A 131,023-nucleotide genomic window follows, 5' to 3' on the forward strand; every position below is an offset into this window, starting at 1 on the left:
ACCGGACGTTGCCGGATTCCTGCGACAATGACCAAACTCTTATTTTTGCATTTCGAAATTTTTTCGTGCGAACTAAACACCGAAAAATATTTTCAAAAAAATCATTTTTTCTTGAAAATGATTTCGTCGAAATCATTTTACGACGGGAATCATTTACGTCGAAACAAACGGAGCATTAAACTCTTTTAATCTATTATACAAAAAATTTCTTTGGGTTCTATTTATTTATTTATTTATTTTTTTTAAAAAAAGCTCTAACTTTTTCTGGAGTGTTGTAACTTTCATCCTCCCAAAATTGTAGGGTTGTCCACAAGCTATGAGTTTAAGTTCCTGTGCTAGTTTTGTTGTGTTGTTTTTGTTTTTGGCTTTATTATAGTATTGTTGTTATTAAATTGATGTCTTTTCCTTTATTTGTATGTGTTTGTTGTCTTTGTTCTCCTTCAGGTATTTGGACGAGGTTGAAGTGTATCACGAGGATCATGATCTTATCTTAACTCATTTTTCGGAGAGTTTGGATATGGTTAAAGGGTCTCATGACGGTCATGTCCCTATTTACGGCTTGCTTAACTGTCTTAATTGGCGACGACGTTTCTTGTCGTTCATCTCAAGATTCAATAAGGTCACATAATTCATTTGGTGCATTTCCTTTTAATTTTATTTTTTTATGGTACTTTTTGCTGGATTACCCTGTCTTAATTTGTTATTCATAGTTGAAAAAAAATAAAATTACAATTTTCATGGCCCAATAGTAAATTGACACTTCACACGAAGCCCAATTAGACTGGCCCATATGATGCGCATACTGACCGGTCCATCTCCTTTGCGGCCCGTTCAAAGCCAACCCGTCCCAAAACCATTTACAATTCCAAAATCGACCTCCCAATCGGCCAATCCCATCCCATTCAACGCTGAGAGCGCTCTGTAAACCCTAGCGCACGAGATCAGGAGCGAGGACAGAGGCACAACAGCAAGCCAGCGAAATCGCCATGGATTCAGCGGCTAGAAGAAGCGGCGGCGGAGGGTTTTTCGAAGGGATTTACAAGGTGTTCATGCGCCGGACCTCCGTCTACGCCACCTTCGTCATCGCCGGCGCTTTCCTCGGAGAACGAGTAAGGCTACAAATTTGTTCACCTTCGATTTTGCAATATTATTTTGTTTGATTTTTTCTATTTTCATCATTTTCTGTTTGGTCGCCAAAAATCTGAGGAAAAAGTCAAGGAAATGATAGATTTTTTTTTTTTGAATCACACGCTCTGGTCAACATTTAATTTAAGTCTGGCAGTGAGGTCAGATCCATTATATGGCTATGTTATTTTTGATTGCCGTGCGACCACGGATTATAAATGTAACCAAAAGAAAGAATGCTGAATGATTTGTTTTATAGTAATTTTTCTATACTTTTAAAATTGCAATATTTGATACCGTACATATTGTGAGCAACCAAATAGAGCTTCGGGAATTATTGATCGTTTTTGGTTGTTTGTGTTGATTGAGATGGCAGCATTAAAAGAAATGGATTAAAATGATTTTCGTGCATAATTTTGTGGGTAATTAATGTCCCCTTTGTCTATGTTACTGTTAAAATTGAGAGGTTTCTTATAGCATTGGTTGAAATGGGTGCAGGCTGTGGATTATGGAGTTCATAAGCTCTGGGAATACAACAATGTTGGGGTATGACATCTATTGTGTTAATATTTTGCCTTAATTTTTGTTTGTTTTATTACTCTTACACGCTTGAATGAATTTCACAGTGCGTCAGATGCATTATATAGCCATTTTATATAAAATGTTCCCCAGTGTGCCATAGGAATCATGCCTTTTTCTGGACCTGCTATGGTTGAGCTCTAGTATTTGGAATGAGTTGTGGTTACTAATGATCCCAATCAGCCAAGCAGTTTTAATTTAGTTTCTGTTAGATGCAAACCGTTATACAAAATAACAGCGTGAACATTTTTGCATCAATTGCATTGTTATCAATTGCTTCTTTTTTCTTTTTTTCTTTTTTGTTTATATTCCTTTATATGAACGATTCTTGCCATACGGCCAGAGGTTTTTAATGGAATTATTAGATTTTTTTCTTACGCACATGTGGATGCTCATGTCCTTGTTGCACTTAGGAGGGTTAGAATGAAATTTTTGTTGATAATCCAATCTGAATTTGGATTTGAATTCAATTCAAACTCAGATCGTATCATTGAAATTTACATGATCGTAGGATTAGTTTCTGATAAGCTTAAAAGATTTATTCTGATTTACCTTAATCTTATCAGTATTTTATTCAGCTTTTCGAAAAGAACAAAAAAAAAAAATAGTATTTTAGTCAGCCTTGTTTTTGCAAATTGCTTTCTTCTCTTATTCTATCGGGAGTGGATTGAAATGATTTAAGCTTTAGAATCAATAGACTCATGTGCAACTTAAGTTTGGAAAAGAAAGAAATCAAGTTTTCCCTGATATGTGAATTTGATGATACATTTTGTTATAAGATTGGTCAGTTGCAATACGTACTTCGTAAAGTATACATTTGAAAGAAGTTGCAGATTTTGGTAATGATGAAGCTTTGTTGCAAAAAGATTTGTGCCAACTTGCTTCTCTAGTTTTGGAGTATTTCAAAATCCAGCATTTGGTTTTAGATAAAATGTCTCCTGATTCCTTTGATAGCCTGAACAACCATGCTATATTTGTAAGTTCTTCTCTATGGCATTTGCCCCCTTACAATAACTTACAGAAACGGAGCCATAATAAATCTAGAAATTTCAATCTGGCCAAGGGAAATGTTAATATGTTTAAAGTCATTGTCCAATTGGAGGTTACTTGGTATTCATTTGCATATATGCTAGTAGAAAAATTACTTGAGGACCATTGATAACCCCCTTATGAACTTTAACTATGAATTTCTGTTGAAGCTATTCACTAGATAATCTCCAAATTTGAATGATAATGTTCTTGTCTTGCTGCAGAAACGTTACGAAGACATTCCAGGCTTGGGGCAAAGACAATCAGAAGAATGAATTGTTCTCTCCTTGGTGATTTTGAAGTTCAATACTTTTGGAAAGTTTGAAGCATTTATGTACTAGATAGCATTGTGCATGTTTGCAATAAGTGTTTGTATGCTTGTGTGCATCAGACATTTTCCAAGACATTTTCCAAGCATGGGTTCATTCATCCACGCTGTTTGGAAGTCTTAAATCGGTATAAATTCTGTATGACTACTTGATTCATCTCTGAACATTGTGTTCTTCAGTTAACTTTCAGAGTTTCTAATCAGGTTATCTCCATATTCGTTTTCTGGCTGTTGGTTTTACTCATAAAATACACATAATTTGATGGGGGTAAAGGCACATCCAAATTTAATAGGATAATGATCCATGATTTTGCTGTGAAATTGAGGAAGATGTGTTGAGCCCTCTGTATATATGGATATGTTGCTCGTTTTGTTTTTAGCGTGTGGCTATGTTGCTCTCTGAACTTAAATCAAGAACCATCTAGGTGCTTTGATTTACATATAATAAATAACTGTTACGCACTCAAAATCCTACTGTTGAAAAGGAAAGAAAGAAAAAGAATTCAAATTTATGATTATAAGTTAATTGGAACTTTTTGGTTCTAATGCTACGTTTGTTTCGATATAAAATGAATTTCGCTGTAAAATATTTTTGACGAAATTATTTTTTTGGAAAAATAATTTTTTCAAAAATATTTTTTGATGTTTGGCATGTACGGAAAAATCTCAACCGCGAAAAACGGAATTCGGTGACAGCCCCTAGAATTTGGCAACGTTCGGTCGTCGTTGCTGGATTTCAACAAGCTATATTCCAGCAGTACTGGTCGGAATCAGGCCTAATATGGCTGTATTGGTCGAACTTCGGCTTTACTATTGGAATCTAGCCGATTTGGCTAGATTCCTGTCTGTTTGGCCAGATTCGGCCGGACACTGGCCAGTTTGGCCAAATTTCGGCCTGTCGGAATCAGGTGACGGCCACAGGATGTTGCCGAATTTTGTCATCGGCCGAATTCCGGTGGTCGACCATCGCTGGAATCCGGCGAGTGCCGCCGGATTCTAACAATCAAATACCAAAATCCAGCACCTTCGGCTGTAGATTCGAGCTACCAACAAATTCAAATGTCCGACAGTGGTCGATTCTCACAAACGTACGTGTAAGAATGAAGATTTTAAATCCCAATAACGATTTTTCAAAAATTAAATAAGCTTTTACGGTCAAACTGAAAATGATTTTCGTTGTTCATTATTTTCGCCCTCATCAAATACTAAAAAATGCTAAAATTATTTTTCAAAAAATATTTTACGCCAATACAATCAGAGCATAAATCATACGTGTCCCCTTTTCTTTAATAATCGAAATCTCTAAGTACACACAATTAGTTGAGTTGCTCTCATTTTGCACATCCCATAAACTCAACGTTGTGGGTTTATGATGGCAACCATGTTGTAGTAAAAGTAATAAAAGTAAAAATAAAACTTGGAAAAATACTAGTTCATAACTTGTTAATCTTTAGTGGCTTAAGCCATGAAAGTCTCAACCACCGTTGTGAAATTGAATGATTGATTTTGTCCTATCAAGATTTATTATTATATTTACTTTTAACAACTCACTGTGTTTTAGCGGCATTGTGAAAAGTAAATACAGCAACAAATGCATATTTGATAAAATATGAACCATTTGATTTTAAAACAATGGTTAAAATTTGAGAAGATGGTCTTTAATAAAATACTTCAAAATTTTAAAATGATAGTCACCCTTTTCCATTTACCCGAAAAAGGAGTGTACAAGCGATTGTGATTATTTCTTTATGCAACCAATTTATGCGATTATTCTTTTTTAAATAATTGTAACCACTAGGTTGATTAGCGGTTACGTAGTGTTATTCAAGGTTGGTTATTAACTCGTAACCATTTTTTATAAAAATTCAAAACTCATTTTCTTTTAAACGCCAAAGTAAAAAAGAAGAAGAAAAAGAGTATATATATATATATATATATAGTTAGCGATTAATAACCGTCCCACTTATACATCCGTACCCTAAAGGAGGTACTTACCCAGCATGAAAATAAAAATCAACGTCACTGAATGACTATTGGATTGAGATATACTACATACAATTTATAAGAGAGAACAAGCTATATGGCCCATCTATTATAAGCAGCTTAAGATGTCAACAATTCACAACCTAAGGCCTGTGTGGTTCGCATAATAGGTATTTGGAATGAAATAGTTATTCTATTGAAATTGTAATTCATTTATTTGGTAATGATATATTATAAGGATTAGCTATTCATGAGATAATAGACAACTTTTTTTTTTAAAAAAAACTATATTTTTCTTTAATTTTTCCAAACTAACTTTTTTTTAAAAAAAAAAAAAAGAAAAAAGAAAAAATAAGGAACTCGTTAGATCTCCACCCACAGATTGAACATATTCATTTTTTTTTTTTAAAAAAAAGATTGGAGTTTTTTTTAGAAAAATAAGAAATTATGTAAGTTTTTAAAGTAATTTAGGTTTAATTTCAATTGTGATATATATGTTGTCACCAAACTAAAAAAAATTAAAATAACTATTTCATTTTACCATTCTTTATTTTCAATAATAACTATTTACTTTTTAATGAAATACACATCTCGCGTGCTAAACGAGGCCTTATCGTTGTTTGTATTGATGCTTATCAAGCAACCATTATAGCCAATATATAGAAAAGAAAAAATAAAATCTGCGACTCAAAAGCACGTGACTTCAACCCACAACACGTGGTTAGGTTTTCTTTTTTATTTTTATTTTGTTAAAAGAAAAAAAAAAAAAAAAAAACATAACGTCGCTAGGGTTTTCGTTATAACTTCCCATCCATTTCTATCCCCTGCTATCGCTCAACGCAGCCTCCGAAGCCTCTCTCTAAGGTATACGCCTCTCCCACAAGTTCTAGGGTTTCTGATTCTTCCCCAACTCCCAAAGGCCTAAATATCTCAGATCTCCTCAATTAGTTCTCTAAATAATCTTGTTTTGTTTGATTATCTCTATTGCAGAGTAGCCATTGGAGAAGCACCTGAAACGGCAAAGCTCTACCCATGAGGTAACTTCTCCAAAATGAATCTAACAATTTTGTTTGATTATCGCAGTGTTTTATTCTTATCTTTATTTGTTCTTTGTGTTATTGTGAACAGTAAGCTTCAGAGCGATACGCTTAGGGAGGTGATCTCCCAGGTGTTGAACAGCGCGAAGGAGAAGAATCGTAAGTTCACTGAGACCGTGGAACTTCAAATCGGGTTGAAGAACTACGATCCCCAGAAGGACAAGCGATTCAGTGGCTCCGTGAGGCTCCCCCACATCCCTCGACCTAAGATGAAGGTCTGCATGCTTGGTGACGCTCAGCACGTCGAAGAGGTGACCCAATCTCGTTCACTCATTCATTCATAGATTACTTCTGTATGAGGTTTTATATTGTACTCCAATTTCTTTATTGTATTCTATGAATGCTATAAGAGATCATGTTTTAGTTAAATCAACTGTGAGATGCGTGTAAAAACGTGTTTAATTGTATTATTGTAATTGCGTGTGTACGCTTGAATTGACATTTATGCCTGTATTGTTCTTTTATGGATTCTTTATCGCATTTAGGTTTTAGCTATATTTTCTTAGCCCCTTATGTGGTGGTGTCATTTATTAAGCGCTTTGATTGACATCTAGGTTATTGTTGCGTATTATTTGTGTTCATTGTTGCATATTATGTGTGTTCATGTCTCAGAAGATACAAATTGAAGTGCAATTTTACGATTTAATGACATATATATACAACTGCGGTTGCTTGTACTGGAAAGCTTAATGATTTTTCAATTGTTTTGGTTATCTTTTACCGCAGGCTGAGAAGATAGGATTGGAGTATATGGATGTGGAGGGGTTGAAAAAACTCAACAAGAACAAGAAGTTGGTCAAGAAGCTGGCCAAGAAGTACCATGCCTTTTTAGCATCTGAAGCTATCATTAAGCAGATTCCTCGCCTTTTGGGCCCTGGTCTTAACAAGGCAGGCAAGTGGCTTGTATATTTTAGCTGATTTTACTCTTTTTGGTATTAAAACGTTAGGGTAAGGTTCAGTTTTTGGTTGTGGTATGAGCTCTTTTAGCTTTAGAATTTTCCAATTAGGTCTTGACAGTGTAAGAGTTGGTCTTTGTTTGACATTGATATATACCAAAGGTTATTTGCTGGTTTATCTGTCCGAGCTATATTGGTTTTCGGAATGAGGATTGCTAGACATTTCCCTGTAGCAACAATAGTAGCAGATGGAAGTTTCATCTTCTTAATATTGGTAATTAAGAAGCATGATGGCTTCTTATGTGTTTGAGTTGATTGTGATTGCGAGTCTTTTAATTGTACAAAGTGTGGAACTTGATCTGTTATTTGCAAGCATTAAATCAAGGGGCTGTATCGTCTTGTTGTCAACCTAGCCATTTTTTTGGGTAGTTCTAAAACAACTGTTGAACTTACCCGTAATTGCTTTCTTCTTTTTCCTTTATTAGTACTCTGGTTGATATTTTGAAAATTTGGAAATGCTCAGGTATTTGGAATTTTGATTAGTGATTCGCATTTTGTAGGATTTTCGTTTTGTTGGCCCCCAACTTCGTGTGATTCATCATATTAATATAATTAATATATATATATATATATATATTCTTCAGTATCTTTCTTATAACATCAAAGGATGTAACTGCAGGTAAGTTTCCTACACTGGTGACTCATCAGGAAACCCTGGAGTCAAAGGTTAATGAAACAAAAGCAATGGTGAAGTTTCAACTTAAGAAGGTTCTTTGTATGGGCGTTGCTGTGGGGAATTGCAGTATGGAGGAAAAGCAGCTCTTCCAGAACGTGCAAATGAGTGTCAATTTCCTTGTTTCATTGTTGAAGAAAAATTGGCAAAATGTAAGTTTTACATATATTAATTATCATTTGTGTATTATCTTCTTACTTTTCAGTCGTAACTGATTTTGTGCATTTGGTGTGCAAATAGGTGAGGTGCTTGAATCTGAAGAGTACCATGGGATCGGCAATCAGGCTCTATTGAGTTCGTTTCTCTGTTTTATGAGATGAGCAAAATGTCTTATGAATGTTATGTTAGCAAGACATCGTTGAGGAATGCTGTTGATGGTTTTTTTGTTTTCCTTTTTGGATTCTTTGGCTTCAGAGTTTAGTTAATGCTGATAATGTTGTTTTAGGTTGATGTTATTGGTGGTTGATTAAAGAAAATATTTTTGCCTTTCTCATTCTATCTTATTGATGATACTGGCCTGAGGATTGATTCTATGCGCGGCTAAAACGGTATTACCCGTTATTAGCCCATGCACATGATTGTGCTTCAACTTTTTCTACTATAAGCTACTCCAAAAGACCGAGTTTCGGTGCTTTTATAAATCGGGGTAGGCCTTTCAATGGAAAAAAGAAACTGCTATGCCCGCAGGCAGCGAATGTTAATTGTTCCTTTTGCTTAAACTGATCTCCATTGGAATCAAAATGGCCTCGTGGACATCCCAGTGTCTCTTTTTGGTTGCAGCTCTAAAGCTATTCAAGGTGCTTCCTTTGTATGAGGAGGATCAATTTTTACCATCTTCGCTTTTGAATCATATCGATTGCTCAAATCCCTTTTAAAATGTAAGTAATCTGATTTATAGCAAACATCAGGTGCCATCCAAACCATTTTTACATCTATCTCCAGAATCTACAGCAATACATGCTTATGTAGCATTGTAGCTTGCTAGTTGCCACAAGCCAACAATCATCAAGAGGCTGTAAGAGCTACAAGCTAATAAAAATCGGTGTTGGAAATGCATAATATAAGCCATCAAAGATGAAAAATTACAAGAGGAGCTAAATGACAGATTTGTGGTTACAAGTTGCTCTCTTACATCCAATGACATTATACAAAGATGGTCAGTTTGCTCAAATGGTTGTTATTGGGAAGAAAAAAAAATTATATGAAGTAATGACCAATTAGGGCTAAACTCGAATGACCTCTTCGCTGTGCCGGAAGACGGGGGAGGGGGGAAGGTACTTGCAACGACGCTACTGTTTAACCATGAAAGAACTTTTACAACTGCACCCGCCCACTGCACTTGGATTTTCTGTCACCTGCACATAACACCAGAACTTAGCCAAAGCTGCATCACCTACTACAAATAAGATATTTTGATGATACCATATGACCATACAAAAATCATCACTAAGAGCATCTTCAGCAGTAGTTGCTAAAATAGCTACCGAAAAAGTACAAATTTCTACTTTAGCTATTGTTTTTTCAATATACACTCAAACATATTCTCTATTCTACTATCTATTTTATTTAAATATTATTTTCAATTATTTTTTATTGTTTTATTTTCTCTCTCAAGTCTTCGGTCTTTCTGTCCCTCTCCCTCTCACCACAAGTTACTAGCCCCCATTGCACCATTCAGATGATCCATCAGCCACTCTCTTGCTCAATCAATAAAACTTAGCGATTTTACCCACACAGCTCACATGCAATCCACTCCTTGCTCTGATATCCTCATTGGTTTTCTATCGTCATCATTCTTCTCTCAGCCACGCACTCATTCCTACTTAAAACTAGCCCTGTTCGAAGCAACCATTTCCTCCTTGCAACGCTTCACTCTTCAGGCATCATGAATATAAAAGCCCAGGCTTTTTCGAAGGAACTCACAGCCATAGCAATGGCCAAGAACATGGACATGTTCACGAAGTTGACAGACAGCAAGTAGAATCCTCTCTTTAGATTCTCTGAAGAGCCCTGGCTGAGAAGTAATCAGCTGCAAAGAGCAAATGGGTTGTGGATCACGAACATATCTGTCGTGAAGGTGGGGAGATCTAAAAATCAGAGGCAAGTGGGCTTGGATTGGGAAGAGCAAAGGGGTTGTGTTGCAGAGACTGTCTTCCATGAAGGGGGAGAGAGAGAGAGAGAGAGAGAGAAGATTAAAAAAATAAATCTAGTGTGAACAGTGAATAGGCTAAAGAGCCTATTTGCTGTTCATACAAGAAGAAAAGAAAAATGTTATTTTTCTTATTCTGTTGGAGACAAAAAATGGCTCATAATAGTTAAATCTGACTATTATGAGCCATTTGGCTATTTTGCTAGATATGCTCTAAGAAACAAAGAAATAAAATGCAAATTTTATGTTAGTGTAAGTAATCCCCAAGCATGGTCATTAGCATATCTAAATAACAGAAATACAGTCGAGCCTATGGACCTTGAACCTTGTTCCCTTTCAAACCAAATGCCCTAATCTTATGGTTTCTTAAAATGGTTCCATTGTGCTGAAAGCTCAAAATTTTGCACCATTCTATTGAAAGAGAAGAGTATGTACCTTAAAATTATATGGAAAAATGAAAATATATTGGAACCTTTTCATTTCAATAGGTCTTTTAGTGTATCAATTTACTCACTTACAAAATTCATAAATAGAGCTTAGCAAAGTCTAGAAATAAAACTACAAAAAATTTGTGTACTGCATGATGATGATGCTTGAATTTCTGGAATCTGACACGTAAAGAGCACCTTAAGGTAAACATGGACAAGCATAATGAACCATGTCAAATTAGAGCACTTAATTTTCTTCTTTGACCAAATTAAGACACAACTTGGGTGCCTGAAATCTAGTCAAAAGCAGAAAATAGCCGTAAAACAACAACGATGATGACCAGACATCTAAAGGACATGAAGGTTGGCATCAACCTCTGCAATGTGGACCTTGTTTACATTTCTTAGTTGTGTTTTGGCTGCTACAGCCCACCTAGGCCCTAACACAGGAAGTAAAGTGTCAAGTTAGACTGGCATCTATAGACATGACCCCAATTTTAATAGGATAAACGCCTACTTGAGTTAAGTTACAACATCTATAAAGTAGTCTTGATGATTATATGTGATGTTATAACATGTTTACACTATCATGGATCAAGTTTATCTTGTACAAGGTTCCAAATTGTGCCTCAAAGTCATTATACGTTAAGGATTTACATAGATAATATGACAGGTATCACTTAACAAAGATATTTTTCTGAAAATGTTAGTCCTCCCTTGTTATGCTTATTAGTTGATCAATAAGCATAACAACTCACTTAACAATGAGTTGCCATGTTGGGAAAACAAATTACACGCGATGTGTATGCCCAATTTTGTATATCATAAAAACAATAAACCACACACAAACCCAACAAGTTAAATTGGCTTACCATGAAAGCCGCACGAATCAGCTCCTCAACATAATCAACGGTTGCCCCTTTTACAAAATCATATGAAATATTATCGACCACCACTTTAACTCCTTCCTGCTCAAAAACCCTAAAAAAATTGAAGCCAAGTGTTAACAAAAATGAGTACATTTTAATGCTTAGTTTTCATTTAGAACAGAAACAGGTGAGCAAACACACACACACACACACAAATGTGCATCTATACCTGTCATCTGAGTTGGTTTTGCCATCCAGATCGAAAACATATTGGAACCCGGAACATCCACCAGTTTCCACAGTCAACCGAAGCATCTTTTCATCATCCGATGCCTCACCAGCTTGCAGCTCTTTCATTCTCTGCAACAGCGACCCACAATTGAATAACTAAAGGCATCAACTTTGTGACTTCAACTACGGAAAACCCAGAACATTTTTATCCAAAAAAATGGAGAGAAAAGAAAAAGAACATGGATATCAACATAATAGGAATTTCATTTTTGATGATTCTATAGAACAAGTCTTCTGGGTTTCATTAATCTCTCTGAACACAGAAAAAATCCTCATTCTATTCCTCACCAAAAACTCCAAAGTTTCAGGAAATTTCATTTCTTTTTCCTCAGTTTTGGTGAGCCATTCAATAACCATAAAACAGAGAAGCCCCACAAAGATGCAAAACTGAAAGACCCAATATAACAATACAGAAAATTGAAAAAAAAAAAAAAAATCCTTGATAAAAGAAAAAAGAACCAAATCGAACCTTGCGAAATAACAAAGAAAATGGAATAAAGCGAGAGAGAGAGCGAGTACCCGGACGCAATTTTCAGTCAATTGAAGGGCATCGAGGGAAGGAGACGGAGACGGAGACGGAGACGGAGATGAATAAGAAGAAGATGGAGGGTCTTCGTGAAGAACAGAAGACGAAGAAACGGAGCTTAGAAGCCTCTGGTTCTCTCGGATTCGGCCTGCTAGGTACGGCGCCAAGCGCTTAATCGCCGATCTCACCATCTCTCTCTCTCTCTCTCTCTCTCTCTCTCTCTCTCTCTCTGTGTCTGTCTGTCACCTTCTCTTTCTCAGAGCGCCAAACCCATATTCTCTTTCTCTAGCTTTGCGTTTCTGGGTCCTTCGGTGCTTACTGATTCCGGCCTGACGTCTCTCTTGCTCTTTCACAGAAATGGGCTTGTGCCAATCTGTCCAAAGCCATACTCCCACGTCCACGTGTACTTGGCCCATGTCATCATGTTGTTCTCCCCACTAAACTGCCTGTCGTTCTTCTTTGTTTTGTCTCTTTAGTCCCAACGTTCTCATTAATCACAGACTCCTCCGAGAGTCTCTCAGTCATTTTGTCGAACAGTTGTACTTCCTCTTTGTAGATTCCACTCGGTCCCATAGGCCATAGCTGAGAGGTAAAGGTAAAATTCCCCAATCTTACTCATGCCAATCTTATCTAATTGTGAAATTCTTATTCTTTTAATGCTTGTTTTCGTTATCGTCATGAGGAAGTGATGAACCCAATTTGAAACCAGTATCCAAAACCGTGTAGATGGTACTTCATTGTCAGATCACTGAAACAGAATACAAAGGCAAACACTTGAGCTATTGTACGATCTATTCCAATAGGTGAAAAAGAATTTGTTAGTTATTTTTCAGGTCACCCTTATATATTACTGAACCCATTTCTTTTAGATTTGAATGAAATGCATGTTTCACGAATTGAAGTTTGTTGTTTAGGAGAAAGTCTGAACCAGCTTAAAGCCTAGACACTATTGTATTGAATATCAATACAATAACATGAATGTTTCTTGTTCTAGTTGGTCAGTGTTTTAAATTTTGAGAATATCAATGATATTGGAGGAGTCCCACAAAAGCAATAACTCGCAGAAATCCGAGATATCGGCCGATAATTTTCGTGGCAACCGATGTTTAAATATTTTATTATTCCAAGTATTTTCTGAAAAAATTCTGATACTTCCCAATATCAGCTAGTAAAATCGATATATCACCCTATATATTTTTGTAATATTGGCAAGGGGACCTTGAGACCTTCTCTATGGATACTATGGATGCTGATATTTTAACAATGTTATCTTATTTTTTTAGAGAACTCGAATACTGTTATTGTAGGTACTTAGCATACTCAGAAGATGACATGCTTTAATATATGTGAAAGAAAAAGAAAAAGAATTAAAAGTTTCAATTTATGTTGTTTGCTTATTTTTTGAGAAATCATACACTTCCTTGGTTCCTCAAACTAGCCTACAAAATGAACACATGATGTATGAATAATCTTGACCAAGAAAATGTGAAAGTGTCTTGATGATAAATTTTACTATTGCATACCATCTGAAGGAGATGGAAAATTTGATTTGTTGATGGAATGTTGTGCAGCCTACCAAGCAGTAATTCAATTGTGTTACCATTCTAGTAATTGGTTCATATCCTTAGCAGGTTTCTTCGAAAACAAATTTTGCTGGAAACCCTACCTGGAGATATTTGTGAATGCAGTCCTACTAGTGTTCTAGATTTGCTGTTATTTTCTCTGTTTAAATGCATCGTGATGGTGCTAAACTGCTAATGCATCAGCTACACGTATTCTTTCAGAAGGGGGGCATTAGCTTTGCTCTCCATGCTAGCATCAAGTATGAAAGAACTTAAAAGAGCTAGAGCTTAACATAGATATTTGTTGATAGAGTTATCCCCTCCTTTCGAAAATATAAATTTTGTTGTTATTTGAGTTTTTAAGCCATTGCTTAACTTTATTTTTCACAAACCAACCGAGGCTAAGCTATAAACAGGAGAGGCTTGGCCTTCTTTCTGTAACTTGATTTTAGCAGGCTTGCTCATGCTGTGCAGCTGATTAGAAAGCATAGAAAACTATAACCAAGTACTGTATTGTGCTTCAAAAAGCAATACAGATAACTCTTCAGAGATTTGATGCTTTCTCCTTGTTTATCGAAATGAATGTTTCCAGATCTTAAGGCAATCCTAAAGTCCCACTTGGAAAAGATGCAGGCCGGTGACTTGTCCAGCGAAGAACCGAAGTTTCAAGTCCGTAGATTACAGATCTCAGACAAAAGCAAGGGTTTCATAGAGCTATTGCGGCAACTAACTGTTTGTGACTCTGTATCTGACAAGGATTTTGAAGATCGATTTCAAGAGATCAGCTCCCTTGGAGATCACCACGTGATTTGTGTTATTGAAGACGAATGTTCTGGTAAGATTATTGCAACAGGGAGCGTGTTCATTGAGAATAAATTTTTGAGGAATTGTGGCAAAGTTGGGCACATTGAAGATGTTGTGGTTGACACCAATGCTCGAGGAATGCAATTAGGCAAGAAAATCATTGCGTTCCTCATGGATCATGCTTGTTTGATGGGGTGTTATAAGGTGATTCTTGACTGCAGTTTGGAGAATAGAGCGTTTTATGAGAAATGTGGTTTCAAGCAGAAAGAAATTCAGATGGTCAAGTATTTTGTTTGATTTGTTTGTGTTACTTCTTCCATTGCAGTTTTGGTAGCGATTGGTGTCTGAATGTATTTGGAGATATTTTTTCTATTGGAATGAGGAAAACCTCTCTGTGCATTGTACACTGACGACTTGCTTTGGTTCAAGTTGATTTTGTTGCTTCATGCAGCAAATCCTTTGTGGGATACAGTTTGTGGTTAGTATAATAAAAATGCATATTTACAATTGTAAAAATTTGGATATATTAGATTATGCTGTTAAGTTCAACATGGCCAAGTTTCAATTTCGTTGGAGCTATCCATTCGAACATCAAAAAAACGTTTACAAATTAGATCAGCTAATGCATAATTTTTTTTTTCCCCATGTCCTATTATAGGTTTGAGAAATTGGATCCTCTCTCCACATTATCACATAGCAAACATTAGAAAGGCCTATTAGTGAGCATTTCTCAAAGATGGAGATGATCCATTTGATGATTTAGATTTTGTTTTGTTGTGTCTAGTAGTATATATAATGTCACGTCATTTAAAATTTTTAAAGACGTGACAACATATTTACTATGTAGTAACGAACTTTACTTATCCCCTAAGCCTTCACGTGATTTTTAATCTCTCTTGTAAACTTTAAAAATTTGTAGTGTGGGTTCTAATCTTCAACCCCTTTCATTAACCTTATCCGTTATAAATTTTTGTTAAATCCTAGCGGATGAAGCAACAATGACCAAAATACCCCATTTATTTGTTTATTTATTTTTTTAAAAAAAAAGAAGTGAAAAAATCCATATCGCATAGCCGTGGGTCAAGGTTTTTTTTTTTTTAAAAAATGATTGTTATTTGGATATATGAATGATCTATATGGGTAAATGGATGGATGGATGAATGATTGTAATTGAAATGAAATAGATGGATTGTAAAAGATGATGGGCAATTCAAGAAGCTCAATTGTCTCCGACCTGATTCGAGAACAACAAATCTCTCCCAATGAACTATTTTTTGTACATTTCTTTTTCATTCCCTTTCTTACAGTCTTGGTTCCTCTTGTATAGACTATGAACAACTAACATTGTTGGTACAGTTTCCGGTATGGTGTGAATCTGCACGTTCCTTTGATGTTCTTCACGCTTCTTAATAACTCTGCAAAACAACAAAACCTAGGGATCCTTCCGGGGGTCCCGCTCCGATGCCTAAGTTAGCTTCTGTGAGAGAAATAATGCTCTATGCATAAAAATTGAGACTTAGTTTATACCTAGGGTATGAGCTTATTTATAGGCATAGAGGTGGAGTCAAACCTGGATTAGGACTCTTGCTCCTTGTTGATCTAGAACTGCTGTCAGAGTTCTAATTGGACTTTAATCCTTTATTAGACTTATAATTGGATATCTTCATAGACTTCCAATTTGATATCTTCTTAGACTTCTGATCTGATATCTTATTAGACTTCTGATATGATCATTATTCTTATCTGATCATTATTCTTATCTGTTTGGACCTTATTTGACTTTTGAATCTCCTCTTTGGATTTGGTTGAGTGGGATTTATCCCCAACAGTTACCCCCCAATTCCCTTATCCGAAGCTTGCTTGAATAATGGGAATTCCATATCTAAGGAAACCCGATCTTTGTCTCCTTCTGAAAACCTGCTAACCTGCAAAACCTGAGGGTTAAATCTTACCCCCCATTACTCTTGCTCTCGGCTAGGACTGATCCGAGAGTTTCTTCTTGCTCTCGGCTAGGACTGATCCGAGAGTTTTCTTCTTGCTCTCGGCTAGGACTGATCCGAGAGGCTCCTTCTCGGCTAGGACTGGTCCGAGAAGTTTCTTCTTGCTCTCGACTATGACTAATCCGAGAGGCTCCTTCTCGGCTAGGACTGATCCGAGAAGTTTCTTCTTGCTCTCGGCTAGGACTGATCCGAGAGGCTCCTTCTCGGCTAGGACTGATCCGAAAAGTTTCTTCTTGCTCTCGGCTAGGACTGATCCGAGAGGCTCCTTCTCGGCTAGGACTGGTCCGAGAAGTTTCTTCTTGCTCTCGGCTAGGACTGATCCGAGAATTTTCTTCTTGTACTCGGCTAGGACTGATCCGAGACTCTCGGCTAGGACTGATCCGAGAGTTTTCTTCTTGTACTCGGCTAGGACTGATCCGAGAGATTTTACCTACAAAATAAGCGACATCAACGGGGTTCCCGGTCCCTAGACCGAGAACACTCCGATGCTTAAGTCAGCTTTATTCATTTATTCTGAAAATACTTATTTTCCAAAATCTTGGGAATTTTCTGTCTAGTCTGAATTGAAAATAAAAGTCTATTTCTTTGCAAATATAAATGCTAAAAAATAAAAGCAAGCCTGAAATTCCCGAGAGTCCTTTTTATGGGATCACGGGCAAATACTGTTGTTGCCTCGGCTCTCTATGCTGTGGGCTTCTGCTTCTTCGGTCCTCTCTTCTTTCTATGTCATCTCGGGGATCATTCTCTTGATGCCTCTCGCCTAGTTGAGGACGGTCTCGGGGATAGTAATCCCGTGGCTGCTGATCTCGGGGCTGATAGTCCTGATGATTCCGAAGCCTGTTATTTCCTTGCTGGTTCCGTTTTTCTCCCAAGAACCGAACCAGCTTGCCATTCTTTATGAATTCTTCTATTAACAACCTTAGGGTTACGCACCCCTCGGTTGAATGACCTGCTTGTTTATGGAAATCACAATACTTCCATGCATTCCTATAAGGAGGATTACCTGGTATCTTTTGCGGTTCCCGAAAATGCCGGATCTCTCTTGATCTCCATGAGGACTTCTGATATCTCGGCATTGAGAGGTGTAAAGTTGTAATCTTTGAACTTCTTTACCTGCCTCTGCTCTTCCTCATCAGCTTTTCTGAATTCTTTCCTTTTCTTTTCTAGGGCTGTCTCTCGGGGTAGTCTAGAACTGGCCATAGACTTCAGCGTCTCTTCCTGGTTAATGAATTCTTCTACCTTATCCATGAGGCCTTGCAAGGTATTCGGTTGCTTCCGGATCAACTTTTTCATCAAAGGCTCCTCGGGTGAAATTCCCTGATAAATGGCAGCAAAGATCATATCCTCGGTCGGATCTTCGACCGTAGCCTTCTCTCGGTTGAACCGAGCCATAAACTCCTTAAGACTCTCATTGCCCTGCTGGTGCAATGATAGCAAATATCCCGAAGGCTTCTTCCTTGTCCGGAAAGCCAAGAACTCCGTTAGGAATATCTTGGACAATTCCTTGAACTGATCAACGGAATTCGGGGGCAGCTTCCTGAACCAGTCTCGAGCATTCCCCGAAAGAGTAAAAGGGAAGGCCCGACATGCTACTTCATCGGGTGTCCCGTGAAGGTCTAGATGAGCTTTGAAATTCTCTAGGTGATCCAAGGGATCTCTGTCTCCTGCATAACTTAGAATTTGGGGTACCTTAAACTTATTGGGAAGCTGATAGTCTGCCACCCATCTGGTGAAGGGTGAGTCTGTACCCATTAGGAGCTTGTCCACCATTACGGATCTGCTTTTGTCCTTTCTTTCCATCTCTATGTACGTGCACCTTCTCTCCAGCTCGGCAATAACTCTGCTCAGATCTCCTTGGCGGTCATCCTCCCTCCGAGGATTAGTGTTGCTGTTATGATCTTCTTCCTCTCGCTCATCCCTGTTCATCTCGGGATTGGGCTGTTCCGGCCTCCTGCGCAGCAACTCGGCATTCCGCTGTGTTAAGGATTCAATCTGGGCTTCCAACGCTGCTATGCGATCTTGATCTCCACCCCCCGGGGGAGGGTTCTGTGGAGGCTGCTGATTATTCTGAATACCTGGCTCCATTCGGACTATGGGCTCTCGGTTGGTCTGGCTTCCGGAACGTGTGTTCATCACCATGCTGGATCTTATTTTTCTTTTATGAGGAACGAATAATCGTCTCCCACAGACGGCGCCAAACTGTTGGTACAGTTTCCGGTATGGTGTGAATCTGCACGTTCCTTTGATGTTCTTCACGCTTCTTAATAACTCTGCAAAACAACAAAACCTAGGGACCCTTCCGGGGGTCCCGCTCCGATGCCTAAGTTAGCTTCTGTGAGAGAAATAATGCTCTATGCATAAACATTGAGACTTAGTTTATACCTGGGGTATGAGCTTATTTATAGGCATAGAGGTGAAGTCAAACCTGGATTAGGACTCCTACTCCTTGTTGATCTAGAACTGCTGTCAGAGTTCTAATTGGACTTTAATCCTTTATTAGACTTATAATTGGATATCTTCATAGACTTCCAATCTGATATCTTCTTAGACTTCTGATCTGATATCTTCTTAGACTTATGATATGATCATTATTCTTATCTGATCATTATTCTTATCTGTTTGGACCTTATTTGACCTTTGAATCTCCTCTTTGGATCGGGTTGAGTGGGATTTGTCCCCAACAAACATAAAGCATATTCTTTAGTTACAACTAATTCCCCCCTAACTAATATTATTCTGTTATCCAAATAAACCTACTGCTATTAACCCTCTATTTTATATCCCTTAAATTATATGATTTAAGGCCATAGTTGTATTTTTATAAATTTTTTGAGGGTATAACAAATATTTCCAAGTTTATCATTGAGGTAGATATTTTCTTCAAGCTTAATTTATTTATTTTTCAAATGAATTTCAACTTGTTCACAAGCTATTCAATTAAATTATTCATTCCAGGTATAAAGTAAATATCCCAATTTTTTTTTGGTAAATTCATACTAATTATTAGTTAATTAATTATTATTAAGATTTTATTATTTGAATAAATAGATAAATTAACTTAAATCTTAAGCAACCTAAAATCTGAGTCTATATGTTTGTCCTGTACCATGTGTATACATTCATTACACACACACATTTTTTTTTATATATATATATACACACATACCCACTAATATACACACAATTACTCATATATCTATATCAAGGCTTACTATTATAGTAATTAAGTTATATCTATTACAATACAAAGATATTATTATTTTTTAATTATATCTATATATATTTTTAAATCATTAACATGTTTTCATTACAAAGTTAAAAATAATAAAAACGAAGTTATACGAGTCTATATAAGCTGAGCCAAATTTATATCAATTTGACTCTTTTAATAATCAAGCATAATTTCCTGCTCACTATCAACTCATTTATTAAATGAGTCGAGCTCGTGTCGCGATTATTCAGACTGAGCTTGAACCTATTTATGAGCAGCTTTGATCGTTTACCACCTTAATCATAAAAAGGTTAATAAAAAGGACTAAAATATTAAAACTTTAGCTTACAAAATTTTAAAATCTAAAAGGAGATTGAAAATGGAGTGAAAGTTCAAAAGTAAGAGACTTTTTTTTTTTAAGCCGTCAATTAGCTCGTTTCAATTTTTTTTTCATTTGTTTTAAGAAGTATTTGATATTATTATTTTGTACATTTCTTATTCATATCCATATAAAAAATATGTAAATTTACCCTTGAATTTATAAATCTATACTAGAGTTTTACGTATTTAAAGATGAATTTGCCAAAAAAAAAAAAAAAAAAAAGGAAAAAAAAGAAAAGAAAAGTGCACGAATGATACCAAACCCAGGAAAAAATTATCAATGTTAATTATTTTGACGTGGCGTCGGTGGCGAGCCTTGATTAGTTCGGAAATTCAAAAAATGTGGTGAAATTGTCACATGATAAGTACTCTCTGTCCCTCCACCTCTGCTTTACCATCACCTGCAAAGCCTGAAAAATCCTTCCTTTTCGTCTCTATAACCCAAAACCCTAATCTATTTTCTGTTCCAACTCTCAACCATTTCTTCATAATTATTATTAGATTAAACTTCCTCAGTTCCACTGTATTTTACTTTCAATTCCATTTCTACCCATCAAGTATTTTTTGTTGTTGTTCTAATTAGCCTTTTTTTTTTTTTTTTTTTTTTTTTTTTTTTATTCAATACTCTATTCTCTAAACGATCTTTCAGTTCCATTTCTACCCATCAAGTATTTTTTGCTGTTGTTCTAATTAGCCTTTTTTAATTCAATACTCTATTCTCTAAACGATTCTAAGCTTTAATTTCGAGCATTTTCGTAAAATTATGTTATGCCATTCGCATAATTTTATTGCTTTTTGTGAATGTTGAAAAAAATGGGGTCGAGTTTGCACCAATGGGAATCGGACCCTCTGTTTTCGGCTGCAGAGGTCGTCCAAGACTCTGCTGACAGGTTAGTTTTTGGTTTTTCTGTACTCGTTTTTACAATTTTGGAAGTGTTTTCTTGCTTCTGGAAGCAAAAAAATTGCTTTTTGAAACGGTGTGCTGCGTGGGAAGAACTGGTTTTTGGTTTCTGGTTCTGTGCGGCAAAAGGGTGTTATGTTGGGCATTTGGGTAGTGGCAAGCTTTTGAGCTCAATTTCGTTGTAAAGGATGTAATGTTGATGGAATCTATGGAAATATAGGGAAATTTATATTTGCTTTGAGGCTTCATTTATATAATGTGGATATCAAAGCGTAAAGCTTGAGAAAAATTTCCTTTCCGCATCCATATGCGATTGATATGCTAATATTGTCACATTACGTAGTGGAAGTTAAATGATGATACATTGCTACTTGTTTTGATTGAAGTATAGTAGAAAGAATCTATATAAGAAGTTGCTTCATTAACAGTCCTTTGAAACTTTACCACCAGAAACTACTTTTTCTTCATGGTTGCTTCCTTAAACTGAAATTTGAAAACTTGTAGAAGTTACTTAATTCAACAAATAAGTATAGGCACTTCACATAATGTGTATGCATTAGATACTTACCTTTTCATACAATAGATTCATCTTCCTAGAATCTTACGTTATATTGATCCTTGGTTTGTTTAGGATGGAATCACTTTTCCGCCTTTTGTTGCATGAGCAAAGTCTTGTTCATGGTGAACATCCGGACTCAAAGCTACTTCTGTCAATTGATTATCATAGGCGTGATCTTGCAACAACCCTTGAAACAGCAAAATGGCAGGTAGTTATTAATGTTGACAGTCCACATCCTTTATTAATGTTGCTTTATTTTTGTTTTTTGTTTTTCTTATACTGGTTATATCTCTAATTAGTTGGAAGATTTTGAAAGAGCGGTCAGCTTATCTGTGACAGACAAGTCTCAAATGCGGGATGATATACTTTCCAGACACAAGCAGTTTGTCATAGCCATTAGGGAACAAATAATTTATGTGGAGAAAAGCTTGGAAGATGCTTCATTGGGAGATACCATGAGAAACACTGAGTGGGTTAACTTAAATGAACAAGACAGAGATGGGTTGGCATTGTTTCTTTCTGGGGGAAATCCCGCTGAAAGCTTCAATCATTATAATGTAGAAGACAGTACTATATTGAAAAGATTTCTTGACCCAACCACAGCATCTAGTTCAAAAGACACTGCTTCTGGGCTTGTTGAGCACAGCAGCAGAGAAATTGAAAACCTGAATATCAACGGGATTTCACATATTGACCACAACTTTGATTCCAGTATGGAGAATAACACGAGGACGGTGGGTTCTCATTTTACTTCAAGGTTGGGTTTTGAAGCACCAGACTGTCTTCAAGAGACCTCTTGTAACAGACACGGTGAAGATGAGAGTTGGGATCTGGAAGCTAATGAAGCCAAACCTAAAAGCTTCTTCCATGGGAACAAGTTGTATGGGTGGTGGAGCAGATTGAATGTGTTTCGTTTCTCAAATAATTTATGGACTGCATATGGGAGCACGGTCACTAGGAATTATACAAAGAGGTTAAAAGATGGAGAGGAGCAAAGGCATTCCCCGTCACACATTGATATGTCTCATAGTGCACAGGTAACTTTAACTAGACCATACTGATGCCGCAATGCATATAAACAGTTTTTACCAAATAAAGGAGTAATCAAACGTCTGGTAAAGCAGTGAACATGGTCCTGCTACTAGCGCTTTGGTCACAGTATAGCAAAGAAAATGCACAGTTTTATAGTTATTTAAAATATTGATGATGCAATTTTGTAGTTATTTAAAATAATTATGATATTTTGTGAATTTTTGCAGCAGTAAAATTTTCATAAATTGATTGAAAGGTGACGGATTAGGGTTACAAAGTGGTTATTATACCCTCTTATGTTATTAAAACATTCTTCTTGCTGTCTAGCCATCAATCGGCAAGGAGAGGAACATACAATCCTTCATGATTTTTCAATGCTGCTAAAGGATGCATATTATGTTGCTAATACTTTTGTGATGTAATAAAGTTTATTTAGAAGAGAAAATTAGTGTAGTCCTAGTACACATGAGGTATACTGGAGATATGCAAAAGAAAGAGAAAAAGAGAAAAATAAGGCTAACATCTTAGTCAAAAGACCATACATTAGATCATTATCACATTTTTTGGAGTGTGTCTGTGGGTGTTTTTTTTTTTTTTTTTTTAACATTATCCCCCCCGCTTGGAATGATCTATTTTTGGATATTCCGTGAAGTATGTATGCATGCATGTTTGTTCAAATTTTGTTTCTTACATTCTTTTGCATGCAGTTATGTTAGACGAAAAAAAGGTATAATTAAACCCCTTTGTGTTAATCAACTTGCAAGTTTCGCCTTTTCATTGTTGGATAATCAAGAAGATGCTAGTCAATAGCACTTCGACCAAATGGTATTTGCTCACGTTATAAATAAGAAGTGAAGGGTGAGGTCACGAGATCAATCCATGAGTGTGTGGGTTATACTCAACTAACAAAACAGGGGAAAAAAATAGGGAAGATGCCAGAGGTTCTAAGACCACATCAATTAGTATGTTCTCCAATTCTTTCTAGTATATAGGCTGGGAAGACTTAAGAGCAGAAGAAGACAGTGGGTGTGTTTGGTAAAGATTGTTGTGGTGAATTTGTTTGAGTAGTAGTAAGAAGTGATTGATGTGATATAGAGTAGAAATAATTTATATGGAAAAGTGAAAAAGTTTTGTTTTGTAGTGGATTTTTTTATTTAAATAGTAATAAAAAATGATTGATGTGATATAAAAAGTGAAAAAAGTTGGAATGTTTTGAAGTTGACTATTTTTGGTAGAAGTGAAAATAAGGGGAAGGATTGTTGTGTTCGTTATCAAACACACCCAGTATGTTGAACTGTACTCTTCTTTGTTTCAGTTGTGCCTGAACAGAGAATATTGCTCTACCATTTCTGGTTCAGCAGGATACTATGAATGAGATAGATTTATCTTTTGCGGATGGAAATGTCATGGTTTATCAAGCTTCATTACTTTTAGATGTTTATGGGTATTCATCTCTTTGACAGGGTCAGCATATAGGAATGAGCTTGGCTTCTGGATACAGCCGTTCCCGAGGAATGTACTTCAGTGTTTTGACAAAGGTTATGTACTTATGTTACTGGCTAGGGGCTTGTCGGGCAAGATATCAGAGATCTCCATACTATGTTCCAGTCAGTCGACATTCCATTAAATCGATATTGATAATACTACTTACAATCATTATTTTAGGTAAGCACATTGCTCTTAAACATTATTTTCTTCATTTTACTGCTCTACTTATTGCGCGTGTAAGCTATCAATCTATAATTAAATAAAATACAATTCTCTTTTGCCTAAAAAAGGTCTAGGGGGTGTTTGGCAAAGCATTTTTATTTTTGGTTTTTTTTGGAATAGTAATAAGAATTAATTGATGTGATATAAAGATGTAAAGAGTTTTGAATTTTTGTTAGAGAAAAGTGAAGAAAGTTGTTTGATAATGTGAAGAAAGAAGTTTGACTTTTTTTTTAGAGACAAATAAGAATTGATTGATTTGATATAAATGTGAAATGAGTTTTGAATTTTTGGTGAGAGAAAAGTGAAGAAAGTTGTTTGATAATGTGAATAAATGAGTGACTTTTTTTAGGGGAAAAGGAAAGGAAAAAAAAAGGTGGGTTGCCAAACAGGCTTTTTTTCATGCCTATGTTTTGTATGAAGTGTAATGCTAGAAACTACATGGCAGTCCCATAATGTTGACGTGACAGTTTTAACCAATTCTTAGATCAATTTGTGTTAAAAAAAAATAAATAAATAAAATTAAGGCTTTGTTAGAACTGCCATAACATTGTGAGATAAAAAAAAGTGGGTCGCCAAATAAGCTTTTTTTCATGCCTATTTTTTTGCATGAAGAGTAATGCTAGAAACTACATGGTAGTCCCATAATGTTGACGTGACAGTTCTAACCAATTCTTAAATCAGTTCGTGTTAAAAAAAAAAAAATTAAGGCTTTGTTAGAACTGCTGTAACATTGTGAGATAAAAAAAAAGTGGGTTGCCAAACAGGCGTTTTTTCGTGCCTATGTTTTGCATGAAGAGTAATGCTAGAAACTACATGGCAGTCCTATAATGTTTTTTTTGATAAGTAGTCCTATAATGTTGACGTGACAGTTCTAACTAATTCTTAGATCAGTTCGTGTTAAAAAAAAATAAAAATAAGGCTTTGTTAGAACTGCCATAACATTGTGAGATAAAAATGTGGTTTCTTACCTTATCTCTTTACATGAAATGTTTGTCCATGAAATCACTATATAAGTTCTAATGCTGTTTGTGTTCTATTACTCTCAAATGGTTTCTTTTTTATTGTGTCTATCCAAAAAGATTAAGCTTCTTCATCTCTCTATGCTCTTCTTACTATCTTGGTATTTTTGGCACCTCAAAATTCTATCCCTATCATCTTAATGTTACGTTATTGGACTTTATCATTTTGATATCATATTTCTTTTTTCACTTAAGCAAGTTGAACCTTGTGACGATTACAGTATTTTAGGAGATAAAAAATTATTGTGTCCATGACTATGCAGAAATATAACTGGTTTTCCTTTCTTTTAACAACCCATGGTAGAAACGAAACTAATCTTTGTTTAAATATGCTCTTTCATGCAGGTATTTTGGTCTCTCAAATAGCTTAGGACTCGTTTGGGTGTGTGATTTTTTTGTTTCATATTCTACTATTTTGTATTATATTCAAAATTGCGAATACCAAGAGAAATTGATTTTTGAAATTATGTTTGGATAGTTTAGAAAACCTGAGACAAAATTAGTAAAAGTTGGATAAAATTTGAGTAGAATTTGAATTCTAAAAAACAACCCAAACACGTTTTTGAAAAATAATGCCTTTAGAAGCTGTGTTTGTGGGTTCATTCCACAATCTATATACAGGTATGTCCTTGCAAAGATGTAGCAAGAGGGGGAACAATTGGTGCTAAGCTGCTAATCTCCCACTTCCCCACCATGTCTTGCCTGGGTGCAAATAGCTCTGTTGTAGAAATTTATTCAGCCACGGTCGTCAACTTGTACCATTCATTGATCACGCGATCCCCATCCTTTCTGCTAGAATTTTTTATTGCAGGAAACTACGTTTATGGTTTACCTCCCATAATTTACCATCCAATTTGTAATGTCTTCCCGATCTTTCAATTTGGTTAATGTATCATATTAATTTATCATTAGAGTTGCAATGTCTGACTTTTGCCCCTAAAATGACAAAAATATTATACATAAAGAAACAAAATAGGACAATTTAGAAAAACAAAAACAAAAAAAAAAAGGCAAAAAATTTAGACTATGGAAGTGCCTTTTTTTTTTTTTTTTTTTTTTTTTTTCTGAATTTTATGTCTTTTTAGTTTGTTTTTCTTTTGATTTATTTTTTTTTTCTCTTTCTAGTGCATGGTATTTTTGTAACCCTAATGTTAGATTAGTAGAGTATATTAATAAAATAAATGAAAAATTGAGTGGTAAATTAAAGAAAATAAATGTAGTTTTCTCTTTTATTGGCCCTGATTTGTTGATACAATACAATGGTTGCTTAGAAATTGTCTACGTGTTCAAGCTATGTATTTAGTAGGAAAGGTCTGTGGACTCGTCATTCCTCAACAGTAAATATCAGAAGATCCTCAACAAGTTAATCTTAGAAGATCCAGTCATGTCGTGTGTGTCACTACCCTTCCTAAGCACTGTCTTAGAAAGGAATTTTAAAAAGTTCAAAAAGTAAATTTGTACAGCATGGTCTCTTTGTTGAGAGGAATTCCGGTTCTCAAAAATACATGCAGACTTGAAGAAATGAGTAATACTACATGTTTTCTTTTTGTTCCCTCAAAATTAATGTGACTTTTAAAATCACCATTAAATTTATGATAGACTATTATTAGATTTTGATCAAATGGTAATTTTAAGAGCCACATCAATTTTGGAGAAACAAGAGAAAGACAAAAGAATGATATCTAACATTATTATGAAGAAATATGACTCTTAACAACTTCGCCTCCTCCCCCATTAAGGCTTGTGGAGGTCACTATTGCACATAATATACAAAGATTTAGTCACTTTTAAATAGCCAAAATAGGACAGTAATTTATAGACAAAAGCTCGTATATGTGGCCGGCTGCTGCATCGACATGAATGTAATGAAAACAAAAACAAAAACAACCATTCAATCATAAAGTCCTTTTTCTTCATTTGTATGTGGCAACTTGAGGCTAAAGTCCAGTGGAAACATTAAATCACAAGGCTTTGCTGTCCAAGCTGCGTACCTCGGGATCTTCTCATATTGAAATTTCTAGCAATAGGACCCGGCTTGCCAAGAGAAGATATCGGCTTGGAGGTTGCAGACTGAGATGAGACTCTAATGTTCTCAAAAAGAAAACACCGAGCTCAAGTCCCTGTTAAACTACACAAGCAAAAATGTAATAATTATTAAGTGGGAAAGCATCTTTTGATGATACTAACATTAGAGGGGCTCATTTGCTGGCAAAGTTTAGCAATTTCTTGATATAATTATCCCTTGTTTTTCAGAGCCCAATGTGCTGCTTCAAATTTAAATCTGGATAACAAAGCTAAGTAAAAAGTAAAGACAAATGGCTCGTACCTAACTACACAAAACCCAGGAACCAACAAGCACCTTAAGAGCATCTGCAATTTTTAATGGGGACTCATATCTCTCTCTCTCTCTGTGTTTTATATGTACTGAAGAAGGGTTAGAAAGGTGAACTTTACCAAGTTACAGTGGCCTCAACTCAATCTGACTTTTCTATCTCTCGAAATCTCTTATCCCATTCCTGGGCCTCAAAGTCTTGCTCAATTAAGTCCCTGTCAGTGCTGTAGACAATTCGATCCTGTCCTATGAATGTTCTCTGCGCCATGTCCCGAGCACTGAGGAGCTGAATAAGAGGATAAAGATCAAGTTAATTATGTATGTGAGGTATATTTATGCTGAACAAATTTTCAACATACACGAGCAAGTTCAATCATAAGAATGATGCAATGATACAAGGCTCAGACAGTGTCCTAAAGAACATAACTTAATACATAAGCCCTGATAAGATAAGATTGTGATTTATTAGATAAATTGAGAATTATTATTTTTTTTTTAAAAAAAAAAATTATAAAAATAGGATCAAAAGTAGGGGTCGGCACCAAACCAATTGGTTGGAAATGCCCCCTCCCCCCTTTTTCGACTTCCAACCTGATGTGGAAGTTGGAAGCCAAGTTTCTCTTCTGAGCTGACCCGCACCCCGGGGGGTTTTTGAGTTGACCCAACACCGAAATCTTTGGCTCCGAATTCGGGTTGGATATTGGTGCTGCAGGCTAATGCGACAATCCTTCGGCTGCCAAGGCTTGGCATCGCTGTCCTCATCTCCACTAAGTGGTCATGGCATATCGAGAAATCTGCCCTTGATTGGAGATGGGGAGAGAGAGAGAGAGAGGGGTGAGACTTGAGAAACTTGATCTCAGATCTGAGAACCCCTGCCCCCAGAAATACATCTACCAAGGACAACTATGTGTGCGGGTGCTTTTTTTTTTATTTTAATAAACTAAAGTCAGATCAGAGTTGGAGTCTTTCCAAACTGCCCATTTCTGACTCCTGACTCAACACGTTGAAAATCAGATGCTCTTCTGCCTACCAACCGACATGTGTTGGAACCCGAGTAATCAAGTTGGGTTGGGACGGTACTATCAGTTTTTTTGCACAAACCTAATCAAAAGTTGTATCACACTTATACTGATAACAGATGCATGTGACACTTTTTATTTTGTCACAAACATTATCCATATGACATGTTGGCAACATAAATAAATTCTCAACTTTTTCTAGATAAACTCTAATATACTTACCTTTCGCCTCAGTGAAAGATCAGGCAATTCAAGTGCTTGAGCACGCTGTTGCCTAGCTCGGTTTCTCTCTTCTATTTTAGCATTCCTATTGCGGATGAGGAACCACCGGATCAAAGGAATTGCAAAGAAAGAGCCAGCATAAATCTGCAGAGTTATTGCTCAAATGAATATATGCAAGCAAAGTTAAACCAACATTTGATAACGTTGCCTGAGACATTGAGGCTTCAATCTTATCTTTGTAGAGAATGAACAGTTCTTACCCAATAGAAAAAGAGTCTAAATTTTTTAAAAAGAATAATTCAATTTCAGAAGATACTTGAATATCAGTTCACCAGCAAACAAAAATACTTCAATTATTTTTCTCCATTGGTTTAAGAGTTTCATCCATGTGAGCAAGTGTAAACTCTCAGTTAACAGTTGATGAGGAGAACCACAGATTTTTCATTACTGGATGTGTCAAATTGGAACAAATGACAGATACAAAATAAAATAAAATAAAATAAAACCCTCTGATTCACAAGTACATCAGTAAGCCTGCATTGCAGGTTAACATGATTAAATGGAAATTTTAGATACCCAAGTCAGATATGGAAGTGTGTGATAACGCCACAAGGATACTTGTTAAAAATTTGACAAAGCACAACAGTTGCAAGGCATCAAACTTCAGATGCAAAAGTATTAAAAGTGATTAGAATAATTACTTGATATCAAGTGAATGTTGATTTAAAAAAATGTAATATGTATTTATGCACCAGAGAAGATAATTGATCAAGCACATTTCTCTTGTCCTAAAACTTGAGCCATAATTGGACCTTTCCCCTGAAAACATAATATAAGTCACCCTCTCACATGAGGCCAATAGATATCATTTGATTGTTGGGACGGCATAACCTTTAGCTAATAATATGACCAGAACCAGTCATCAAGAATTAAAAAATTGAACCGTAGAAAGCAGCTTATTAATTGGAAGTTTAGAAATCAAATAATACCTGAAGGAGAGGAAACATGTCAGTGACAAATTTAATTAACCCACTAGGTTTAACTGTCATTTCCCTTCAAATAAAAACGAGAAAAAAAAAAGAAAAAGTCAGAACATAGTAGCAACATATAGGGAAAACCACCGAGTAACAATTATTGATAAGAGAACCATACTTTAACATAGCTCCAAGAACAATGATACCAAATAGGTTAAGCCCGCCTAAACCAATCACCATTGCTGTTTCTGTAGTGCTAGTTTTACTGGGAAGGAAAATAAAATACCCATATCATGATTGAATTACAGATGAAATTTTACTACATAATAGGGGGAAAAATAAAGAACCTGAATTGCCATGTCCTCTCCTTGAAAAACTTTTCAATCCCTCCAACCCACTCAGTCCATCTTCTTCCCACATATTCCTTTTGTTTACTTCTTTGAGAAGAAGCTGTACGCTGTAGAGATGGAAAGCGATACAGAATATTTCCCTGCATTACAAGCAACTGACAAGTAAGTGCAAATGAAATATTTTTGTGCCACATATCATGATGTATGGAAATTTCAAAGGACGCATTATTGGCTGTAGGATCTGAGAGCAATGGCATATCAATGCTCTAGATAGTATAAAAATGATTAATAATACGTAATGACATAATTTCTTAAATTTGCAAAGGTGATCGATCAGTCCAAGTCACAATAACTGACATTCTTCAGACACATTTCTTATTACCACATATACCATCTGGAAGAGAGAACATAAATCATTGAATTTTAATCCAATAAACTGTTTAACATACCTCTTCATCTATTTCAGGCTGACCATCAAACCGCAAAAGAACAGGTAAGATATATGATTCATCATTCTGGAACCAAAAGGAAAAGAAAAAGAAAAAGGAAATAAGGTAAAATAAAAGAAACAGCACATTTGCAGCATAAGAGATGGATGACTAAAATAGTTTCAGCAAGTCTACTAGGATTTTAGTGATCGATTGAAAGGTCCAGGAATAAATAAATAAATAAAACTTCAATTATATATTTCTCAAAATTACAATTGCAGACAAAAGAAGGCACACTATTGATTTGTAGATGAGAGAGAGAGAGAGAGAGAGAGAGAGAGAGAGAGAGAGAGAGAATACTCTTTATGATGCAAGAACTACTCCAAATTTCAAGAGCACAGAGATAAACTTGGAATCCATGACAAACTAGATTACATCAAACATAAACTTACTGTAGTCCCCTCTGCAGTTTCTACATCAAGATATGGAGCAAGTTCTTCAGCTGTGACAACACCACCATTAGAGGTTATGTATTGCCCAATCTGCATATACATTTTCAGGAAAATGATTAAATTATTGCATTCCTCCTCCTTTTTCTTTTTTCATGATTCCTACCCTCCCATGTTGAGCTATAATTATCTCTTTCCTTGTTTCTTTTTTTCTTTTTCACTTTTTTTTTTTTTTTTACCACTCCTGCACCCAAAAGGCACCAAGCCATGACCCCATCCCCCAGCCCTTATTTATGGGGAGAGGACATTCCATTTGATCCAAAGACCATTCGCAGCTTCTTCTTCTTCTTATATATATATATATATTTGCTTCTTTGTTTACTATATATCAATCTAGTATTTACATAACGAAGTAAGGAGGTATTAAATATAGCTTAAGAGAGGAGGAAAAAGAGTAAAAAAGATAATATAATTTTGACAAGGTAGAAAACTAACAGAAAGTAAATAAAAAACAAACACACACAACAACTGATGAGCTGATGTAAAATGTTGAAAGCAACAGACCATTGAATTGAGTGCTAAGATATTACCAACTTCCATCTCTCCTCTTCAATTCCTTGATTTGGATCACCATCCCCAAACACGAATGAGAAGATCTAAAAGACAACCATTTATAAAGTGAACACATTTCCTCTTGTACCAAAAGTAGGAGATAGCTAGTGAAAAAAGAAAAATCCCTTCTACAACATACGGATTCAACGAAATTCATTTTGCCATCATCTTTTTCTATCTGTCGCCTCTTATAGTAATATGGATCCCAGTACCTTGATAAAATAAAAGCAGAAAGAGGTTACCTAAAGCTTCTTGCAAATTTCAAGAATTCAATTGCATAAATAATAGAAGAGGATGGAAATTGCCAAAAAGTAAATGCTCATCATTATCAGACAGAAGTATTATATATGAATGGCGTTATCCTCCACTAATATCAACCATATACTCCTAAAAAAGTATAATAGGTACAAACCATTTTATAACCAGTCTGCCACTAATAAAAAACAAACAAACGATCATCACATTTATCTTTCCCCAAATATACTTCAGCAACCACACATAGAAAAGACTAAACTTACATATGCATAAAAGACTAACACTCAAGCTCACCATTTTCCTATAGGATAATCATCAGAGAATACCTACACATAGAATGAGTGAATCTTGCAGTAATTTTTTTAAAACTTAAAGTTTCACTCTTTGCTTCAGTTTCCATTCCACAGATCAACTAGAACATTTAAAATCCACATTGCCCGTTGGCCAACCCATAGCCTTAAGAACTTAACGGTCTTCTGAACCATGTGCAGCATATAACACTTCCCAAAATTCTGACAGGATAGAATTATTACCAAAACAGGTCTAGTGGATTGATGTAAAAGCTGAATCCCGAATCATATGCTCTACCTCCACGTCTTCCACGACTATCCTCCTCACTGTCACCAAGCATCCCATTATCAATGTCTTCATATTACAAAGGGTGTGTTATAAAGATAATAAGATATGTGAGGATTTTAATATTAGAAGGCTAAAGATTACCTTCTACTACCAGAAACAAGAACAGCAATAATTGTGGTATAAACAAGAATAATTGAAGCAACCAGTGCAGTACCGAAGGAAACCCTCACTAAATACTCAGCTGTAGCCTGTCAAGTCAAATTAACACCAAGCAAAAGTTATAATACAAAAACCACTACTTCCTAGGACACCGAATGAATCTCAACACAAGTAACAAGAATCAAGACCTTTGTCTTCTCAATCACAGGCTCAACTTTGAATCTAAATGACTTGGCCGCAAGCTTCACTCGATAATCTTTGGGAAAAACATACAGAACATCACCTTCGTCCGAAACCTGTTGGAGACCATCTTGAAAAACAATTGCACTCACGAAATCAAGAACTTCAAGCACCAACAACACTCAAAAACTATAACTAACGAAAACAAATTCACCATTCCCTCTCAAATTGTACATATACAATAATACACTTTCAACATTAAAAGAGAACAATTAGCACACTCAAAATTCACTACAAAAGTGCACAAACAAAGTTCCCACGCCCACACATGTATGTATGTACCTCCAAGAAGCCATTGGTGTCAGCAGCAAGAGCTTGCAAGGCCTTCTGAGCTTCATTCAACTTGAGGCCGGCTCTGCTCGCCACGTCGCCAATGGTGACCCTCCCTCCGCACGTGTCCACGGCCTCCATGGCTCGGTTCCTGACATCCGAGGGCAATTTATCGCTCTCCACCGAACCTCCGGGCCTGATCGCTGAAGCGATGTCCACGCTCGCTCTCACGGCCCGTATCAAAACCCTAGGGTCGCGAACTTTCCCTGCGGTCCCCCTGAAAGAAATCGGTGCTTGGATGGAAGGAAAGGGGTTGGGATGTTTGGGGAAAATGGAGGGCCTGGGGTGGAGGCGACAACAAGCCGGTGATACAGTGAAGCATGTGGAAATACAGGCCATCGAACCCTTTTTTTTTTTTGTTCAAGTTTTGGCCATGGAAGAGTAGAGTAGTGTGTACACTGCAGTCGTATCTCTGGGCGAGTGGCTCAGAATGGGAGCTTTGGATTTTTTTTTTCGAAACTTTCAGCTATTCTTTTTTATTTTTGTTGTTTTTGACCTTTTGGGTCTCGATCTGAGAGATACCCCTCACGATTCACCTATTTGCTCTATATTTATGTGTGATTCAGAACCACCCCATTTTGCCTACGTTAACTGTTGTGCACCAAGCTTTTTTTCTTCGTAAAAAGTCTGACCACAACAAAATGGACAAAAATGAAGAGAAAAGAAAGGTTTCCAATACTTCATTTCCTAAATTTTTTCAGATCTATAGTTTTTCTCGTAAAATAATAACAATACATATCGGCCCTTGATTATTTTTTTAACTGTGATTAATAGACACGGCTACGTCAACTTAATAAGATACAGATTGAAAAAAAATGTAGTATATAACATTATTTTTTTCTTTTATCAATCAGTTCTAATTTAATAAATAGGAATCTCATATTTTTTAAATTATTTTCATTCACATTGAAGTTGAATATGGTATTCAAATTGTTTTTTATTCAATCTAAATGAATCAATATAAAAAGAGAAAATTTCTTATGATTAAAGCCCCATCAACCGCTCCAAGTTACATGAAAATGTGTATTGGACAACCATTGGATTCGTCTACCCGTCTTTCCCACATCAGGTTTTGCCTTAAAAGGACCTTGGGCTGGCTACTTTAAATCACGTCCCCGAAGGCTTTCCTTCTTTCTCAATCTCGTTATATTCACCATCTGCTTCACATGGCAAAAATAGAGACATCAAAATGGGCATTTCCTCTTGCAGCACCAACTCTATGGTGCGATAACATTGGAGTTACATATATAACTGTCAATCCCATGTGTCAAAAGATAACTAAATACATAGATAGATTACCCCTTTGTGAGGGACAAAGTTGCATCTCGGGCTAAGAATCAGTTTGGCCAATATATTCACAAAGAGTAATGCTAGAAGAAAGACTTATGTTCTTATTGTATATGATTTTAAAAGTCACATCAATTTTAAGATGATACAAGAAAAATATTGATCTTTTTTATAACATTACCCTTTATATATTGTAAGGTATAATGCGATAATTTTATAAGAGGCCTTTTTATATATGTAAATATTATTTTTTTTTATTTATTTAGTTTTTTTTTTGTTGGCTTTGAAGACTCAATGTTATATTGCTAGTACTAAATTTGTCTAGATTCAATTAAATGCTTTTATTCTTCTATTTTAAAAAATTTTCATATCCAATACATATTTGTGGCATACATTTTTAATTAAAAATATTTGTAAATAAAAAAAAAAATATGAAAGAATAATTGGACCTGACTTATCAAATAACAAGATCATTTCAGACTTTTGACCTGTATAATAATAAAAAAAAAGTTTCCGTAATAATTAACAATTAGTAACTAATTATACAACGTATAATATCCTTTTATATGTCTAATATTAATTTATTAATTTAAGTTTGTATTGAAAAAAATACATAATACTATTTTGTAAAAAACAAAAGAGTAAGAGGGTTAGACACATTTCGAACATAACCGTGCTGGTCCAAGTCACATGCAATAACGAAAGGAAAATGCTGAAAATATTCTTAATGCACAATAAGTACATTACCTCAAATTACATTAGGTAATTCCTATACTGAAATGCAAAAAACAAAACAAAGACTCAATTTAAAATAATTTTGTTTTTTTATTTTTTATTTTAAAAAAAAGAAGAAAAAGCCAAACAAAGAAAAAGTGTGGCTGTGGTGCAACCATATTTTCGTGTCTTTCGTGTTTATCTTTGACAAGTAGAAAGTTTGAAATGACAATCCATCATGACTAAAATAAAAAAAAAATAAAACAAAAGAAGAAGAAGAAGAAGAAGAAGAGTACACGTACTCGTGTCAGACACAAATGAAAGTGAGAACTGGTTGATGCGACTCGACTCTGGGAGCTTGCTGAAGGGAGAGGCCGGAGGTGAGAACTGGTTAGTGCTTCCCTGCTTATGCGCTTTCCTTTCTAGCTGTTGGAGGAAATTGCAATGCATTTTAAGGAGTGATTTTGGTAATTTATTGGAGAGATTGTTTAAAGAGAAAGATTTGCTTTTTTTTTTTTTAAAAAAAAAATATGATTTGTGCTCTTGGTTCTTGTGGGTTTATTTTTCTACGTGGTGTTTTAGAGTCTCTTACAGGATTTTTTTTTTTTTTTTTTTTTTTTTTTTTTAACAAAATCGTTGTGTTGGTAGGCAATATTTAACAGTTGGTTTTCCTACGAGGGAGTTGTAGAGTCTATCAAATTAAATGAGAGATAAACCACTTTTTGAAAAAATAAAAAATACAAATCATTGTGTTCATGAGACTTAGGTTGATTTTTTCATGGGAATTCCAAATGAGAGAATCAGAGATGCACCTTCTTTTTTTTTTTTTTTTTGCTCATAGTCGTAGTGTAAGTCGGCCTTATTATTATTAATTATTATTTTTTATCTACTATGACCAATATTTTTATTGGGGGCTTCTTCACTTAGAGGGGTCTTCTTCCCCGGGGGCGTAGACCATTTCCATGGATTATCTATTTTCACCTTTAGGCTAAAATAAATAATAAAAACCTCAAAAACCCACTCCATTAGATTATCTAAATAAAAGCTAGAAAATCGAGTTGCACTATTCACATATTTAAAATTATTTAATTGTTTTTCTTTTGCCTTTTTCTTTTACATTTTATCCTCTTTTACAATTAAAAGAATATTTAATTGTAAAAATGCTTATTTTAATAAAATAGAAGAAAATATTGATAATCGGAAGAAGGATACCTTTTAGTCCTCATTAGTTAAACTAGATAAAATGAGTTTTGATTAGTTATTTTAGATTGAAATATACATAATCGGATGTGAATGCTCTTAGGCAACTGCCTAAGCCGCCTAGGGAAAGAGCCGGCCCTGCTCCGTCTCTCTCTTATTCAGCTAGTAGAGAGCGCGTGAGAAGGCAAATATGCATTCAAAAGGAAATTGAAATTGCTAAAGCAAGCAAATTATCGAAATTCAAAGTTTTCTGACAGAAACCGATACAAATAAGAGAAATGCATATAGGTTTCAACTCTATCCGTTGTTTGGTTCCTGCGAAACTGAATGATAAGAAAGTATATCATAGTAAAGTCTTGAGTCCGTTCCTGGAAAATGAAAATCTCAACTCAACTAAACTAGATAATTTTATATCTCTAAGTCACCAGGAGTTTCCAGTCCTCTCAGTTAGTATAGAAATCACAATATATATATTTTTTTCTTCATATTTTTCAATTTATTATGGCACCTAGAAAAACGGAAATAAGCTGTTGACTTTCATTCATTTTCTCAGCAACCAAACAGAGCCTAAATGTAAAGTAATTCACAATCCAATTTTCATTCTGCAACTTCATATCTCAAAATTTCTCTCTTCTGAAAATGCAGCAGAAACTACGAAGGTTCGTAGAGGTGTAATTTATCCTAATTAGTTTCATACATTGGAGAAGGTACCGTTGGGAACTTGCCAAGTAGTAATCACTCATACATGCATGCAGGATGACTTCTTCCATGACCTTCCGAGGAATCTCATCATCTACTTATGTCACTCGTCCATGGACTTATGATGTATTCTTGAGTTTTGGAGGCGCATATACTCGCAATAATTTTATTGCCCATCTGTACTACGCTTTGGATTCAAAGGGAATTAACACATTCATGGACGCTGAGCTTAGAAGAGGAGATGAAATTTCACCAGCAGTTATCAAAGCCATTGAAATGTCAAGGATTTCAATCATTGTTCTCTCTAAAAACTATGCATCATCCCCTTCCTGCTTGGACGAGCTGATGAAGATCCTAGAGTGCAGGAAAACAAAGAAACAATTGGTTCTACCAATATTTTACAACATAGATCCATCAGATGTACGACACCAGATAAAGAGTGTTGGAGAAGCGTTGGCTAAACTTGAAGACATTGTCAAGGATGATACGAAGATGCAGATGTGGAAGACAGCCTTAACAGAAGTGGCCAAATTGTCTGGGTGGCATTTAGGGGACGGGTACTTCTAACCACTCTTGTGCCTTCATCAAGAATTTTTTCTTATTCTGATCATAATACATCCTTATATAGTTATATATATATGTATGTGTGTGTATTTTTATATATTCAATTTTGGACTAGAGAGCGAGAAGTTACAGAGATTAGGGGAAAAACTGAGAGAAAACCTTTATCTGTGGAGGGATGTTTCCTGTCTGTCCTTCACCTCCACCTTGGACCACTAAATTTTTTTTTTTCTTTTTGGGTTTTTTGTTTTTCCTTTTATCCCTGTATGTTTTGTTATTCTTTGTGTCATTATTTTGGGTAACTATGTTAATTCAGTCAATTAAAACACAATTTTAGTTTAAGAATATTTTAAGCTGCCTAAATTTGAGGATTTAGTATCACCCAAAATTATTTGATATTTATGATTCTTTTCGGTGTTGAATTTCATGAAATTCATACTGAAATTAGAAGCACTTAATACATTACTAACACGCTAATTTCTATCCCTAAAAAACCACACTAATTTCTTCATAAAGTTTAGTAGATAATGGAATAAATTAATCCCAATTTGAGTAAAAAATAAAATATCTAAATTGTTCTTTTGTGGAATAACTCAACTATTTCAGTCTTTCCCTGTACTAGTCTACACCAAAAACACTTAAAATACAAGAACAAAGTAATTTACTAGCTTTGGCTTTGGCAGAATCCTAGCCCTTTCAATGTTTGCTCATGCAAAACATAGAGAATATTATATATATATATATATATATATATATATATAGAGAGAGAGAGAGAGAGAGAGAGAGAGAGAGAGAGCCATGTGTGGAGTTGTTTTGCATGTAGGCTAATCATAGCGTAGAGGAATGGCGGTGCTAGGTTGGTGGTTGTGGTGGTCGGCCTCCATGGTCAAGATTTTAAGCCATGAGTGGTTAGGGGTAATAATATCATTTAAAAAATAGGGAAAATCAAAATTACTCTTCATTTATTTCATCTATATCCATAATTACATTCTTCTACATCTCCATCTCGTATTTCATTACAATTCGGAAATTCAAAAGAGAAAAAAGAAAAAAGAAAAAAGAAAAAAGAAAAAAGAAAAAAGAAAAAGACCAGCACGCTTCACTACCATTGTCATTTGTTAGAAAGAAAAAAAAATGGTAAATAGATCACCTTCCTATGTCTTTTCATGTGAAAAGTCCAACTCGTTATCTTCTTTTTATTTCTTTTTTTTTTTTTTAAATATATTTTGCATTGGCAGGAATGGATCTAAATTTGTCAACCAAATTGCTCAAGAGGTCTCAAGAACAATAAATCGTACATACTTATATGTTGCCAAGCATCCAGTTGGAATAGAGTCTCGTGTAGAAGACATCAATGTCCTTTTAAGTATTGGGATGACTGAGATACGCATGGTAGGGATCTTTGGAGTTGGTGGAATTGGTAAGACAACTATTGCCAAAGCGATCTATAACTTGATTGCTTATCAGTTTGAATATAGTTGTTTTCTTGCAAACGTTAGAGAAACTTCAATGCAAGAGTGTGGTATAATACAATTGCAAGAGAAACTTCTTTTTGAATTCCTAGGAATCTCTTTGAAGGTTGGCAATGTTCATCGAGGAATCAATGTGATAAAGGAGAGGCTTTGTTGTAAAAGGGTTCTTTTAGTTCTTGATGATGTGGATCAAATAGTCCAATTAGAAACATTAGCTGGAGGATGTGATTGGTTCGGTTTAGGAAGTAGAATCATCATAACGACAAGAGATAAACATTTACTAACTAAGCATAAAGTTGATTTAACATATAAGGTGAAGAAATTGGATCACAATGAAGCTCTTCAGCTCTTTAGTTGGAACGCCTTCAAAAGTGACAAACCTAAAGACGATTTTGTGGAACTCACAAAACATGCAATACGTTATGCTGGGGGTCTTCCACTAGCTTTAACAGTACTAGGTTCGGATCTATATGGTAGAGATATACATCATTGGAAAAGTGCATTGGAAAAATATAAAAGAATTCCTGAGAAAAATATTCAAGAAAAACTTAAAATAAGTTATGATGGATTGGATGAAAGTGAGAAGAATATTTTCCTTGACCTTGCATGTTTCTTCAAAGGAGAGCATGTAGAATATGTCATTAAAATACTAGACAGTTGTGGATTCTTTCCATATATTGGTATCACTGTGCTTATGGACAAGTCTCTCATAACTATTGATGAGAGTAACGCGTTAGTGATGCATGACTTGCTACAAGAAATGGGTAGAGAAATTGTTCGCCAAGAATCACCCAAAGAACCTGGCAAACGCAGTAGATTGTGGTTTCATGAAGATGTTCGTTATGTACTAGAAGAAAATATGGTAAGAGTGACATCAAAAAGCTTTTCTAATTTTATTTTTGTAAAAATAGATGAACAGATGCACACAAAACACACACGCATACATACATATTTATATATCATCCATCGATTGTAAGTAGACTGCTTTTGATGAAGGAAAATAAATAAAATCATCATACCCAATTTCCTTTTACCCTATTCAAAGATAGATATAGTTTTTATGAGAATCTTGCCTTTTCTTTTATGAATGGCTAAGAGTAATACATCATTGACATTTTGAATATGATCACTTAATTTGGGACATTCCAATAATAAAAACAAATCACCCATTTTGAAAATCTCAAAAAGAAGAAAAGCAACATACAAAGCCAGACAAATGGAATATAAGTTTGTTTCCTTTTCACAAAGTAATATATATATATATAACAAAACTATAATTCTAGCTAGCTAAACGTAGAATATGGAGAACTTTATTCTATGATTTTGGTACCACACTTATGCATTGTCTTACTAGGAAACAAACAAAGTTGAAGGCATATTGGTAGAGTTGCCTGAAGAAGACTTGATACATTTGAGTTCTAAAGCCTTCATGAAGATGAAAAGTCTCAGACTATTTATAAATCGCAATGCACGCTTTTCTGGAGGACCTAGTCATCTTTGTAATGAATTAAGATTGCTTGATTGGTCTAAATATCCTTTACAATCTTTGCCATCCAATTTTCATGGAAAGAAACTCGTTGCTTTTAGAATGTGTCATAGCCTCTTCAAGGAATTTGGGAAGGAATTAAAGGTACAATTGTTATTTTCATCATTTCTTTTTTTAAGCTATGTTGTAAACTTCCTGCAGGCTAATATATTTCTTTTTTTCTTTTCTCTACAGAATTTCCAAAACTTGACAGTTATGGATTTTTCTGATTGTCAATTCCTAACGAAAATCCCGGATCTATCAAGAAACCCAAATTTAGAGGACTTGAATCTTGATAATTGTACAAGTTTAGTTGAGGTTCATGATTCTATTGGATTACTTGATAAGCTTGCTTATTTAGATCTTGGTGGATGCTCCAACCTAAAGAGTTTTCCGAGAAGCCTCAAGTTGAGATCTCTTGAAGAGCTAAACCTTCGAGGTTGCTCAAGTCTTCAGAGCTTTCCTGAAATTGAGTGTAAAATGGAATGTTTAACAAATATTAGATTAGACTACACTGCTATAAAAGAATTGCCTTCATCCATTGGAAACCTCACTGGGCTTCACCATTTATATCTAGAAGGGTGCAAAAACCTTATGCACCTCCCAAGTAGCATTTTTCAGTTGCAACATCTAGAGACTCTTCTTCTCAAAGATTGTTTAGAAGTTGTTGAGCTTCCAAAGATGGTGAGGGATGAAAAACAATCCATGCCATCTACTCTGTCTACTAGGGAATATGAAATTTCGTCAAGTGTGGAATTACTCCCATTATCGCCTCAAATGAATTCAAGCATTTCTAATGATAATTGTTCTTCAATAGCATTTCCATCACTGCGAGATTTGAATCTTGAAAATTGTCCCCTATTAAAATCAGATTTCCTTACGATGCTTAATTGTTTGTCCGCCTTGAGACAGCTAGATCTATCCAGGACTGATATTGTTAGTCTTCCTGCATGCATAAATAGATTTGTTAGATTGCGGCGCCTTCGATTGGAGGATTGCAAGCAACTTAAAGAAATTCTAGAACTTCCGCCAAATGTAGAAAATGTACATGCTAGTGGATGCATGACATTGGAAAGTTTTCCAAAAGTATCAGAAAAAATTCAATTCGATACATGTGACTTACAAGCTCCAAGATGGATTGACTTGTCCGAATGTTATAAAATGCTTGTGAATATAGGGAATCATGTGGCAAAACCTTTGTTGGCGGTATATCTCTCTCTCTCTCTCTCTGTGTTTGTTTGTGCCTTGGTTAATTTGTAGGTTGTATTGCTGAAAAATTATCATATTCTTTTAACAGGGATATCTTAAGCAGCAAGAATTTGGCATTATATTTCCAGGAAATAGGATTCCAGACTGGTTCAACCATCATAAGGAGACTTCAAATAGTATTTCATGTGAAATAGATATTAACGGGCTCTTGCATTCAGATGAGATCAGAGGGATTGCTATATCTGCTGTTATTGGACCCATTCTTGCTGTAACCTTAGAAGTACTCCTTCCTTTTGTTGGTGTTAAGATCTTTGGTAATGGTGTCCAACTGTCTACTGGAAAAAGATTAGTTGATCCAATGGGCTCACAGCATGTATGGCTGGAGTACTTCATTCTAGAATCTGCCGGGTTAAAGTGGGACAATCTGCGAGTTGAGTTTCACAGTAATTCAGAATCAGTGTTCTTTACAAGTTGTGGAGCCCATCTGGTACACAAGCCTGGAGATAATGCGAAAGATCATGATCCAGGAATGCTCCATGAGGTTGGTGATGTCCATTTGGGTCCTCGCAAATTGAAGAAATTGAAAATTCAATAGACGTAATGGATGGTACTCGCAACTCGGAATCCAATTCGTACCCACAACAGAAGAGGCCTTCTTCAACCTTGGGCATCGGAATTTCAGATTTGGAGGAGGATACACTACTCGGTGAGTCACAACTAAACCAATCAAATCACTCCCAACACTAAAACCTGCCAGTTTTTCTTAGCTAAAGGACCGTGTAAACGAACAAAGAATGGTTTTGGAAAATTAGCATGGCTTCCACGTTTTGCATAGAGCCTTTGCTATTGTATTAATAGAAGTATTATGATGATGTATAGTTTCATAAGGATTAGCGCTGCTGTTGTGTAGAAGATAAAAAAATCTGAATTCTTTTTCAATCATATTGTTACAAGATACAATTGAAGATGAAATCCAATACTATCTCAAGCGGCTGAGAGATCGTAAAAATTGGGGAAAGAAAAGAAAAAGAGTAAAAATCTTACGTTCCAGCTGCTTGTTTCTTGTGGCTTTTGGTTTGTAATTTCTCTTGTTTCCCTGTCATGTTGACAGATTGTTTTGTTTGTAGCCTGGTTTTCCAGCTTGTTTTGTTGGGTTTGTTGGAGGAGTTTTAGAGCTTGTTTGCTCTTGTGTTTCTGTTTTGTGGTTTCTGGAGTTTGTACAGTTGATTTGATTTCAATATAGTTCAGTTATTCATCCAAAAAAAAAAAAAAAAAAGGAAAAAATATTTAATCTTTAGGTTTTATTTTATTTGAATTTAGTCATTGAGTTTCTAATATTAAAAATATGATCCTTAGATTTTGCATAAATTTTAAAAAGGCCCATCTGTCACTTTTTTTTTTTTTTTTTTTTCCTCAAGATTAATAATTTATCATATTTCATGTGTGTCTCAATTGACATATCAATACCTAATAAAAGGGGTTGGGATGTTCGGGGAAAATGGAGGGCCTGGGGTGGAGGCCACAACAAGCCGGTGATACGGCGAAGCATGCGGAAATAGAGGCCATCGAACCTTTTTTTGGTTCAAGTTTTGGCCATGGAAGAGTAGAGTAGGGTACTCTGCACTCTGCAGTCGTATCTCTTGGCGAATGGCTCAGAATGGGAGCTTTGGATTTTTTTTTTCGAAATTTTCTTTTGTTCTTTTCTTTTTGTTGTTTTTGGCTCTTTTTTTTTCCTCATTTCTTTCTCACACAAATTAGTCTTAGCACAACCCTGTTACAAAAAGGCAAAATTTTAAAAATATGACAATTAGGATAAGACAAATATTCATAAATATGACCGTTAGAAAAAGACAAAATTTTAAAAATATGACCGTTAGAATAAAACAAATATTCAAAATTATAACCGTTAGGAAAAGATAAATATTCAAAAAAGATTAAATAAAGAATGAATAAAGAAATCTGAAAAAGTATTATTTAAATGATATAATGATAGTGAATAGTTAAAATAGTGAGGCTGCAGAGAGTGCTTGTCAGTTTTGCTGTTTTAGATAGAAAAAAAAGAAAAAAAAAATGCTTGAACTATATATATATTAATAGGTCAGTCTATAATCTATATAGTACTGTCACATGATTTACAATCAAATATAATTGTTTTGTAGTTAAGTGATAAGTACTATGAAAGCTACCATATTAGTTTGGAAGAAATTGCAGTAAAAATTATATTACACTTGCTAACATTGTTCATATCAATTTTATTTCATTTGTATTATAGGTTTCAAATAGTTCATTTCGTAAATTTTCTCATAAAATAATGCTACTTAATTACTACTACATATCAACCATTGATTTTTATTTTTATTTTTTTTTTAAAAAAAACCTGTGATTAATAGACACGGCCATATCAACCTAATAAGATATAGATGAAATGAAAGTGTAGTATGTAACATTGTTGTTTCTCCTATCAATTATTTCTAGTTTAATAAATGAGAATCTCATATTTTTATGATTGTGAATTTATACTTCTCCTTTTAAATTATTTTTATTCACATTGAAGTTGAATATGTTATTCAACTTGTTTTTTTTTTTTTTTTTTTTTTTTTCAATCTAAATGAATCAATATAAAAGGATAAAATTTCTTACGATACACATACAACTCTTTTATAATTATTTTATAATTTGTTAAAGCCACATCAACCACTCGAAGTAACATGAAAAATGTGTATTACTCAAAGTTACATGAAAAATGTGTACGTATTGGACAACAGTAGAGATTATTAACAAAGGGTAATACTAGAAGGAAGACCATATTTTCATTGTGTCATTCCAAAATTAATTCAATAGTAGTCTATCACAAATTCAATGATAATTTTAAAAAGTACATCAATTTTAAGATAACACAAGAAAAATACGGACTTTCTTTCTAGCATTACTCATTTACAAAACCAGTACCAGCACCAAGGTTCATTATGCTTTGAGACAATCTCAATGTCACTCCATCGCCGTTGAGCATGAGGATACGAGGTCAGAGCAAGCAACAAAAACTTAGATATCAAAGGGAGAGAAGAGATAGGGATAAGCCAATCTCATCAGATAAAGGAGAAGATAACAGCTTGAGATAGTATTGGATTTCATCTTCAATTGTATCTTGTAACTTGTAAGAATAAGACTGAAAAAGAAATCAGATTTTTATCTTCTACACAACAGCAGCGCTAATCCTTATGTTACAATACATCATCATAATCCTTCTATTAATACGATAGCAAAGGTTCTATGCAAAACGTGGAAGCCATGCTAATTTTCCAAAACCATTCTTTGTTCGTTTACATGGTCCTTAGTTAAGAAAAACTAGCAGGTTTTAGTGTTGGGAGTGATTTGATTGGTTTAGTTGTGACTCACCGAGTAGTGTATCCTCCTCCAAATCTGAAATTCCGATGCCCAAGGTTGAAGAAGGCCTCTTCTGTTGTGGGTGCGAATTGGATTCCGAGTTGCGAGTACCATCCATTACGTCTATTGAATTTTCAATTTCTTCAATTTGCGAGGACCCAAATGGACATCACCAACCTCATGGAGCATTCCTGGATCATGATCTTTCACATTATCTCCAGGCTTGTGTACCAGATGGGCTCCACAACTTGTAAAGAACACTGATTCTGAATTACTGTGAAACTTAACTCGCAGATTGTCCCACTTTAACCCGGAAGAATCTAGAATGAAGTACTCCAGCCATACATGCTGTGAGCCCATTGAATCAAGTGTTCTTTTTCCAGTAGATAGTTGGACACCATTACCAAAGATCTTAACACCAACAAGAGGAAGGAGTTCTTCTAAGGTTACAGCAAGAATGGGTCCAATAACAGCAGATATAGCAATTCCTCTGATCTCATCTGAATGCAAGAGCCCGTTAATATCTATTTCACATGAACTACTATTTGACGTCTCCTTATGATGGTTGAACCAGTCTGGAATCCTATTTCCTGGAAATATAATGCCAAATCGAGGCTGCTTAAGATATCCCTGTTAAAAGAATATGATAATTTTTCAGCAATACAACCTACAAATTGACCAAGGCACAAACAAACACGTATAAGAGATAGAGATATATATATATAGAGAGAGAGAGAGAGAGAGAGCGAGAGAGAGAGAGAGAGAGAGAGAGAGAGAGAGAGAGAGATACCGCCAGTAAAGGTTTTGCCACATGATTCCCTATATTCACAAGCATTTTATGACATTCGGACAAGTCAATCCATCTTGGAGCTTGTAAGTCGCATCTATTGAATTGAATTTTTTCTGATACGTTTGGAAACCTTTCCAATGTCATGCATCCAGTAGCATGTACATTTTCTACATTTGGCGGAAGTTCTAGAATTTCTTTAAGTTGCTTGCAATCGTCCAATCGAAGGCGCTGCAATCTAACAAATCTATTTATGCATGCAGGAAGACTAACAATATCAGTCCCGGATAGATCTAGCTGTCTCAAGGCGGACAAACAATTAAGCATCGTAAGGAAATCTGATTTTAATAGGGGACAATTTTCAAGATTCAAATCTCGCAGTGATGGAAATGCTATTGAAGAACAATCATCATTAGAAATGCTTGAATTCATTTGAGGCGATAATGGGAGTAATTCCACACTTGATGAAATTTCATATTCCCTAGTAGACAGAGTAGATGGCATGGATTGTCTTTCATCCCTCACCATCTTTGGAAGCTCAACAACTTCTAAACAATCTTTGAGATGAAGAGTCTCTAGATGTTGCAACTGAGAAATGCTACTTGGGAGATGCATAAGGTTTTTGCACCCTTCTAGATATAAATGGTGAAGCCCAGTGAGTTGTCCAATGGATGAAGGCAATTCTTTTATTGCAGTGTAGTCTAATCTAATATTTGTTAAACATTCCATTTTACACTCAATTTCAGGAAAGCTCTGAAGACTTGAGCAACCTCGAAGGTTTAGCTCTTCAAGAGATCTCAACTTGAGGCTTCTCGGCAAACTCTTTAGGTTGGAGCATCCACCAAGATTTAAATAAGCAAGCTTATCAAGGAATCCAACAGAATCATGAACCTCAACTAAACTTGTACAATTATCAAGATTCAAGTCCTCTAAATTTGGGTTGCTTGATAGATCTGGGATTTTCGTTAGGAATTGACAATCAGAGAAATCCATAACTGTCAAGTTTTGGAAATTCTGTAGAGAAAAGAAAAAAAGAAAAAAAAGAAATATATTAGCCTGAAGGAAGTTTACAACATAGCTTAAAAAAAGAAATGATGAAAATAATAATTATACCTTTAATTCCTTCCCCAATTCCTTGAAGAGGCTATAACACATTCTAAAAGCAACGAGTTTCTTTCCATGAAAATTGGATGGCAAAGATTGTAAAGGATATTTAGGCCAATCAAGCAATCTTAATTCATTAGAGAGATGACTAGGTCCTCCAGAAAAGCGTGCATTACGATTTATAAACAGTCTGAGACTTTTCATCTTCATGAAGGCTTTGGAACTCAAATGTATCAAGTCTTCTTCAGGCAACTCTACCAATATGCCTTCAACTTTGTTTGTTTCCTAGTAAGACAATGCATAAGTGTGGTACCAAAATCATAGCATAAAGTTCTCCATATTCTACCATTAGCTAGCTAGAATTAGATATATTACTTTGTGAAAAGGAAACAAACTTATATTCCATTTGTCTAGCTTTGTATGTTGCTTTTCTTCTTTTTGAGATTTTCAAAATGGGTGATTTGTTTTTATTATTGGAACGTCCCAAATTAAGTGATCATATTCAAAATGTCAACGATGTATTACTCTTAGCCATTCATAAAAGAAAAGGCAAGATTCTCATAAAAACTATATCTATCTTTGAATAGGGTAAAAGGAAATTGTGTATGATGATTTTATTTATTTTCCTTAATCAAAAGCATTCTACTTACAACTGATGGATGATATATAAATATGTATGTATGTATGCGTGTGTGTTTTGTGTGCATCTGTTCATCTATTTTTACAAAAATAAAATTAAAAGAGCTTTTTGATGTCACTCTTACCATATTTTCTTCTAGTACATAACGAACATCTTCATGAAACCACAATCTACTGCGCTTGCCAGGTTCTTTGGGTGATTCTTGGCGAACAATTTCTCTTCCCATTTCTTGTAGCAAGTCATGCATCACTAACGCGTTACTCTCATCAATAGTTATGAGAGACTTGTCCATAAGCATAGTGATACCAATATCTGGAAAGAATCCACAACTGTCTAGTATTTTAATGACATATTCTACATGCTCTCCTTTGAAGAAACATGCAAGGTCAAGGAAAATATTCTTCTCACTTTCATCCAATCCATCATAACTTATTTTAAGTTTTTCTTGAATATTTTTCTCAGGAATTCTTTTGTATTTTTCCAATGCACTTTTCCAATGATGTATATCTCTACCATATAGATCTGAACCTATTACTGTTAAAGCTAGTGGAAGACCCCCAGCATAACGTATTACATGTTTTGTGAGTTCCACAAAATCGTCTTTAGGTTTGTCACTTTTGAAGGCGTTCCAACTAAAGAGCTGAAGAGCTTCATTGTGATCCAATTCCTTCACCTTGTATGTTAAATCAACTTTATGCTTAGTTAGTAAATGTTTATCTCTTGTCGTTATGATGATTCTACTTCCTAAACCGAACCAATCACATCCTCCAGCTAATGTTTCTAATTGGACTATTTGATCCACATCATCAAGAACTAAAAGAACCCTTTTACAACAAAGCCTCTCCTTTATCACATTGATTCCTCGATGAACATTGCCAACCTTCAAACTTGAGATTCCTAGGATTTCAAAAAGAAGTTTCTCTTGCAATTGTATCATACCACACTCTCGCATTGAAGTTTCTCTAACGTTTGCAAGAAAACAACTATATTCAAACTGATAAGCAATCAAGTTATAGATCGCTTTGGCGATTGTTGTCTTACCAATTCCACCAACTCCAAAGATCCCTACCATGCGTATGTCATTCATCCCAATACTTAAAAGGACATTGATGTCTTCCACACGAGATTCTACTCCAACTGGATGCTTGGCAACATATAAGTATGTACGATTTATTGTTCTTGAGACCACTTGAACAATTTGGTTGACAAATTTAGATCCATTCCTGCCAATGCAAAATATATATATATTTTTTTTAAAAGAAAGAAAGAAATAGAAAGAAGATAATGAGTTGGACTTTTCACATGAAAAGACATAGGAAGGTGATCTAGTTACCATTTTTTTTTCTTTCTAACAAATGACAATGGTAGGGATGCGTGCTGGTCTTCTTTTTTTTTTCTTTTTGAATTTCAGAATTGTAATGAAATACAAGATGGAGATGTAGAAGAATGTAATTATGGATATAGATGATATAAATGAAGATTAATTTTGATTTTCCCTATTTTTGTAAATGATATTATTACCCCTAACCACTCATGGCCCAAAATCTTGACTATGGAGGCCGACCACCACAACCACCAACCTAGCACCGCCATTCCTCTACGCTATGATTAGCCTAAATGCAAAACAACACCACTCATGGCCCTCTCTCTCTCTCTCTCTCTTTATATATATATATGCTTGCCAAACTTTTCAATCTTAATATTCTCTATGTTTTGCATGAGCAAACATTGAAAGGGCTACTAGGATTCTGCCAAAGCCAAAGCTAGTAAATTACTTTGTTCTAGTATTTTAAGTGTTTTTGCTCTCTCTCTCTCTCTCTAAATATATATATATATATATGCTTGCCAAACTTTTCAATCTTAATATTCTCTATGTTTTGCATGAGCAAACATTGAAAGGGCTACTAGGATTCTGCCAAAGCCAAAGCTAGTAAATTACTTTGTTCTAGTATTTTAAGTGTTTTTGCTCTCTCTCTCTCTAAATATATATATATATATATATATATATATATATATATATATATATATATATATATATGCTTGCCAAACTTTTCAATCTTAATATTCTCTATGTTTTGCATGAGCAAACATTGAAAGGGCTACGATTCTGCCAAAGCCAAAGCTAGTAAATTACTTTGTTCTTGCATTTTAAGTGTTTTTGGTGTAGACTAGTACAGGGAAAGGCTGAAATAGTTGAGTTATTCCACAAAAGAACAATTTAGATATTTTATTTTTTGCTCAAATTGGGATTAATTTATTCCATTATCTATTAAACTTTATGAAGAAATTAGTGTGTTTTTTTAGGGAAAGAAATTAGCGTGTTAGTAATGTATTAAGTGCTTCTAATTTCAGTATGATTTTCATGAAATTCAATACCCAAAAAAATCATAAATATCAAATAATTTGGGTGATACTACATCCTCAAATTTAGGCAGCTTACAATATTCTTAAACTAAAATGGTGTTTTTAATTGACTGAATTAACATAGTTACCCAAAATAATGACACAAAGAATAACAAAACATACAGAGATAAAAGGAAAACAAAAAACCCAAAAAACAAAAAGTTTAGTGGTCGAAGGTGGAGGTGAAGGACAGACAGGAAACTTCCCTCCACAGATCCAGGATTTCTCTCAGTTTTTCCCCTAATCTCTGTAACTTCTCGCTCTCTAGTCCAAAATTGAATATATAAAAATACACAGACATGCATATATATATAACTATATAAGGATGTATTATGATCAGAATAAGAAAAAATTCTTGATGAAGGCACAGGAGTGGTTAGAAGTACCCGTCCCCTAAATGCCACCCAGACAATTTGGCCACTTCTGTTAAGGCTGTCTTCCACATCTGCATCTTCGTATCATCCTTGAACATGTCTTCAAGTTTAGCCAATGCTTCTCCAACACTCTTTATCTGGTGTCGTACATCTGATGGATCTATGTTGTAAAATATTGGTAGAACCAATTGTTTCTTTGTTTTCCTGCACTCTAGGATCTTCATCAGCTCGTCCAAGCAGGAAGGGGATGATGCATAGTTTTTAGAGAGAACAATGATTGAAATCCTTGACACTTCAATGGCTTTGATAACTGCTGGTTGAATTTCATCTCCTCTTCTAAGCTCGGCATCCATGAATGTGTTAATTCCCTTTGAATCCAAAGCGTAGTACAGATGGGCAACAAAATTATTGCGAGTATCTGCGCCTCCAAAACTCAAGAATACATCGTAAGTCCATGGACGAGTGAAATAAGAAGATGAAGAGACTCCTCGGAAGGTCATGGAAGAAGTCATCCTGCATGCATGTATGAGTGATTACTACTCGAGATGAGAAACTTCTTGGCAAGTTCCCAACGGTACCTTCTCCAATGTATGAAACTATATAATTAAGATAAATTACACCTCTACGAACCTTCGTAGTTTCTGCTGCGTTTTCAGAAGAGAGAAATTTTGGGATATGAAGTTGCAGAATGAAAATTGGATTGTGAATTACTTTACATTTAGGCTCTGTTTGGTTGCGGAGAAAATGGATGAAAGTAAACAGCTTATTTCCGTTTTTCTAGGTGCCATAATAAATTGAAAAATATGAAGAAAAAAAATATATTGTGATTTCTATACTAACTGAGAGGACTGGAAACTCCTGGTGACTTAGAGATATAAAATTATCTAGTTTAGTTGAGTTGAGATTTCATTTTCCCGGAACGGACCCAAGACTTTACTATCATATACTTTCTTATCATTGAGTTTCGCAGGAACCAAACAACGGATAGAGTTGAAACCTATATGAATTTCTCTTATTTGTATCGGTTTCTGTCAGAAAACTTTGAATTTCGATAATTTGCTTGCTTTAGCGGTTTCAGTTTCCTTTTGAATGCATATTTTCCTTCTCACGCGCTCTCCACTAGCTGAATAAGAGAGAGAGTAAAACTTGGGGAAAGAAAAGAAAAAGAGAAGGACGAAATGCAAAACGAAGTCCTACGATCAAAGCCCGTAGGTGGAAGCATTACGTAGAAAATTTCAAAAAGAAAAAGGGGAAATTGTTACGGCGGATACCTGAATCCAGATTTGCAGATTCAATTCTCTTCACCCGTGTTTTGATCAGCTGTTGTTTTCCTGGGGGCGGAGAGAACCCGATATAGCGGCGGGCGAATTTACGTTGACGCGAAGGAAGATATCGGAGTTAGGGGGAGACGGTGGCAGACTGGCAGGTGCCAATTCCCTCTGTTTCTCTCTTTTTCTCGCTCTATTCTTGATTTTTGACATTTAGCGTTCCATTTTAGCAATGTGCACGGAGATTCTCGGAGATAAAAAAAAACAAAAAACAAAAAACAAAAAAGGGCCAACTCTTTTCTACGTGATAACAAATAACTTTCTTTATTTTTTTCATAAAAAAAATTCAAAAATATTTCCACTTTTCTCTCTAAAAAAACTTTAAATCCATGATAATAGAGAGTGACACGACGTTGACTTTTTACACGTAACATCACGAGATTCGCAATAATAATCAAAAGTTTAAGAGAAATAATCCCTACACTTATTTTTCACAACAGCTCAACAACAATTTCATTTCTCCCTCTAACCGATTTTCAACCAAAACAAAAAGAAAAAGAAAAAATAATAATAATAAAATATTACCAGCCACGTCAGTTTGTTGTGAGACTGTTGTGAGAAATGAGTATATGGATCATTTCTCAAAGTTTAAAGAGAAACGATTAGTTTTCAACAAAAATTTTGTTTAATTTTACCTACGCGATAATTTTTTTAAAATTTATTTTTTTCAAGAAATGACCTATCATTCTTCCCATTCCGTAGTTTCTTGAGAAAAAATAAAAATAAAAGAAACTGTAACCTAATTAATTCATGAGTCATAATTAAAAGAGAAATGCTAAAAATGGCACAGACATACAGATGTATTTAGTAAAGATTATTGAATTAAATTTTTTTTGAGTAATTATAAAAAGTGATTGATGTGATATAAAATAAAAAAAAAATTTATGAAAAAATGAAAAAAAAAATTATATTGTAATAGATTCATTATATTTGAATAACAATAAAAATTATTAACGTAATATAAAAAGTAAAAAAAAAAAATAATTTAATTATTTTTATAAAAATAAAAATAAAAACAGTTTGATATAAAATAAAAATTTTTTTTTTGAAAAAGTGAAAAAAAAATTATATTGTAATAGATTTATTATATTTGAATAACAATAAAAATTATTAATGTAATATAAAAAGTAAAAAAAAAAAAATTAATTTAATTATTTTTATAAAAATAAAAATAAAAATAAAAACAGTGCGTCGGTTACCAAACACCCCATAAGCGTTGGTTGGTGCAGGGTGCTTCGTATTCTGCTAAATTTTGGTTTTCTAATTGAGTCGTACATACTTTTCATTTTCTGCTCAATTTTTCTTCTCTCCCACAGTTCCACCCCAAAATTATCGTGGCTACACTACCCAAACTTCAATTGCAAAATAAAAAATACTTTTCAAACGTGACGTCACCAGGAAAACATTTCTCACCTTTACATCACTTCAAAACATTAATTAAAAAAAAAAAAAAAAAAAACCCCTACAACTAATACAAGATGAGAAAAAGTTTCAGGCACAAGCAGCAGCAGATCTCACGAGATGATTGAATTTTTTATTTCCATGAAGAAATACTTCATGGTCCATTTTTTCTTTTCATATACCTCATGGTCCATCTCCACTCGAAACTACCGACTTTCCTTTTTTTTTTATTCAAACATGGGAAGGGGGAAAGGGATCAAACTATAAACCAACAAAACAACAACGGAAAAGGTAGCAAAATACAAACATAAATAGGTAACAGTAAACAATGGTAATCATCTATGATTCCAGAAGAACCATAAACAAGCCGAATCTTTCCTGAGGCTACATAATGCGATTTTAAATGGCAAAATGACTTAAAGAGCCCCGACCAGTAAAAACAACAACCACTGGGAAATGGTTGTTGCTAAAGAACTACTGCCAAAGACCGGAGAGGATCCGTTGGTGAAGAACGAAACCCAGTTACAATAATCTCCACTAACTGAACAGCATTCAAAGGAACTGGGAGATTATAACCCAAACCACAGAACAAAAACAACAAAACACAAACATAATTACAGAAAACACCCACAAAAGTGTGGGAAAACAACTAAAATACAACAAACAAAAAGCAAAAAACCACAAAACAGTAGCAACATCAGCGCAAGAGGAGCTCGCGCGATGGTGGACTGCAGTCTACGCATCGGCACGTGAGACTCATGCGCCCGTGAGTAAGATCTACTTGCGGGCAAGTGAGGGCCACACGCCGGCACGTGCTGGCTGGATGGAGGCGAGATCAATGGAAGATGGAAGCGATGAAGCCAAGGAGCATGGTGGAATGGTGCGTTTGAGGGTGGGGGGCTTTCAGAAATTGATAGATCTGAGTTTGAAAAACCCAAATCCAAAAACTTCAAAAAAATGACAGATCCGCCAAAGCGAATGGTTGGGGGAAGCAGATTCCGACAGCATGGTGGATGCGGAGCCGACATCGCTGTTATTGAAAGAATAAACCTCAAAAGAGGTAGATAGGGCCTCAAATGGGCGGATAGCGCCTTCTAAAAGGCGGTTGGGGCCTCATAAGAGGCTAGAAAGGGAGGGGGAGATAGGAAGAGGGAAGTAAGGGGGAAGGGGGAGGAGGAGGTAGTGAATTTCACTACCTCCTCCTCAGTAGCCATGGCTAACAGAGAGGTTTTCTTCAGGACCAGGAGAGAGAACGGAGGTTGGGGGAGCTGTTTCCTTCCAGAAACAGCTCTTGGTTGTTGTGGAATCAGATACTCAAAACTACCGACTTAAATCTACCTACACTTCACTAGGTGAATTCATATAATGCAAAATTCGACTTGCTGTATACATCACCTCAAAGTCTCAAACTCAATGAACTAAATCTGGGAGATTCCTGGAGATGGTGTTTCTGTGCACACCGATCTAATTCATCCTCCACCCAGTTCCCCAAAGATTACACCCAATTTACTGAAAATTAAACAAGAGTTTGAGAAAATTTAATACCTTCCGAACCTTCTATATCTCATCAAGAGTTGTCCATGTTTTCATGTCTTCAGAACCTTCTATATCTAATCGAGTCCAAACATACATATTTCTTTCCCTTCAGGTGCCGTTCATGATATCAACATCAGAAATATAACAGGCAAGTAAACTTCCTGAAATGATGGTTCTTTTCCTCGTTATCAATCAAGTATGGACACTGAAATAAAAAAAATAAAAAAACCCAATCCAAAAAAATGTTGGTATTCTCAATTACTAATGATAACATTAGCTTGCCGCTGCACAGAACTTCTTGCATTAGCAAGCCCATCCATCAACCTATTATATGTAACAAGATCAGGTATAAACCCCCTATCCAACATCTCATCCACCACCACTTCCCCCTCCTTCTGTTTTCCCTCTCTAGTATAACCAGACACCAAAATACTATAGGTCATTCCATCTGGGTCGAAACCCTTGCGTGAAGCCAACAACCTCAAGCTATTTGCATCCACAGTTCTTCCCACATTGCAAAGACCTTGAAGGAGACAATTAAAAGTCACACTATCCGGAACCATACTCTCTCTAAGCATCCTCTCCATCAGTCTAAATGCTTCATCAATTCTCCCTAACCTTCTCAAACCTTCAATCAAAGTAGTACAAACAACAAAGCTTGGAACATTCCCTCTCTTCCATAGCTCATCCACAACCTCCAACGCTCTACCTGCATTTCCATTCCCACAAAGTGCCTCCACCAGACCTAAATAATCATACCCATTGGGCAAAACTCCTTTCCTTGAAAAATCAATCAATAGGTCACATGCCTCCGACACCCGACCTTCTCTACCAAGCCCATCAACCAATATTTCACAAGTCACTCTCGAAAGCTCACATCCCAATCCAATCATCTCGTAAGCCATTGCAACCCCTTCATCAAACTTCCTCTCCCTAAAGAACCCCTTAATCAAAGTATTAAAACTAACAACATTTGGACTGCAACCCTTTTCTCTCATCTCCTTAAACAACTCCAGAGCTAACCCAAACTGCGAATTTCGACAATAACTACTAATCAAAATATTAAACGTATACACATCCGGCTTAACCCTACTCTTAATCATTTCATCATACACCTTCAGTGCATTCTCGTGCTGCCCACATTTCACAAACCCATGAATCAAAATATTATACATCGTCACACTGGGCCTCCCGTCAATCATTTTTCTCATAGTTTCAAACGCAACAACAGCCTCATCCAATCTCCCAACTCTACAATACGCATTGATCGAAAATCTAAAGATGGGTTCGGTGGAAGGGCACGAGAAGATACCGTCGGAGCAGGGGCAGGGGCTGGAGGCCATGAAGTGGAGGAGGGAGCCGAGTTCGTCGAAGCGGTCGGTGACGGCGAGCGTGCGGGCCATCCATTCGAACGTGGAGTGGTCGTGGCGGAAGGAGTCGATGGTGGAGGCCCAGTTGAAGATGTGGAAGTCGTAGTGGGTGAGCGAAGGGTGGTGGCGGAGCTTGGACTTGAGGAAGTGGAGGAGGTGGGCGGGGGTGATGGGTGGTGTGAGATGGGCCTTGAGGAAGCGGAGGAGGTGGGCGTGGTGGGTGGGCGTGTGGTCGGAGAGAGTGAGAGTGGGGAGCACGGTGGGAGGCGTTGGCGGTGGTGCCGGGAGAGAGGGGTTTGGGATTGGAGAGAGTGTTGGTGGTGGTGGTTGTTTCCATAATTGGAGAGGTTTGGGTTTCAGGAGCTTCTTGAAACCCATTTGCCCTGAGAAGTCCAGAGCGACCCAAAAATGTCCGAGTAATGCTATATCTGAGTCTTTCCTCCGTCTCTCACCCGTCCCTTTTCCTACGTGGCAGTCTCTTTTAAAAAACAAAAAAAGGAAAGGTAAAAACGAGGCTTCTAGATGTTTCCCCCCAATTTCTCCCCATTTCTCCCAATTTTCAGTTTCCCCCATTTCTCTCTCCCTCCCCCCACCGACCGAACGCCGGCCACCAACCCGCTGACGAGCGCCGCCCAGCAGACCGATCGCCGCCCAGGTCTCTCTCTCTTTCTCTCTCTCTGTGCCCATTTTCAGTTTGATGTTTAGAATTTTCTATAGATTCGATCATTTTACGAGAGATTTATGTGCATTATTGATTGCATATTGTCAACTTTTTACCATTTCGGGATTAATTCATACTTTCTGAATGTTATTTTTCATGGAATCCTTTTTACTGTCACCTCTTGAGCTCGCAAGTGATGCTGCAATTTACTCTTATTTTCTTTCACCATGGTTCATAGCTTACCTAGTTAACCTGCACTGAGATATGTTGCATCGTCTTGTGGAAATGAAACCCCGACCAGTGTTGGATGATTCAAGTTAAATCTTTTTCATCCAATAACCTGAATCATCCATGTTAACCCCCCCCCCCCCCCCCCCCCCCCCCAACTCCAAGCACAGCCCACAATCTAGCCCTAGCCCTAACCTTACGCCGTCTGGCTCTTGTGCCGAAAAGAGTGTTAGATTTGCTGACGACTGTGAAGGACACCCCCTGCTACCTAAACGAAAAAAAAAAAATGTACTTAATTAAATAGACATAGATTATTTTTCATGTTAACAACGTGAAAGAAAAAGCGTTTTTTCTTTAATTTTGTTTGTACTATATCTGGCCATTTTAACTTTGCTTGGTTGGCATTTAGAGTGACTATTGTTGCTTTTGTTGTCTGTTTTTGGTTCTTGTAAATGTTGTTTTGAAAATAGAAACCAAAAGACATAAAACAAATGGATCAGAGCCCATTCTCAATATATTTTAGATAAGTCCATGGTAAAATCCTTAGATTGAGCCAAGCTTGTCTCATACAATTGTTTAATTAATCCTTAGAATATTATCCTTTTGTTTGGTCTGCTAATTTTTTATTTTATTATTTTTTTTTTTCTGTCATGTTTAACTGGCAACTTTCAGTGATTTGAGAATGTCTGATGTGTTTTGACTAGTTGTTGCTCGCATTTTGCAAACTTGAGATTTGGGGATAATTGCATTGTTTGATTTCTTTTTTTCCCCTTTAACGTTCATTTTCTTTTCTGCTTGGTAGTTGCTGCAGTGATTAGCATTAGCTAAATTGGAGTTTTGGGAAATACGACACATTTTCCCTTCTTGCTTCTTTTTCTTGAATTGTCTTAAAGCATTAAATATCTTTCTTCTTCCAATATGTTGCCAATGTTTTGTTTTTCTATTACTGATTGTTTTGTCCTTTGATGTTTATGATGTCTCATTTTGATGTTATGCTGCTTCTTTTTCTGTTTTTGCATTAGGAATTCTTTTCTCATATAATAAGCTGCCTTTGTTGTTTATATCTGACATATCTTGGGTACTTGTGCTGGCAGGAGAAATTCTATTGTTTCGTTCTAGAGCTTCTGAGATATCGTGTTTTGTGGTAGAGTTTCTGAGTTATCCTGTGGTTACCCACCACCAGCAGAAGCAACTTTCGGCCACCCCAACTCCCCCTCCGGTTACAGAATCTTGGAGCGATCACCGGAGCTAGGATCTAGGAGTTAGTCCCTCTGGGCTCGATACCCATCGAAAAAGTTAAGGTAATTTCTAAATTTAAGGTCCTGATTTGGTTAAATATGAAGGCATTCTTGCAGATCAGCTTTTCTACAAGGGACTTGTTAATTTGTTTGTTTTCTAGCGTCTGTTTTCTTTGTCTGTGCAGTATATACACTTTTCAGAGAATTGCATGTGGTTTTAAGTTTTGGATCCTTGAGTTTGTTAAGAACCAATTCCTTTGAAATATCTGTTGATTTTCTCCTTATATGGTATTTGGATGTTGTCTCTTGGATTTTTGTGTATCTTTGCTATATGCAGTAAAGGGTTTCTAACTTGGATTTGGTCTACAATCATGACCTTCATCTTTTTGATTATTGTCAATGCAATAAGCTTAATGATTAGCTTGTTTATGACTTTCTCTTCATCTGGTGTGATGTCCTTGGTAAGTTTTGTTTTATAATTTGCTGAAAGTTACACAACTCTTGCACCACATTGCTCAAATGAATGAAGTGCTGGTGGCCCATCACAAAAATTAATGGTAAAATCCTTAGATTGAGTCAAGCTTGTCTCATACAATTGTTTAATTAATCCATTTTTTTTTCTTTTTTGTGGAATAACTTTTAGATGGACTTATCACAACCGGCCTTGATTTCACAATGCGAAGATGAACGTTCGTTGACACATAAACAAATTGATGATGTTGTGCCCATTGAAATGGACCCTCAAAATGGTATGTTGGTTGTTTCATGCTTACTTTTAATTTTCATAACATATTTTAAAGTAAATGTTATTATTCATAGTTGGGTTCTTTACACTATGTTTTATTCGTTTTGATATAGATGGAAATGAAACTGTAGCTGATAAACAATTGAAAGATAGTTTGGTCAATTGTCGTTCCAAGCACAAGCTCATAGATGAAGATAAAAATGTTAAGGAACCTAAGGACGGTATGCTATTTGGCTCCATAGAGGAACTTCTTGAATATTACAGAAATTATGCAAAGCAAAAGGGTTTTGGTGTGGTACAGAAGAAGAAAAAAAAGTATGAAAATGGAGATGTACATTACATCACTCTAACATGTGCTCGTCAAGGCAACGCATCATCTAGCTCAAGTAATAGCCTTTGTAAGCCTAGTAAAACAAGCAAAACGGGGTGTAAGGCTACTTTGAGTGCAACGTTGGTGGGTACAATGTGGTATGTGACTAATGTAAATCTAGGGCATAATCACGATTTAAGCCCAGGTAAAGCGAGATATATTAGATGCCACAAGAAGTTGGATCCTGCTACAAAGAGAAAGCTTGATATAGATGATAGAGTTGGAATTCGTACGAATAAGGTCTATAACTCGCTAGCCGTTGAAGCGGGGGGATACGAAAATCTTACATTTGGAGAGAAAGAGTGTCGCAATTATATTGCGAACTCAAGACGTCTTCGCCTTGGCACAGGAGGTGCTGCAGCACTTCGTGACTTCTTCGATAGAATGCGGAAAGTGAATAATGATTTCTATTTTGATATGGATGTGGATGATGAGTTTAGGCTGAAAAATGTGTTTTGGGCTGATGCTCGAAGTAGGGCATTGTATGAAGATTTCGGTGATGTGGTTACATTTGACACAACATACTTAACCAACAAATATGAAATGCCATTTGCCCCATTTGTAGGAGTAAATCATCATGGTCAATCAATTCTTTTTGGAGCTGCATTAATTTCAAGTGAAGATACAACGACATTTGTTTGGTTGTTTGAGGCATGGTTGAAATGCATGAAGGGCCGTGCGCCAAGGGCAATTATTACAGATCAAGATAAAGCTATGAAAAATGCAATTAATAAGGTTTTTCCGAATGCCCGACATAGATTTTGTTTATGGCACATACTGAAAAAACTTCCAGAAAAATTTGGATCGCATTCACAGTACAATGCCATTAAGAGTGCCATACAAAATTGTGTGTATAATTCTCAAACATGTGGTGAGTTTGATGCAAGTTGGCAGAGTCTACTTGAGTGTTATAATCTGGAGGAGAATGCATGGTTGCGTGATTTATACAGTGAACGGACTTTCTGGGTACCGGCATATTTGAATGGTGTATTTTGGGCCGGCATGACTACCCCACAACATAGTGAGAGTTTGAATGCATTTTTTGATGATTATGTGCACTCGTCCACCTCATTGAAGGAATTTTTGGATCAATACGATAACGCTTTGCTTAAAAAAGTTGAGGTTGAAAATGTTGCTGATTTCGATTCTTTTCATACCACGATTTCATGTGTAAGTAGGTTTCCCTTTGAGAAGCAATTTCAAAAAATTTACACCCATGCAAAGTTCAAAGAAGTTCAAAAGGAGATTTCAGAGGTTATGTATTGTGGTTGCTCTCGTTTAGAAAGTGAAGGTGGAATTAGTACCTATCAGGTGATTGAACGGGTAGAAATTAATGATTCCTACATGAAGAAAGTATGCTTTACTGTTTACTATAATGACCTTTCATGTGAAGTGAACTGCCATTGTTATTTGTTTGAATCAAGAGGAATTTTGTGCAGACATGTTATATCCGTACTGACTACATGTGAAGATGTGGAATTGTTGCCCGGTAAATATTTTCTAAACCGATGGAGGAAGGATTTGGAGCGGCCATATAAGTTAATCAAAAATAGTTATGATCCCTTGAGTGGCAACCCTATTGCAGATCGATATGCTGAATTGAGCACAAATATGCTGAAGTTAGCCGCAATCGCAGCACCAAACGTGGACCATTGCACGGAAGTGCAAAATTATGTTGATAAGCTAACTAAGAAATTAAGTGGTCTAAGATGTGAACAAAGTTCACATTCCCAATCACTTCCAAGTGCAAAATCGCTCCCAAGTGCATCTATGACCGGTAATGAACAAAGTCCCTGCCCCCCTCCCTTTTATTAGTAAAATTATGAGTTACATGAACCCTTTATTTCTCTCTTGAATATTTTGCAAAACTTGTATGGATTTATTATCGCAAAATTGTATGGATTTATTATCTGTGATGCTTATTCAGGAACATGGCTTGGTGTGTTCTTGCATGAGTACCAAAAAAATTTGTATGTGTATGCATTGTATGTATTATCCAGTTATTGGTTATCTAGTTTACATGTAGTCTTTGAGATTTGTGCATACTCGTGTGGTACCATCAATTTTACTTAACCTTACAAATATTTCTCTTTTTTTGGTGGATTTATATTTGGTTCTTTGAATCATTATTAGATTTGGGTTAGAGACAAAGGCTTACTGGTTCTACCATTAATTTAATCTTTGATTTTGTGATTTGTAGACCCTTTTAACTGTTCCATTTATTCAAGTGATACCATTCGAATGAAATATATGTTTTCTCATTTCCTTGTATTTCTTTTCTTGTGGCCACAGGGTGAACCAAGTTTCCATATGTTTGGATTCATAATGTGCATTGCAGCTGCGGCTGCACGGGCGCTCAAATCAGTGCTACAAGGGCTTTTGCTCTCCTCTGAAGGGTAAGGAACTCTTATTTATTCTTCTTATTGAAACTGAAGTCTATTCGCATAAGTTCTTTGTTCTGTATTTTAATGCTTTACAACTAGAAATTGGTACTGAGAGGCCTGTGATATTATTCAAGGGAGAAGCTGAATTCTATGAACCTCCTTCTATACATGGCTCCAATAGCTGTGGTCTTTCTGCTACCCGCAATGCTTATTATGGAGGAAAATGTGGTTGGCATCACCCTGGCTCTTGCTAGAGATGATGTCAAGATCATCTGGTATTTATTATTTAATTCGTCGCTGGCATACTTTGTAAATCTGACCAATTTTTTGGTCACAAAACACACCAGTGCTCTCACTCTCCAGGTATGACTCCTTGATCTTAATGGTTGCTGTAAATTACTTGCGTGTGCGCTTGTCGTTGAGCTCTAAGATATCAATATTCTCTTTCCCTATATAACGCAGGACACTTCAGGAGGAATGATCTTGATAAAAAAATGAAGTGTGGAATTAAAGAAATCTAAATATTAATTAGAAAGGAGCAAAAAGTTACGTTTTTTTTTTTTTTTTTTAAAAAGAGACTTTGTCTGCACTTTTTTATTGGGACATATAACCAGATAATGCAGGTTTTTGTCAGTCAAAAATAGCAATAATTTCTCTCTATCAATTATTGGGCTCAGTCATGTTTCTCTGATTATGACATAGATGGAGCTTTAACAGTTCTTACCTAGAATTCTGTAAAAGAAACAATAAAAGGAAGTTAAGTGCCTGCCTTGCTTGCATATGTTTTCATGTTATTTCGGATGGGCTATAACTCTAATTGCACTTCTTCTGCCAACAAGCACAAATAGATGGTGAGGATCTGGGTTCAAGACCCATTGAGCACACACCTGACTTACCAACCAAAAATATAATTTGCATGTTATCTTCAGAAACATAATTTTAATGATACTTAACAGAGGAAGAATTAGGACAGTAAGATGTAAATGTAAACAGCCTTGAAATCTAGAATTGAGAATCCTGTTGCAGCCATAGAAAAGAGTACTTGGCTGAGCTCCTTAATCAGAGATTCGTCTAGAGGTTCTTGGTGGGGGAAGTATTATAAGGTTCTGGAGGATTTTTATCTGTAGGACTCAGAAAAAAAATGTGCCAAAAATTGTTACTGGTAGGTTATAAAGGTAGTACGATTATTATAAGGGCTAATTCTATTCAATTTGGTCATTTCTATATGTCTCAAGAAATCACTTGGGGCTTGTTATGTATATGTATATATATGAAATGCCTGCAAGTGGTTTGTAAATTTTGTCTGAGAAATAATTCCTTTCCCAATGACCAACTTTAGCTACTCCATTTCCAATAATTACTTTGGCAAACCAAATGCATTATATGCTTGGAAATTGGGGGAAAATTTCCCAATACATGTTATATTCTCTACTTCGAGATCATTTCCTGTTGCTGCTTATGGTGGCAATAGAAGGAGTGAGCATTAGAAGATAAGCAGTTCTCTGTCGCATCTATCTTCTGATTTGCATATTTTTGACTAATAAATCTTACTTATGGGGAGAAGAGGGCTTGCTGATAAGAATTAAAGGTTGAGCAGTGTGTTTTTCCTTAAAAGAAAGAAAGCTATGTGTTAGCTGCTTTGTTCAGTTTTATTCAATCTTGCCTCCCTGTCTATTTGCGTTTCAAACTTTCAAAGAGTCAATGCTTCATATATATTCATCTAAATATTTTTGGAAGTTAGAGCTTTGTAAAATAGAGTGCTGGTTGTTCCTTCAGGTACTACAGTAAAGCCAAGAAACGAAGCAAATGAGGTCATTCTGGAGAGCATTAAATATTTTGTTTTTCTAAAGGGTGGCAGCTTCAACCCATGTGGAGGCAAGTTTGGAGCACATGCCAGCAGTTGTGGCGTGGGTTTTGCCCTCTAAATTCTATTTTTTGCCCGGAAGCCTCACAGATTGGCTTCCACTTGTATCAGCAACTACTCAGGATTAGCCAACAAGTAGAAAGGTTCAGTAAGTGACCGGATATGCCTCTATTATTCCCAGCTTGGGGTTTTGGAGGAATGTCTTTTCTTTTTTCTTTTTTATTATTATTTTTTATTCTTTCATGAAAGGATTGTAGAATTGGGTCTCTACACAATCAGTCTGTTATTAACATTTCTTATATTGATTAATTAATGAAAAACACCCATAATCTTACCATTCTATGCTTTATACGTATCGGCTTCTAAGGAATTAATTAAAGTCTTTTTCATGTAATCTCTCACAAAGATTGCATGTTTGCTGTAAAAGTTGAATCATATATTATTTTGCTTTTTCGATTATTTTTGAATTATTCACAGCGTGGATATAATAATGAACCTGCTATAATTGTCTTTATTTGGAGAGTTAAATACATTTTTAGTCTTTGAGTTTCAAATTGAATCACAGATGATACTTCAATTTTGAGAAAAGACTGAATTGGTACTTCGGTTAAGTTTTTCGTTTAAAAATTAATGGTTTGCTACGAGAGGTTGACACGTGGCACTATATAAAAAAATAAAAATAAAAAATCTTTAAAAATTAATTAAAGAATAATAATAATAAAAATAAAAATTTGAAGAAAAAAAAAAAGGAGTCACCCCTTCACCAAAATGGGAGTAAAATTAATAAAAAAAAAAAAACAAAAAAAAGGAAAGCCTCCACCCTTGGCCAACCCCCCGGACAAAACAAAAAAAAAAAAAAAATAAAATAAAATTGCAAGATCAGTTTTGCCCTTAGGGGTGGCCGAATCACTCCCAAGGGCAAAACGAGAAAAAAAAAAATTTGGAGGGTTTGGCCACCCCAGACCGGCCAAGGGGTGGCTGGGGTGGCCGGCCACCCCCGTGTTTTTTTATTTTTTAAATTTTTTAATATATATATTTTAAATTTTATTATTTTTTAATTATTTTTTAAAGTTTTTTAATTTTTAATTTTTTTAGACGGAAAATTTAACTGAAATATTAATTCGGTCTTTTTTCAAAATTGAGGTATCATCTGTGATGCAAATTGAAATTCAAGGATTAAAAAATAAAGTTTTCAAAACTCATGGATCATAAAAGTATTTAATCCTTATTTGTAATAACATATAAAATCAACAATTCCAGAATTCTTTAAAAAAAAATAGTAAACTCTCAAAAAGAGGAAGAAAATAAGCTAACAATTAGTCTTTAGCTGGACTCCTTAGCAATGCCATGATATTTTTCTGTGACACAAAGAACGCCGCTATACTTGACCACATAAGAAGCTTTTTCACAGTACCTAATCCACTTTACCCATTAGACTAACATTAATTAGTGTAGCAAAATCTAGCAATTGAGTTAGGTTCAGGCATTCAGCATAAATTGAGGTGTTAACAGCCTTTAGCAGGAATCAACAATGGCCAACATCTAGAATTGGTTGAAATATAAGAATTCCATCAAAGGTTTATCGGTACAAAACCTAATTATCCCTAACATCTCAAGTCTTTAGGATCTTTCAACCCAAACAGAGGACAGCTGACTTAGAAACAAGCTACCAAATTTACAAATTTACTAGACTTGTTCACCAATCACAAAATAACATTCCTCTACCAAAAAAAAAAGAAAAAACCAAGTCACCACGTTACAATCATTAACCAGCTAACATATCACAATACAATACATCCCAACTTGATACAGACCTTTCATTTTCTTTCAGTTTAACATCAAGTAAGTATCTCTAGATCAACCATAGCCACTAAAGTAAAAAACTAAAAGCAAAATGACTATTATTATCGTATCCCGAAACATCTTCCCATTAGTTTGACACAGCCCCAACTCCCATTGAAGTTTAACATATTGATCATTATATTTTGTTTCAATCAACTTCTCAAGTTTAACATATTGATCATTATATTTTGTTTCAATTAGCTTCTTAAGTCTATCACTATCTGTCTGTCTTCTATCGTCTAGGACTTTCAGACGTTCTATTATTTTTGTCTTGTACGAAGTCATTTCAATCACCATTTTTTTGCATGACAAAGAAAGAGTAAAAAATGTCATTACCTACTAGCGAACAAAGTATAACACAATATTAATTTCAAAAAGTACCTTATAATTTTCACATCCATACCACTTTTTGCCTCTATTGGTATCAATCTAAGAGTACCTTACACGTACAGGCACTTCACAGTAACATAACGGACGTACACTTGACACATCACTATTTACCGACATTTTGTCGTGCCTATGCAAAAGACCCAAATAAAACCTCAAAAAATATCATCCAACCAACCAACCAATCTAAGAATGCAAGCATGTCAAACAATCACCAATCAAAAGAATATCATAATAATAAAAATAAAAAAAATAAAAAAAAAAAACTCCCAAATGAATATCAGAATATCACTAAACACGTAGATAAAGAAGAACAGTAAATAGTAGCAAAAATGAAGCCTTGCAAATATCCAAATGAAAATACAGCTAGAGTTCTTGAATTATAAGAAGCAACTTAAGAAGAACAATGTTTCAAGTTACCAATTGGGTTCATCTTTTAACTCAAAAGGCAAATGAAACAGCCAAAGGTTGTTAGATACATGGCTCAAAATAACAGTTACAGAGGAGATGCACTACGTAGATTTAGGATTTTACATGGAGCGTGAATTTATGTGTCCAAACAAGGGCAACATAAACAACCAGTCAACTAGAATTTAGAAGAATTCCATTACAAATCAAGGGAATAAAACATATCATATATATGCAACAAAATAAATGATATAAAACTTTTATGGGTACATGCTTTCGAACTAGGAGGAAAAAAATTAAGGTAAGGTTTGAGCATTGTAACAACGCTTCCACACACAGATTTATGTGTAACAGCAAATACACTTGACCACTTATTAGGTAATGTTGATACAGTTTTCAGCATGGTGACGTGTCGGATGATGATTCGCCTTGTTCTTTATGATCTGCAAAATAATAAACACTGCGTCGGGGGGGTGCCGACGATCCTCCTCCGATGCTTAAGTAAGATGATAATTTGAATATGAGCAGAGTAATTTTTAGAAGCATAGAATAGCATGTACCTTAATATTACAAGAGATTCTGGTATTTATAGAGATTGAGGAGCAGTTTAGGATTGTTCCCGGTTTGTGCAGGGATCGGCAGTTGAGGAAGATGTGGCCTCGGGCGCACGGACACTTCGGGTTCCACGACCGCGTATCTCGGGCGCACGATCCCTTATGGGTGACATGTTTTTTGGAGAGACTTCGGGCGCACGATCTAGTTATGTATAGTGTGTCGTGTCCCTTAAATCCCGGGTAATTCTGAGATATTCGCGGACTCGGGTGTTACGAGGTACCCGGGTCGGCTACCCTGGTCGGGTGGTCGGGTCGGGTGAACCGGTTAGGCCCAAATGATTTGTATGGGCTTTGGTAAACTAATATTTTCCCTAACAGTTACCCCCCAATTCTTTTATGCAAATTTTGTGCGTAAGGGAATTTAGGAATAATCAAGCGGTCTTAAGTTATCACGGATTCGGAAGTTGAGTCGAGTGTATGTTTCCGGGGAGGTTTTGATTTTTCAGTCGTTGCTTCACCCGAAGAGTGTTAGTCCAGAGGCCTTTGGAAGTCATCTTTGGAAAAATCCCGCACTTTTTCAAATTTGCTCACCTTCAAAATCTCGGGTTTCGGGATCGGCTGACGTATGTAATAAGGTGCATTTAATGCGATTCGACGTCGGTTCAGCTTTTGAGTCCCGGGTGTGCGAATTAGTGGTAACATTAGATCGAGTTTTGAATGACTTAACTGCGGCTAATGGAGATAAAGCCTAGCTGCCGCAAAGCTTGATGCCTCTCAAACTGAGGAAGGAAGTTGTTCAGTTTTCTGAGCTACCCCAACCGGGGAGGATAACTACCAAGTAGGAAGAATCTCAGTCCCGTGAATACAAACGACAATATTGGGATAGAGATCCCTGTATATCTTGCCCATGTCTGCTTTTGGGACCAACTAGATGCCGGATCTGCGTATGCTCTTCTTGTATTTCCTGGAGCGGAGCTTCCTGAGATGAAGTATGTTCCAGACTTAGGGGTCGGGATACTCATAAGATTCTGACGACCGGTCGGGTTCTCTGGTTTCATTTGACCCAATTGAGCTTCCGGTTCGGCCACAAGCCTGCACAATCTCGGGTGCATGTCGACACCAGGTGACTTGATGGGTGTTGACTGAACTGATTGATTCCCAGAAAGACAAAGAGCATCTTTTACGGAGCTTAATGTATCTCAGGCTTGGAAGATAGTGTTGGCTGCATAACTGTATGCCACTAAGGCTGAGAAGGAACAAACTGTGACCGGGAAGCAAGCTATAATCAAGCTGCAATAGAGTGCTGAAGGAGGATGTCCAGGCTGGGGATCAAGAATTGAGTGTTCCGAATTGATTGAGAGACTTGGGATCGGGAGCTCGAGGTTAGCTGAAAACAACGAGAAGAATTGCAAGGCCGGCATTTGATTGAGTTGTCTGAGTTATTCTTGAGGATGTTCATTATTTGATTTGACCGAGTTACTTTCCAATCCCGAGAAGGTGGCTCGTGCATGTGTCCGGCCTTTCAAACCGGTTGTATGTGAATTATTACCAAAGGGGATAATCGGAGTGACTTGATTGTATTTCAAATCGAGGGAGACAACACTTTGAGTTGATCTGGTTTGAGTTGAACTGGGTCACCCCCCGTGCTACCGAGGGACATGACCGGGTGTGTGTTCCGCGCCGGCTGTGTTTCAAACCGAGGGAGACAACACTTTGAGTTGATCTGGTTTGAGTTGAGTTGATCTGGTCTGAGTTGATTTGATCTGGTCTGAGTTGAACCGGGTCACCCCCCGTGCTACCGAGGGACATGACCGGGTGTGTGTTCCGAGCCGATTGTGTTTCAAACCGAGGGAGACAACACTTTGAGTTGATCTGGTTTGAGTTGAACCGGGTCACCCCCCGTGCTACCGAGGGACATGACCGGGTGTGTGTTCCGCGCCGGTTGTGTTTCAAACCGAGGGAGACAACACTTTGAGTTGATCTGGTTTGAGTTGAGTTGATCTGGTCTGAGTTGATTTGATCTGGTCTGAGTTGAACCGGGTCACCCCCCGTGCTACCGAGGGACATGACCGGGTGTGTGTTCCGAGCCGGTTGTGTTTCAAACCGAGGGAGACAACACTTTGACTTGATCTGGTTTGAGTTGAGTTGATCTGGTCTGAGTTGAACTGGGTCACCCCTCGTGCTACCGAGGGACATAACCGGGTGTGTGTTCCGAGCCGGTTGTGTTTCAAACCGAGGGAGACAACACTTTGAGTTGATCTGGTTTGAGTTGAGTTGATCTGGTCTGAGTTGAACCGGGTCACCCCCCGTGCTACCAAGGGACATGATCGGGTGTGTGTTCCGCGCCAGTTGTGTTTCAAACCGAGGGAGACAACACTTTGAGTTGATCTGGTTTGAGTTGATTTGATCTGGTTCGAGGCTTATAGCGGCTCTGGGCCTATGGTGGCCCGAGGCTTACAGTGGCTCGGCTTCGTGCTCGGACGTACCGAGGCTTTTGCTTGGGATTGCCAAGGCTTTTGTGCTCGATGCATGCCGAGTCAACTCGAGGCATGACGAGATTTTTGCCTTTTTCTCCTCTTGAGCTTTTCAGTGGATCCCTGTATTAACACGGCACAAGGAGACGAATAGATCAAAAACATGAGTTTTAAAGAGATGCTTTGAGTGACCATCGATTCTTGTGAGGCTTCTATCTGTCACCGAGAGAGGCGGCGTTAAAGCTCATTTTCATGTTGCGCAAGCTGAGGGTAGCATGGTTTTTTTTTTTTTGGAATTTCTGATAAAAATTTCTTGCTTGAAATATTATTCTCGCCTGTGTCTAAGCGGCACATATGTATGCATATATGTAGCAGAGTTAGTAGCAGAGTTTAGCAACTAATAATTTATTAATGCAAAGTATGCAAAATAGCACTGAGATTCAATCATGCGACTTGATATAATCTTCTGTTTCACTTTTCTATTTCACCGGGTAGGCACCCCCCAACTTTTATACTTGGCTGATTTTTAGCTAAGTTTGAAAGTTTAGGATATTTGTTGTGTACTACCGGAGGAAAAGTTTGTGGGTACCCCCACTTTTTAGACTTGATGTGTAATCATTTTTGCGGTGGGAAGCTAATTTTAAATTTCTCTGATCAATGCATGAGATATATATTTGACTGTCTAAAAAATTATAAGTAGGCTAGGATAAACAAAAATGCGAAGAGCGAACTTATCTCAATATTTTGATGAGGTTGTGCACTTGGGCTCCTCGGAAGAGACCCTCGAAATGAGTCCTTGGATTGGACCCTCAGCCCGGGATGATCCTTTGCTCGGAATGGATCATCGGCTCGGGATGATCGATGGCTCGGATGCATACTCGGACCGGGATGATCCGCGGTTCGGATGGGATCCTTGAAATGAGTCCTCGGATTGGACCCTCAACTCGGGATGATCCGCGGCTCGAATGACATCCTAGACTCGGATGGAGTCTTCTGCTCGGATGCACCCTCGGACCGGGATGATCGATGGCTCGGATGACATCCTCGACTCGGATGGAATCCTTGGCTCGGATGCACCCTCGGACCGGGATGATCGGCGGCTTGGATGATGCACCCTCGGACCGAGATGATCGATGGCTTGGATGACATCCTAGACTCGGATAGAGTCTTCGTCTCGGATGCACCCTCTGATCGGGATGATCCGCTGCTCGGAATGGATCATCGGCTCGGGATGATCGACGTCTTGAATGACATCCTCGACTCGGATGGAATCCTTGGCTCGGATGCACCCTCGGACCGGGATGATCGATGGCTTGGATGACATCCTAGACCGGGATGGAATCCTTGGCTCGGAATGGATCATCGACTTGGGATGATCGATGGCTCGGATGACATCCTCGACTCGGATGGATTCCTTGGCTCAGATGCACCCTCGGACCGGGATGATCGGCGGCTTGGATGATGCACCCTCGGACCGAGATGATCGATGGCTTGGATGACATCCTAGACTCGGATAGAGCCTTCGTCTCGGATGCACCCTCGGACCGGGATGATCCGCGGTTCGAATGGGATCCTTGAAATGAGTCCTCGGATTGGACCCTCAGCTCGGGATGATCCGTGGCTCGAATGACATCCTAGACTCGGATGGAGTCTTCTGCTCGGATGCACCCTCGGACCGGGATGATCGATGGCTCGGCTCGGATGCACCCTCGGACCGAGATGATCGATGGCTTGGATGACATCCTCGACTCGGATGGATTCCTTGGCTCGGATGCACCCTCGGACCGGGATGATCGGCGGCTTGGATGATGCACCCTCGGACCGAGATGATCGATGGCTTGGATGACATCCTAGACTCGGATAGAGCCTTCGTCTCGGATGCACCCTCGGACCGGGATGATCCGCGGTTCGAATGGGATCCTTGAAATGAGTCCTCGGATTGGACCCTCAGCTCGGGATGATCCGCGGCTCGAATGACATCCTAGACTCGGATGGAGTCTTCTGCTCGGATGCACCCTCGGACCGGGATGATCGATGGCTCGGCTCGGATGCACCCTCGGACCGAGATGATCGATGGCTTGGATGACATCCTAGACCGGGATGGAATCCTTGGCTCGGAATGGATCATCGGCTTAGGATGATTGATGGCTCGGATGACATCCTCGACTCGGATGGATTCCTTGGCTCGGAATGGATAATCGGCTCGGGATGATCGATGGCTCGGATGACATCCTTGACTCGAACCGAGTCTTCGGCTCGGATGCACCCTCAGACCACTGACTCGGCAGGTGAGAGAGCCAAGGCTGCGACGAGCTCGGTTTCCCATCGACAGTTTCCTTTGTGAATCAGGTCGGTGGTCTGTTCGTCGGTCGCCGGGGAGTACAAGATGTGGGTAACCCGGCTCCAAGGGGGGAGTTGTCGACCTATCGGGCCGTTGGACTCAATCCGAGCTGGGCTTGAGATGGGTTGAGCTCATTCGTGTTACGGAACCTTACCCGAGACCGCACTGTTCAACCCGGCTTCTCCTTCTCTTTTTGTTTCGTTTTTCTTTTGTAAATGAGGTACTTGAATAGTATATGCCTTCCCCGCATAATAATAGGTTGATATCTAAAAGAGACATGCGAAAGTCCAATTTTGAGCTATAACATGATGATGCAGCAACTGTGCGACTTCTTCGGCGCGCCCTTCTAGGTTATGTGGGCTTCAGCAAGTTGAGGATTTCATTCTCCATAACAGAGAAGTAGATTTGAAATAATGACAACTAATGAGAAATACAAAACTTATCTTGCATGCCCAGATACGATCACCAATTTGGTGTTTGTGAATACAGAATCACATATTCGTAACTGCACATCTGCATATTTGGGGAAGGCCTGTATCGCCTTGGTGTGGCCAGCAGAATATGGACGATCTAAGAGTCGGAAAAGAAGACCCATCAGCCAGAATTAGCCGTAATTCTCAGAGACGAAAACTGTCATTCCATAGGCGTAGTCACCATTGCGGATTTCTTTTTTTTGCAAGGAACGATTTGTCGTTCCCACAGACGGCGCCAAACTGTTGATACAGTTTTCAGCATGGTGACGTGTCGGATGATGATTCGCCTTGTTCTTTATGATCTGCAAAATAATAAACATTGCGTTGGGGGGGTGCCGACGATCCTCCTCCGATGCTTAAGTAAGATGATAGTTTGAATATGAGCAGAGTAATTTTTAGAAGCATAGAATAGCATGTACCTTAATATTACAAGAGATTCTGGTATTTATAGAGATTGAGGAGCAGTTTAGGATTGTTCCCGGTTTGTGCAGGGATTGGCAGTTGAGGAAGACGTGGCCTCGGGCGCATGGACACTTTGGGTTCCACGACCGCGTATCTCGGGCGCACGATCCCTTATGGGTGACATGTTTTTTGGAGAGACTTCGGGCGCACGATCTAGTTATGTATAGTGTGTCGTGTCCCTTAAATCCCGGGTAATTCTGAGATATTCGCGGACTCGGGTGTTACGAGGTACCCGGGTCGGCTACCCGGGTCGGGTGGTCGGAGTCGGGTGGTCGGGTCGGGTGAACCGGTTAGGCCCAAATGATTTGTATGGGCTTTGGTAAACTAATATTTTCCCTAACAGGTAATTTTGTAGTGTAAGTTTGTTTTCCAATTCCACAAAACTTTTATTTGATTTTTCCTATATGAATAAGAAAACAAATTTGTTTTATGCAAATCATAAAATAAATTCCAAAACATTTTGTAGGTGAAGGACATAATGAGAACTCTTTAAAAAGAGCAGCCTAACTTTATGTGAATTAGAAAACAAATTCCCAAAACATTAAGAGAAAGGGAAACGTGACACATGAAAGCAAAAAGTTGGGTACATCAACTTACTATGTCCTCCACAAATGATCATTTCTTTAATTCACTATGGACTAAAGAACACCACCACATACATGACCAAATTCACTTTGCAACACTCCTTATCGCCTAACACCTAACAAAACCATGCACATAACATTACAAATGAAATTTGCTAAACTAAGATTACTGCTTTCCATGGGGGAGAGAGAGAGAGATGGCCGGAGAGCGCTTGGTCTGCTGAGTCCGAGAGAGAGTCCGGAAATCAGTAATCGTAAACCAATGCGTCGCTCGGAAGGTTGGGGAGGGAGACGGTGGTCGGTGGGGGAAACGGTGGTCTGCAGATCTCCGAGAGAAATGGTTCGTTCGCTAGTCCGAGAGAGAGTCTTGTCGGGACGGTGTCGGTTGAAAGAGATGGAGATGGGTCATGGGTGCCGTTCGTTTGGGGTCATTGGTTTGCTAGGTCGCGGGTCGAGATCGGTAGCCTGCGGTGGTCTGAGAGGATCGGACGGTGTTGGCCATTGGGCGGCAGTCGGTCGGCGGGGGAGGGGACGATGGAGAGGGGGAGATTTGGGAAACGAGGGAAATTTTGAAAATGGACCCTAAATGTCAACCCCCGCGTTTTCAACCTTTTTTGTTAAAAAAAAAAAAAAAGGAAAAAAAAATGGTAGGTGGAAAAAAGACAGAAGAGGGACGGAGGAATGGCACATGTATAGAACAACTCCGTTCAAATTGTCCAATAAGTGAAATATAACGAGTTCGTTTGACAAAATTTTAGAGGGTGTTTTATTGTCTTTTTTTTTTTTTTAAAAAAAAAAAACAATAAATATATTTTGAAGTGAACTTACCTCTCTCTAACTACCAACTATCAGTCCATTTCAATTCAAAAAAAAAAAAAAAAAAAAAAAAACCCTAACAGTCCATTTACAATGTCTCCAAAAATTGCAATGTAACCCTTTTATCTCACAGAAAAACAAAAATATTCTTAAATATTCTAAAAAAGACATACTCTTATAAATTTGAAAAAAAAATAAATTAAAAATCCCCACAATACTCATGGGCTTGGTGAAGACGCATGGCCACTCTGGTGAGTCATTAGTTTTTTTTATAATACCTTTTTAAAAAAAACAAAAAATGTTTGTTTGTATTTTTTTTCTAAATCTTTTATATGGATTTTTGTTTTTGGTATGTGTGCTTTTTTTCAAATAATTTTTAGTGTTTCCTTAATATTTTATGTTTTGAAGCATCACCAAACTTCTTTTTTTAAAAAAAAAAATAAAAAATAAAACTAGTGGCGATTGTTTTTATATTTTTATTTTTCTTAGTAAATTTTGTTTTTATATTTTATTAAAAACACACTTTTAACTTGCAAAATCCTAAATTCACACGGACTTTGAAGTATTTTTCATTGGACAAAATCACAAAAATTACTATTTTTATTAATATTACTAAAAAAAAATACACAAAAATTGCATTCTATTAAAAAAATTATGTATTTTTCACATGTTAAAAAACAGTTTTCATATCTCTAGATCCCCCTGTCAAGACCTTTAAACGCCCTGTTTCAGGAAATAAAAAAAAAATGAAATGATACGCAATCTCCACTTTTGAAGTACTCAATCCTCAGTCAATAGGGCACGTCACGATGATTCAGAACCTCCGTACAACGCCCACTTCCGACCTGAGCTCGCTCCACCATTTGGGTTCTTTGTATAGCCGAAACAAGCAGAGACTCGTCACAGCTATTCCTTCTCCAGCTTCCAGTAACTTCGCGTTCGCTATTGTCCCTCACACCCTGTTTATATCACGCATTTTCTTTTCATCGCTTTCTTTTTCTCTTTGGGTGTAGGTGTTTCGCGGTTATCCATTCGGTGCGCTGTTCGTTTTCGCCCCTGCATTGATATACACAAGGTACCCAAAACTAAAGTTAGATCAAATTTTTTGTCTTTGCTTGTCAATTAGCTAGGGTGTTTGACAAAAGGTCAAGGAGAGGCATTTTTGCGACATTTTAAGTTTTTATAGCTCAACTTTTGTTTTATGATCAAGTATGTCTGCTACATATTGTTTGTCTGAAATGTACTTTCTTCATTACCTTTTTTTTTTAAATTTTTTTTTAAAATAAAAAAATAAAAAATTTGTGAGAAGTTTGATAATGTTTTAGTGTTTTACAATTTTAGGCTGACCTATATATGTTTTTGTTCATCTAAAGGATCTAAAGGGAAAAAAAATGTTATTATTGTGTGTGGTGGCCAAGGACAACACATGGGGCTATATATATATATATATATATATGCTGTTTGAGTGCTATGCCTACATTTTGTTATTTTCATGCAGTGGTGTAGTGCTTCATTGAGGGTAGTTTCCTTATTATTGTCGTGTTTGAAATATGTGTTATCAGGGGAAAGTGAAACAAATTGTTGGGTCAACCATTCGGGATTTGAAGGAGGACGGATCAACTCTTGTGACCAACTTTGAAACGGATAAGTCGGCGGCTGAGTTTGCGAATTTGTACAAAGAAGATGGAATTACGGGTGGTCATGTGATCATGATTGGAGCAGATCCTTTGAGTAGAAATGCAGCCATTGAAGCAATGCATGCTTATCCTGGTGAATTTATTTTCATGTCTCTTTTATGCTTAGTGATTTTTGTTTCACAGTTTAGATGTGATCATGAGTAAAGTATGGTGGCTGTCTGAAATAGCCTTCTTTGGCTAGTTTAGGACTACTTTTTTTCACCTACTAGTATATCTCTTTATCTTGAATAATTAGAGGAAACATTCTCTTAGCTGATCAAATTTGTTCTCTGGATTTCTATATGCATGTTTGGGATGTGATTTTACATTTCGACCACTTCAATTGCCTTCTGTAAAGACATTCGACCAGTGGAACTGAGCACCTTGGGATTAGGCTGTTTTGCCTTTGAGCTGTATAATTGATTATAAGTTTAAAACTTTTTTTTGATAAGTAATTGCAATTATATAAAACTTACAGACTTTTCCTCTGCTGAACTTACTGCGGGGACTGGTTAAATTAGGCGGCTTGCAAGTTGGGGGTGGAATCAATTCAGACAATGCTTTGAGTTACATAGAGAAAGGAGCTAGCCATGTCATTGTCACATCAGTATGTTTTTTCTCGAAATCTCTTTACAACATTTATACGGAAAACATGAAACTTGATGATTTAATACAATTTCTGATATTTCTCTCTTACCAAATTATGATTTATGAGTTCTCTGTGAATCATGTCAAAGCTATCAAAATAATACGGGACTCTTTTACCTACTTAATTCTAGGAGCCACCTTCTAAGTGTCAAATTTATTGGGTCAATAGTGTTGAACATGATAGATGGAATATTTTTAAATAGATATTGTAGGGGTGGGAAGGTTGAATATAAGTTTTACTTCCATACTTCTTTTGTTTGGCGTAAACACATAAATTTTTCTCTGTATTAGAAAAGTGTTCATATGACGGAACTGGATTTTTCATGTAATATTGGTTAGAACATAATGCTCATGGAACCTCATGGTGAGCATACTTTGACAGTACAGTGGAATTCACTTATAGCTTTGTATATAACCTCCCAATAATAATTTTACATGGAAATTAATACAAAGAATTTGGAACTATCTGATAGACAATTTCTCTAGGTATGTTTAAATTGATCTCTATCACTTACATGTTGGTTGCCTTGCAGTATGTATTCAACAATGGACAAATGAACCTTGAAAGGCTTAAAGATCTTGTTGACGTTGTTGGAAAGCAGAGGCTTGTCTTGGACCTTAGCTGCAGAAGGAAGGTATTAAAACAATTTTTAAGATGAATCCCATTTATGCATTGTTTAATTGGGTTTCAGTGCGAGGTTTCAATTGCAAATCCCCAGGCATGAAAATATATCTTACAAACTTGAGTTTGAACGGTTTTGTACTTGTTTGCTGTATTCAGAGTTTTAATGGTCACTCAGACTTAATGCTTTAGTGCGAGTCAGGATGATAAAAGACTCAACAAGTTACATATAAAGGGGCATACATTAAAAATAAAAAAATAAAAAAATTCTATTGTTTTCTACAAGGGTCTGTTTTAATTTTTTATTTTCGTCTGATCATTATTCAGTTTCAGTTATCCTCTTTTATGTTGCTGATTTTGATTTGCAGGAAGATAAATATGCAATCGTGACTGATAGATGGCAAAAGTTCACTGATGTATATCTCGATGAGAAAGTATTGGAGTTTCTTGGCAGCTATGCTGATGAGTTTCTGGTCCATGGTGTTGATGTTGAAGGGAAAAAGTAATTCCTAAATGTTGCCATCTTTAATAAAATCACAACTTTGACTAATACCTTAAACTTTCTAACTCCCATACCTAGGTTTTTAGGAGTATCCGGTCACTTTCAGATGTGATATTATTTGTTGGAGTTCTGCTCTGCCCATGGTTGGTATGTAAAAGGAAGGGAAGAAAAAGACTTTCTAATTGACAATGAAGATTGTAAAGTGTCTATGTTTTCAACAGAATTTCGTCAAGATAGTTCGATTCTCATTTTTCTTCTGGTTGCAGGTTGGGAATTGATGAAGAACTTGTGGCATTGCTTGGGAAGCATTCTCCAGTGAGTAGCTGAATTCATGATTATTTTTCTATTTGTCATTTGTCTTTCAGATTATCTTTCTACCTTCACATTTCTTTGATGCCATTTCCTAAATTGAAAATGCCTGGGGCACTGGATTTGCCAAAAATAATTCCATCTAGTCAATGCTCATCATATCGGTCCAAATTGCTGATAAGATGCCTTTATTTAGATGATGGCAAATGAAATTATATCATGACAAACAAGTTATGAACTTATTCAGTTGAAGCCATCTAAATTTCTAGGAACCACCTATGGCCAGAGACGTGCAGTGATGCTTTCTCTCTGGACCAATTGCTTTCTACAACCTCATGGAAGTCCATCCGTTACATCTGATGTTGCTAGGGTTTTATAAATTTTTGATACATTATGGATGGATGCCAGATTCCTGTGACTTATGCTGGTGGTGTGGCGGCAATGGCTGATTTAGAAAGGATAAAAGTGGCTGGATTGGGACGTGTGGATGTTACTGTCGGCAGCGCATTGGATATATTTGGCGGCAAGTTGGCATACAAAGACGTTGTTGCTTGGCATTTCCATCAGGAGGCTTTGACAATTTAGTGCCTTCTAGTGTTTTGTTTGTGTTTTCTTTTTTCCTTCCATGTTTAGCTCTTACGTCTTCATAAGCAATGTATGCAAAGAGAATTAAGATGTAACTTTTATTGCATTTGACCCGCCACCAGTTTTCTTTTACGGTGCCTAATTAATTTAATGACATGGTTAAAAATCCAGTTGCCTTCCCTTATCACTCCCTTATTTTCAATGATAGAAACCAAGGTGGGTTAATTTCTGTGGTTACAATTCAGTCGACCCACTAATAAAAATTAAGAACAAGAACCAAGAAAATCCGACCAAACAAGGCGTGCCCTATGCTTTTTTTTTTTTCCCTAAGCAAATAGAAGGGAAAGGGCAAAGGGAACGGGTACATCAAAGAAAAATAAAAGGGGTAGAAACCCCCAGTAAAAACTCCAATATAACCAATGAAATATGACACGTTTATAATTTTTATACAACTCTAATAACTTTTTTTTTTTTTTTTCTTTTAAACTAATAGGTAGATTTTTTTTCTACATGTAAGTTCTACATATTTAATAATTGTATAAAAATTGTAGACGTATCATAATTTCTATAACTAATACAATACAATAAAAGCCTAACACCTATTGGGAATAGACCAAATGAATTGTTTGGCTCATTGGATTCTTGGCCCACCGGCCAAGAAAGGGGCTTCCTAAACTGACTATTTGAAAAAGCAAACCAGATGTAGATCTGCTTGAAACAGCAAGTATTACATAAACAAACAAACTTGAGAACCACAACAGGATGGGGAGCAATTGTAGTGGCTAGATTGAAGCCAAAGAAAAGACCATCGCAATGTTCGGTGAGCGAGGTACTCTGCGATGAAGGTGAAGAGGACATCGCATCGAAATTTGCAAGTAAATTTGGAGGTCCCATAGGCAAAAGCGGAGTACTAACTATGGAGATCCAAAAGAAAGGGAGCAAGGGAGCCAAGATATTGTTGTGGAGACCAATAACATGTAGTAGCCCGTGCAAACCACGCATATCATGGAGGCACGTGGGGAAGGCGTGCACTATGCTTACTACAACTTTTAGTATAACATAATTTGGTCTAATCTTGAAAATTCATTGAACCCAGAAAATAATTTTTTTTTTTAAAAAAAGAAAGACATGTTTCCAATTTGGGAAAATTTTTCCTCTAAGTTAGATCGGAGAAAATTCCTCAAACTCAATATACTAAATTGATATATATCCTTAAATCATATAATTTTTACATATATTTTTAATTTAATTTACAAATCATATTATTTTTATTTTATTTTTTATAATACATATAAGAATAATGTGCTCGAATAGATATTAATTTAATAGATTGAGTTGCGGCGGTACAATTAAAAAAAAAATAAAAAAAATTTCCAATTGAAGATTAGAATCAAGCAGCCAATTAAGGGGGAATTTGACTTCTTGCAGATATTTATTTATTTATTTATTATTATTATTATTTTTGTGTAATTTGCCGGGAAAATCTTGACCACCAGAAGCCTACAAGAGACCCACAAAATGCTCACTTCGTCTCTGCAACAGAAATTCAAAACCAAACCCCACAAAAAAGAAAATGCTTCTCTACAACTGCAACTGCAAGCCTTCACTCTTCACTTTATCCCCACCCAGAACCTCAATTTCCACTCCAAGAAACCCCAAAAGCTCGTTCTCGATCATCACCAACTCCACGGCCAGCGACCCACCGCGGCGAAGAGCCATGTCAGCCCTCGAAGCCCGAGTCTCTCTCGTCCTCGCTCTCGCTTCCCAAGCCTCCTCTCTCTCCCAGAGACGTAAATGTTTAACATCAATTCTCATAGATATATATCTCAAGGCCTTGCTTTTATTTGTTTAAAACAAAACAATCTCTGTTCCTATTTGTTTGAATAACTTGCTTAGTTTTCGTGCAGTTTTAGCTGATGCAGCGACCGAGGCTGTGAAGTACGTGCTCCCGAAAAGGTTCGAGAGTCGGACTCTCGAGGAGGCTTTGATGGCAGGTACTGCTTTCGGTTGGTTTTGATTGCTGAATTTGAAATTTTGTGTTTTTTCTTTTTTGGGTCAATCTGTTATGGAATTGGTGCGTTTGGGTTTGTATCTTTTTTGGGTGTGATGTAGTTCCGGACCTAGAGACACTGAAATTCAAGGTTTTGAGTAGGAGAGACCGGTACGAGATAAGGGAAGTTGAGGTATGCATTCACTTCAACATTTTTTTTACTCTGCCTCTTAGACTTGTGGCTATTTCGATTCAGTTTTGGGAATTTTTATGCAATATGCATCGGAGTATAAGATAAACACATGATTTTGTTGAATATTTTCCACTTGTTATTAACTGAGACATTTGTTCCATGCTTTATACACATTCTGAATTACACGATTGGTTTGAACAATTGAGTTTGGATTACAACAGTTTATTGGTGAGTGTTATCTCTTATCCTTATCACCAATGGTTGAATCGGTTGATTTGGATTACGTGCTGTAAAAAAAAAAACTACAGCATATGTGCTATTGTTTTTTCAATGGTCCAGATTAATTACAATTTTTTATGAGAAAGAGAGATAGTGAAGTTAAATTTAGACCGTTGAAAAAACTACAGCATATGTGGTGTAGTTTTTTTACAGCACCTAAGCATGAGTACTTAAGTCCCATGTCAGATAATCACAAAAATGAGTGGTCAATATAAAACTGTTTGCCCAAATTAGTTAAAGTTTTTGGATTAAATAGTGTAGTAACATGTTATATTAAGGCCTCACTTGGATACTTAAAGATTTTTGTCTCCCCACAATAACTACTTTATTGTAGCTTGGAAAAATATGAGAAATGTTAAATGTCATGCATTCCCAAAAACACTACAGCAATAAAGGATGATAATTAAAAACGAAGAAGCCAAGAAGATAGTTGCAGTTGCCATGATTATCATATTGATGCACATATATATCTAAATTATAGGGCTGTGATTGTGCAAACAGCCTTACTTTATAGCGGAGGCAACAATGCCTGGGAAGACTGGATTCGATTTCAACGGAGCATCTAAATCCTTTAATGTATTAGCTGAGTACCTGTTTGGTAAGGTAGTCCGAAATTTTGTAATTAATTGCTATATATAGTACCTTTCTGTAATGTTACTTATCTTTATTACTTTTTACTTATTCTGGTTCTGGTGCTGGTTTTTAGAATACAACAAAGGAGAAAATGGAGATGACTACACCTGTTTTTACACGTAAGGCCCATTCTGGTGGGGAGAAAATGGAAATGACAACTCCTGTGATAACAAAGAGGGTATGATTTATTACATGCATAATATGTTACAAATTTTGTAGTTTCTTACGATACAGAATTTTGAAATCTTCCCTAAACCCATTGTAAGTTTTTCTATTATGACTTGCTCTCCCACATCTTGTGTGTTTTAAATGCAAGTGTGGTGTCTATTTTGCTTTTGATTTACATTTCTCTCAGAGGATGTTTTGGACACGAATCAATCATATCCTATAGCCCTATGCATTGACCTGTATAAGATGTTTATATTTTGGTTTGGCATTAATTCAGATCTGCTGAAAATTATGGTCTATTTAGCTAAAATTTACTGAGTCTACCGATTGTTGATTGAAGTCATTACTTTGAAATTCCAAAAAATCGCCCTTGAACTCTAACAACCCATGTAGTTCTTTGAGTTAATGAATAATTACGAGACATTCCCAGGTCCATGTACTGGTCTTATTTTTATGGTTTGGTTTTTTTTTGCCATGGAGCTTGTTTTGCTTGGTCTAAAAATACAAAGAGGTCAATTGTTAAAATTTCTAATTTGTTTTTCCATGGTCTTATTTTTATGGTTTGGTTTTTTTTTGCCATGGAGCTTGTTTTGCTTGGTCTAAAAATACAAAGAGGTCAATTGTTAGAATTTCTAATTTGTTTTCTTTTAAAAAAATCCTGTATTTGGTACTTTTTCTGTCTCTTTTTATCATCAATCATCTGATATCATTACAAATGTGTTAGTTGGAAGATCAAGATAAGTGGCAGATGTCTTTTGTCATGCCCTCAAAGTATGGTGCCAACTTGCCGCTGCCTAAAGATCCATCTGTGAGGATCACAGAGGTTCCAAGAAAAATTGTTGCAGTTCTTGCCTTTTCAGGTCTGTCCTTCCCTTAATCTGACAGCCCCCCCTTGTGCTGTGGATATAGAAACCAGTATCTAAGTTAAAAAGGTTTTAATTTTACGATCATTCTTAGCTATTGAATATTGGATGGTATTTGGTACCAAGGCGGTTGAAGTATTAGAATTGAATTGAACTTGGAGTATGTTTTTCAGTGCACGTGATTGTATGTATGATTTTTATGCATTTGGAGCTATGCATTAGTAATATGATCATAATTGTAGTAATTTGTTTATTTAACTTGTGTGCCAATGTAGTGTTAAATTCTAATGAATCAGACTTCTGCCGAAATAACTCTATAATAGTTATTGCTGTTTTGGGAGCAGAGAGTAGTTCATTCTTCATTAAAATCTCTCATGTCTTCAACTGTGGATATGACATGTTTATTATAGTCTTCCCTTCTACATCTTTTATAGGTTTTGTTACTGATGAAGAAGTTAAACAACGGGAATTGAAGTTAAGAGAAGCCCTGAGAAATGATAGAGAGTTTCAAATTAAAGAGGGTGCTTCAGTGGAAATTGCACAGGTAAGATCCCTTCTCAAATGTTAAGGACAAACGATCTCTACAAAAATTAATTTCTGGGCACTTTGTGGTAAGAGAGCCTTTCACATGTCAATGACTTTCTGTACATATGGTTGCAGTACAATCCGCCATTTACGCTTCCATTTCAACGTCGCAATGAGATTGCACTGGAAGTAGAAAGGAAAGAAAATAGCAACTAGCAATTATTGCATCTTGATGTATACTGAATTTACACCCTTTCTGTAAAGTAAACAAAAACAGCTTTTAAATATCCAGCCCATTCAGGGTCCAAAAAGGTGTGATATCTTACGTATTTGATTTGATGCCCGTGATTTGTATGTTTAGTGAATCATCCCTCTTGCTATTCCATATTATATATCATGAGATGGGTAATTTAAGAGTTTCTCAGATGCTGGAGTTCTGTAAGGTTTTGTGTAGAGTTTGGTGCTACTGAAGTATTACATTGTTCCTTTACATATGAATCTTTTACAAGCATGTTATTTGCGAACAGATGAATGCTAGAAAACCCTTAAATCAGTGGGTTTGTGAATGCGAGAACTTCTCCTCTTTCTACTTGTGCTATCTATTCTTCTCTGTAGGACTTCAGAAAAGCAGACACCGTTGAAAGCACTAAAAGGACATGATTTGCAATTAGAGCTCCTTAAAGTCACTTATAAAATTTAAATTTATTTAGTAAAGAATCAATGTGAAACTTAGTATCTATGAGCTTCTTTATAATTCACACACACCGTAGGCTATTCATTTTTTCAATGTGAGATTGGAGCGTTCATGAAAGACACAAGAACCAACCCCGCATATTTGCTTTAATTTTACCATCTGCTAAAAGCTGCAATGATTTCATTGTCCAGCTTTGTTTCAAGTAGAAATGGAAACAACAATATCATCACAAGGCAGGAAAATCGTTACCATGATCTAATTCATTCTATCTAACCTAATTGATTTTCCTCAGCTGTATGTACATTTGAGATTGCACTACCTTAATTCATTCTATCCATGATTCATGGGATTTGTACAAAGAAACACAACAGAGAGAATTTTCCAATTCTATCTGTTCATTGGTTTCCTTCTCTTAACAAAAATAAAAGGGAAAACTTCACTTAAGAGTACCGAACTATCGGCCTATTTGACTTAAGGGTACTGAACTTCAAAACGTCTCAAACTATGGTATCAAATTTTCAAAATGTCTCAATAACAAGTATTCCGTTAAGATTTGCCGTTAAATCTTGCTAAAATTTTCAAAATATTCTTGTTTTTTTTTTCTTTAAAAAAAAAATTATAACAATTTTCAAAGATTCATGCATGGGTATTTTTTCAAATTCCATTAAATTTTGACTAATAATTAAATCTTAGGAATTTTTTTTTTCTTTTTTTCCTAAAAAACGGAGGAATATTTTGAGAAATTTGACAAGATTTAATAACAAATCCTAACGGAATATCTGTTATTAAGACGTTTTACAAATTGAATACCTTAATTTAAGATACTTTGAAATTCAATACATTTAAGTCAAATATGCCAATAATTCACTACTCTCAAATGAAATTCTCCCAAAATAAAATCGGGCCGCTCCTATTTTTTTTTTTTAATCTATAAAAAAATGTCGGTGGCAGAGTAGATAAATGTTATCCAAAACAAGAGGATCCCCCAAGTCCCAACAAAGAGGACCAACTCCCTACCAACTAGACAATCAGTCCACAGCTTTGATTAGGACTTCTCAATAGGGATTGGCTTATATATAGCTATATATTTGTCTGCTTGTAGTTGCTTTTCTGATTCTGCTTTTTCTCGGCTGTATCTGTGAACTCACCCTTCTAAATAGGGTTGAGGCAGGTTCCTCCTTTTCAAAATTTACGGTTTAGCTTTTAAAATCATGCGTTATATAAAATCTTTTATAGAGTACAAAAACGTGATTTTCTTTTTAAAAACTTTCATAGTCATTTTTTATCGATGCTCCACAAACGGAACACGTTTCACGATTTTATTTATAGGCAAGAGTTTGGCCTACTCGGGCCTACTCAATTGCGGGCAAAAGCCCTCCTATGTTCCTTTTGGGTTATAAAATTTTCATCTAAAGCTGGTGAAATTAGACTATTACTCTTTTCGTATAAAATGAGCGCTTTACAATATTTCAGATTTATTTAATAGGAGTGGGTAGATAAAATGACGTGTTTTAAAGGGTTTCTCGTAAATTAAAATTAAAATTAAAATTAAAATTTAAAAAAAAAAAAAAAAAAAAAAAATTCTCACCCGTGGAGATATTTTTTCTACTTTACAACAAAAGGTCGAAAAGAGCATAAAAATCTGGTACGTTAACTGCGTTACCTGTCCCATTCTTCATTCTTGCCCACGAAAAACTAGGAAGTAATATAAAAATCCCCAAAGTCCCAACAAAAACCGCCAAAACTCTTGCTCTCCCCTCCACTCAGTCCACCGGGAAACCATGGCCACAGCTCTCAACCTCTCACCACCTTCACTTCTTCTCAGGCCATTTCCGCTCCGGAAATCACACAGGACCACAGTCTCCGTTAGAGCAACACCAAGCTCCTCCGATTCCAGTACTTCTGTAAGCACGGAAGAGGAACAAAAACAAGGCCTTTCACCATCATCATCATCATCATCTGTGACGTTTGCCGCTCCACCTGGTTTCAAGCCGCCGGAGCCGAAGCGGTTCGGGGTGAGACCCGACAAGACATGGGATGTTTTCGGGGCTTCTCTTGCGTTGTTTTTCCGGCTCGGGACAGGTGTTTTTGCTTCTGGGTATGGAATTTTTTTACTCATGCTTGTTTTGGATGTCTTGTTATATATCCATTGGTAGTCTTTCTGGTAGTCTTTTTGGTAGTCCATTGGTAGCAATTGGTAGTCTTTTTGGTTTTATTTTTGTTTCCCAGATTTTGAAATTTAGAGTTGAATGAATGAACCAAAATTATATTTGTGCACTAGGTTAAAAAAAGAATTCTGCTTTCTAGAGATTTGATTGTAAAAATGCAAATCTTTGCATTTGATTATGGATCTGAAAAGGTGAAGTTGATTTAATTTCATGCTAATGTTGTGAATTCTCTTGCTTCAAGGATAAATGTTTGTAAAATTTTTAACTAGAGATCACGAAGGGATTTGAAGGGTTTAAATATGAGTAATTCTATTAGTACATTAAATGTCCATAAAAAATTGAGGTGGCTTGTAAAATTACCATTAGATCAAAATCATCATTTGGTCAATCACACGCTCAATAGTGATTTTAAAAGCCACTTCATTTTTTGATGAATGCTTGATAGACATTTAATGTACTAATAGAATTACTTGTCTAATAGCCACCAAGTGGAATTGACTGGGAATTTTTTTCTTCTAAGCGAATTGTTACGAAATTATTTTGTAACGAGATAATTTGGGTAGGTTATTAGAGATAATCTAGGCCTACTTTAAACTTATGTTTGGAATTAAATTTTTCTGATGTAACAGTTCCGAAACTGTTTATGGAAATCTAGGGTTTGATTTATGGGATTGTAATGGAAATTGAGATAGAAATGATGAATTGATGAAAGGAATGGAAGAACAGTAAATCGGTAATGAAATCTACATTGAAATTGTATTGAAATTGGACTATTTGAGTTCTCCGGTCTCCAGAGCTATTCGAGGTGCTCAACCTCCATTTACCAAAGTAAACAATTCACTAATCAGATTATCCCTACAATTATACTCCTGGGCCTTATATACACATAGCCCCTAAGCTAACACTCTAACAATTGGAATGGGCAGCCCACTACTAAAACCCAGCCCATCCATTACTAATGGGACTATTACATCTGATAATTTTTATTAATATTAACGAGTCTTTATATATTCTTACAAACAGATGATGACAATAAACTCAAACTAATGATAAGCCTAACAAAACCAATCTTAATCATAAGTGATAAAACTAATCTTAGAATAACTATTAATCCTTATTAAATAAAATCCTATTCTAAAACAACTTCTAGCCTATCTCAACATATACTATCCGCAACATGAATTGACTGGGATTTGAAAGGATTAAGAATTGAATTATAACATCCTAAGGAAACAAGCAAGGGCTTAGATAATGCCCTTCAGTATATTGTTGTTAACAGACAAACATTAAAAGGCTATTTGGCACCAGAATTGAGCAAACCCTTAGGAATCTAGCCTCAACATGAGCTTATGTTCCCATCTGCAGAAAACAGATGAGAATTTGTGCTGTTGAAAGTGTTTTATCATATCTCTTGAATGTAGTTGTGGATACTTGCAGGGTTTTCCTAATGTTGGGTTGTACCGTGGCAGGTATTCTGTATCCTTCATTCCCAAGAATGAGTTTCCACCTGGCCAGTATGCTCTTGAAGCTTCCGGTAGCTTGAATTTTGTTATTGCTACTGCTTTTTCATCTTATAATAAGCTACATTGTGTAATTGTATTTAAATTGCTGGTGGAAGTGAAGGTTCCTACCAAAACTAGAAAAATGATACTTTTGACTGTCGAGGAATCTTATGACGTCCTAAGTTTAGATGCATTTACATTGGACACTATTTGAGAATTCTGATCAAGTATTAGTGTGCGGTTTACAAAAGAAGAGGAAGTTTTCTATTGTCTTTTGAGATAAATATCTTCCCAAGTTTAAGTTGTTCACTAATGAATAGTAGATGTTTTACAATGATTCAACTTCTACCTTACTTGGCAATACTAATTGCAGATCACTTTTATGCTTTACTCTGGAAGCCCTTATATACTTGATTCTGCTATTTTATGCCAATATTTGCTGTGGCTGGCCAAATCTTGTCTGATTGTTAATATCACAAATCTTGAAGGAGATTCTATGCTCATGTAACCTGTGTAATAAATGTACAAGTCTCTTTCGCTTCCTGATTTTCCCGTCTCGGGCCTAATAACAGATTTCAAGGTAAAGGAGACTTCAAAATTAGGCCCTCGGCCGGAGAAGCCTATTGAGATATATGAGTTTGAAAGGTATCATTTTTCTTGTCTGCTGAAATTAGTAGGCAGTAATTGACCTCAATGCTGAAATTTCTTTGCAGGCCTTTTATCTTCTTTTCTTTCATTCCCCCCCATGACTTTTTGTAATACCCTTGTGATGAACAGAGACTGACAGCTTCTTCTTTTTTTTTTTTCTTTTTTTTTTTTTTTTTTCCATATATTGATTATCATGGATCATATAAAGCTGTCCATTTTGTCGGAAGGTAACATCAATCCCCCAGGATTTCTATTTAATTTTGAGTGATATTTAAATTTTTGAATAATTTTTTTTTTACTTTTGTACTGCATAATTTTGTTAGAATGTATTTGATAGAAATAATATCCTAATTGAAACTACCTCATGCTTGATGCGCATGACTACACTCACTGTCAGATAATTTTGGACAGTTCCAACTGCCACGTAACTCTTGGATGGTGCGCCATGTATGAAACTTCAAGCACTTGAGTTAGCTCTTAAAATTAAATCTTGTGGTTTTAGGATCAGAATTTTAACGGTATATTTAATCTGAAAGATGGACCACTGTTGCAGTAACTGCTGACCAACAAAACAAAATGCTTAGCTTCACAAGAGTATGCTTAGACATGTCATCAGTGTGTTTTTTAAGATCCATAGAAATGTTGGACCTCAGGAACATCATTTTTGTTTTGCCAAGTGATCTAAGCAATTGCTCTATCAGTGCATTTTTTTCTGATATTTCTTTCTACGATTTTTTTTTGGTTTGGGCTAACAGTTTGAGTTTCTTCAGGTCAGGGAAATTGTTGCAGTGTTGGATCTTGATGTTCTGTTTTATCCTTGTCCAAAAAATGGTCCAAACTTCCGCCCTAAAGTTGTACAGATGGGTGGAAAGCAGCAGTTCCCTTACATGGTTAGAATTTTTTTTCTTAATTTGTTCCCCTCCCCATCCCCACTTCCAAGAAGGAAAAGAGTATATACAACTTGAATGGGAAATCAAATCATAAGTAAGAGAAATCCAAAATTGTCAATTTCTTGATATTGTACTTTGGAAAATCAAGACTTACAAAGAAAGTTAAAAGTGACTTCCTTTATTTTTGAATGCATTCGCATAAACAATTGCTGGTTTCTCATCACTTCTTTTCTTCTTTTTAACATTGTAACTCATCTGGGTGGGTATACGAAGTGGCCCTATCTTGGAGGGGTTCCTCGTCATAAAAATAAAAAATAAAAATAAAAATTGTAACTCATTAAACATTTTAAATATGATCTCTGGACGCTGAAGGTGTCACATATGAAATTGGAGACTCGTTTGATAATTTTTGGTGCCAGGAGCTCTTGCCAATGTTTGTACAGAGAAAAAACAAGGAAAATGAAAAGAACTGATTAAAGATCTGATTGATAAAAAAAAAAAACAAAACAGATGAAGGTAACATGCAATGAATCAAATCTTTAGTCATGTCTCTATACATTTTTCACCTTTGAATAATTGTCTCAAATGAATTAAATTGCTTTTAAAATAAAGCCAAGGTAAAACAGAATTTTATTTTGACTTAAATGGGTAAGAAATCCTTACCATTTTTCTTTCTAGTCAAACGAAATATCTTACAATTGTCATTTTTCAATTTCAATCTTTGCTTTTGTATTTTACATCTTCTGTAACATCATGTTTGGGTCTAACTTATTGCATTTAGGTATTAAGTTCAAGTGGGAGCTAATCTGTAGACTTCTTTTTCTTGTTGAAGGTGGATCCAAATACAGGAGTCTCAATGTATGAATCAGATGACATAATTAAGTATTTGGTTGGAAAATACGGTATGTGTGGTCATATTAACTTCCTTTCATGTGGTGCATTTCAATGTGTTGATTGTTTTTCCATCATTTGATAACCATTAGGTTGTATATCAATGAGGGGCATATATTACAAGTACACAATACAATATTTGGAGATCTCCATTTATTTTCATATGGCATAGAATAATACTAAAAGCTAGAGTTTTTTTTTTTCTTTGAGAAGTACTTAAATTTTTTCGTTTGATATATTGCCCTGGTCTAGATTGTGCTCTTTCCTTCCATGCCTTGATATTACTATGACAAATTAGTTTTGTTTTCTCATAATTTTGAAAACATTTCTTTTTCTTGAGTGACGGATTGAGTGTGACTACTATTTAATTTTTGTACTTGTTATACATTAAGCATTCTTGCTGTATAACAAAAATAGTTTACAATTAGTTCTGTTTGATTTCTTTTGGGTAGGTGATGGAAGTGTTCCATTCACGCTGTCACTTGGTCTACTAACGGTTAGCATTTCTTTCTTCTTCTAATTATTTGTTCTCATATGTATGAAGTGATTTTTGAAGTATATTATTTATTGCTTGCTGTTTTCCCTTTTGCAGACTTTGACTGCAGGCCTAGCTATGATTGGTCGCATGGGAAAGGTAAAATGAACTTGAACTCATTGCTTGCATAAGCCTCTAACTTTTGTTCCATGATGTTTAAGAATCTATTTTCACGTGTATTCTGCATATGGCAGGTCAATATTTCTTTTAGAAAGTTATAAAACTTGATAAAGTTGAATTCTAACTCATTTAAATCTTAGATTATCAAAATTTTGGCTCTGTTATTAACTATACAAGTAATAGCTATTAAAATCTTGCCTTGACTATCTCTTATATTTTACTCAGGGGAGTTCTTATGCTCCATCAAAACTGCCGCCGAAACCACTTGAAATATGGGCATATGAGGTTTGTAGACTATCAAATGATGTTTAATGTTTGGATTTGGATTCATAATCAATTTCTTAGTTGCGTTTTTAGGAATACTCTGACTTGATAATACTAGAGTACATGATACAGTGTAGCTGTGTTGTTTGCTTCTAAACTTTTGCTTGAAATGTTTATTCTTTGCTTTCAGGGGTCCCCCTTCTGCAAACTTGTACGTGAAGTACTTGTAGAGTTAGAGCTACCACACTTACTTCGCAGGTAAAGTCTGTCTGTCATGATCTGTTCAGTTAGGTATCTCCTAAAGCGTCTTTGTTTCAGTTGTTTTTTCAGCTATGCACATTCATGTGCCTACTGTCTTTTACTATGTACATAGGCATCTAGACAACTTGCGATGATTGCTAGGGTTACTGAGTCTACAATTATGGTTGTTACATGCAAAATTCTCTTCATGAAAGCAAGAAAAAGTGAAAAATCTTAATACTGACATCTACTCAAGTAGTTGATGAAAAAATTCCAACGAAGTAAACCTGCATCCAATTTCCCCTGTAGGTCGGGATAAGATGGTTGTAATAGTTTATGGACTTGTTTATGCACACATGTACTGTCTCATGAAATGGTATCCTCGCATATTCTTTGAGATCAGTACTATGCATATGCATCGTACATTGTTATGCTTGCTAATTTTATAATATGCTGTCTCTAGAACATTCATCATTGTCAAATATCTTTCTAAATTCTGTCAAAAGTATTTCATTTTTTAACTGTTATATCCACTCCCTCTCTCTCTCTCTCTCTCTCTAATCTTACTGAGTATGTTTTCTTCTCGGTGTAAACTACGTTTTGTAATCTTTATACTTTATTACTGTTCTCTGATGAAAAGTGTTTTCATCAGTTTTTATGGGATTTTATTGAAAGGGTCCGTTTGCATGTCTTTCTTTTGCATCTATGGAATACGAGTCACTTTCAAGATGCCTTGGTGGTGAAATGGCTTCTATATACTGAATCATGACCGACACATTTCAATACTGTTTCTCTTTGTAGTTGTGCCCGTGGCAGCCCAAGACGACAGATACTGTATGAGAAAGTTGGACACTTTCAGGTATTTTTTTCATTCTTTTCACATCTTCTTTCTCAAAAGTAATTTACTTGCTGATGATATGCAACTCTACAACTATGGTTGGCAGGTACCTTATCTAGAAGATCCAAATACTGGCGTGCAAATGTTTGAGAGTGCAGAAATCATGGAGTATATAAGAGCGACTTATGCTCTTCAATAAGCAGTTCTTTTTTCAAAGGCCCTTGAGAGATTTTGTTCTTTTTTCTCTTTTCATCAGTCTCTTCATTTCTCTTGTGAAAAATGTATAGGGGTACCTTTAAGGGATACTTTAATTTGTGAGATATAGTTGGTCTATAATATCTGATAACATTCTTTCTAGTGGAACAAAGTGCCCCAATTTGATGCACATTGTACTAGGCAAGTGGTTGATCGATAGCATGATGCAGTGATCTTTTCTTTTCTTTTCTTTTTTTCTTTTTAATGCGTTTGAGGGTGGGTTATCATGTTTCAGTTGATTGCATAACTTCTGCAAAATCTGTTTTTCTTCCTCATGGAAAAATAGCGATAACATCAGAATGTTTGGAATTTTGCATTAAGAGTCCGTTTTGCAGGCCTAAAAGTGTGTTTTTAAACAAAATCGCAGAATATCTCGTTTGAGAGTACATTTTTAACAAATGGTGGTTTGAAAACATATAAAAAAAAAAAAAAAAATTACGTTTTTAAATCGCAAGTAAGGAGATATGTTTTTAAAAACATACAATTTTAAAGGCTAAACTTATTAAATGTTTAACTGTGTTTTTCAAAAAATATTATACATCTACTTCTCTGAATTCTTTCTCTTTTTTATTAAAATAATATTTTTTAATGATTTTCTGTAGTGTATGGGAGAGAGAGAGAGAGAGAGAGAGAGAAAGAAACGAATAAAGATAGAGAAGAAGAGTTTAGAGAATTGATGGAGATGTATTTTAAGGGTTTAGTTAGCCATTTTATGTAGAGATCCAAAATGCATAAGCCATTATGGATGCTCCATATTAAATCATTAAATACCCTATAACAGTAATTCAGTAAATAAATATTTTATCTATCAAATACTGAGCAGAAATTAGTGAGTTCAGATATCTCATGGGCCACATTATATAAAATAAAAACATGGCATACCTTGTTAGTGATCAGTTCGCTGCATGTGCAGATTTTTGGGAGAGGGGTTCTGAATTTGAATAGGATTTCTCTATCCAATTAATGAGAGAAACATCAAACGGAACGCCACCTTCTCGCCTTTGACCAAGTTTTTAGGATTCCCGTAGTTTCAAAACGTGCGATCTGAGAAATAACGACTTCAAAACATGCGATTTGAAAATGCAACTTTTGAAAAGTATACTTTCGAAAAGAAAAAAAGAAAAAAGTGGGGAGTAGGAAGAAGCTTTTTCCCAACCTTTGGATGTATGTTAGATCTATAGAAGAATGTGGTAATGGTATGGTCCTCACATTGTGGGGACTGGAGTTGAGTATATTCAGTACTTTGGGCTTTTCACAGGCGTAGTGGGAGAATATATATCCCTGTTTCTGAAGCTGAGAAGAAAAGAGTTGTCCATCCAGGGATCCATTCTTTGTGGCAGTTGGGATCGGAGTATTATTGGGCATCTTCTTTCTCGATCACCTTTTATAAAGAAACAAAGATCGAGTTGCATCGATCTGATTTTTGGATGCCTGCTATTTTACATTATTATTCACCACCAAAAAGCATGCGCACATGCATTTCTGTGTCCAAAGCCGTAGATCGATACATGCTACTTTTCATCTGTCATTGGTGTCCTCTCAACCAGCCTAACTTTCATATAATTGTCTCCAAAACCATCATTTTTTTTCTTTCTTGCAGCCTTTCTTCTTGGCCAGTGAACAAAGAACTTTTAGACCCGACGAATTGTTTGGCCATTTTCAGTACTGTGTTGAATCTTCACGGGTGATTGTTGGGGCTCCCCGGCCACCCCTTCTTTGTAATCTTCTGTTATTTGATGTGTAATAATATTAATTATCTTATTAATAATTACTTGAAAAATACTGTTTGTTCTGTCCAAAATTATAATTTTATCAGGCTCTAGTGGATCTTGTGTTGTCCAGTATTGTTTCCAAAATGGAGGGACAAGAAACACAACACTGAGAAAGTCATGTGTGGTGGCTATAATCGTAGGAACCCATCTATTTTACAATGTTATACCCCCGCTTACATATATGAATATAATCATTTAATTTATATTTTAACATTCTCTCACGCACGTGTAGGTTCAAATTCTCTCTTAATAAGAGAAGCTCGATCGATACATAAAATATTTAATTGAAAAATGAAAGATGAATGACGAAGACAATGTTCAAACTTTTCTTTGCTCTAATTAAATTTATATTCTCGCACCCGAAAACGGTGGACAGGTGGCATTCGTCTTTGAACAATGATAATAAAGCTGAAGGTTGGGGGCTGTTGGGTACGTAACTGATTGGTTTCTCTTTAATTTTAGTCCACAACTTTGCCGTATTGGGTAAGATTTTTAGTGATTTCATATATTCCTTTCCTTTGATTAATTAATTGAATAAAAGGAAAGACTTAAAGACATTGGATCAGAAGCCTCTAATTAATCTTCTTAGAAAACAATTATGAAATGGTTGTCATTATTTTCTTTGAATCTTTTTGGTGAGTGGTGATCAGTGTGAGGGTGGGGGACTTGTTCTGCTGATGGAATGATAAAAGTTAAAGAACATGAAAAGCTAATGACTCTTGAGAATGACAGCATTTACATATATATATATATATATATATATATATATATATATATATATATATTGGCCAAAATTAATGAACAATTAATATGCAAGTCCACTCACCTTCCATTTACATCAGTTGACTCTTCATCTTTAATTATTAAGTTTATGAAATTTAAGCCAAGCTTAATTTCCCCAATTAACCATGATTTGATCCATTGGTCGCCTACTGAAATCGTTTATCTATAAATTTTATCTTAGTTTAATTTGATTCTTTTAAAAGCATATTACAATGTGAATTGGTCTGTGTATAACCTTGCTAGATGGACTGCTTATGCTGATGCTTTTTTTTTTTTTTTTTGGTTTTTTTCTTCTTCTTTTTTTCGTTAATATTGATTAAATAATAAAATTTATCTCTTTTGGGATAATTAAGTGGTAATTTAACGTTCTTTTGCCTTGTTTCTGTTGAGTCATTTTTCAGGAAAAAAAGAAAAAGAAAAAATTTGAGATCTTGATAAATATTATGATAAAATATTGGGAGTGCTGATCACTAAGTAATTAAGTGACAATTTCTTAATTAATTAGACATTTAGTGTAACAAAGAGGCTAGATTTTCACTGAAGAGACCATGCATTAAACTATTTTAATTTCAAGGAGCTCCTTAACCAAGTTAATAAGCAAGAAAATGTCTTCTTCTTTTTCTATTGACTTGGTTAAGGAACTCCTTGAAATTAAAATAATTTCATGCATGGTCTCTTCAGTGAAAATCTAGCCTCTTTGTTACACTAAATTAATGTCTAATTAATTAAGAAATTAAAGCAACTAGAACAGCTTTCTTAATCTTCCCGGTTCGTTTTCCTTTGTATTCTAATTTCTGTGGCTTGGAAAAAATGATGGAAGCTTGGCCTTTTAGTTTCATTGTCTGTTGCAGGCAGTGATCAACTGTTGATATATATATAAAATCACTCACCGATCGATCTTTAATACTGATTTACCCACAACCACTAAATAATTTCTTGAAAATTGTCCCTTATTTTGGTGGAGTGATTTTCTTAATCTATTGTGTGTATATATATTCATTCTTGAATAAATCCAAGCTTGTTTTAAAAAAATCAAAATCAAAATCAAAAGTATTGTACGTATTGACACTATCACGTCAACAGAGCGTGGTATATTAGTATATATGGTATGTCGTAGCATTACTCTTATCAAATGAGTAATATATGTAATAATATTATATTACTATACACCAACATCAATTTATACTCTTCTTGAATAAGTAATGCTATATACCACATCAATACTTTATAATTATCTCACTATGCTAATATAACAGTGTCGATTCACCCTTAAAAATAAAAAGAAAAGAAAACAATATATTAATAATAATGGTGAATTGACACCGTCACGCCAATAGGGTAAAATACTTGTGAAATATTAATGTGGTACGGTATATAGCGTTAGTCTTCTCGAATATAGTCAAACTGGTAATGCCATTGTTTCTTCTAGTAATTATTAATTTTTTTTTTTTTTTTTTTTTTTGGGAATAAATTGTAATGGCCAGCCGGGATCTTATCCATTTTCGGTGCTGTTGTAAATGGGGGCTGATCCTCTATGTGCCGTCGGGTTACGCCGAAAGTCGCCGACGCTGATGTGGACTTGCACATTACTCGTAGCTTTCAAACATTAATTCTCAAATGGAAGGTGAATCACCAAACACCCCTATAGGTTCAACTGGCATGGTGATGCAATCATCTGATTCGGTGGTTTCAGAAATTGACTTAAGTCTTCTTTTTTTATTTAGCAATAATAATTAATAGCAGAAACTTCATATATGTATTAACATATGTTCCTCTCCCCAAAATTTTAGAAAAATTGTAGTTTGTTTAAGGGGGTGAAGCGATACAAGTAATAAATTAAATGCTGTGAAAGCTAACGAATGGAACTGGAGTAGATATAGACATGCATGAACTAGTGGAGGATATATACAGAGGTGTCTTGAATATGAACGTTGCAAAGCTGACAGATTTGTCATGCAAACAGATTATGCTAATTCTGCTGCACATGGAGATAGACTAGCCAAAGAAGCAGATAAACAAGTTATGGCCGGGGATAAAGTTTTTGGATAGAAAAGATTCTTAATATGTATATGTGATGTTGTAGTTTTTTTTTTTTTTTTTTTTTTTTTTATAAGTAAATGTGATGTTGTAGTTTTAAAGCAACAAGCTCTATCCTTTTGAATTGGAATGAAGTACACAATTATTTTTTAACAAAAAAAAAAAAGCTTTTAATTGGCCATATATGTAAGAAAAAATATATATATAATGCACAAACAAGATTATTGTATAAGTCTTGGATTAATTAATTTGAATGTAATTATAGTAATCCTAAAGATCTTATTGAATATTGTTTAATCCTTAAAGTTCATAGCGCGCACTGCTAAATGCATATTTTATTCGATAATAACGTATTAATTAGCACTCTACTGTCTTAAAAATTCCTTACCTTTTTTTTTTTTATTTCACTATCCATCTCTAGCTCGTGCAATGCCCATGACACTTGAGACTACGTACGTACTAACACAACCTCTTAATTTCCATGATTTGGACAATATTTTATATAAGAGAAATGCAAAAACCACACATTTATTCCACTTTGATGATGTAAAACGGTTCAAAAGCTAATTGATCGTGTCACATCAACAAAATATGATAAAAGACTGGTGTATATCATTGCTCTTTCTGTATAATTTGTCTAGGTTGCCACTACTAACCCTTATTGTTACCTAATTATCTGTTATATCCTACCTTTCTGATTCTTTGACTAGCTATATATGATATTAATTGGTTTGTTGTTACAGGTATTTGATGGCCCATATATATTATGATTATCTGTCCTATACCTAATTAATTATCTTATTGAATTTGTATAAGACAAAAGTAGAATATATATTAAAAAAAAAAAAAAAAAAAAAAAAAAAACGACTGTCTAGCTCTTGATATTTTGAACGTAACAAATTAAACAAAACCAATTAAACTGAAGAAAAAAGAATATATACATATATTAATATATATGAGCCTGGAATAAAGTGTATAAATAGATAGAGACACACAAAAGAAAGGTGTTCCTAGAGTTTCGAGTAAAAAAAGACCAAATCTAGGAGATAGATCGAGCTCTCTCTAAATATAGCTCTGACTAGTAGTACTGGCATGGGGTACTGGTGGGCAGGGAGAAGAAACATAGCTAGCCATAAGCAACCTGGCCCTATATAAATACTTAGGGTTTGGTAATTAATTTGATTAGATAATTCTAACAGTCTAGCTTCTTAGCTTGTATTTTTTTTTTATTTTTTTTTTGGGTTTTCTAGCTCCAGGGGAAGGAGCTTGGATAGATATAATTATCACCGGCAATGGCCCCTGGATTATATTCCGTCCAAATCCTTGCGATAGCATTGTTGCTTGTTAGCACTACTTCGGCGAGTGATCCGGGTATGATCATCTCTCTCGCTCTCTCTCTCTCTCTCTCTCTCTCTCTGTGATTATCAGTCTCTGATCATATATATATATATATATGATACGAGGAAAAGTTTTGTGTTTTCTCAAATAAAATGATGTTTTTCTTTCTTGGTTTGATGGGTTTTGTTTTCTTGACGTCTTCGTTTTCAATCTCTGTGGAAGGAATTCTGACTTTCCCATGAAGTTCAGAATGGAATATCAGTTACTACTGGGTTCTCGCTGTGTATCAATGATATTGAAACTATTTCAGATAAATGCTATTTTGCAGACCGTTATACGATTATATCATAAAAATCAGTTATTAATTTTTATTTTTACAAGTTATTATTGATCGATCCAAAAGTTAATTTACATTGCCACTTCAACTTAATTGTATGACAGTGGTGTACTAAATATCATTTTTCTTCTTCCGGTATTTGTTATTGGACAAAATTTTTCTTCAAACTAATTAGACTGACATATAACTTTAGAGTATATAAATTAAATATTAACAGATCACATGCAAAACATGTGAAAATCAAGTAGTGCTCTAAAAACAAATATCAAAACGTGACCATGCATGTTACACTTTTTCTTAATGTTTTGATAAATTCCCGTGCATGCACCAGGCCTAAACCGGGCAGATTCGTTTGGTTATGTCGACCCGAATGGCCCTGCAAAATGGGGAAGCTTGAGCCCAAAGTTCACGGAATGCTCAAAGGGGAAACATCAGGCTCCTGTGGACATTGTGAAGGACGAGGTTGTCCATAAGAAGAGTTTGAAACCCTTGATTAGAGATTACAGTCCTGTAAATGCCACAATGATCAACAATGGCTTTAACATTGAGGTTTGTTCTTTTTTTTTGCCAAAAACATATGCTTGCATGCATCTTTTGTTTGGTAAGATTTGATCGAACAGGTAGGTCTCATATCATTCTCTCATAATTACTGTTCAAATTACTAGAAATCTGATCAATTCATGTATGATTCATTTATAAGCAAGCCGGCCACACAAGATCAAGATTCTCTATAATTGGATTGTCCGAATTTCAATAAAACTTGGACAGACACAATAAAAGGGGTTGCATGGCCTACTTGTTCAAAATAAGTAAACTCTGCATCTTAGGCTATTCACGGCTAGTAAGCTCCATAACCCCATCTTTAAGGGCTGAAATTCGAGCACCGGAATTATAGATCTATCAACATATATATATTCATTAGATTGGGAGGTTTAATTAAGACATAAACTTGTACCAAAATTTATGCCTAATCTAATATGCAAACAGACTGGCCGGGCACGTGGATATATAAATTATATGTAGACACCAAAACCAAATCAGGCCCAATATATGTCCTAACTGAAACCAAAAAAAGAAGAAAAACAAATAAGCATGACTTGTGGAGTCCAAAACCAAACAAATTGGACTCTACACCACACCACCTTCCAACCTAATCAACGCGAGACTCTTTTAATAGTTTCATTTGAGGCAACTTCCTTTGGAATATTGGGTACATGATTTTTAAGTAAATGAATGGATTAGAGTTCAAGGTTTAAGTATTTAATAATTTTGGAAAATTACATTTTCTACCCCCCATAAACTACCACCGGTAGGTAGGTTATTTATCCCCTTAAACTTTACTTAATTAATACAACTCGTACCTTATTTTAAAGTTGAGAAATTATTCATTTTCTTTTCATACGTGTTTGATCTTCTCCCATCCTCTGAGTCTTGAAAATCACTATTGGATCTGTGGGGTCCATGTGGGCCCCTCATATAGGCTTCGCAAATCTAATGGTGATTTTCAAAAGTGAGAGAATGGGAGAAGGAATTGAGGATGTGTAGCATATTTTTTTAAAGTTTCGGTTTTAGATTCTCGCATGGTCTGAACAACCATTGACTTAGAGAGAAAAGTAAGTAAAATGCCTTAATTGTCCTTAATGAGCATGCTTATTTTACCTTTTTTTTTTTAATCACAAAAATATTCTCTCTTTTGATTTCGTAAATTGACATAAGGGGTATTTGCAAATGAGGTCAATGACAGAAATTGGTTGATAAAAAAACCTTAGCATTAGAGACATCTTTCTAAAGAAAGAGCAGGAGTAGGGAAGGTCCAATATATGGGCCTGTGTTTTGGGTCTGGGAGTGATTCTTGCTCAAATGCGTGCGCCCCTTTCCCCATGCAGATTAAATTCGAAGGACATGTGGGAGTTTTGGTTGCAAATGGGAAGAACTTCACCTTGATGCAGGCGCACTGGCACACTCCTTCCGAGCACCGGATTAATGGCGTGCAGTATGCTCTCTCTCTCTCTCTCTCTGAGTCTCTCTCTCTCTCTCTCTCTCTCTCTCTCTCTCTCTCTCTCTCTGTGACATTTGATGATAACTACAGATTTCCGGGAGAGATGCATCTGGTCCACCGGGCAGCTGATGGCAACCTCTCAGTTGTCTCAGTCCTCTACCAATATGGTGCTCCCGATTCTTTTCTTACTAAGGTATATATATTTTCTTTTTCTCTTATTTTCATGTCAGAACATCTACCATTCTCAATGGAAAGAAAACAATGTATATAATTAATTAATTCCAAACCTGAGCAAGGAATTTGGAAATCTTGATGTTTATTATGGGGTTCATGGTTGCAGATTAAACGCAGTTTGGATGAACTGGGCAAGGAACAGTGTGCAGAGCATGAAGAGTCTCATATCCCCCTTGGGATCATAGACACTAAGCACATGAGGCGAAAGAGCCGCAAGTATTACAGATACGTTGGTTCTTTCACCACTCCCCCATGCACTGAGAACATCCTTTGGAACATCCTCGGCAAGGTTAATTAATTAAATTATTCATGTCATTAAGGAAAGAATTATGATTACAGATATCTAGCAATTTGAATAGTAAATGTGAGAGTACTTTTATAGAACCCACATTTCCGAATAGGTTTCGGACAATCCACCCATCTAATTGGGGAAGTAGGCCACATAAAAACGCTCTCACATTTACTGTCCAGATTGAATTCCTAAAAATTTGAATCCCACAAATACATGGACAGATAATTTGACATGGCTAACAAACGTGCAGGTTAGATCAATCTCCAAGGAACAAATACAGGCTCTCAAGGCACCATTGATATCTAGTTGCAAGGACAACTCAAGGCCGATACAGCCACTAAATGGGCGAAAGATTGAATTATATGATGAGTTGGCGCGGACAACTAATTAAGTTACTATCATTTTTACCGTAGAAAGAGTTAATCCATGTGTTCTAGCTAGCTTACGTGTGAACTTTATGGATCCAATTTTATTGTAAGCATCTCTTATGTAACACATGAAATGCATTAGAAAATGGAAATTCACCTAGCCTTATACTGCTTTTAATATTCTTTCATATGGCTATCGACTTAATTTTTCAGGATAAGTAGCGATTTGACATGATATTCAAACTATCTCATTTTTAATTAAAATAATTAACATGGCATCTGTACAAAACAATGATGGATTAGAATAATATAAATATCCTACACGCTAGTATGAAATATTTAGAAAATCCCAACCACTAACAAAAAGAAAAACATTTTTTTTCCGGGAAAATTTATATGGGAAATCTTTTAAGATAAGTTTTGAATAACTTTTTGGTACACATTTCTAAGCAGATTTCTTGTTTCCTCAGTTACAAATTTAAAAGCAACACATGATGGTAGGTGAGATAGCCACTTTCGATATAACATATGGTTTTAGCAAGGTGCCAAGGCTAGTCTAGACTATTCACATAATGGCATCCACATTAGGAGTCAATTGCGCCGATGCCCTTAACAGCGACCCCTCACCTGTGACCGCACAGTAAAGGCAACCACTAAGGACACAAATTTTCTTCATATTGGGCCCCTTGATCTATAAATTTATTGTATTTTTTAATACGGTGAGAATTATATAATTTTTTAATTTGAATGTAAAAAGCACTTGATATTTTAACATTATTATTAGAAAAACATGTAATTCTTTTAAATATATATGACAGAATTATAAAATGAGTTGAAGGAAATTTTTATCCCTGTAAAAAATACTAACGGCACACTTGAAAATTAATAAACTAGTCAACGAACTCATTTTGGGCCTAATCGATAAAGTTTTTCATCAAATTAAATTATAGAAAACTTGCTTCTGTCTTTTGAAGATATGACTTTAGGTAAATTTTTATTCGCTCAATTAAAGACTTATTTCATCAACACAATTCAAATTAAAAGAAATTTCGTTATATAAAAACTAGCACAAAAAAGAAAAATTTACAGCTGCTAATTCCAGAACACTCATACATATTTACAAAACCTTATCCTAAAAAAGGAAAGCAAAAGAAAAAAAATAATTAAAAACGTGTATAAAAACTCTAGTAACTATAAAATCACCTTTCACCCTTGGAGGGGGGAAAACCGTTATTTCAACGTGCCACGTCATCCAACGACCAATCGGTACTGAAGCGGGCCCCACTGAATACAGCCAATCGCGACCCTACCAACTTGCATGCCTGGAGCCCACACCGCTCCGCTCGTTGTCGCCACACGAAATTGAAAGACGAATCAGATCAAGCCACGTCTCCGGCCCACGAGTCGGACCTCCTACCGGATGCGAACCGATTCATGCCGCCTAAACCGAACGGTTCGATCCCCGAGACGCTCTTTCTTGGAGCGTCAGTTTCGGACGCCGTGCTGCCACGCGGTCCAATCGAGGCGCTAAATCTCGGAGGCGATTCAGTCTTCGGCGCGCTGATTCTAGACGCCCTCTTTTCTCGGGAATGGAACCGGAAAATAGCACGAACGGTGGCGAACAACCCCGTTTTTCGTTTTGGGGCCTGTTTCTCTTTCTCCGGCTCCCTTTCAGAGGACATCTGCCGACTCTTCATTCTGCGATGCCGATCCCGCTTTGATCTCACCCTTCCGATACATGAAACCTTCGGCGACGACGGTTCCACCAGCGGAGCCTCCGATTTGCCGACGGATCCGGACCGCTTCGGAAACAACCGAGTGTTTCCAGGTTTACCGTTCCGGCGGCTCTTCGCATCGACGAAACAAGACTTCTGAGGCTTCGGCAAGCCGATAATCGAAGCCTTGGACTTCAAGTTCCGAGAGAACCGCTGAGAGCTGTTGTTGGAGCTCGGGTTCAGATTCGGATTCAAGTTCGTCGAACTGACGCTTCCTTTGGCTGAGTCTTTCCGCTCGTAGAAGGCGCGCTGGTCGAACCAATCGAGCTCGGCGTCCTTGGAGAGCCAGAACGATTCCGGCGGGAAATCCGGAGGAACATCCTCTTGATCTGGCTGCTCCGGCTGGTGATGATCTCCGTCGGCGAGAGTTTCGCAGGCGATTCTCCGATCGGATCCGCCTGCACAGGCTGAAACTAGGGTTTCCAAATCAACTTGTGGCATCCTAATCGAAAACACACAATCAGAGTAAAACTCAGAGAGAGAGAGAGAGAGAAGAGAGAGAGAAAGAAAGATGAAGAAGAGGTGGTTGAAATAGAAGGTTTTATAAAAGAAAGAAGGAAATTTGAGTGTGGAAAAATCTGATGAGAGAGAGATTGATTTTTGGAGGGAGAGTTTCAACCTATTGACTCGTGCTCGGTGGTTCAGGTTTGGTTTTGTTTCTTTTTGGAGAGAGCGAGACTCGAGAAACAGAAAGAGAGGAATTTACTAAAAAAAATATATTTATTTTAGCTTTTTAGTCAAAATAATACGAAAGCAATCCGTACAAAACGACGTTTTGCTTTTCATTAGCCTTTCAAATATATATATATATATATATATATATATAGCTCACGGCTTACTCCACTGGCTCTAATTTTTAACTCCTCTTTCTTTCTTTTTTTCTTTTTTTCGGGTCGTATCTAAAGAATTCAACTAATTGAGATAAAAGGTTTTTAATTATAGGGTTAACGATAATTAAAGTGTCGAACGTTTTTAATTAAAGATGAATTTATAAAATTGTTCATCCATGTTAAGTTTCACTAAGCTTTATAAGTAATTTTAAAAAATTCAATCTGTAACTTGAAAAAATAAACGACATAAATTAAATGATTAGGAAAGAACTTCAGGGTGCGATTTAAAAAAAAAAAAAAAAAATTTAAAAACGCAGTTAAGCGTTTGACAAAATCGCAGTTTAGCCTTTAAAATTCTGTGTTTTCAAAAAAACATCATCTTACTTGCGATTTGAAAAAGCAGATTTTCTGTGTTTTTAAATCATAATTTTTAAAAACGCAGTTCCCAAACGATTTATGTTATGCGATTTGATTTAAAATCGCACTTATTGTTTACGAAATCGCAATCTCAAACGCATCTTTAGTCTTGTCTACCGTTTAATTTTTTACAGAAATATCTCCAATAATTTTTTCACTGGAGGCAAGCCAACCTCCACCAACCAATTATAATCCAATCTTAGTTTGTTTGTCTTGAACAATTGGAATAGATTATCAACTTTCAATTATGAGTAATATTAAATACCACCACCTCCATCTCACTGGGTTAACGTGGCTCGTCCATCAACTCTTGATCATTTTTTAAAATGAAGAATAAAAAATTAACAATGACTGGTTTAAAGACTAATGAACGGTGAGATTAGGGTGCGACATTTAATCTCTTCAATTATTTATTGGCTTTGAATTGAATTATTCCTTAATCTCTTCCTTATATGGCACCGACAGATTATAATCCAATCCTAGTTTGCTTGTCTTAAACAATTGGGATAGCTAGATTATCAAGTTTCAATTATAAGTAATATTAATTACCACTTCCTCCATCTTATTGGGTTAACGTGGATGGTTCATTAACTCTTGATTTTTTTCAAAATAAAAAATAAAATTAATAATGGCTGATTTAAAGACTAATGAACGGTGAGATTAGGGTTTGGCATTTAATCTCTTCAATTATTTGCTGGCTTTGAATTGAATTATTGGATTTGTAATTATGGTCTTATTTAGAGAGAGCATCTATAGGGTGGAGATTAGGTCGCTTACCTTTCGATATTATAAGATCTGCCAGCAAAAACATATCTCATTTGTAGACTTATCTACAGCGATCTTTTGAAAATTATTTAACTAATTAACGCAAAACACAATTGTGAGATTATTTTAGACTGTTGCTTCTAATATTCCAATGGATTAAATTGTTGCATTGGTTTGGTTAAAATATTAATTAAATAATTAAACTTAACCTCTTTTACAAATTTTAATTCTAAAATTTATTATATTTTAATTAAATTGTTAGGAATAATCCCACGTTGGCCCGGCTCATGTTTGGAGTTACAAACCTTTTAGCCCATGTCTGTACAGGCCGGAATCCGGGCCCAAGGCCCACATGATGTGAGCCAACGAGGATGGACTTTCAGAGGTCCCGGGCATCGTATTGCCAAGGGGGAACACACCCAGTCTTGTCCAGGATATTTCGAAACTGCGCCTCGCTCCTAATAATTCGGGATTTACATTAATCCCGAATTTATCTCCATAAATCTCGCCTTGAGATTATTAAGGAAGGAATTCTGGTTTGGAAGGTGGGCGGTTCCGGGCTAAAGCCTAACCTTGGCCGCACTCCCAAAACATGGGAGGAAAAATAGACAAAACTCTGAGAGGAAAAAGGTAATTGACATTTGACCTATAAATATGTAAGAACCTCATGTATGGAATCAAGACTGTAATTTTTATACTTACGCTATGTTCACATTTAGGAGCTGACTTAAGCATCGAAAAGAGGGACGCCGGCCAACTTTCGGCGTGTTCTTTTTAACTTGTTTGTTTTACAGCGATCGGATGTACGACAAGACCACCGAAAATAAGTGAGCTATCACGGCCCTACCGAAAGTTATACCAACATAAATAATCAAGGTATTATTGAACTTTTCATTCAAATCATCCAGTTTCTTCTTTCCCACTCTTGTTTTCAGATCAGAAATGTAAATGGCTCATCAACTAGTGTGCATGACCACCAAAACTCACAATAAATTAATAAAAATAAGGAAAGAAAAAAAAGAAATTGAATTCAATGACCACTTGGTGCCAGAATCAGCCAGATCTTATATATATTTTCATGTGCCCCATAATATAATTAGTTTTTTTTTCTTGTATAATATAATTAATTATATAATATCAAATTTTGAAATGCTATCTTGTCCCCTGCCTCCATTGATGCCAGTCCGTTAGCAATACGTGCCACCGCCGGCTTGTTCTAAATAATAACAAAAAAAATGATAGGTGAATAATTGTATGTTGATTATTATTCTTTTTTTTAAAGAAAAAAAAAATCAGCATTTAATTACATGCAATAATAAAGTGATAGTTTCTCGGGCAGTTCAAGAAATACATAGCTAGCCCTTTCTAGGTTTTATCATTTATGGGTGATATTATTATCTCTAAACCTATGGCGCCAATAATAAGCTTACTAGCCCATATCTTTCAACAAAAAAGCATCAATTTTTTTTTAAGATCTTTCTAACGCAAGTAAGATCTTTCTCACTACTTTCGGCCGTCGGCCTTGGTTTAGCTTTGTCTACGAGCATTTGTTATGTCTTCTTTTTTTTGATTTGTGTATGTTTCTGATCGTTGTAACCCTTTGGGTGGTCTCCTGGCGTTTGTTTTGACAATGAAGAAGGTTTTTTTTCCGTTAAAAAAAAAAAAAAAGAAAAAGAAAGTAATACTAGAAATTGTACTTTCATTTCGTTATAATTTTATTTTATTAATGTAGTTGTGTCAATTAGTATTCATATATATTTTATTAAATAACAAAAAAAAAAAAAAAAAGACTTTTGGTTAGAAGAAGACTTTGAGATATGGGAAATGGGAAGGAATGAATACAATTACTCGTAATATATATATATATAAAGTTATAATACTTTTATTACTTAACCAAAGAAATATACCAGATTACTTTAACGAAACAATTTAACAGATACAGTCCAAAAATTCATTTTGTCCAAACATAATCTATGATATGTTTAACGGCAGCCTTATTTAACTCATGTGTCATATTATTAGCGATCATTCTAATATAGTAAATCTGTCAACTGAAAAAGCGAGTTTAAAACCATGCTAATGTCTTCCACTAATTATCCAAAATCTAGTCCAATTATATTCTTTGGAAATCACAACTTTAACTTATTGGAGCGTAACACATTCTAAAAGAATATTACGTAAACCTAATTATTTGCAAAAAAAAAAATGGCGTTCTAAAGCTTATGCGGTTACCGGTTCAAGGTGACCCCTTATTGTCATACTCCTTGCTACATGCAAATATCTCTCATGATCCTGCACCACTATGCCAATTCACATACGTTCATCGACCTTATCCACAACAATGTCCCAATTTACCCTATAATCTCATTCAAAAGGTGCTTTTCACTTTGTGTTGATCCCACTTATGGCATCTGCATGTATTTTAAATATAGGTCGGTTTCATACACTGAGGTGAAAAAGAAAAAGAAATATTCCCACCCAATTTAAAAGATACTTTATTCTATAATATATGAATAAAGATTCAATTTAAACCTCCCAATGATTTGGCTTAAAATAGAATCATCGTATATATTTTATGTCATGTAGTGGATTCTCTTACATGACATCATGTGTAATTTAAAATACAAAACTTGATTCTCAGTTAGTCTTAAGATCGAGTAAGATTTCGTAAAAGAGAAAACTAAATTATCCTGCTCACACATTAAAAATTTTGTTTCAATTACTCCAAAAATTAACTAAAATATGAAATTTTACAGGGGTGGGTATCGATCGGTTTGGTAAGCAGTTAAGTCGGTTAATTCGGTCAGTTAACCGACTTTTGTCGGAATGTAGTCGGTGAATTTATTTCGGTTAAGCGATTAATAGGCGATCGGTTAAGTTGGTTAAATCGGTTAACATGAGTAATGAAACGACGTCGTTTTGATTTTTTTTAAAATTTAAAAAAAAAAAAAAAAAAAAAAAAGAAGAAAAAAAAGAAAAGAAAAAGAAACAGGATCAAACGTTTCGTTTTTACTAAAATGATGTCGTTTCGTTTTATCTCGGTTGAAATAAAAGGCGGTTCAGCTGAGTTTGGTTACCGAACCGACTTTCGGAACAAAATTTTATACCGACTACCTAACCGAAATTAGTCGGTAGAGTCAGTAGGTGGTCGATGGCGATTCAGTTCGGTTCGGTAAGTGGTTGGTAGACGGTAGGCGATAATTTGCCCACCCCTAAAATTTTAGAATAATGCTAGTCTTCAATTTCATATTAACTGTCATGACGTAATTTCAATTGCTTCGCATATTGAGCACTTAGAAAAAACAAAAATCAATATAAAATATATGATAAATAAGTACGAAAAATAGCATTTCTTTAAATCTTAGAATAATGATATACTTTAACACTTCACATCACCATGTTATTTTTATTATTGTTATTATTATATTTTGTTGCTTAAGTCACTTAATTTGGTGGGTGGGTTAAATTGGTAATAGTTGGGGCAGGAGGAATCCTAGAGGCCGATTAGGTACGACCCGTGACAAATATAAGGGGAAGAAAAAGTCTTTCCATGCCATCACAGCAAACCGATCGATCAGCTTTTGTCTTTTTTGCTTAATTGCTTGTGGTGTTGTCCTTCGACATGTCACATACGACTATTCAAATACACGAAATGTTGAAAGTATTAATGTAATCACTCAACTTGTGGGAAAACCAAATTAATGAAAAGATAATCCAAATGGTTTTCTATTTTTAATTAAGGAAAAAAAAAATCAAATTTAATCCTTTTATTTTCATGCGATTTTAATTTAGTCTTTAAGATTTCAATTTTAACAATTAAGTCTTTAAATTAATTTTTATTTTATTTTTAAATAGGTCATTTTGTCCATTTACTGTCTAATTAATTAATAATATTTCACGTTAAACTAATCGATTAATGTTTTTAGCGACATTGTCTAAACGCAATCAAAGAAGGTAAACTTTGATAAATTGTAGGTATTGATATTTAATTATCTTGCTTTTAGCATCAAGTGACAAAGAGTAGTGGTGCAGGAGCTTAAGATAAATAGAACTGATTAATCAATAGTTTTATGAAAATAATACCCCTAAAAGAAAAGATTTTCAAAATAAAATATATTTAGGTACATATATATGTGCATATGTCTTATAATTTTTATCAGGCGAATATAAAATTCTTGGATGACTAAACATTGATAATTTATAGAACATATTAAAGAGTATAAATGCTGTGGTTAACCTGTGAAAATTTTTATTGACAAATATTTATGTAAATATTATATAGAGAAATATATGTTTTATATGCCCGTTGTGAGATTGAGGTGTTACAATATACCTTCATTCCTCCTAGTTTTCACGTGACTGATGTGGCAGTGCCCATCAACTATTGTTAAAAATAAATAAATAAATAAAGTACGCTCACATGGGTCAAGTTAAAACTATCATAGTAATATTATAAAATAAAAATATAATTTATAAAATTATTCATACTCATTTTTGTTTGGAACATCTAGAGGGTAAAAATGAAGCCCATCAAATGACCTGCATCCCCATTTTCAAACAGTGGGCCCGAAACTATGGTCTATGGGCAGAAAATCCATTGCTTTTCTCTTTCAACAGCCACGTGATGGGTGGCCATGACTAAAATACCCTTTTCTTTGGTTTTTTCTTCCTTTTAACTTTGGGTAAGGTCTGCGTTCTATATAATAAAGTAGACGATTTTCAAGCTTGTAGCGCGGAAAGTCAACAATAATTGCTTGAATTAACAGCATGAAGATATGACATTATGACATTCATGAGAGACCATTCATGTGCTTCCCACTTCTCTCTCTCTCTCTCTCTCTCTCTCTCTCTCTCTCTCTCATCAGATATTCTAATAAATTAAGAATATTTATTATTGCAGGAACATAAAGAAATTTCACAAAACTCTAATTTAAATGTTGTTATTATTATTATTATTATTATTTTTTCATTTTAGGTTTGGAGAATTTTTTTTTTTTTTTTTTTTTCAACTATGTATGTCATTATAACATGACTTAAGATAAAGTGAACCATCGTGGACACCAATCACGAAGCGTGGTATGTTACAATCTTATGTACTACAGATGGATTAAGTGTAATTTTAATCATGTGTAAATAAGCTCTTGAGCACTCTCTCATTACAAGCCGGTTTTCAAATATGAGTTTTACTTGAAGTTTATATTAGTTTGGGATAACTGATAATTTAACATAATATCATAATAAATGTCATGAGCTCGAACATTGTCTCTATCATTCACCTCTTATTTCAATTAAAAAATTTACGTGTTGAGTCTCAATTGTTGAGGGAAAGTTTGAATATACGTAAATGAGAGTGTTCTAATATAATTTAAATGATAAAGTCTACATTTTCTATCAGTTTAAACTTTTGAAATAATTGATAATTTAACAGATTTTTGTGTGCATTTTTAATAGTATTAAACATATAGCCTATAACATCTTGCTTCACTTCTATTATTGAGTAGATAATTCTTAGGTGTATTTTTAATAAGATTAACAAAGCATATAACAAGTGTTCTTACTTGCTCTTAACAACAAATGCCCCACTTTTATGAACCGTATTGAAAAAATTTACTCAAACCTACTTTCAAAAGAAAACTTTGTCCTTTTAATTTCTTGAGGGGGTGTTGAAAATTTAATTAATTAAATGGTTCAAAAAGTTCATAATTCTAAAAACACTATAATTGCCTTTGGTCCAACATACATTCATTACATCGCCCAACTACTATGAATTTCTTTATCATGTCTGTCTAAAACGATAATTAAAATTCAAGATGATAAGGACTAATGCCTTTGGAAGAAGCGATAATATATTATTTAGAAAACAATCAATTTTTTTTTTTTTAAATATGTATATATAATTTTTTTTTTTTTCTCTTTTCCAAAATCTTGCAAACATAATTAAGGAAATGAGTATAAGGATCAGGGCCTAACGAAGACTTTCTCCTAGTCGCACTAAATAAGCACGTTCTTAATTAGTCAAGTTTGCTAATTATTTCTCCGTTGAACTTTGGCCTAAAATTCTATGTTTTTTTTTTTTTTTTCCTAGTCAAAGTTGGGGAAGGGGAAATTAAGGGGAGAGTCTAAAACTATATGTTATTTGTGATAATTGTTTAGGGAATTTGGCTTGGGTCTACTTCCAATTGCAATTGGTGTGCGTGTTCCAATCCCAACGGCCGATCTAATTCCAATTGAAACTGAACTAAACCGAATCCTTGTTTAGAAACCTATATGATTCAAAAATTGTTTTTAATCCTTTATTAACAAGTGCAAGATAATTAATTATTATTATTATTTTTTTGTAAAATTCATATATCTTTAATTACAAGCATTCATTTATAAGATTTTTTTTATTTTTATTTATTTTAAGTAAATTGGCACACAAAACATTTTAGACCCCTTATGAGTTATGATTTTAAGGATTCTCAATGTGTATATATATATATATATATATATATATATAAAAGGTTTTCATACGACAAAAATTAGCTAAAAATATGTCTTTTAAGAATAAATGTCGTTTTAATAGACTGGTTTGTAGAAATAAGCTATAAACTAATTTGTAACTAATTTATGTTCATTTCCAAATTATTAATTGTTTCAATGTCTTTCCTCAAAGTACTAAAACATGTCAATGCCCTCTTATGACCAACGAAAAGACAAAAATGACTATAATTTTTTTTTTTAATAAGACAAAAACATCCTTATAAATTCGAAAAAATTTGACTTGTGTTTAAGACTGATAACTATGACAACATGCCACATCAGCGTAGATCTAATCTATACGGCACGATCACGTCGGTCTATTATATACTAATTTCTTCATTCCTATGATTAAGTTTTCAGGAGTACTTCAACTCCAAGAGAAACCAATACGATTCAAACACGTTTAGGTGTTGACAATAATTCCTCTCTCTCTATTCAACAAAATGATAATTATGTTATAAGAAATTCTTATTTCATAAGACCTCGCCAAGCCATATTAAACCAAGCCGAGCCATTAAATAATAGAAAAAATTACTTATTTATCTTTAAAATTTATAGTTATATCAAAAAACATCTTTGGAGACTGGAGTAAACTATTCGTCCCAAGAAATTATTTTATCTTATAATTATTTTATTCTGCTATGTAACAATAATAATCACCCTTTTTTTTTTAATTTTTAATTTTATTTTTAAACAATGATTAATTGACACTGTCATTGTTAATCAATAATCATATAGGATTATGGGCATTCACAATGAGTTATTTATTTATTTTATTTTTTTTTAACAAAATTCACAAAAACTATCACTTAACAAGCTCTTTAATATGTTTGTAGTATCACTCTGTCTCTCTTCACATTTAAAGAGGAAAAAGAGTGAATGTTATACTTTTTTTAATATTATTTATTGCATTGAATGCTTTAATGCGTTTGGATTAAACTGAATCGAATGCTTTTGACAGTTAATTTTATTAATAAAAAAATAATAATTTTTACTTAAAATAGAGAAATATTTAAAAAAATTGTTGTTTAATAATTTAAAATGATGATTAGCTAAATCAATAAAAAAAAAAAAAAAAAAATTAAAGAACTCTTCGTGAATGCTCAAATTGAAATGGCAGCCATGGTTAGTGGTTGGAAAAGTAGAGATTAAAAGAGGAAAAAGAAATAAGAGAGACGACTTTGAGTGGGGTACTACGTTGGAGTCCACGAAGAAGAAAGCCACGTTAAAATTGTTCAATATAAATATAAGCAGAAACCGTCATATGAAGACATGTTTTCTTTGTCTTCGATCTCCCAAATCCCAATCCAACCAAAGCCGCCACCGAAAAGGGTACTTACTTGAGCTATGGTGAAGCTTCCCCTTTCAGCTTCTAGAAGATGAAAACTATATATACATACTTATATGCATATAGAACAAGAACATTTACTTTCTTATTCTATGGCAAATGATATGCCAGGGAATAAAGGCCTAACGTGCGGGAGATTAATGTTGTGTTTTTGTTTTAGCGAAAAATGATTTTCGTCGTAAAATATTTTTAGAAAAGTTATTTTTTTTAAAAAAAAATTTCAAAACATTTTTCAGTTTTCAGTGTGTATAGAAAATTACAAATATTTTTTTATATTTTCATTTAACCATATTAATTTACAAAAATCGATTTTGAAATTGGTCCATCCACACTTCTTTTCTTTTAAGAAAAAGAAAGATAAATGGATGAATAGTCTACATGGCCAGAGAACCCCATCTAATTTCCATTGCTAGATGGTGAAGGTTTTTTTTTTTAATAATATAATTATATTTTTACACGTTTAACAAAGACAAGAAATGTTTAGTTGTACACTTGCATCTCACTTTTATTTCATCCTTGTCTACGTGGACTAATAATGTGAGAGATAACAAAAAAAAAGTAATAAAATCCTAATTTTTTTAACATTTTAATTATGAGACATGAGTGAGATAGGAGATACAACCAAACATTCTTCAAAACAAAAATATAATGAATACTTTTCATCATGTGTGGATCACGTGGTGCATTTTTTTTCCATCCAAGTTGGCAAAAAAAATTGATTGGATTTGACTTTTTAAAGTTGGGTGATTGAAAATGGCATGTCAATTGGAGGAGATAAAAGTAGCATTTTTTTTTTAAAAAAATAAATAAAAATTAATAAGTAGTCGTGCTTTGTGAGAAGGAAGAAGGATCCAAGTTGAAGTACTGATTTCAACTTTTGATAGATGATCCTCGACTAGTCGACTGAGTGAGGTACCTATTTGGATGAACACACCGATCAACGACTTTGAATAATTGTTGAAAGTGAAATGAAACCTTTTTAGTGGATCTCTCACCATTAAATGCTTAAAAAATATGCTGAAATCTCACCGGACATTATTATTTTTATTATTAAAAAAATTATGATAATATTCATCATTAGCAAAAGTAGATTTTTAAACGGCCGGATCGAATGATGTGTCACCTGTAGGACAAAAAAAAAGAAAAGTTGTGTTAACCGATGGTCGGGAAAAGCCTCCAATACTTAAGTAAGTAAATAAGCTTTTATGTTTACGTGATTCTATAATGATACCTTTGAATTTTTTATTATTATTATTTAATAATAATTAATCTAAAAGTTAATGGAAAGTGTTGCATTATTTTTTTATTGGAAGAATGTTAAATAGGATTATAATATCTAATATTTTTCAAAGCTTATTTACGGTATTATCAAATATATATATATATATATATATATATATATATATATATATATATATATATATATATTTTCTATTCGAAGAGGGGAAAAGGGGAAAACAGTATCATCAATTATGTTTGTGGATAGTTGAGGTACGATTAAGCTTGAGTTACTCTACTCCCTTCCAAATCTCCCGGTTCATTTCTCGAGGTGGAGCCTGCCCTAGGAAGTCGGTACATGTTAGCCGGCCCACTAGTCCTTTTTTCTAGCGGCGCTGCTAATTATTCAAGGCCAAGCCGGACCGGAGACATTCGTGCATGGCTCGATGACCGTCAAGCGTGAACATCCATGTATGTCTCACCGGAAATGACGACCCTTTTAAGACCCATTGCTTCGCGATGGACCGGGCCAGTTTTCGGCCAAATTCCAACGTCTAGGCCTTCGCGTTTGCGATTTTTCCGATCCGATTCACTTCGCGTTTGCTGACGGATCCGGCTCCGGACATCGCACTTTCATCACGGAATACCTTTCCCATTTTGGGCCTTGTTACCAGCATACTGTTTGTCCAATCTTGTGAAACACTGATCGGGTTGTCCTTTTTTTCTGGGCTCTTGGCCCAATCTGTTGCCTGGGCAGGTTCCAAATCGATTTGACTAGTCCTAGGTTGGTTTTTGTCTGTTCTATGCCTCGGCGTTTTTGCTTTCTTGCTAATGTTTGTGACCAAAACAAAAAATAATAATTGAGCTACATACACTCCTATTTTACTCTTTATTTTTTATTATTTTGTCAGGCAAAAATAATATTTTCCCCCATCTCTCAGACGGTGCCACCCCTAACCATCAGTTCATAACACAAGAGTGGTCAAGGCCATTCGATTTGGTGGCTACGACCATTAGATTACATGTCGAAAGTAGTGTAATCATCTCTGAAAGTTCGATTAGGGTAGTCAATCATGCAAGGTTTTGTTTTTTTTTTTTTTTTTTTGGCAGTGCCATATCACATTGGGACTTTAATAAATTATTTTAGAGGGACTGACGTGGAAATGTCACATTGTAAAACTACGTTAAGGAGTATAGGAAGTAAGAATAAAATGAAAGTGTTTTTAACATTTTTTAAAGATAAGAAAGAGCCATAGAAGCCGAGAGCACATAAAATTTATTGGGTTTAATGGTAGAGTCCATTTGCCAAATTTTTACCATATTGTTTCACCATTTAAAGGCTGAATTTATGTGGAAAATAATAGTACTTTCCAAATTCCTACTTGACCTAGCAACAACAACTGTGGTGAGTTTTCTGCTCATCCTTTTAGCTGAATTCATGAGCACTAGGTTTATTAAACCATTAAATGAAATGCTATAATCTATTTGGAAAAGAAAATAGAAAACATTTTATTTTAAGAAAAAAATACATTTGAAAAATATCAAATTAAGAACTTAATTTATTAGAATATTAATTAAATAATTAAATTTATTATTTATTGGTAACTTCAAATTTTAAATTAAGTAGTAAGAAGCCGCAGCGCCAGGCTCGAGCGACTATCTACCAAAAACACAAGCTTAAATTTAAACTTTGAGTCCACAACTTATCTCCCAAATTCTTTTAGCTGGATCAAGAAAACGTGCATTCATAATTGGTGAGTCAAAAACCAAGCAAGGAGGCAATTACATAAAATCCACAGGAGAGAGGGTCAAAAACAGAAATCCGAAAAGATAAAGAAGCTTAAAATATATAATATTCGAAACTCCAAGGGCTTCCTACAAACATTCTCTTGCAATGGCCATTCGAATTTTTTGACCGTTAGGGCCCGTTGCAGACTGGGTAACGGTTATGATTCAAACACCCCCAACCCCGAGAAAAAAAAAAAAAAAAAAAAAAAAAAAACCTTCCAGACCGTTAACCACACTTAGCATCAAATCCCAACCCCAAAACAAAAAGCACAGAAAAGAACAGAGCAAACCCCACTGATCGATGGGCTGCATTTCGTCAAAGCTCGTCAGGAAAAACCTGAAGCGAGAAATCATTTTCAACAATGGCGGCGAGTGCGTGAACCACGTGGTCTCTCTCACGTCAAGCACCTATGGGGCGCTCAACTTGGACAACGAGCAACCCACCAAAGATTGTGTGGGGGCTGAGAGTAGGAGACTCCAGAGATCTCCTCCTCGCGTGGAGCCAGAGGTTATCAATGCTTGGGAACTCATGGAGGATCTTGAAGAAGGAATGCCCATTTCGAATCAAGCCAAGAAGAGCCCCAAGCCTCGGTCTTTTCTACGTGGGTTTACCGGTTTCGATGCGAGGAGTCCGATGAAGTTCTCGAATCAGAGTGGGTCTCCCAAGAAAGCGAAGAGATTTGCTGGGAAAGAGAATAAGAGTCGGGTTAATCTTTTCGGACGTGCCGATTATAGCCCGAAAGCGGTTCTGAAAGCCAAGATTTGTTATCCGGTGAAAGGGTCTCCAATAGGGGCAAAAAGAGAGAGTCCTGGGAGAGATTCGGAGTTTTCGTCGCGAAGAAAGAGCTTTAGTCCCCTGTTTGATCCAGAGCTTCTTGCTTCTTATGAGAAAGAATTGTCCGAAGAGGAAGAACAAATCAAGATGATCGTTTCACCCACACCGAAATCCAGAAGAGCGAGGAAGACCAGGGAATTGGAGGCTATTCTTGATTCTTTTGAGAGAAAGTGCCCGCCCGGCGGTGAAAATGCGGTTGTGATTTACACGACGACGTTACGAGGAATCCGGAAGACCTTTGAGGACTGCAACAAGGTCCGGTCGATAATCGAATCGCACTGTATCCACGTGTTCGAGCGGGATATATCCATGGATTCGGGATTCAAAGAGGAACTGAGGGGACTAATGGGGACAAAGGAGGTGAAAGTTCCACTAGTTTTCGTGAAGGGAAGGTTGATTGGGGGAGGTGATGAGGTGGTGAAGTTGGAAGAGGAGGGGAAACTCAGCATTTTGTTTGATGGGATTCCGAGGGCTCTCGGAGGGTGCGAAGGTTGCGCTGGTGTGAGGTTTGTGATGTGCATGGACTGCAGTGGGAGCTGTAAGGTCTTGGATGCCGAGCAGAAGAAGATGGTGAGGTGTGGTGAGTGCAACGAGAATGGGTTGATTCAGTGCCCTGTTTGTTGTTAATTTAAATTATCAAGAATCCTCTTCTTGGATTTTGATTTGGGTATTTCTTGAAGCTGCTAGCCTTGGTATGTCATTGTTCGTTTTGAAGGCTAGACACAAAAGATAGCTTGAAGATGCTCTTCTTTATGTGAGAAAATGGGGTTCTAAAGTGGGTTTTAGGCCCTCCTGTATGCTGATGCTTTGATTTGCTTGTTTTTATTAATCTACTGATCTAGTTCACTATTCTTACACGCATGATGGAATTTATGGAGGAATTATTTACCATTTCGTATGTGTGTGTGTGTGTGTGTGTATATATGACGTTTACTTCAGTCCTGTATCTGATATATACAGTATTTAGGTGTATGAACTCTAAAAGTCAGAGTTCCTGCACTGACTTTCAGCATTTGATATGTCAATATGCTAATGTAGCAATTCTACCTTATTTCTTCTCTTTTTCAAGTATAGTAAGTTATGAGTGTTACCAATTTCACTACAAGAACTTTATAAATTGATGCACCTATGTGGATGCTGCCACCAAAACTGCCAGACTGTTGTAGGTTTGCTTACTGACCCCCCCATTAGCCGGGAGACTTTAGGGAAAGAAAGAAAGAGTCTAATATGAAGCCATCCTCATAAGTACCCACATCAGTTTGTAAGACTTCTGTTGTATATTGACGGACACCATCCACTTCCTCAAAGTGTTGTGCTGCTGTTAACATATTGACTGACTCCATCCACATCAGTTTGAAAGACTTCTGTTGCATATTGACCTCCCAGTTAGTTGGCTGCCTGGTATGATTGCAAAACTCTCATGGTGAAATTGATAGATACACTAGTGGGTTCGTTTGATAAAACGTTTTAGATGGTGCTTTTTGTTTTTTGGTTGATGTAACATAAATGTGAAAGTAATTTTGAGTGTTTTATAAATATTTTGTTTTTAGAGTTGTTTGTGACTAAAAAGCAAAAAGCTTCTCCTTGTTGAAAGAGGCCAAATCTGTTGTTCTATTGAACTTCCACTTAGTTGGCTGCCTTAGAGGCCAATTCTGTTGTTCTATTCAACTTCCACTGAAGTTGGCTGCCTTTGGAGAGAGAGAGAGAGGAATTAAAATACTACATTTTGATATCAGTGTCAAGGTGTAGGCAAAACAAACTCAAAATTGAAGCCACTAAATAAGAGATGGGCGATTCTTACATGCATTTTTAATATAATTTTTCTGAAAGAGAATTATTCAAAATCAAATCCCCAAAAAGAATAAATCAGATCAAAAGAGCCTATCCGACAACAAAGTAATTTCCAAATGAACTTAAAGAACATTTACAAAAATTGGACTCCTAACAAAATGATTATGACCATCAAGAGTATCAGGCACCACTTTCTAACACTGACACCTGAAGGAGATTCAATGGAAACTTTGTAAACCTTGGGATCGTGTCTTTTCCCTACAAAGGAGAGGGTTTGATAAACTTTTAAGTCTGAGAAATCTGTTCTGGTTTTGTTAACCAAATACAGAGACGGGAAGTTTATATATAGCCAATGAGGCTAAGAGCTCTTTACAGTGAAATAGAAAACGAGAAGGCACATTACATCTTGAGATACACGTGGAAGTAGAGGGAAAGAAAAAGACAGGACGCTGGACAGTGGACACCAGCTTCATCTTCTGTCACGTGAAAACAGAGTTGGTAATCAGGATGAAACATGGGGCTGTCTATTGGCTTAAAATCTGGAAGGTGCGGCTGCTGTTGTGCAGGAAGCGGGGAGCTGTTGTGCTGGGGGCTTGACTGTGCTGTGTCAGTACCAAGTGTAGCTGATGTAGCTGTTGTATCAGGTATAGCTGCTGTTGTGCAGGAAACATGGAGCTGTATCTTAACAAAACTGACATTGGTTGCGAATAATCGTCTAATGTTTTGTTTTAGATCGGACAAACATGGTATGGGAAGAGATGAAAACCCTTGATGGATTCACAGTTTTTGCAAGTTCCTTGTCATCTCATTCCAGAACTGGCCTTCGTGGACTGGTGAGAAATAGTGTCTACTTCCCCAAACTTCTTTGCCGCTCGTTCGACAATTGTAGATACTACCGTATAAGGACAGTCCTGACTTGGGAGGTCATGGAATTCTCTGAATTGAACCGCCCATAGACTTCACCAGCTTCACCTGAAGAAATCTAGTTGCAGAAGTATGGTCTATTAATTGAGCATTTAGAAATGTTAATTAACATGTTTAGCTGTAACTGCATTTGATGGAATACTATATTGCTATAAATTTCTGTCCAAGTAGTTGCCCACAAAGTGACTTTGTTATCTTCTAGAAGAGCTAATGTTGGATTTGTGTTTTCTTTTGTCACAAGTGTCTGTCTGGTATAACATGTTGCCAGATAGTGTGTATTAGATTCCTGTTGTGCATATGTTGACTTTCAGTGTTTGTAGATTATGTGATGTCTTGGGTCTCATGGTAGTCAGTATGCTGCCCAGAATCTCAACCTTAATCACAGCTAAGTTGTTCTACTACCCATTTCTTCAGGCCTTATTTTATTATATGCATAATGCATGAATTTTACAAAGAAAGATCCACAATACATATGGACATATGAACAGTTTGGACAGCATATATACTACTACAAGGTGCCAATCTGTCTAGGCAACTTATCTATTAAGCATTTTTTTTTTTCATTTTTATAAAATAATATTAATATGGTATATGAGACATGCGAATGTAATTGATAGGTTTGACGTGGTGGGTTGCATTCAGGGACGTAGCTAGGTATAGCCATGGGGGTCCATGGCCCGCCAAGCCCCAAGCTTTTTCCAAATAAAAAATAAAAATTTTACTCTTTATTTTATTTTTATTTTTTTTTAGTTTTGGCCACTCCAATTTTTTTTTTTTTTTTTCAATTTGGTCCCTCCAAAGTCTACAAGTTGGCTCCGCCCCTGGTTGCATTTATAAGATGTCCATAGATACCATTTGTGACACTTTTGTAAACTGAAGTGTCTATTTGATAGCGAGACAAAGCACATGTAATAAAATTTAAAAAAGAAAAAGAAAAAGTATTTAACCATTTTTGAATAGCGTAGTACAATTTACATCAATATATGCAAACAAAATAAAATTTAGACCATAAGATAATGCTACATATATATATATACATACATACATACATACATACATACATACATGCATGTAAAAATGATTATTTTGTCTATAATTAAATAATAATCCTATTTGAAAATATTTGAATTACTGTCATCAAGTTGAAAACTCAAAATTATAATATAAAAAAAAAATTGCAAAAAGAGGGTTTTGTGACATAATTTTCAATTTTTCCTTCTTATAATATCATTTGCCCATTTAAAAAAAAAAAAAAAGCCAGGACACGTGAGCATAAGATGACATAATAAAAATTAATGTCAAAAATCATATTTTTATCTTATAATTATCTTATAACGCTCCTAATGCTAACTTGTTAGTTTCAATCGTATATTATTTTTTTTACCGAGAGCACCGATCCAAGATTAATTACGACCATCATATTAATATTAATATTTTAAGATAATTGCAACATAAAAATATGTATTTTTACTCCATAGTCAATCATATACGCATGTGCTGTAAAGAAGTCCTCCACACCTCTACATCTACACGAAAACAATTCGGCACATGTTTTGCCACGTCACAGAAAGTAACAAACATCAACGTCACGTGGCAGCCATTGATTGGTAGGCAGAGACTGAAACTGTGCAAGCTCTCACACGTGTTGCCACCACGACTCTATCTGTAGTCCCTGTCGAAGGCAGAAGCAGCTTCGCTTGGTTCTCATTATGGCTGGAAAAATGAGGAAGCTGAAATCGTAAGATTTTTATTTTTTGGATTTAATATTTTGCATAAATTCAAATTGAAATGTAATCATTTTTTTTTTCTCCCTTTTGAACATTTTACTTGCTTGAAGTTAAGGATGAGCAACATGATGTTAGGGTTTCTGGGGGGATACCGGATACCCAATGTGTTTTTACAACAATTATAAGTCTGAATTGTTCAAAATTTGGAGTCCAGTCAGAAACTTTTGATGGGTTTATCAAATGGGTCTTAATCTGTGGCTATGAATCGTTCTTGGGTTTTGTAGACTAGATCAAACTAAGGTTTGTGATGGATACCAATGTCAAATTGAAAACTTCGATGGGTTTTTTTTTTTCATACGGGTTTAATCCCCATATTAAGGTAATAGATTTTTAGGTTTTAGTCCAATCTACAAGTGTTTTATTTTGAATAAGAAATGAAGGGCCTACCAAAAATTAAAAGAGAAGAAAACTAAAGGGGCATGTTCTAATTATGTAGATAGCTTTGAAAAATTTACTGCAATTTAGAATCCCTTTTAAGGGTGGGTTGTCGATTGATTGTATTTCAAGCTTTTGTTGTTGGAGATCCAATCTGCTAGTGTCTCTACAGATCAATGACTTCCTTTTTACTCTCTCTTTGGCGAGTGTTTGTGTTTTTGTTTTTTTGGTGGGGGGCTCTGGTGGAGGCAACATTGTAACGTGATTTTTACTGGAGTTCTCAGCTCTGTCTTTGCATACATTTCTTTTAGCAGTATGGCATTTCAAGCTCATTAATTGGTTTAATTTGACTGTTTTATACTACAACTTACTGGGGCTTTATGTATAGGTTAGCCTGAAACGGTCACTGAAAATAAAAGAATGACAATGGAGGAGAAGAAAGAGAATTTGGAGCTGCAGAATTGGTCTGGCCTTCCTACAGAACTCTTCGAATCGATTATATCCCGTCTAACCCTAGAGGACAATGTTCGCGCCTCGGTCGTTTGCAAGAGATGGCACTCAGTTGCAGTCTCTGTCCGGGTAGTAAATCAGTCACCATGGCTTATGTACTTCCCAAAGAAAAGGAAAAAGAATGGTACCTTGTGTGAATTTTATGACCCATCACTACGCAAGACACATTCCATTGAGCTGCCCGAGTTGACTGGGTCTAGGGTTTGCTACACTAAAGATGGCTGGCTGTTGCTGTACAGACCCAGTTGTCATCACTTGTGCTTCTTTAATCCCTTCACTCGCCAAGTGATTAGACTGCCCAGCTTTCAGTTGAATCGTAATGCTGCTGCCTTCTCCTGTGCCCCAACATCTACCAGCTGCATGCTTCTTACAGTTTCTTACAGGGGTCCCCAAATTGCTCTTAGCACTTGCCATCCTGGGGCAACAGAGTGGCTTACCGTTAGTTACCAACATCCTTTGGGCTCTTTCTTTGGTATTGGTATTATGAATAAGTTTGTTTTCTGCAATGGACTTTTCTATTGTCTGAGTTACAATGATTGGCTAGGGGTCTTTGACCCACTGGAGCGTACTTGGAATGTTCTTGTTCTGCCTCCACCCAAATGCGCCGGCAAATGGTTGAATAATCAGTGGGAAGGCAAGTACATGACAGAGCATAAAGGGGAAATATTACTTATTTGTGCTTGTTCTTATGAAATCCCCGTTATGTTTAAGCTGGATCAGGCAAGCTTTGTATGGGAAGAGATGAAAAGCCTCGATGGTGTCACACTTTTTGCGAGTTTCTTGGCATCTCATTCCAGAACTAACCTTTCTGGACTGATGACAAACAGTGTCTACTTCCCCAAAGTTCGTTTCTGTGGAAAGAATTGCACATCATATTCTTTCTATGATTGTAGATTCTATCCTTGTAAGGAGTGTCATGACTTGGGAGATCGATATCCTCCTGAAAATATCTGGATTGAACCTCCCCAAGACTTCTCAAGCTTCACCTGAAGAAATCTAGCTGCAGAAGTATGGTCTAGTTTTAACATTTAGAAAATTTGTATTAAAATGTTTAGCTGTAACAGCATTGGATGGAATGCTATAAATTTCTGTATTAAGTAGTTCAGTTGCCTGCAAAGCGACTTTGTTACACTTCTTGAAGAACTAATGTTGGACTTTTGTTTTCTTTTATCATAAGTGTGTCAGAGTTTGACTTGCATCCTGTAAGTTTTTCAATGGAGTTTTTTTTTTTTTTTTTGTTAAAAAAAAATGAATGAATAAGATTGCTTCTAGTGAAAATATAAGTTGATTTTTCCTTCAATCTTGTCCATTCATTTTTTTACAGAGATGTCAATTGAAATATTTACAGGATGTAAATATTTCAAGTATTATATTTATGTATAACAATTCTGAAGATACTTTGTACCCACTATCTACACCCAAACCAGAAGTGGAAGATAAAATTGACGAGGAAGCCATTAGAAAGCAAGAAAAATGGGTTGAAAATGATCTAATGGAAAATGCCACCATTATCCATTGCATGAAGGATAATATCATTCCTCTGTTTTAGGGAAAAGGAAACGATGGGTGCATTAGAAATAAAGTATCTATTTCATTTTATTTTATTTTAAACAAAAAAAGTCGTTCTTTTCGTTTTTTTAATTTTAAAAGAAAAAAACTTTTTTTTTTTCGTTTGTTTTGTTTTTATAATTTTAGGTCTTTTTTTAAAAAAAAAAAAAAAAAAAAAAAAAACTTTCTTTTTCTCCTTTTTTCCTTCTTCTTCTTTTTTTTCCTTTTTTCTTTAATTTTTTTTTAGTTTTTTTTATAAAAAATTTATAAGAACATTTTTGTTTTATTTAAAAAAATTATCGTCATTTTTGCCTTTTTGTTGGTCTTAGAGGAGGACAATGACATTTTTTAATATTTTGAAAGGAAATATTGACACAATCAATAATTTAAAAGAACATTAACAATTAAATAATAGTTTGAAGAGATACGTGTATGTTTCCTCAAGTATTTAAAGTACTAGTTTTAATTTCTTCATGCTGAAAACTAGAATTTTAATATCAAAAAATGAAAAAGAGGTTTGTGACATAATATTACTAATTATAAATTTATGAGATAATTGCACCGTTGGTCCCTGTGGTATGCCATAATTATTTTTTACTCTTTATGGTTTAAAAAGTTCATGGGAGATCCTTGTGGTTAGCAATAATTACAAGGGAAAATTGCACCATTAGTCCCTGTGGTATGCCATAATTATTTTTCACTCCCTATAGTTTAAAAAGTTCATGAGAAATCCCTGTGGTATGCAATAATTACGTTTTACTCCCTGGGTCGATTTTCCGTCTGCAATTTTGACGGAATCTGTTAGCCCTACACGTCAGCGACACGTGTCGCCATCTTAATAAAAAAAATAAAAATTTATTAAAAAATAAATAAAAATACTTATTTTTAAAAAAAAATTAAAATTAAAAAAAAAAAAAAAAAAAAAAAAAAAAGAAAGAAAGAAAGAAAGAAAGAAAAAACAAAAATGGGAAAGGGGGTGGCCCAACCACCCCCAAAGGGGCGCGCCACCCCCAGCGGCCTCTGGGGGTGGCCGCGCGCCACCCCCATTGGCTGGGGTGGCCTGGCCACCCCTTTCCCATTTTTGTTTTTTCTTTTTCTTTTTTGAATTTTAATTTTTTTAAAAAAATAAGTATATTTATTTATTTTTTAATAAATTTTTATTTTTTTTTATTAAGATTGGACATGTCAGCGCCACGTGTCACCAATAAGATGACGACACGTGGCGCTGACGTGGCATTTGACGGAATCTGTTAAAAATTTAACAGAATTTGACGACAGGGATTGATTTGTAATTATTACATACCACAGGGATCTCTCATGAACTTTTTAAACCATAGGAAGTGAAAAATAATTATGGCATACCACAGGGACCAACAGTGCAATTTTTCCTAATCACAAATTGATCCATGGCGTCAAATTCCGTTAGAATTTTTAACATATTCCGTCAAATGCCACGTCAGGGCCACGTGTCACCAATAAGATAGTGACACATGTCCATCTTAATAAAAAATATAAATTTATTAAAAAATAAATAAATAAATTTATTTTTAGCCACCCCTTTCCAATGGGGGTAGTTGTGCGCCACCCCTAGTGGCCGTCGGGGTGGCCATCGGGCCACCCCTTGCCCCCTTTTTTCTTTTTGTTTTTTTTTCTTTAAAATAAGTATATTTTTTTTTTTTTTTTTTTAATAAATTTATATTTTTTTATTAAGATAGACACGTGTCTCCATCTTATTGGCGATATGTGGCACTGACGTAGCATTTGACGGAATCTGTTAAAAATTCTAACGGAATTTGACGCCAGGGATCAATTTGTAATTATTGCTAACCACAAGGACCTTCCATGAACTTTTTAAACCATAAGGAGTGAAAAATAATTATGGCATACCACATAGACCAACGGTATAATTATCCCTAAATTTATAACCTAGAAAAAGAAAAAAACGTAAAGACACGGTAGAGTTCTCGTCATGTATTAAGACCTCCAGGCATCTACACAAAAACAAGTCGGCACAAATGTTGCCATGTAACATAAAGTCAACAAAATGGAAAATGATTATTACACTCACGTTGTATAACTCCAGCACTCACATTAGACACAAGGAATGAAATCCATACACTAGATCCCACTTCCTTGTATCTGGTGTGAGTGCTGGAGTTGTGAAGTTTCCTTGTGTCTGGTGTGAGTGCTGGAGTTGTGAAGTATGAGTGTAACGATCACTCCTCCAACAAAATACCAACTTCACGTCAAAATCATTCTGATTTGCCTTCTATTGATTGGTTCATGGAGACTGAAAGTGTGAAAACTCTCGCACTTGATTCTTAAGGATTCACACATGTTGCCACCAGCCCACCACCACTTCCACATACGGCCCATACGGGCTCTCTCTCTCTCTCTCTCTCTCTCTCTGTCTCTCTCTCTCTCTCTCTCTCTCTCTCTCTCTCGTACTCTCTGAACTTTCTCTCTAAAGTCTCTCTCTGTCTAGGCAGAAGCAGCTTCATTTGGTTCTCACTTAGCACTATGGCTGGGAAAAAGAGAAGGAAGCTGAAATCGTATGATTTTTATTTTTTAGATTCCATATATTTTTCATAAAGTTAAATTGAATTGTAATGAATATTTTCTATTTACTTGCTTGTAGTTTAGGATGAGCAACACGATGTTAGGGTGTTAGGGTTTAAGGGATCAGTTTGAGGTTTATGTGGGGATACCCAATGTGTTTTTACAACAATTATTAAGTCTGAATTGTTGAAATTTGGAGTAAAGTCAGAAACTTTTGATGGGTTTATCAAATGGGTCTCAATCTGTGGCTATAAATGGTTCTGGGCTTTTGTAGATTAGATCAAACTAAGGTTTGTGATGGATACCAATGTGCTCTACAATAGTCGTGAGTTTAGTCTTTAAATTCTGAGTCGAATTGAAAACTTTGATGGGTTTTTTTCATACGGGTTTAATCTGTGGCTATATTAAGGTAATAGGTTTTAGTCCAATCTACAAGTGTTTTATTTTGGATAAGAAATGAAGGGCCTATCAAAAGCTAAAAGAGAAGAAAACTAAAGGGGCATGTTCTAATTATGTAGATAGCTTTGAAAAATTGAATGCAATTTAGAAGCCCTTTAAGGGTGGGTTGTCGATTGATTGTATTTCAAGCTTTTATTATTGGAGATCCAATCTGCTAGTGTGTCTGCAGATCAATGACTTCCTTTTTACTCTCTCTTTGGCATGTCTTGCATTCTACATTTCTTTTAGCTTTTTGTTGTTCACTATGTCATTTCGAACTCATTAATTGGTTTTATTTGAATGTTTTATAATAGAACTTACTGGGGTTTTATGTATAGGTTAGCTGAAACTGTAACGACCCACCCCCAATTACACAATACTGTCCACTTTTGGCTCCCTATATCAGACTTCTCACTTCCCAGGAGGTCACCCATAGGGTGCATTTATACATATAAGCACATTCTCATTCTCAGGCGATGTGGGACGTCACAATCACCCCCCCTTGGGACCCAGCGTCCTCGCTGGCGACCCTCATGGGATCACCCCATTCTTGGCATCCCAGCGAGTGCCCGCCGGCAACCCTCTTGGGCTTGTGCACGCTCCCACCATCTCAGGCTGGGCAATGACTCTGATACCATTTGTAACGACCCACCCCCAATGACACAATACTGTCCGCTTTTGGCTCTCTATATCAGACTTCTCACTTCCCAGGAGGTCACCCATCCTGGGATTGCTCTCGCAGCGGCTCGCTTAACTGCGGAGTTCTGATAGGTTCATTGCCATCACAGCTTTAAAACGCGTTGTTTCATATAGGGTGCATTTATACATATAAACACATCCTCATTCCCAGGCGATGTGGGACGTCACAATCACCCTCCCTTGGGACCCAGCGTCCTCGCTGGCGACCCTCATGGGATCACCCCATTCTTGGCATCCCAGCGAGTGCCCGCCGGCAACCCTCTTGGGCTTGTGCACGCTCCCACCATCTCAGGCTGGGCAATGGCTCTGATACCATTTGTAACGACCCACCCCCAATGACACAATACTGTCCGCTTTTGGCTCCCTATATCAGACTTCTCACTTCCCAGGAGGTCACCCATCCTGGGATTGCTCTCGCAGCGGCTCGCTTAACTGCGGAGTTCTGATAGGTTCATTGCCATCACGGCTTTAAAACGCGTTGTTTCATATAGGGTGCATTTATACATATAAGCACATCCTCATTCCCAGGCGATGTGGGAGGTCACAGAAATGGTCACTGAAAATAAAATAATGACAATGAAAGAGAAATTGGAGCTGCAGAATTGGTCTGAACTTCCTACAGAGCTCTTGGAATTGATTATATCCCGTCTAACCCTAGATGACAGTGTCCGTGCCTCTGTTGTTTCCCAGAGTATGGTAACTCACATGAATCTGCTGACCCAAACCCATCACTACGCAAGAAATGTAACTTGTATGAATTTTATGACCCATCACTACGCAAGACACATTTTCATTGTGCTGCCGGAGATGAAGGGATACAAGGTTTGCTATACTAAAGATGGCTGGTTGTTGCTATACAAACGCAGATCTCATCACTTGTTCTTCTTCAATCCCTTTACTCGCGAAGTGATTGAATTGCCCGGGTTTGCGTTGTATCTTCATGCTGTTGCCTTCTCTTGTGCCCCAACCTCTACCAACTGCATGCTTCTTACAGTTCAGGAGATGGGTCCACAAAGTATTGCTGTTAGCACTTGCCATCCTGGGACAACAGAGTGGATTACTGTTAATTACCAACATCATTTGCCCTATCCTTTTTATACTGATTCTTTGAATAAGTTTGTTTTCTGCTATGGACTCTTCTATTGTCTGAGTTCCAATGATTGGCTAGGGGTCTTTGACCCACTGCAACGTACATGGAATGTTCTTGCTGTGCCTCCACCCAAAAGCGACGGGAAGTAAGTTGTTTTATATATACCTGAACACTCTTACTCGTAAGTGTCTGTCAGAAGTAAAATGTTGTCGGACAGTATAAAATCTTATTTGTGTTTAAAGTGAGATTCAGGGCGGCATACCGACTATTAGGAGACCCACTTCGGAGATGGCAAAACATCTCAAAAAGAAAAGATATTATATATTTTACTGGGCTTAGCTTACGTCTTGTACATTTTTCAATGGAGGGTTAAAAAAACTGAATGGATCTAATGAAAAAATAAGTAGACTTTTCCTCCTATCTTGCAATCTTTTTCATTCATTTTTTAACAGGAAATGTCTGTTGAAATATTTGTAGGATGTAACACTTATAAAATGATCTAATGAAAAATCCCACCATTCTCCACTGGATGAAGAATAATATAATTCCTCGCTTTTAGGGGTTTGAGATAGCAAAAGGAATGATGGATGCATTAGAAAAGAAGTATGGTTTAAGGTAGGGTTAGTAATTTTTGACACGACTCGCGAACCCGACATGAACCCGATACGAAGTTAAAGGGTTAGGGTTAAGCTTAAAAGGGTTAACCGGTTAGACCCGTTTAATAAAATGGCCATTACATGGTTAACTCGTTTGACCTATGGGTCGACCCATATACTCGAACCCTTTTTTTTTCAACATTAAAAATTAAATCTAAACAATCATGTTACCTCTCTCTCTTTATCTAAAGAGTAAAGACTAAAAAAAAAAAAAAAAAAGTTTTTGTTAGAACTTAAAAAAAAAAGGCAAAATACTAACAAAATTTAGCGGATTTTTTTTTTTCTTTTCTTTTCTTTCAAGTTTTCGAACTTTAAAAGTTGAACCAAAATAAGTAAACAATAAAACAACTCAATGTTTCATATTTCAACTATGAAATAATATGATTATTCAAACAATATAATTTTTTTTAGTTTAAATTTGTGTTTTTATTTTTATTTTTATAGACTTTATTAATAAACGGGCCGGGTCGGGTCAACCCATTATTTAATAGGATCGTGTTAAGGTTTAAGGATTTGACCATTTTATCTAAACGGGTCGTGTCAAGGTTGACCCTTAACGGGTTGGCGGGTCAAAGGGGTTTGATCAAATGGGACGTGTCAACCCGTTTTGACAGCCCTAATTTAAGGTTATAACCGACTCATACACACATAACTATTATTTGATTAATACAACACTACTCTCGTATGAGTGAAAATGAGTGTCTTGGCAATCGATGTAAACAAGATGGAACCCATTGGTAAGCATTTGCAAATTTCTGGTCCCCTAATAATATTGGCAATTCAGGTTTACGGGTCGGGTTCGTGTCAACCTGCCTGACCCGATTACATAAACGGGTCCGACACAAACCCGACCCAATTATTAATCGGGTTGTGACACGCAACCCAAACACGACCCGATTAATAACCGGGTAACCCAAACACGACCCGACAAACACGACTAATAAACGTGCCACCTGTTTACCCGACCCGACATCAATTTCAATTGTTTCAACCTTCAATTGGTTTGGTGTGACATTCGAGAGCAATTTATTAGTACTTAGAGAGGAATGGTTCTTTCTTTCACATTACAGTGCATGTCACAGGTAAAATTTATGATCCAGATCCTTGGTTGCATACACAAGCGTAGATATATGAATTCACAAGCCAAATATAGAAATCATCAAATCAGAAGGAAGTATAGAAAGCATCAGCTCTATATATATATATACTTCCTTAGCTAGCAAGCTGGTCAGCACAATATAATCATGTGCTCCATTTGATTCCTATATTCTTTCCCATATTCTGAGTCTAAGAAGCGAAGCAGTTGAGGAAGAAAGAGAAGAGACGCACCTTGTACCAAGTGACAGAGAGACAGAGAGAGAGAGAGAGTAGAACCACACAAAAACAAAACAAAGCAAAACACCAATCGATCAAGCCATAACCGACCCTTACCACCGAAATCAACACCCAAAAATCCCCAAATCAAAAACCTTAATTCAATTCGGTCCTCTGACTCTCCAACCGAAACAGGGGAAGAAAAATCAAATTAATAGACAACCCACAATATTTTCCTTTAAACACCATTCGGTTAGAACTTTTTCAACCAACCAATCAACCTAAATCTCAAAAGGAAACCAAACCAACACCCATACCTTGAGGAGGAACTGAAAAGTTTGGCGTAGAAAGAGCCAAAGAGGGGGAAAACTGGAAAACTGAAAAGGCCGGATCACGGATGGTTGACCGTCGCGCCGATCGGGCGTGCGGAGTGCGGCAGGCGGGCGGGCGGAGTGCGGGCCTGTGGGCGACGGGCTAGGCTAGGGTTCCATCGTTTCGGCCCTTTCTCACTTCTCAGTTCTCACTGTTCTCACTTCTCAGAATCTCAGTTTCTCCTTTCGGGTTAGATTGTTAGAGTGTTAGACAATTAGAGTTTTGCCGTTTTGGAGTCTTAGACTAGTTTTTTTTTTTTTTTTTTTTTTTTTTTTTTT

The 131,023-nt window shown here is 35.9% G+C and overlaps 17 protein-coding genes and 1 pseudogene across 26 annotated transcripts; 13 read left to right on the forward strand and 5 right to left on the reverse strand.

Moving 5' to 3' along the window:
* The first annotated feature begins 865 nt into the window (after nt 1-865).
* LOC133872348 (cytochrome b-c1 complex subunit 9) lies at nt 866-3,275 on the forward strand. Its single transcript, XM_062309836.1, has 3 exons — nt 866-1,109; nt 1,624-1,671; nt 2,958-3,275. The coding sequence occupies exons 1-3, from the start codon at nt 987-989 to the stop codon at nt 3,006-3,008; spliced, it is 222 nt and encodes a 73-aa protein (XP_062165820.1). The 5' UTR covers nt 866-986; the 3' UTR covers nt 3,009-3,275.
* A 2,526-nt stretch (nt 3,276-5,801) lies between these two features.
* Nucleotides 5,802-8,263, forward strand: LOC133872768 (large ribosomal subunit protein uL1-like). The gene is made up of 6 exons (XM_062310369.1): nt 5,802-5,908; nt 6,035-6,081; nt 6,173-6,392; nt 6,868-7,033; nt 7,717-7,922; nt 8,011-8,263. The coding sequence occupies exons 2-6, from the start codon at nt 6,077-6,079 to the stop codon at nt 8,062-8,064; spliced, it is 651 nt and encodes a 216-aa protein (XP_062166353.1). The 5' UTR covers nt 5,802-5,908; nt 6,035-6,076; the 3' UTR covers nt 8,065-8,263.
* Nucleotides 8,264-8,679: 416 nt separating this feature from the next.
* Nucleotides 8,680-12,345, reverse strand: LOC133872769 (iron-sulfur assembly protein IscA-like 2, mitochondrial). The gene is made up of 4 exons (XM_062310370.1): nt 12,027-12,345; nt 11,446-11,576; nt 11,220-11,328; nt 8,680-9,125 (listed from the first exon to the last, which is right to left on the reverse strand). Exons 1-4 carry the CDS (start codon nt 12,222-12,224, stop codon nt 9,060-9,062), a joined length of 504 nt encoding a protein of 167 aa, XP_062166354.1. The 5' UTR covers nt 12,225-12,345; the 3' UTR covers nt 8,680-9,059.
* Nucleotides 12,346-12,398: 53 nt separating this feature from the next.
* LOC133872770 (glucosamine 6-phosphate N-acetyltransferase-like) lies at nt 12,399-14,948 on the forward strand. 2 transcript variants are annotated; one of them, XM_062310372.1, is made up of 2 exons: nt 12,399-12,622; nt 14,188-14,948. In XM_062310372.1, exon 2 carries the CDS (start codon nt 14,223-14,225, stop codon nt 14,694-14,696), a length of 474 nt encoding a protein of 157 aa, XP_062166356.1. In that variant the 5' UTR covers nt 12,399-12,622; nt 14,188-14,222; the 3' UTR covers nt 14,697-14,948. The 2 variants fall into 2 exon arrangements, with proteins under 2 accessions (XP_062166356.1, XP_062166355.1); XM_062310371.1 differs by having other exon boundaries at nt 12,404-12,628.
* A 5,384-nt stretch (nt 14,949-20,332) lies between these two features.
* On the forward strand, nt 20,333-25,742 carry LOC133873560 (uncharacterized). The gene is made up of 5 exons (XM_062311282.1): nt 20,333-20,881; nt 21,524-21,659; nt 21,751-22,488; nt 23,947-24,148; nt 25,558-25,742. The coding sequence occupies exons 1-5, from the start codon at nt 20,793-20,795 to the stop codon at nt 25,581-25,583; spliced, it is 1,191 nt and encodes a 396-aa protein (XP_062167266.1). The 5' UTR covers nt 20,333-20,792; the 3' UTR covers nt 25,584-25,742.
* A 1,146-nt stretch (nt 25,743-26,888) lies between these two features.
* On the reverse strand, nt 26,889-33,672 carry LOC133873143 (uncharacterized protein At5g03900, chloroplastic). The gene is made up of 14 exons (XM_062310872.1): nt 33,114-33,672; nt 32,780-32,887; nt 32,574-32,680; nt 32,387-32,470; nt 31,738-31,810; nt 31,577-31,642; nt 30,990-31,079; nt 30,559-30,624; nt 30,107-30,249; nt 29,938-30,024; nt 29,775-29,838; nt 28,786-28,929; nt 27,667-27,830; nt 26,889-27,340 (listed from the first exon to the last, which is right to left on the reverse strand). The coding sequence occupies exons 1-13, from the start codon at nt 33,498-33,500 to the stop codon at nt 27,687-27,689; spliced, it is 1,563 nt and encodes a 520-aa protein (XP_062166856.1). The 5' UTR covers nt 33,501-33,672; the 3' UTR covers nt 26,889-27,340; nt 27,667-27,686.
* Nucleotides 33,673-35,403: 1,731 nt separating this feature from the next.
* Nucleotides 35,404-43,097, forward strand: LOC133874198 (disease resistance protein RPV1-like). Of its 6 annotated transcripts, none has more exons than XM_062312053.1 (6): nt 35,404-35,552; nt 37,118-37,618; nt 38,861-39,956; nt 40,449-40,724; nt 40,815-41,825; nt 41,917-43,097. In XM_062312053.1, the coding sequence occupies exons 1-6, from the start codon at nt 35,500-35,502 to the stop codon at nt 42,421-42,423; spliced, it is 3,444 nt and encodes a 1,147-aa protein (XP_062168037.1). In that variant the 5' UTR covers nt 35,404-35,499; the 3' UTR covers nt 42,424-43,097. The 6 variants fall into 6 exon arrangements, with proteins under 6 accessions (XP_062168037.1, XP_062168038.1, XP_062168041.1 ...); XM_062312054.1 differs by having other exon boundaries at nt 35,413-35,552; nt 37,008-37,618; XM_062312057.1 differs by having other exon boundaries at nt 35,441-35,542; nt 37,008-37,618.
* Nucleotides 43,098-44,954: 1,857 nt separating this feature from the next.
* LOC133873673 (disease resistance protein RPV1-like) lies at nt 44,955-52,000 on the reverse strand. Of its 3 annotated transcripts, none has more exons than XM_062311412.1 (6): nt 51,792-52,000; nt 50,533-51,033; nt 47,868-48,966; nt 47,113-47,388; nt 46,003-47,013; nt 44,955-45,842 (listed from the first exon to the last, which is right to left on the reverse strand). In XM_062311412.1, the coding sequence occupies exons 2-6, from the start codon at nt 51,030-51,032 to the stop codon at nt 45,336-45,338; spliced, it is 3,393 nt and encodes a 1,130-aa protein (XP_062167396.1). In that variant the 5' UTR covers nt 51,033; nt 51,792-52,000; the 3' UTR covers nt 44,955-45,335. The 3 variants fall into 3 exon arrangements, with proteins under 3 accessions (XP_062167396.1, XP_062167397.1, XP_062167399.1); XM_062311415.1 differs by having other exon boundaries at nt 45,699-45,879; XM_062311413.1 differs by lacking the exon at nt 47,113-47,388.
* Nucleotides 52,001-53,444: 1,444 nt separating this feature from the next.
* LOC133872702 (pentatricopeptide repeat-containing protein At2g36240) lies at nt 53,445-56,565 on the reverse strand. Its single transcript, XM_062310273.1, has 2 exons — nt 54,795-56,565; nt 53,445-53,790 (listed from the first exon to the last, which is right to left on the reverse strand). Exon 1 carries the CDS (start codon nt 56,531-56,533, stop codon nt 55,040-55,042), a length of 1,494 nt encoding a protein of 497 aa, XP_062166257.1. The 5' UTR covers nt 56,534-56,565; the 3' UTR covers nt 53,445-53,790; nt 54,795-55,039.
* Nucleotides 56,566-56,678: 113 nt separating this feature from the next.
* LOC133872701 (protein FAR-RED IMPAIRED RESPONSE 1-like) lies at nt 56,679-63,994 on the forward strand. The gene is made up of 7 exons (XM_062310272.1): nt 56,679-56,810; nt 58,139-58,345; nt 58,926-59,031; nt 59,141-61,174; nt 61,690-61,793; nt 61,916-62,144; nt 63,558-63,994. The coding sequence occupies exons 3-5, from the start codon at nt 58,926-58,928 to the stop codon at nt 61,692-61,694; spliced, it is 2,145 nt and encodes a 714-aa protein (XP_062166256.1). The 5' UTR covers nt 56,679-56,810; nt 58,139-58,345; the 3' UTR covers nt 61,695-61,793; nt 61,916-62,144; nt 63,558-63,994.
* Nucleotides 63,995-74,696: 10,702 nt separating this feature from the next.
* On the forward strand, nt 74,697-78,498 carry LOC133873642 (1-(5-phosphoribosyl)-5-[(5-phosphoribosylamino)methylideneamino] imidazole-4-carboxamide isomerase, chloroplastic). Of its 2 annotated transcripts, none has more exons than XM_062311375.1 (8): nt 74,697-74,913; nt 75,000-75,061; nt 75,549-75,756; nt 76,184-76,269; nt 76,844-76,945; nt 77,301-77,434; nt 77,701-77,749; nt 78,152-78,498. In XM_062311375.1, exons 1-8 carry the CDS (start codon nt 74,796-74,798, stop codon nt 78,326-78,328), a joined length of 936 nt encoding a protein of 311 aa, XP_062167359.1. In that variant the 5' UTR covers nt 74,697-74,795; the 3' UTR covers nt 78,329-78,498. The 2 variants fall into 2 exon arrangements, with proteins under 2 accessions (XP_062167359.1, XP_062167360.1); XM_062311376.1 differs by lacking the exon at nt 78,152-78,498 and adding an exon at nt 78,013-78,149.
* Nucleotides 78,499-79,844: 1,346 nt separating this feature from the next.
* LOC133873578 (heme-binding-like protein At3g10130, chloroplastic) lies at nt 79,845-83,344 on the forward strand. The gene is made up of 8 exons (XM_062311308.1): nt 79,845-80,118; nt 80,236-80,322; nt 80,441-80,511; nt 81,292-81,393; nt 81,497-81,601; nt 82,316-82,451; nt 82,889-82,998; nt 83,115-83,344. The coding sequence occupies exons 1-8, from the start codon at nt 79,902-79,904 to the stop codon at nt 83,193-83,195; spliced, it is 909 nt and encodes a 302-aa protein (XP_062167292.1). The 5' UTR covers nt 79,845-79,901; the 3' UTR covers nt 83,196-83,344.
* A 2,024-nt stretch (nt 83,345-85,368) lies between these two features.
* On the forward strand, nt 85,369-92,154 carry LOC133874384 (uncharacterized). Its single transcript, XM_062312287.1, has 12 exons — nt 85,369-85,771; nt 87,311-87,375; nt 87,916-87,988; nt 88,200-88,218; nt 88,762-88,881; nt 89,714-89,783; nt 90,225-90,268; nt 90,365-90,406; nt 90,653-90,712; nt 90,882-90,949; nt 91,733-91,790; nt 91,876-92,154. The coding sequence occupies exons 1-12, from the start codon at nt 85,455-85,457 to the stop codon at nt 91,966-91,968; spliced, it is 1,029 nt and encodes a 342-aa protein (XP_062168271.1). The 5' UTR covers nt 85,369-85,454; the 3' UTR covers nt 91,969-92,154.
* Nucleotides 92,155-97,618: 5,464 nt separating this feature from the next.
* On the forward strand, nt 97,619-101,362 carry LOC133872418 (alpha carbonic anhydrase 1, chloroplastic). The gene is made up of 6 exons (XM_062309922.1): nt 97,619-97,987; nt 98,623-98,840; nt 100,178-100,284; nt 100,381-100,483; nt 100,631-100,813; nt 101,067-101,362. Exons 1-6 carry the CDS (start codon nt 97,909-97,911, stop codon nt 101,205-101,207), a joined length of 831 nt encoding a protein of 276 aa, XP_062165906.1. The 5' UTR covers nt 97,619-97,908; the 3' UTR covers nt 101,208-101,362.
* Nucleotides 101,363-102,221: 859 nt separating this feature from the next.
* LOC133873865 (uncharacterized) lies at nt 102,222-103,612 on the reverse strand. Its single transcript, XM_062311646.1, has one exon. It carries the CDS (start codon nt 103,398-103,400, stop codon nt 102,564-102,566), a length of 837 nt encoding a protein of 278 aa, XP_062167630.1. The 5' UTR covers nt 103,401-103,612; the 3' UTR covers nt 102,222-102,563.
* A 12,462-nt stretch (nt 103,613-116,074) lies between these two features.
* Nucleotides 116,075-117,573, forward strand: LOC133873652 (uncharacterized protein At3g28850). Its single transcript, XM_062311388.1, has one exon. The coding sequence runs from the start codon at nt 116,149-116,151 to the stop codon at nt 117,307-117,309; it is 1,161 nt and encodes a 386-aa protein (XP_062167372.1). The 5' UTR covers nt 116,075-116,148; the 3' UTR covers nt 117,310-117,573.
* Nucleotides 117,574-121,032: 3,459 nt separating this feature from the next.
* On the forward strand, nt 121,033-123,267 carry LOC133872281 (F-box/kelch-repeat protein At1g57790-like). The gene is made up of 2 exons (XM_062309760.1): nt 121,033-121,135; nt 121,948-123,267. Exon 2 carries the CDS (start codon nt 121,980-121,982, stop codon nt 123,057-123,059), a length of 1,080 nt encoding a protein of 359 aa, XP_062165744.1. The 5' UTR covers nt 121,033-121,135; nt 121,948-121,979; the 3' UTR covers nt 123,060-123,267.
* A 4,577-nt stretch (nt 123,268-127,844) lies between these two features.
* On the forward strand, nt 127,845-128,822 carry LOC133872639 (F-box protein At3g56470-like; annotated as a pseudogene).
* Nucleotides 128,823-131,023: the final 2,201 nt, after the last annotated feature.

This window comes from Alnus glutinosa, chromosome 7, assembly GCF_958979055.1.
Source record: "Alnus glutinosa chromosome 7, dhAlnGlut1.1, whole genome shotgun sequence".
In the NCBI taxonomy this organism is placed as follows: domain Eukaryota; kingdom Viridiplantae; phylum Streptophyta; class Magnoliopsida; order Fagales; family Betulaceae; genus Alnus; species Alnus glutinosa.

Excerpts from the sequence above, each read along its gene's own strand:
- LOC133872769 (XM_062310370.1), bottom strand. The coding sequence starts at position 12,224 with ATGGTGAGATCGGCGATTAAGCGCTTGGCGCCGTACCTAGCAGGCCGA. Across the intron at positions 11,577-12,026 it reads TGACTGAAAATTGCGTCCGG|AGAATGAAAGAGCTGCAAGC; the intron begins GTACTCGCTCTC and ends TCGCTGTTGCAG. Across the intron at positions 9,126-11,219 it reads TGATTCGTGCGGCTTTCATG|GTGACAGAAAATCCAAGTGC; the intron begins GTAAGCCAATTT and ends TGTTATGTGCAG.
- LOC133873578 (XM_062311308.1), top strand. The coding sequence starts at position 79,902 with ATGCTTCTCTACAACTGCAACTGCAAGCCTTCACTCTTCACTTTATCC. Across the intron at positions 80,323-80,440 it reads CGAGGAGGCTTTGATGGCAG|TTCCGGACCTAGAGACACTG; the intron begins GTACTGCTTTCG and ends GGTGTGATGTAG. Across the intron at positions 82,452-82,888 it reads TGCAGTTCTTGCCTTTTCAG|GTTTTGTTACTGATGAAGAA; the intron begins GTCTGTCCTTCC and ends CATCTTTTATAG.
- LOC133872702 (XM_062310273.1), bottom strand. The coding sequence starts at position 56,533 with ATGGGTTTCAAGAAGCTCCTGAAACCCAAACCTCTCCAATTATGGAAA.
- LOC133874384 (XM_062312287.1), top strand. The coding sequence starts at position 85,455 with ATGGCCACAGCTCTCAACCTCTCACCACCTTCACTTCTTCTCAGGCCA. Across the intron at positions 85,772-87,310 it reads ACAGGTGTTTTTGCTTCTGG|GTATTCTGTATCCTTCATTC; the intron begins GTATGGAATTTT and ends GTACCGTGGCAG. Across the intron at positions 90,950-91,732 it reads CTACCACACTTACTTCGCAG|TTGTGCCCGTGGCAGCCCAA; the intron begins GTAAAGTCTGTC and ends TTCTCTTTGTAG.
- LOC133872348 (XM_062309836.1), top strand. The coding sequence starts at position 987 with ATGGATTCAGCGGCTAGAAGAAGCGGCGGCGGAGGGTTTTTCGAAGGG. Across the intron at positions 1,110-1,623 it reads GCGCTTTCCTCGGAGAACGA|GCTGTGGATTATGGAGTTCA; the intron begins GTAAGGCTACAA and ends AAATGGGTGCAG. Across the intron at positions 1,672-2,957 it reads GGGAATACAACAATGTTGGG|AAACGTTACGAAGACATTCC; the intron begins GTATGACATCTA and ends GTCTTGCTGCAG.
- LOC133873560 (XM_062311282.1), top strand. The coding sequence starts at position 20,793 with ATGTTGAAAAAAATGGGGTCGAGTTTGCACCAATGGGAATCGGACCCT. Across the intron at positions 21,660-21,750 it reads TTGAAACAGCAAAATGGCAG|TTGGAAGATTTTGAAAGAGC; the intron begins GTAGTTATTAAT and ends ATCTCTAATTAG. Across the intron at positions 22,489-23,946 it reads ATATGTCTCATAGTGCACAG|GGTCAGCATATAGGAATGAG; the intron begins GTAACTTTAACT and ends TCTCTTTGACAG.
- LOC133872281 (XM_062309760.1), top strand. The coding sequence starts at position 121,980 with ATGACAATGGAGGAGAAGAAAGAGAATTTGGAGCTGCAGAATTGGTCT.
- LOC133873642 (XM_062311375.1), top strand. The coding sequence starts at position 74,796 with ATGATTCAGAACCTCCGTACAACGCCCACTTCCGACCTGAGCTCGCTC. Across the intron at positions 74,914-74,999 it reads TATTCCTTCTCCAGCTTCCA|GTGTTTCGCGGTTATCCATT; the intron begins GTAACTTCGCGT and ends CTTTGGGTGTAG. Across the intron at positions 76,270-76,843 it reads GCCATGTCATTGTCACATCA|TATGTATTCAACAATGGACA; the intron begins GTATGTTTTTTC and ends GTTGCCTTGCAG.
- LOC133874198 (XM_062312053.1), top strand. The coding sequence starts at position 35,500 with ATGCGACTCGACTCTGGGAGCTTGCTGAAGGGAGAGGCCGGAGGTGAG. Across the intron at positions 37,619-38,860 it reads GGGTGGCATTTAGGGGACGG|GAATGGATCTAAATTTGTCA; the intron begins GTACTTCTAACC and ends TTGCATTGGCAG. Across the intron at positions 40,725-40,814 it reads AATTTGGGAAGGAATTAAAG|AATTTCCAAAACTTGACAGT; the intron begins GTACAATTGTTA and ends TTTTCTCTACAG.
- LOC133872768 (XM_062310369.1), top strand. Across the intron at positions 7,034-7,716 it reads CCCTGGTCTTAACAAGGCAG|GTAAGTTTCCTACACTGGTG; the intron begins GCAAGTGGCTTG and ends ATGTAACTGCAG. Across the intron at positions 7,923-8,010 it reads TGAAGAAAAATTGGCAAAAT|GTGAGGTGCTTGAATCTGAA; the intron begins GTAAGTTTTACA and ends GTGTGCAAATAG.
- LOC133872701 (XM_062310272.1), top strand. The coding sequence starts at position 58,926 with ATGGACTTATCACAACCGGCCTTGATTTCACAATGCGAAGATGAACGT. Across the intron at positions 59,032-59,140 it reads TGAAATGGACCCTCAAAATG|ATGGAAATGAAACTGTAGCT; the intron begins GTATGTTGGTTG and ends GTTTTGATATAG.
- LOC133873143 (XM_062310872.1), bottom strand. The coding sequence starts at position 33,500 with ATGGCCTGTATTTCCACATGCTTCACTGTATCACCGGCTTGTTGTCGC. Across the intron at positions 32,681-32,779 it reads CTGTGATTGAGAAGACAAAG|GCTACAGCTGAGTATTTAGT; the intron begins GTCTTGATTCTT and ends TTGACTTGACAG. Across the intron at positions 30,025-30,106 it reads GAGAGGACATGGCAATTCAG|TAAAACTAGCACTACAGAAA; the intron begins GTTCTTTATTTT and ends TTTCCTTCCCAG.
- LOC133873865 (XM_062311646.1), bottom strand. The coding sequence starts at position 103,400 with ATGCCACAAGTTGATTTGGAAACCCTAGTTTCAGCCTGTGCAGGCGGA.
- LOC133873673 (XM_062311412.1), bottom strand. The coding sequence starts at position 51,032 with ATGACTTCTTCCATGACCTTCCGAGGAGTCTCTTCATCTTCTTATTTC. Across the intron at positions 47,014-47,112 it reads AATTGGGGAAGGAATTAAAG|AATTTCCAAAACTTGACAGT; the intron begins GTATAATTATTA and ends TTTTCTCTACAG. Across the intron at positions 45,843-46,002 it reads TGGCAAAACCTTTACTGGCG|GGATATCTTAAGCAGCCTCG; the intron begins GTATCTCTCTCT and ends TTCTTTTAACAG.
- LOC133873652 (XM_062311388.1), top strand. The coding sequence starts at position 116,149 with ATGGGCTGCATTTCGTCAAAGCTCGTCAGGAAAAACCTGAAGCGAGAA.
- LOC133872770 (XM_062310372.1), top strand. The coding sequence starts at position 14,223 with ATGCAGGCCGGTGACTTGTCCAGCGAAGAACCGAAGTTTCAAGTCCGT.
- LOC133872418 (XM_062309922.1), top strand. The coding sequence starts at position 97,909 with ATGGCCCCTGGATTATATTCCGTCCAAATCCTTGCGATAGCATTGTTG. Across the intron at positions 98,841-100,177 it reads ACAATGGCTTTAACATTGAG|ATTAAATTCGAAGGACATGT; the intron begins GTTTGTTCTTTT and ends TTCCCCATGCAG. Across the intron at positions 100,285-100,380 it reads CACCGGATTAATGGCGTGCA|ATTTCCGGGAGAGATGCATC; the intron begins GTATGCTCTCTC and ends TGATAACTACAG.